The 144,179-nt window shown below is 38.2% G+C and overlaps 1 protein-coding gene across 2 annotated transcripts; it reads left to right on the top strand.

Annotated features, from left to right (window-relative positions):
- Positions 1-7,825: 7,825 nt before the first annotated feature.
- Positions 7,826-101,777, top strand: CDH7 (cadherin 7). Of its 2 annotated transcripts, none has more exons than XM_040984764.1 (11): positions 7,826-7,964; positions 19,320-19,727; positions 58,167-58,461; positions 62,027-62,146; positions 66,444-66,611; positions 69,117-69,304; positions 81,493-81,746; positions 86,433-86,569; positions 88,484-88,605; positions 89,184-89,301; positions 92,566-92,902. In XM_040984764.1, the coding sequence occupies exons 1-11, from the start codon at positions 7,908-7,910 to the stop codon at positions 92,874-92,876; spliced, it is 2,178 nt and encodes a 725-aa protein (XP_040840698.1). In that variant the 5' UTR covers positions 7,826-7,907; the 3' UTR covers positions 92,877-92,902. The 2 variants fall into 2 exon arrangements, with proteins under 2 accessions (XP_040840698.1, XP_040840697.1); XM_040984763.1 differs by lacking the exon at positions 7,826-7,964 and adding an exon at positions 101,284-101,777 and having other exon boundaries at positions 19,326-19,727; positions 92,566-92,817.
- Positions 101,778-144,179: the final 42,402 nt, after the last annotated feature.

Here is a 144,179-nt window from a genome sequence, read left to right on the forward strand (position 1 = left end):
AGGATGTGGAATGATAGCTGTACCTTACTGACTGCCTTATCATCATCATAACTTTTTTTTTGTATCACCATGACCTACTTTTCAATATGGCCATGTCTTGATATCGAGTGTATCGAAGAGAATCCTGTGGCTCATGGTTAACAACCCTGGTTGGTCTGTTCTGCGACTCTCCCTTTCTTGGCTGTGAATGAAGTTACACTTATGCACTGCCGGTGGCTTGAATCACCCCCATTCGTTCTGGCAATCAGAGGCAGCTGCTTCATGTGAAAAGTGTGAGAACCACTGAACATCACATTAGGATGACCTGAAGCTGAACATAGAACTCTCAGCCTGCCAGGCCAGCAGACCATGCGCAAACAGACTGCTCACCTGCACAAAGGTCCAATGATTTAAATCAAGGTTCTCTCCCTCTCTCTCTCTCCCTCTCTCTCTCTCTCTCTCTTTCCCCCATCCTTTATAAATAAAGCAGGATAGTGGACAGATTGGTTTAATCTTAGCAACATCTGTTGCCTTTCACCAGTGTCTTGACTGAGAACAATCACTTTTCAAAGGGCGGCTGACATCCTCCTGATGGAGGTAAATGAATGCTGTCTGCTGAAGTACAGACGCTCTGCCTTGCACAGAGTTTAGTCCTACTGTGCTGTTTGCCAGAATGGTATGAAGAAAGCTTTTGTCCTTTTCTCCAATGAAACTTCCAGGGAAAAAAAATTAAATTAGTGCTTAATAGACTTAGAAAATTATAGGAAAGTTTCATTTCACTCCTCTTTGCTTTTATTCAACATTCATTCCCTCTCATATGACAAAGGGAGGCAGGAGATGTACATATTTAAGAGGCACGATTCTGTTTTTTTGTTTTGTTTTGTTTTTAAGGGAAGAAAACAAAATCAGTTACAGTAACACACACATAGTTATATTGTCCTTCTCTACATTTTGGGAATCAATCCTTTTTGTAATGTTGAAGGTAAATATATAGAGAAACTATACATAATATTTGACACAGGTAATCTGCATTTAACAAACATAAATAGATCCAAAAACATCTGAGTTTATACATGCTTACTTTAATTATATAAAATGGGACCTTTAGTACTCGGATTTCCTTGCAATATGCCAATATTATATGAACATATGATGTGTAAGAATTTTTAAAAATGTATCTTTAAATGAGCATGAAGTATTTTTTTGCAAAATTAAAACACTAATACCTCAAAACTGCAAATGTTCCTTTTAGTTTGACAGCATTATTATGTTCCAAAATTATTTAAAATTTATAATAAAAACATGCAACATTGCTAAATTCAATTTTTTAAAGTCAAAAAATTGAATAAAAAGTAAGAAGAAGGTTACCAAGTTCTTATTCCAACACTTAAAAACAAACCAGGAATACAGTGGAAGTCCTTCTTGGGACCAACGTAAGCACCTTGGGGCAAGCATTTAAAGCTGCCTCTGAGACAATGGCATCACATATGGTTGCTGGTTTCTGACTCAAAGATTCCACTTCTGTTTCAGCTCCCAGCTAATGGCAATATGGCCCAGGTGCTTGGGCTCCTGCTATTGTGTGTGTGACCCAAAAGAAGCTCTGACCATTGAAGAAAGATACATCTTCTGTCTCTTCTTCTCTCTGTAACTCCGACTTTCAAAATAAATATGTAAATCTTTTGAAAAAGTAATGATTACATCTGAATTTATAGAACTTGTAGAGAGCCTGCTTTGAATATTGCAATGTGACTGACCAGTTTGTTTGTTTGCTTGTTTATTTATTTTTTATTGGACTGTTTCATTGTTTTCCCCGTACCTGAAGCTTATCATGGAATTACGAGCCAATCTTCATTTCTTGAATTTGCTTCTTTACTGATAAAACACGGAACGTGCGTGTGAGTCTTCAAAGTGTGTTATGTAGGTCATTTCATAGAAAAGGTGCCGAGCCCAATTATCCACTGTGGCTGTGCCTCCTGGATAATTTAGCTGTCTAACGAGGCTCATTAACCCTTTCAGACTACTTTGGTATCCAGTAATGCATTTACAAGGGAAGTCTACATTATGCTGTTAAATATGACAACGCCTTCGCTGAATAAACATTGCACAGAGATTGTTCATATCCACCCAAACTTTGTCTCATACAAACACATATTAGTTGGAAAATATTGTGCTTTATTTTCTTTGTAAAGTTTGTTTGCTTATTTTTCTTGGTGCTAATATACAGTATCAGTCAATCAATTTTCTTTTAAATTTGGTGTCTTGTAAGAAAGAGTCCTCTATAATTGGGGTTTAAAGTGTCCAATTTGTATGGGAAATAGAGTGATGGAGAGATGCATGTTACATTCCTTTTTAATCATTCCAACCTAGAAGTAGAAAGCAGAGACACCTGTAATTCACAAGGATAATGACTGCTTCTGAATTCATCTTTGTGGCTTAAGTAGCTCAAGTTCATAAAAAAAACTACTGCTCTTCTTCACTGTATCTCCGGGGCAGTAGTATTTCAGTATTTTATTAAGCATGCTTGCCTTCGTAAAAATTTACCTTCGAAGAGGCTGGCTCATTTCCTCCCACCTTCTCTCCTAAGATGTATACTTAGCTCTCACTTTATCCTTTTGGATTTTCGCTTTGAATAAGACTTTAGCCACAGAGTCATGTCTGATAGGGAGCTGGACTCCTGGCTCTACACAGCAACTGAAAGCAGGGTTGTTCCGACACCACATGTAATGTGAGTTAAGAAAGCACTCAGTGTAATTGAGTGGCACCAGCTATAAAACCTGTAGAAGCCAGAGCAAGCCAGCTCTTGGCATCTACATACAGGGAGCCATCAGGTCAGTGCCACTCAGAGACTGGCGGAGGAGGGAACAGTGCCCCAAACAAAACTCCAAGTGGAATCTGTCAGCGAGTGCTCAGGGTACCCTTTTCTGTTCAGTTGAACAGCAGATTTTGTGTAAGAATCTCTTTCATGCAAAATAAAACAGCACAAAAACTGATACTTCTCAGTGATGCCACTTCTCCAAATGTTTCCCAATAAGAGAAGGTCCAAGTCCCGTGTCACATTGGTTTATATCTTCAGGACTTCCCAACAGCACGTTACCTTTCTCTTTCAACATTATACCTCACTGTTTGCTACTCATTTACAGAATATAACTTAATCTTTACTTTTATACAATTACAGATATGCTTACACTTCTTTGGGCTCTTGGCCATTCCTTAGATTTCCTTTCTAACTCTTTTATTTGAGATGGAATTGCTACACAATACACAATGAATAGTCATGAAATGAGTTGAGCAATGGTGAAGAAGCATGAATTGAAAAAGATTCCATGGCTTATCACAAAGTGATAGATAGGAGTGTGAAGACAGGAAATTTGCATTATTGCTTTTCTCTCCAAAGAGTTTAGAAGGCTTTTACGTAGCAACTATAATTCAAGAGAGAGGTGTTCTCTTTCTGACAATTTTAATTTGAGCTGGTTTTAAAATGTAATTTGTTTTCCAACCATTTGAAATCCAGAGACACTACTGAACATCGGTAATATCATCGGCTACTTAAATAAACAAGTGTTTCCTTTCTCAGGATTTAATTCTAAATCCAAATCTCATGTTGAACTGTATGAGTCTGTTCTTCAGAAAAAAAAAAATGTTGAGAAATCTGGCAAGGGGCAGTAGCAATTCAAGTTCTATGTTAAGATCTTAATCTCCCCGCAACATTCTAGATATTTCCAAGTACTGCGAAGAGGCTCTGAGTGCCTTGTGGCGTTTGGATTAATGGGTGAAACACAGCAGAAAGCCTTTACCGTTGCTTTCCATTCCATGTGGTGCTTCCTTGCTCCCTTGCTTTGTGCAGGGTCACTGAGTGGAAGTTACTTGAAGTTCAGGGCTGCTTCGCATCTTCAGCTGGCCAGACTGCACAGCTCCCACAGCGCTGTCCTGGCATCTTCCCTTCACTCAGCCTGAGCACAGAGGGCCCTGTCCTCTTACCCATGAAAACTTCTCAGAGACCCCTTCCTCTCCCCTATAATCAGATCATTAGGACAAGAAGACTTTCTGAGGCATCTTTCAATATCGGTGATTTCTATAAATATTCTACAGTGTCTCGAGGCTTCTTTAATGTGTGCATATTTTCATGATCCTTTACCTGAGTTGTAGTGTTCAGGTAAGTATTCATTTTGTACAGAAAGACGAGATATTGAGTAACATTGTTGCGTTAGATCAGACTTTGGTGTCTTCGAGTTTAGCACCCAGAAAGATCATAATGTCGGTGACAGATTCTCTGACACTTAATTATTAAGAGGAGTATCCAAGAAATCTTTAAGTATATTTCTATTTCCTGATGGTATACAAAAAAAAGTCATACATCAGTGTGTATAACTGGCATGTAGGCCATGACGTTTCTTGCTTCAATTCCTGGGAAATGCTTCATTCAGCAACACTGATGCCTTGGACAAACCTCATGGACCAAGATGCTGTGATGTTGGGAGCGTACCTGGATTTCTGCAATAAAGTCTGGAATGTTTCTCTCAGTCCTAGCCTAGGTCTCAGCTAACAAGGATGCCAGTGTGCCCCTCTTCTAATACAAGCACGACACCATCGTCCTTCACAAAACTCCTCAGTGGGATCTTAACCGTCCCTGTGGCACATTCTAAACGCTTTATCTTCCCACGCAAGACTTCTCGACCCTTTCAGACTTGTTTTTTGGTGCCTTGCTCTTCACGTGGTATATGAAGATGTAGGTAGGTTTAGATTTTCAGAGCAGACTGGAAGTTTCCAAGTTTCTGTGTGTAGCCCTCCCCTGGCTCTGTACAGGAATCACACAGCAGGGTGTGGTCAAAATTTACCAAATGGTTAAATGACTACATTCAGCTGAAACCTACTATCCAAAATTTTTGCTTTCCTGAAAGATAAAAATATACTTAACTGCATGAGAACTTAAGAACATAGACATGCTATGAAAAATTTTAAATCTCAGATGATATAACATATATTAGAAAATCCTGAAACCATCAAAAAAAAAGATGTAAAGTCTTCAACTTTACAGGTTTGAAAGCACATGTAAACAATAGAGGTACTTGCAAAAAAAGTTGATGGATAGAAGAAATAAAAAATATTTATTTTCCATGAACTTTTGCAAGTACCTTTATATTTATGTCAATATGTGATTAGAAATGCTACAATATACATTTAAAGCCTTTAATCAGATTGCGAAAATTCATAAATGAGAATGTGGAGTTTAGACATATGCTATATTTCATAGAATCCTAAAGAATTGGCAGAATCCATGGCTCACCTATCACAGTAATATCATGCTTGTGTTCCCCAGTACTCTAACCTTTCTAATCATCCAGAAGCTGGGGCAAAGGAAAAGGAAGGAGGCCCTAAGAAAACACATCTTTCCCTGGAACTCAATCACAGATTAAACCTGTAGAATGTCTCTTTAACTGTCTGTTCTCTGATTGGCTGGGATTCCTTCTATGACTCAAATGCAAGCATCTTTGAGAGGCTAGAAGGCCTTGGCATGAACTGGCCCTTGCCCGTCTCTATGAAGTGAGCCATGCCTGCTCTCCTCACCCAGCGCAGTACTTTGTTCTCCACGAACACCCAGCCCTCTCTTCTTGAAGACTTTGCCCTGGCTTCCCCTGGGATCTTCTCAAAGCCAGCTCAGTGCCACCGTTCTAGCTCACTCCAACTGCTGTCTCCTTGGACGGAGATGGTCTCTGATCTACTTGTATGAATGCCAATCCCCACTCTTGCCCTTGGGGGTGTGTTTTTTACTCTACAGGCATGTAGACCTAGCAGGATGACCACTTTGTTAATGTGAAAGCTAGTACCTAATGTTCCAGTGAGCTGAGCTCACTTCATCTTTTCTGGAATCTGTGCAGAGGTAACCATTTAAGGAAATGGTTAAAAATAAAGCTAAGAAGAAAGAAAAGATCTGGTTCAAGATGAAAGCCCAAATTTGCAAACAATCCAGATGTGGGGGCAGATAACAGAGGGCAAATACCACTAGAATTATTTTATTTTCCTATGTGCTCATCACATATTTTACTTCCCTTTGATTAAAACAAGCTATGAAATGATGAGCTTGCTGTGCTGGGTTCTCCATCACATGCCTCCTCTCTAGATGAAGGAATCACTGAGCAGGTAATTTGCTACATTCCCAGTTGGGCTAAGTGCTGGCTGGGATACAACACTTACTGCTTTATTCAACACAACAGACACTACGGGCTAAACAAAGGCTGCGTCTTGGTGATACCAAGTATCAGTCTCCATTCTTCTCAAGTTTTACTCCAGAACAATCGGAAGCTCACATCCCAGAAGCCAGCTCAATAGGAAACATAACACAAATGCGTGTAAAGACACCAGAAAACAAGTAAAGATATAGACTGCATGACACCAGTCAGAAACAACACAGGGGGAAAAAAATCCAAGAGCTGTTACAATGCCAAGATTTACTCCCTGGGAACTTGGTATTGAGGCTAAATTCAAGATAACATCCGGGCAAAATGAACTATATCTATGGCCGTTCTAAGAACGGGCCAAGGCAAACAGTTGCTTGGGAATGGACCACGAAACAGCCATCCCCAAAGCCCTCTTTGTGGGGGAGGTGTGGGTGGGAATGAAGGCATGTTAAGCCAGCAGCGTAGGGTCCTATGCAGAGATTTGTAGGAATTCCAACCGTTTGCTGTTGTATCATTGAGCACACAGGAGCTGGAAGCAGGAGGGTGCCCTTCCAATGGCCAGGGGAGCCTGGCTGTGTGACACTGTTAAGGAAAAAAATCACAGAGGCCAACAGGGACAAGCGTCTTTCCGGTGTCTGAGGAGCTCTGTGAAGGATGAGCGCCAGAGATGACAGGAAGGGTTCCACTGGCCGAAGACGAGAAGGAACGCCCCAGCAATGCCCCGCTCACCTTCTCAGGCTGTCAGGGAACCAAGGAACACTGGGTCCTCAGGTGACGTTGGCACCACAGCGGAGGAAGACAGCCTGTGCCCTCCCCCTCCCTGGCGGTGGCACCTTCTGCGTGAGAAAGCGACCCCCTCCCTGCCCACCTCGGCCGGGTCCCCTGCCCCGCCCCTGGAGCAAATCACACATCTTGGAAGTTGTGCATTAGAGAGCCCAGCAGGGGAGGAAATTTTGTACAAGTAAAGAGAAGTAGAACTAGGGCAGTCCGAGGAGATTGGAAGGGCAAAACTATCAAGGAAGAAAACTGTAAGTTCTGATTAGTTTTACGACTTTGCCTTCATGCCTCAGGAGCTCAATTGATCAACGGCTTCCGCGGACGCTGGAGGAGGCGGGGTGGGGAGAAGGGGCTGCAAGAATCCCCCAAACCCCTCCCGCCCCTTGCTTTCTGATGCTAGGGCTTCCCGGAGACACGGGAAGGGCTTAGGTCCCTCCCACGTGCACCCCTCTTCTTTATTTTCCTGCGAAGCCATCCGTCTGCACGGCTCCTTCGGCAGGAAGAAGACGAAGGTGCGCCTGTGTGCGCGCGTGTGCGCGCGAGTCAGGGCCTCTCTTTGCCCGGCGGGGTCGTCTGAAGGCCCGCAAGTTCTCAGAGGCTTCCCAGGCTGGCCTCGAACCCTGCTGCAGGCGAGCGCTCCGCGCGGACCCGGTCACCTCCCTCGGCTTCCCGCCGGCGCGCGCCCTCTAGCCTTATCGCGGGACGCGCGCTCCCGTGGGCTGGCGACCGGGTGCGTGAGCGGTCCGGCCGAGCCCCAGGGAACTCTTCATTGCCGGCGCTGGCCTCGGGCTCCGGTGCGCCCGAGGCCGGGGCAGGGGCCCCGCGGAGTGGGCGCTGATTGGAGGAGGAGCCGGTGCCAGGCGGACCCGAGCCGGTGTCGCGCGGGAGCCTCCAGTCCGCCCCGCGCGCCGAGCTGCGCGCTCCGGGTCCCCAGGCGCCCGCGGGCGCCGGGCTGCTGAGCGCGCGTCCTCTCGGATGCTAACGCCTGAGTCCCTGGCCCCCGACGCCTCCGGGAGGGCAGCGAGGCCCCAGGTGAGTGTCATCTGCCTGCTTGGGGCTTGGGGAAGGCGCTGCCGGGCAGCCGTGCGCTCTGGCTTTGCGCATTTGGAGGCAGGACTAATCAGTGAGCCGAGAGCGGGAGGGGGCCATCCGTCTGGAGTTTCCCTAGGCGTTCCCAAGTTACTGCGTGTTGCCACGAGACGTAGCTCGGCGAGGCAGGACAGGCGTGTGCAGCGAGCTGGGGCGCTCGGCCCGGAAAGCCGGTGCTGATGGACACCAGGTGTGACGCGAGAAGTATTTCAGGGTCGGAGCAAATCCCGGCACCTTCCAGGGGCAGCGGTAAACAAGAGGCAGTCCGGACTGCTCTCCTGGTCCAGCGCCAGCCAGCCCCTCTTGTGACCTCGGACTGATGGAGACACAACCCCGTGCTGCCTGTGCTCACCGGTTCTGCGGAAGTCCGAGGCTGGAAGGGGGTGTGCGCCTGTGTGTGCAGAAGTCCTTTGCAACCTCTGCGCTAGAGCATCTTTGTCTTTTCGGGAAGGTGGAACTCACCTAAGGGTACTCTGCTGATTCCTCTAATTGGTATTCTGCTGCTAACGGTGGATCCACAGGATTTGCCTCTGCCGGGCTTCCTCATTTGCCCCCTCCCCGCCACACAGCCCCTGCCCCACACCCTAGGGGTGCGCGCATGAAAGGGGCGCCCGCTTCTCTGAATGCAGAGTGGACCGCTTGGTGGGTGCACATGGCACACGGCTAGTTGCTGGTACCCAGCTTTGTGGTGTGGATTAATGAGAAGGAGCTATTGTCCTCTCTGGCTTCGCGTTTGTAGCTTGCTAACCCTCCGGATTTCTTAGATGGCATAGTTCAGGTGAGTAAAGATTGACATTGAGTTCATCCAGCGCTGCCCAAATGGCAAACTGTTGGGAAACCATGAGGAGTTGCGTGTCTCAGGACTTGGAGATCTGCAAATTGCACCATGAATCTGTTTGAAATAGCGTTCATTTTGCATGAACCATCTTACTTTATTAGGTTATTCAGTAAGACTCCTTATAATTTCTCTAAGACAGAATCCCAGATAGTTTTTTATGTAGAAGATTAATTTAATAGAACTTTATATGAAAAATAGAGAAAATGTAAGTATCTTGTCAACACATGGTCCTTGCTATGTGACAAGAATGTATATTTAGAATCAGATTAGGAGCAGAAAAATGTGTTTTAAAATATTTTGGCAACAGTAGCAGCGTTTTTAAGAGGAAAGTTTTCATAGACACAGTGCCAGAAACATCCAGATAGTTGTAAGTGGTTCTTTGTGAAGGCAAGTTGCTAGAGGAAAAAGAACTAGGACAAAAAGTACATTTGAAGCTTTCAATAAGTCAACCAAAAATTACTTCTTTCCTAAAAACAAACCAGAAAACAAAACAACAAAATAAAACAACACCTAGTTAAGCTCTGTGCTACTCTATATAAAGAGGAAATGCATGAGGAATCATTTTAACTTTAGAATAATTTTGAACACTATGAATTGAAATGCATAAGAATTGAGCCAGTCAAACTGATAACTTGGTAGAAGTCTTTCCTGTATCTTACAATACAATATGAAGTAGTAGATGGTGGGAGAGGAATTAGCTATAAACCACCATGGACAATCTGAAGTGGAAAAAGCATTGCAAGTCTGTGGAAAGAAAAATACGAGAAGCGATAGTTGTTGTGGCTGATCGCCCTGCTGAAAGCATTGCAGCCCTGAGACATTCATCAAAGGGCATTGTGCACGGATGTTGTGAGCTATGATTGTAATTAAGGGCTGAACGAGGTCATTAGAATTGTGTTAACAGTCGGATGGCACGCTCAGAACTCTTCTTAAGTCCACTGTTATTGATTTAGGACCACAAAGCTATTCCTTTCTTATCAAAGGGTACTTGTAAAGCATCTCTATTACTGCAATTTACCCTTGAATTGACTCTAGTTGTTAGTGTCCAATGAGGAAGAGAGGGAGGAGAGAAGGCACTGCTGGCCGCGGTTCAGGCTCGCCGGGTCTAACATTCAAGCCGCTGGCTCTGCTCAGGCATGGTTCCTCTGCGGGTCTCCCAGGTTTCCAACGTTCTGTGTTTGATGGCAAAGCTGATATCAACTTAACAGAATATATACGTCTGTGAAGAGTGTGCACCTCCGCGTGGAAGCAAATGCCTTCTTTGACAAATCTTTCCAAAATCCTGATAAAGTACCAAAACCATAAATTATTCTGTGTGGTGAATATTTATTGCTGTGTTTCCAGTCTTTCTGCATTTCATAAGAGTTTGCATTTTGCTGCTTTAATAACTTGTGTCACATTATTCTCTCTCCCTCTTTCTCTCTCTCTCTCACACACACACAAACACAAATACGAACACAAATGTTTTGTTTTGATTGAAAGGTTACAGAGCCTGGGTTACAGAGACTGATTGAAAGGTTACAGAGACTGGGCATTTCAGAAACTTCTACATGGCTAACCTGCTTTCGTTGATTGCAAAGGGACTGTGATGGAAGCTTTTCCTCTTCCGAGAAAGGAATCAGATGCTCCTTGGTGGGGCGAGGGAGGGGATGTGAGGACAAGGCAATGGGACATATGATCAGAGTCCTGTGTGTGACCACGTCCCCAGCCCTGACAGGCAGAGCAGGGCAGACTGCAGCCAGCAGTACACGAGTGCCTCCTCTGGGAGTGTGCTGTACCTGCAGAGTCCCGTGCCTTTCTGTGAGCCTCATGACATTCCCGGTGAGAGTGAAGCTGCGTACATCTGTCCTTCCGTTCAGTGCAGACTATAGGATCGGCTTTCATCCAGTTAGAACTTCTTGCTTGCTTTGTGGGAAGTGTTTGTGGAAACATGGCACTTTTTTTATTGAAATCTTACCTGGCTCTGGGTAAATACACGGGTAAATGAAAATAAAAATAAATACAGCTAAGTTTGATCATGTAAGTAAAGTTCAGGAAAAAGACCTTTAAATCTCGTCTTTTCATTTGTTATACCATTCATGCATGAATCAGAAGGACTGTACTGGGCCACGTTGTTCACGCTTCAGTCTGATTTAGAACTAGCATTTCCCTTTATTTTTCATCCCCTTCACCCAGGGCGTGGACTGTTTGTGCTTAGTTGGTACTGACTGTGATGCCTCTACAGAAGTTTTCTTTCCATGTTTGGTAACCAGATGTGCACTACAGGCTATGCGATTCATTTCCAGGGCCCCTGCCTGTATATTTAGGCCAGTTAACGACAGGAGGTTGTGGTCCGCGGTTGTAATGTTATCTAGCCCAGGGAGTTAATGGATCTGATCACAGTTTCTTCACATGAGAAGCCACAGATCACAGAGAGTTCTTAGTCTCACTAATTAAAGTGTGAAAAGTATGCCTTTTAAGTGCAAAGGAGAGGGTCTTCCATCTGTATTGAAATGTTGAATATAGTATTAAACTTTCAATGATCAGTGACAAAAATACAACAGATCAAATGTTAATATATTTCTGTACTGGAATGATTGCAACAGGAGCAGACAGCTCAAAATATAGAATTTATATGAAGTACCAAGAACAGGGGTACTAAAGGTAAAGCTATATTACCAAAGTGTTACCACATACGGATTTTAAGTCCTAAGATATTCCTGAGTTGATATCCTGTCTGTGAAAGAGTCAATGGACCGTGGTTCAAATTTCAACGAAATAGCCAACTACTAATGTCATTGTGCAGTCGGAAGTTGCTTTTTGATTGTGAGGGTTATAGAGAAAGGGGAAGGCGATTTGGATACTGCTTCTTCTCTTCTCTTCTCTTCTCTTCTCTTCTCTTCTCTTCTCTTCTCTTCTCTTCTCTTCTCTTTTTTTTTTTCTCTCTCTCTCTCCTCTCCATAGATAGCTAAAGCCCTCAAAAATGCATTCCTATGACCTTTATTTTTGCTTGGAAATCTCAAACTCCACCCCAATGACATCATGCTGATTTCCAATTGTGAGTATTCAAACTCACAATCATAGACATTTGACTTTAAGTCTCTCTCTTTGTTTCGGGAAGGGCTGGCTTTTGGGAAAGATGGCAAATTTCAAAGCTTACACGTTAAGAAGGCGTTCATTCCCAGAATGAGTAAATTGTGACGAACACTTTAAAAGACTCACTGCATCCGGTCGTGCCCAGCTCCGTCAGTAACTGACGATGTGACCTTGAGAATTTCAGTAGGATTCTGCAATTTTAAGTTTTGTCATTATCAGAGAGAGAGGCAGCTGGCTTTTTTCAGTTCAACCCTGTATGTGATTCTCCCTCTTCAGGATTCTCCAAATATAAAGAGGGGCCACGTTTGGGGAAATATATATATATATATATAATTTGTACCCTCAAGGGAGTTTGCCTGTTCAATTCTCTAGTCTTCGGTGCCATTATCTGAGACATCATCTCAACAGCTGGTGTCTAACACCGTGACTGGACAGAATGTGTAGCTGCTACTCTAGTAGGGTCCTTGACTAATGTCTTCCTGTTATTATATTCTGAATCTGTTCTGTTGTGAAGGTGGGGGAAATTATAGTATTTTCTTTTCCCCTTTGGCATTCCCCAATGTGTGTTAAGTGATTCTGCTTTAAAACCAGCAACAGCAAGAATGAGTAAGACATGTCCCTTGATGTAAAACAGACTCACTTGGTGGATAGAGAGAAATCACAGGACTGACTTCATTGAAAACAGGTGGCTGCTGTCCCGGGAAGCAATGATGAATGAAAGCTTGCACAGGAAACATTGGATGGATTGGTAGATGTCTTCTTAGGTGATTTAAATAATGCCTTTCAATACACCAGGAATGTCCCCAAAGGCATGGGCTTCTTTATGTCTTTATTTATTTATTTTTATTGCAAACTCAGATATACAGAGAGGAGGAGAGACAGACAGGAAGATCTTCCATCCAATGATTCACTCCCCAAGTGATTGCAATGGCCAGAGCTGAGCCAATCCGGAGCCAGGAGCCAGGAGCTTCTTCTAGTTCTCTCACGCAGGTGCAGGGAACCAAGACTTTGGGCCATTCTTTGGCTTTCCCAGGCCACAAGCAGGGAGCTGGATTGGAAGCAGGGCTGTTGGGATTAGAACTGGCGCCCATATGGGATCCCAGCGCGTGCGAGGCGAGGACTTTAGGCGCTAGGCCGCTGCACCAGGCCCTGGGCTTCATTACCCTACTAGAGCTATTGCAGGGAAAGTTGCACTTTAAGTAGTGGTAGTGTTTGTCCCGGTGCCCTCTAACTGCCATCCCCATTGTGCCTGCGTGTTGCTCACCTTTCATAGAGAGTCGTTAGAAGTAAATCATTTGCCAAAATGTGCAACTTTAAAATAGCTTCAGAAATGACAGTTTCTTCCCAGGAGAGTCTAGACCACCCCCACCCCATTTTCCGTCTCCTGTTACAGTGTGGCTTGTTGTACTCTTAGGTTTGTAGAGCTAGTGTTGTATAGATTAGGCAACACAGCATGTCTGAGAACACCAGTTTCTGGAGGCGTTCAGCAGTCATTTATCATGCAGCCTTCTGATTCTTAAGAATCATTGTATTAAGCAGATTGGTAATCATCAGACCTCATTCCTAATTTTTTTCCTTATAAAATGGTATTACTGAATTTATTTCTAGACTACCATGTTCCATTTATGCTGGAACTATATCCATTTGAAAAAGAGGCGTAACTGTTAGTAATTAGTATCACTGATAAACTGTCTTGATACGACCTAGGCAGAGTGTGCTTCAGCAGCAGCCCTCACCTGATGGCAAGTTTGGAGTGCAGGCAACAGGAGCAACTGTCCACACCCAGAACCTAAAGAGATTCTGGAAATAGAAGCCTTTTACCCATGAAACATCATTGGTTACTTAAGACCGCCAGCGACATAACCAGCTGCCCCTCACCCAGAACCTAGAAACACTCTGGAAATAGAAGTCTTTTACCTGTTAAATACTGTTGGTACTTAAAACTGCAGGTGACATGCCCAGCTCCTCCTCCTTACCCAGAACCTAAAGAAACTCCAGAAATAGAAGCCCTTTACCCGTAAAACACAACAGGGTATTTATACTGAACAGAAAGAGAAATATACAAGAGCCACCAAACCCAAAATAGAAACACAGTTCCTTTGATACAGTAGTGGTCATACACTTTATCATCAGTTATTTCTAAAAGCTATATAGCATTCCATCTGCCTGAAACAGGATCAGGCGGTGTAGCATACATAAATTAATTGACAATTAGGACATGTCTTAATGGTAGTATGTTCATGTAAAGTGATTGAGTATGATTGACTTTATTCTTGTCGTGGTTTTGGTAGGCTGACTTTGTTGGAAAAGGCTCTAGATTTATAGCTTTGCAGATTAACAAATGGTATGCTGCTGCATAAAGTATCTTTTTAGTCCTGGCTTTTGAGAATAAGCAAAACATTTGATTAAGAACACAATACTCCGTCTGATTTTAAAAGTGTGTTCATACAGTTTCCAAGTGAAGTGGAAAATTCAAGAAAATTTTATAATGATGAATTTGTTCTGGTTAAATCAATATTAGCTATTATGGTTAAATGAATAATAATCTACTTGGAAAAATTACTTTGCCACTTAGCTTAACAAAAAGAATTGGAGCAGAACAGAAGCGTGATAAAATTATTTCAGGTCAAATAAATGATATTGACTTAACAAATACAGTCTGGCTGATTTTCACCACTTTTATTTTTTTTTTTTAATTTTTGTTCCAATTCATCTAAAATTTCCTTCTCAAGATTCTGTTTTGTCTGATTGATTGATGTGTGTTGTGCTGAACTCCTTCTGCTGATTTTCATCTATTTTTCAGTTTGGAAAAAAACCTGAAAATGTTGTATAATGTTTTAAAAATAGAGACTTCTTCTTAAAATATCACAAGAAACTAAAACTTCTAAAATCGTTCTCAGATTGTTTTATTTCAGATTAATCATTAGTCTAGCGGTTGTCTCCAAAATTGTTACAAATATGAACAGTTGACTGCTCTATTTCACTTCAGGTTGGAGCTTCCTCCTGCATTTCTCATCAGAGTTCTTCTTTTGTCACTATCCAAAAGTTGGCACAGATAAGTCGAAATTACATCAGCTGTATGTCTACAGGTCGTTTTCATTTCTCCACTAATGGTGGTGAAGAGATCAGGCATCAGCCTGCAGTAGATCAGTGCCCTAAGCTGCCAGGGGAGACTGGAAGCTATACAACATGGGTCCTGAGGCCAGGGTTGGTTTGTGATGTGGTTCCTGGTCTTAATTGCTGGAAATGAACTCAAGACAGAAGGCAGGAGGAAGGGAAAATATAAATAATGCAGATGTCTGGAGAGCAAGGTAGGTTTTGTGTTTTGGAATTCGTATTTGCAAGGCAGTGTTTAACCCACAATGATTCATCTTGGTCAGAAGTTCATTTAGATTTAATAAATATAATTAAGATTTTTTTTGCATGCTAGTATTAGTGAGAACATAGTTCGAGCTTTGGTTATTTCTGTTTGATAACCACTGATAAGGAATTAAAGACTTTAAATAGGTATTCTGTTCTGTTAAACTTTTTCCAAGATAATCCAGCTTGAAGACTAGGGTTGAACTGCTCTAATGCCTTATCCTTCAAAGACTGTCAGATCTGATGGACAAGAGCGCAGCATGTAGTGAGGACTAGGGAGGAAACGGCCCCCTTGATTAGTGATTGGATTCTTTCTCCCGTTGCGTGGGACATGTTTTCGTGTCAGGCTGGATAACTATTAGAACAGTAAGAAAACACATTATGAAACACACATCCAAGCACAATTGTTCAGACCCTTGATTTTGTAAATGCACTCTGCTGATGGTATCTGCTTTGTAAAAGGATTTCATTCTTCATTAAAGCACACAAAGAACCCTTGAACACTCAGGTAGACTTTGCAGCAAAATAAAGGCAGCGTGGAAAAGGAATCTGGTAATTGTTTCAAGCACTACAGAAACTTTGCAAAGTGATTGTGATGCATAAATGTTGTAGGTTTACCGAATAATTCATATATTGGCTTATTTTAATTCATCGGACTTGTCCCTAGTCCAGATTCTGCATTACTTGTTCCACATTTGTGAATGTTCAGAGTGAAGTCAAATAATTTTCCCAATAATCAATTTTAAACCATTACAGAGGACATGAGATGAAGAAAAAAAAATGTTCATTTCTCAAAAATATTTTTTGTGCCTTTTTCACATTTAAGTAGACTTTTTGACCATGCAGGTCTCTTAGCCTAATTAGATTTGTCAAACATGTTCTCATTTTTTCATGGTTAAAATAATAATTAAGACTAACATCATTTTGCAAGCTAACGTTAATATAATCAGTGTAAAAAACACGCATATTTCACAGTAATTCAAACATCTACTTTTTGTTGCTTTTACATGTGTCAGTCACTATTCTTAGCATTTCATGGTTTACTGATGACAATATTATTTTGGTTTATAAATGAGGTGCTTGAATCTTCATCTCAGGAACTAAACATTTTGTTCCCCAAAAGGCTGTGATGGTCTAATTGGAACAGGCCAAATCCAGGGTTTGGGAACTCCCACTGGGTCTCCCATGTGGGTAGCTGGAGTCCAAGTGCATGGGCCATCTCCCGCTGTTTCACCAGGCACATGAACAGGGAGCAGATCGGAAGTGGAACAGCTGTGTGGATGTTGGCATTTGAGATAGATGATGGATCTGTTGTGCCACAATGATAAACTCTGACAGACCCAGAATTTGGATCTTTGTCTCATGCAGGCACCGATGCTCTTTGTTACTATGCAATTCTACTGATTTCCCAAGTTTTACTTCCAAAAATATGTATGGTAGTTATTTCTTTAATAGGTTGGATACCTTTTCACACTGAAACATTATGGAGTTCTCTTAACCCATGAGGCAGGCTGCCTGAGTAACATAAGATCACTATGTCATGTTAAAATCTTTATCAAACAGAGCATGCCTGCTCGAGAGAGAGGTGTCGGGAAAGTGGCACTATTTTGAGCTCTGAGTTTCACAAGCTAGTCTCTGGCCCATGACTCCAGCTCTCAGTGTCTCTTTCCACAATAATAACCTTGGTCCAGTTTAAGAAGCCACTTGAACCTCCCCTTCAGAATGGTGACAGGTTTCCTGACGGAAGTACCCTGTTCAGTATTCCTAACTCATCTTTGGGCCAATTTCTAGACAAGTGAACTACTTGATTCTTCAAGATCATAATTGTGTCCTTTAAGTTCGAGAAACCTGCCTGCTAGGGGATTGATCAGACCATGTTGCGGTGAATTTTCAGACTAACCAAGTAGCCTTGTTTAGAGTTTCAAGGCATGACACAACTCACTATCTCTCCAGCATGGTTTCTTACAAAAGGAAGTTCATTTGCGCTCCTCACATAAGGTATCTGGATTTTTGGAATATTATGCTTAATTTACAGTTAGGGGATCTGCTCCAATAACTTTCTGCTTCCAGTGCTGCTTGGCATGAATTGGTTGAACTTCCGATCTGTGAAAAATGTGCACTGTGACATCAGAAGTTATAAAGATACTTGTAAAATTCATGTGTTCACTTTCACTTTTTGTTTCTTTTTTTATTTTTTAGTTGACATTGTATTTCTTTAGTTGAGAAGCAGTGCATGAGGAGGGGGTGTTATCCTCCATCTGCTGTGTTGAACGAGACCAAAGAGAGGGGCTCAGAACTCAGTTCAGGTTTGCCACTTGAAAGGTAGGGGACTAGGAACTTGAGCCATCATCTGCTGTCTCCCAGGATGTGCAGTAGCAGGAAGCTGGAATTGAAAGTGGAGCGGAGGCTCAAACTCACTCACTCAAATATGGCATGGGAACATGACAAGGCTAAAATTAGAGTGATTTGGAAATGATGCTGTAACATGTTGTAAAATGGGCCATATGCTCTCATAAAATGCCCTTGAAGAATTATGGAATTTTAAGGTTGTGTTATGGAAAGAGTAACACTGCATCAGCGGTGTTTGTGGGATTCATGAAGAAGGCGGCACTTGTTGTCATTTCCCAAGCGTGTAACTGACATTTCAGTGATGACACCAGCAGTGGTACATTCAGAGCCAATCATCCTAACTGCTGTGCTAACACCCTGCTCCCTTGTGATCATTTCAATTGGGTTCAAAGTCAACTCATTCCTTCCAGTTGTTGGGACTATTTAAAGTTTTCGATAAATTGTTATAAATGCATTTTACTTTTTTTCTGTGAAATACGAAAACTTTTTCTCAAGCAATTTGACTTTCAGAAATACTTGTCTGTTGAGTAAAAAGGGCTCCTATTATAGGAAACACAGAGAGCTAGAAAAGCTTTCAAGAATTATGTATTTTTTGGCTTTATAAACACTGCTTGTTTTCATGTTTCTAATAATGTATTTTTCTCCTCTCCCTCAAAAGAAAAAACAGTCAATGATAATCTTTTGCCTTAATCATCCTGCTGTTGATTTATTTATACAAAGTCAAATGAATTCCAAAGCCAACGTGATTTACCTGAGCGTTGTGTCATAAATTGTCTCTGCACTGTTTTGAGGGTGTGTTTGGAAGTTTGTTTTGCAAATGATTTTATAACTCTTGTATAATAAGAATTACGTAGCTGAAATAAATAGACATTAGAATAAAAGCTCTTTTTTTTTCCTTACAGCCACTGGAGTGCCTCTTGGGCAAAGGCCAGCCATCGATGGGGCTCACACATAGCGTTGTCTCGCCCTTCTGCCCATCTCAGAACCCAACTCCCTTCTATGCACAAACCATGCTCTATGACATTGAACAGATATTTGTACAGTAGCAGAGACCCATAGTGAAAGAATAAAATCTAACATGCAGCACAACGTATGTGACAATAAGCTTGAGGGTGGAAAATAGAAACTCCTGAGCTTTTCAGCTGATCTCAGACAAATCGGAACACATCCCAACAGCTGCTGTTCAGTGACTCAGAATCAATCAACCGGGTTTGAATCACCTCATAGTTCTTTATTTCGTTTTACAGTTTCACTGACGAGATTTAAACCAGCATATGTCCTTCCCATTTGGTTAAATCCTTGCTATGAGCGGCTTTGCTATCTCAAGCTAATACTGATGAATGTAACTGACTGGATTATACAAGGAAAAAATATAAAAGCTAAAATTAAAGCGATTTTGAAATGATGCTGCCACATATTATAAAATAAACCATATGCTCACATAAAATGCCCTTGAAGAAGTATGGAAATTTAAAGTTGTGTTATGGAAAGAGAAAAACGCTTCCTCAGCTGTGTTAGAATAATCTACAAATATGGCAAAAGATATTGTGATTTTCCAAGTGTATGATTAATATTTCAATCGTGATACTAATAGTAATAATACATTGAGAACTGAGAGCTAAATATGATTCTGTGTTCTTGGTTTTTGATAGTGTCACATCTTTCTGTTCTGACAGGTATCTATTACACCATCATTTGGCGAAGATTATTCAGCGGTGGTGACCTCTTCCAACCCAACACTCTACAAATTGTTATCTCTGGACTTTCAGCTGACACCCTGCCGGAGGCAAGAGCTGCTAAGCCAACTGGAACTGTGCCTTTTCTCTTGTCAAGGTTTTCTTCTTACACAGGAAAAAGAAGAAAAAAAAAAAAAGATGAAGTTGGGCAAAGTGGAGTTCTGCCATTTTCTGCAGTTAATAGCACTTTTCCTGTGTTTTTCTGGAATGAATCAAGCAGAACTCTCAAGGTCCGGATCAAAGCCCTATTTCCAATCTGGGAGGTCCCGTACCAAGCGCAGCTGGGTGTGGAATCAGTTCTTTGTCCTGGAGGAATACATGGGCTCAGACCCGCTCTATGTAGGAAAGGTAGGGCTTTGGTCTCTTGAATTTTCCAATGATTATTGTCTATGTCTGTGTTTGGGCAAAGAGTTGCTCATTTTTTTTTTTGTTTGTTTTGGGAATGGAAAATGCATAACCTGACTCCTATGAAAGACTTCATGAAGTTTTGGAGCTGTGTGGATAGCTGTAACTGAGGGAGTAATGATTTCATTGCTACAAAGACCTCATTTGTCATAGTTGTAATTCACTGGTAAATTTCTTAGTATCTTTATTAGAATAAAAATATCCACTAATAGTTGAAAGGCAACGTGTTTGTGCAGAGCTTGTTTGTTAACTGCCTCTTTGATTGTTTGATGCAAGTGGTTTTCAGGCTGTGCCTTTCCTTGGTAGTTGCGGTTCAAAACTGCATAGTGAAATTATTGAGCCCTGTGACTAAATTATGAATAATTCAAAGTTTTCTTATTGGTATCCTTTTATCATTTGCTTTCTGTTTAAAATTTTCTTTTAACATCTCCTTTTCTTTAAAAATGAATGTGAACAGAATTATTAAAAGTGGCATTAGACACATGATAGGCAGTTCATGCCTTTGGGTTGCCAACTAGTAACCATATTGAGTTTTTTTTTTTTTTTTCCGAAACCCTGTTCTGCTTGATTATTTGGGAAGGAGAGATCTATTCTAGGGCCTCATAAACAGAGAGCTATCTCAGGATGACTCCAGGATGACTCCATCTTTCCCACCGTCCTCGTATCACATGTTCAGTCTCTAGTCTGCTGTGAACACAGTGACCTTCATATTTGGTTCATGTAACATCCCTGAATTTCCCAGTTTGTGTTGAGCAGGTTTATCTAAGTAAGCAATAATAGCAAGGCATCAATCCCACTGTGTCTTTCCTCTTCACTGTCAGTTCTATGCTTCTAGTCTGGGCAAATGAAAACCAGTTACCAGAAGAATTTGTCTGTCAATCAGTTTTTCAACTTCAAAAATCTGAGAAAGTATCTTTGTTTCTTATTCTATGGACAATGCTTTTATGTAAGCACATTCTAATTCAGGGTGACAAAAATATACTTTGTTGATGGTCATGAGTGTAAGTTGAGATAAGGTTTATTATATGTATTATTTATTTTAATATATTTTACACATATTAACTAGCATTATAGAATAGATTAAAGCATTTGAATAAATCACCGGTTTGTAGGAATATGAGTTAGGACTACTTTTGAGTCCATCCTGGCATTTTGCTTCTATAAGGAAACTTGCAAATACACGAGAATTTCTATGCATATGCATTTAATACCCACTATTTATCAATCAGATCATCACAAACAGTAGCTTCTGTTTTATCTTCCTGATTTTTTTTTGTAAAAATTGAAAAGCAATAGTAATAATACAATGTCATTCATTTAAGTCTGGGTTTAAATTGCATTAGCTTTAACGGATATTCAACAGTCTCATTAGGCTTTGTTTAATGGAGAGATCCACAATGATCAACTAATTTATAGCTTTTTCTCACAATATAAGATTTCCAAAACAGCGAAATATTTCTCATCATCTTGATTTTAATTGTAAATCTTAGGGAAAGGCTGACATTTTAAAAACCAATATTATTTTTAAAAATTAAATACCCTTTTCATTTTATAATTTTCACATCATAATTCAAAATGCCAATACCCAAATTAATCTCGATATTGTATGATCATGAGAATCAAATGTCTCTAGTTCACTTATTTTCCAAGCGGATATGAAGATAGTGGGCAATGTTCACATACGTTGCTTTTCTAAGAAACACTGCATGGCCTCTTGATTACATGACAAGAAATCTTGTGTATTTCGCTTTCAGTCCATTACTGAAGATCACTTAGCAGATAATAGATGGCAGAAATGTCAAGTTGGTGTTGACCTGTTACATGCTGTGTGCTGGGAGCTCAATGTTGCTGTTCATAATAAAATATTGATGAGGAGGTAGGTTTTAGAAAACTACTTAATTGACCAAAATGCAGATAAAAGAAAAGAAAAATAATTTGAAATGTTGATATTTTTAACGAAAAGGTGCAACTTTCTAGGACCAGTTTCTATTTATTCGGCAAAATGTAGCAGGGTCCTGGAGTTCTTAGTTTTTCTGTAGGAGATAATGAAATGAGAGCTTTTAGCTTGGTAGTTGAAATAGAGAGAGGTCTAAAAGTGATTTTTGACCTCAGTTTTGTTTGACCTCACTTGGTTATGTAAAAAGTAGGCATATTTTCAAAATTTGTTTTATTTTTTAGTTGAGGGAGGTGATGAGATGAATATGACCGGAAATGTTTACAGGACAGAAAGCTTTAAAAACTGAGGTGAAGATGTGGAGGAGAAATGGCTAGGCAGATAATCTTAGGGAAAAAAAAATCAGAAAGAACTTGATCCTGCTTTTTACAAATGTGTACTTAACTTCTGTTAGTGGGCTGTAACTTTTTTTTCACCATTTTATTATTATTAACATTTTATGATACAGTTCCATAGGCTCCTGGCATTTCCTTTATCCCCTCCCCAACTCCTCCCACCCCCCGCCACGTAGTTCCTCTATATCATTACCAAATTATAGTTGTTCATACACAGTCATATGTCCATCATTGCGGGCATGGACAATGGCAGAGAGTCCAGCATCCTATTGTCAAGACATATCACACAGTTTCATTGCAAGTCCATCTTTGTCTGGAAACAGAAATGCGTACCACACTGCATCCTCACATCTGGATGTTAGTCTCCATTTCACAGCTACTGTACATCCTCTTAGATTAAAACTCATAGTACAAAATCAACAACAAAAGAAAAAGCAATTTACAATGCCATGAAGTTAAATGACATGTTACTAGATATGACGGTCTCCATTACACAGCTACTATATATCCCCTCAAATGAAAAGCCACAAAACAAAATCAACATCAGGGAGAAAAAAGAAATTAACAACAGCATGAAGTTAAATAACATGCTACAAAATGCCTAATGTGTAGCTGAAAAAAATGAAAATCAAGAACCTTCTTGAATAAAATGATGCTACTGTATGATCTACGAGTAATTGAATGATTTAATCAGAAGAAAGTATTTTGAAGAGATGAAACCAACAGAAAACAACAAAACCCTTGATTTTTTTTGGTGAAACCTGATTTTTGTTGGTGAAATGTGTCTCTTCTAGGCAACAAATAGATGTGTCTTGTTTTTCAATCCAGTCTACTAATCCATGACATTTGAATGAGCTTAAGCCATTTACATTCAGAGTTTAACATGTTTGGATGGTACTTTGGTCCTGTAATTTTAGGAATGGGCTGTTCATTGGTTTAGTCTTCTGTTGTCATTTTTGTGGGATATTCTTCCCATTTGCCTTTGGCTTTGTTTGGTTCTCTTCCTCTTCTCTGTCAACAGAACATCTTGAAGTATCATTTGTAGGGCAGGTTTGGAAGAGACAAATTCTTTTAGCTTTTCTTTACTGTGCAAGAATTTTATTTCATTTTCAAAGACAAAAGAAAGCTGTGCTGCATGTGTTATCCTAGGCTGACAATGTTTTTCTTTTAGAATCTGGAATATGTCACTCCATTCTCTTCTTGTCTGTAGAGTTCCTGTGAGAGGTCACCTGTGAGTTTAATTGGCATTCCTTTATATGTCAATTGATCTTTTTCACATGCCTGTTTCAGCATCTTTTCTTTATGTTCAATTAAAGAGTGCTTGATGACCATATGTCTTGGTGAAAGTTACATTTGATCAAGCCTGTTGGGAGTTCTGTGCCCCTCCTGGATGTTGTTTCCTAATTCTTTCTCTAGATTAGGGAAATTTTCCTTTATTATTTCATTAAATAGATTTGCAAACTCAGCTTCTCTTTCTGTACCTTCTGGGATTCCCATAACTCTTATTAGACCTCTTAATAGTGTCTTTTAATTCTTGAATACTTTTTTTGGCCTGATCCAGCTCTGCTTCCAGCTTTTTGTTTTCTTCCCCCTGATGACAGGAAATATCTTCCAATTCTGAGATTCTTTCTTCTGCTTGCTCCATTCTATTTTGGAGACTCTCCACTGTACTTTTAATTTGCTCTACTGTGTTCTTAATTTCTGATATATCAGCCTTGATTTGCCTTATTGCTTCCTTAAATTTGTTGAAATCCTGTATGTATTTCTCGTTTTTGATCAGAAGCTTTAAAATGAGTTTTATGAATTCTGTGTCCCCCATTTTTTTATGTCTTTTTTAGTTAATTCTGAGGTTGGCATAGGGTTTTGCTCCTTTGCAGGGGAGTTTTCAGTAATATTCATTGTGCCTTTGTCTCTTTTTTTGTTCTTGGTCATTACACTTCTGTTAGGAGAGTCTTCTCCTTGGGGCAGGTTTCTAAGCTGTGTCACCCACATGTCTACAATGTGATTTTACTTATTGCAGTTGGTACACAACTTTTTGCTTGCAGCCACTTGTGCCACAACCTCCAGCGAGTTCCAGGTCTGGGTTCTTACGTCAGATTTCCACCGTGGTCTCCACAGCCCAGCTCCTGGCTTACCACTCTCCTCCTCCTGTGATACCATGCACCGTTGTCTCTGCAACCTTTCTCCCACTTCCGGTTGGAGCAGGTCCCAGGATTAGAGAGACACCAGGTGTCCTATATAGTTAGGTTGTTGGTGGCGCTGATCTAGTAGGAACCTGTTGGACATTAGGTCTGGGTGCCCATGGACCTATTTTGATCTGTATGGTGCCACAGTTGGTATTATTTTCCTGTGGGACCAGTGCAATTCGCTGAAATTAGTTCTCCCGAGCTCAGCACATGTGCAAATCACTGTTATCCCCTGCAGTCCTCAATCTATTGCCACAGTGTACAAAATGGCGCAGTGCATACCACTACTAGAGTTCTTGATCTGCTGGCCATCAGGTCTGAGGGCTACCCAGACCTGTCTTGGGCGGAACCTGTATAATGTCAAGTCACTGCCATTCACTGAGTCAGAAATGAGTTCGCTCCCAGCTTTGTGTATGGTCAGTCCTTTCCCTTGCCCTTTCCTCCTTATGCAAAATGGTGCCCAATTCAGCTTTAGGGCGCTGAATGGGCTGTGAAATCCACCCTGTTCTCGCACTGCCCATCTCGGATCTGCTGCTCTGTCCCTGCTCCTAGTCAAATCAAATGGACCAGCAGGACGGACAGTTCTTTGTCTGGGTTTACCTCCCAAGCTCCCAATGAAAGTCCCTTTCCACCTGGTTGCTCGTGGAGTTCTTGCTGCTGGTGGAGTTCAGATTGCTGTTCGATGAATGCCACTGGAGTATCAGCCACTGCAACACCACACCATGTCTGCCTGTCTCCATGTACCCCTCTGCTGTTCTGTCCTTTCCTGTTTCCTTGAATATGTCCTCTCTGCTTCATCCTGATTAAATGTTTTTCCATCCATTTAAACGTGTCCTTACTCTACTCCACCATCTTGATTCTCCTCAATGGGCTGTAACTTTAGTGACCAAATCTGTGTATTTAACTTCTGTTAGTGGGCTGTAACTTTGGTGACCACATCTGGCTTTTGAGGTAATCTGGAAGGCATAGTGAAGGCTTCAGGCAATGTCATGCCTTAATCTGATCACACAGTGGAGAAGTCTAGTATTGTGTCATATTAACATCAGGATTCTTGTTGGATCTACCAGTTCCTGCTTGTTATACTACTTGGGGTAAGGTACTGTTTGTGTTAAACTTCAGTGCTTTTCACCTCTAAAATGATATATCGCAATATAAACTAACACGATGAAAATATCCATATTATCTGAAATTCAAGGCTGTTCAGTACTAAATGACCTAAAATATTTAGAACATATATTTAGTGATGTGTAGATTATAGCATAACAAATTGCAAAATCACAGAGTAGTGTTCTATTTGTTGATTGTGGCATGTATGATTCCACAGATGAAAGGAAATATGATTTTATTTACTTAATAGTATGGAAATAGTATAGAAACAGAGCATGTGTCAGAAATATGGTTAGTAGGGAAACAAAATTAGTTCATATAATAGGCTCTTCAATTATCAGAGAAGTCACATCTGAATTTTGTAAGACCTTCAGATTGGAGTCTATATTAGTATTTTGAGATTAACGTTCAATTAAACAACCATTGATGAAGCAGATATTCATTAAGATATTGACAAAATTAAGGCCACCATATGGCTTTAGATCACATTATTTTACATAAGTCACTGATTTGTATTGATGTGAAATCCAAGACCAAAGTTAACCTAAGATCAGAGCAGAACTGTGTGTTCCACGGGGGTCACTGTTACATCAACAGTCCCTGAATATTCACCAGAGGCAATATTGGGGTTGTGAGAGATTCTGAACACTTCCTGTATGGATCTCTTGCGTTTTGATTTGCTGAGCTGCTGAACTTCAGTGTCAAGACTGCAGGAAGGAGTCCTCAGCTCCTGCTTTGGTGAGCATCTATTTTAACATTGCTGATGAACCTTTCCCTAAGTGCAACTCTTAATGGCTGTCAGGCCTACTTCCTCGTGCTCATGCAAGGGAATGAGGTGGAGTGCCCTTTCTTGGCTGCTGTGACTGTATCACTCCTGACTTGGTAACGTGCAGTTCCAACACAGGAGCTCTTGCTTTCTGTCCATCTTGTAGCATCGCAGACAGTTGGCCAGTACGGACTTTTCCTTACCTTGGCATTTCTCACTTAACATCCCTTAAGTATCTGACAAAAAAAAAAAAAATCTGTCTACAACCCACCCAGACTTTGTTGTAGGTTAAGCATTTTTCATCTTTCCTAACTATAATGGGCTGCCAGCCAGTGGCTGCGCTCAAAACCATTATTTTCACTGAAATGTGTGCTCCGTGGCTCTTCTACAGCCTGCTTGCCAAGCTGCTAACATCACTCTTGCCTTTTTTCTACTCCCGTTTCTTTCTTACTAATTCAGACAGAATTTATACCTATTACCCAGGTAGAAATCAAATACATAGAGACATGATTCTAAATGTGTGCAGGATTCACGTTGTTTCAAATTGAAGACTGCTTGAACACATCAGGGAGCATTCTCCGTGCATTTAATCACACATCAGCAGCATCTGCCATCAAGACATTCGCTGTCCTTGTTATCCGAAGCTAACTTAGTGCCACAGAAAAGAAACAGCATCTTGACAATCTCATGTTTAAAAATTGATGCATGAGTTTTCATTCTTAACTTTGAAATTGAGTATTAGATACATAGAAAGTGAAGAATTCCAAGTGCAAGCATGAAAATACTCATCACACTAAACAGTGGTTTTTATAGATCTGTATGGCAAAACACAGGAAGATTGTCCATTCTATATATAGATTGTCTAATCGAAGAAGATATCTTAGGAGGAAACATATTTTTAGAAATGCCCAGAAACTCCATTTTCATAATGTATTTAGAAGAGTTAGTTTGGGATGCCCCTTATTCTTATCTGCTGTCAGGTGGTTGGTAAAAGTAGGAATTCTTGATGGTTTCAAAAGCACTCTGGAGATGGATCATCTCTGCGGGATGCAAATATGTCTAATTTTAAAAATTGTTTTGCATTGTTGTATCTAGCTTGTATAAAAGTCAACTGAAAATATCTATTAGATGCACTGTGCCATGTAAAATAAAAAGTTCAAAATCTGCTTTGGTTCCTATTTGTCATGCTGAAAATAAAATACAGGCCTGGCACCATAGCATAGTGGTTAAAGTCCTCGCCTTGAAGACGTCGGGATCTCATATGGACGCCTGTTCTAATCCTGGTGGCCCCGCTTCCCATCCAACTCGGAATTGCTCTGATCTAAAACCAGGAGCCCAGAGCCACTTCCATGCCTCTCAAATGGGTACAGGATGCTGAGGCTGTGGGATGTCCTTGACTGCTTTTCAAGGCCACTAGTAGGGATCTGGATGGGAAGCTGGCCTACTGGGACACAAACTGGCTCCCATATGGTATCTCGGCACATTCAAGGCAAGGACTTTAGCCACTAGGCTATTGCACTGGGAAGAGCATTTGCTTTTTCTTTTCTTTTTTTTTTTTTTTTTTGGATGATAAACATAGTAACAGGAGTGGGATGAAGCCTTAGTTTATTTATTTTTATTTATTTGCATTTTCCTGCTGGTTAGTGGCCCTGAGAATTTGTCGGAAAATGCTTGTTCAGAATCCTCAGCCCATTTTTTTAAACTGGATTACTTGTTTTGTTGCTGCTGAGTTTATTGAACTCTTTATATATTCTGAATATTAATTTTTATCAGATGTGTAGTTTGCAGATGCATTCTGCAATTCTGTGGGCTGCCTCTTCATTGAGTGATTTCTTTCTGTGCAGAATTCTTTTTAGCTTGATGCAATCCCATTTGACTATTTTTGTCTTTGTTGCCTGTGCTGCTGGGGTCTTATCCAAGAAGCTTTGGTCTGTTTCAGTGTCCTGCCATGTTTCCCCACATTTTCCTCTAGTGATCTCATGATTTCAGGTCTTAGATTTAGATCCATGATCTATTATGGGTTGATTTTTGTATAGGAAATATTGTGGGAGTCGTGTTTTATTCCTATACTTTCTGATATCCAATTTTCCCATTTGTTGAAGAGATTGTCCTTTCCCAGGGTATAATTTTAGCTCATTGGTTACAGTTTCGTTGCAAATGCACATGTTAACTTCTGAGATCTCTCATTTGTTCCATTGATCAACATATTTATTCTTGTGGAAGTATTACACTGGGTTATAACTGTCTTATAGCATATCTTGAAATCAGAAATTGCGATGCCTTCAGCTTTATTTTTGTTGTTGCTGTTGTTGTTGCTGCTGTTTAGCATTGCTTTAGCCATTTAAGTCTCCTGTGATTCCAAAGGAAAATCTTGCATGGATGGAATCATTGCTATTATTAAAATCTCCATACTGCCCAAACCCTTGCACAGCTTTAATTCCATGTCAGTCAAAATACCAAAGGTGTTCTTCTCAGATCCGTATGTGTTCCTTCAATGCATGTAGTCAGCTTTTTTATGACAAAGTTAGTAATAAAACTAAAGTGATGCTTCTGATGTTTCTGTGTCATGTGTACTCTAATTGGTTGGACAAGGTCTTTGTTCAGTGTTCCCTGGTAAGAAGACACAGGATCAGGCAGCAATTTGTAAGAAGCAAGAGCACTCTCAGAGCCTTTGCTGCTTTAACCGTAGGCAAGAGCTGTACTGAGGACATTTCATCTTAATCGTTCTCCCAGAATTATATTGAGTCTTACGTTCACTACCGGAAAGAAATACTAGTTAGTATACATTTGTGAAACTGAATCCAAGCAAATATTTTTATGTTATTAAACCTCCTCCTCTCTTTCCTTTCTTCTTCCTTCTTTCTCTTCTTTTTCCTTCAATGCACGTCACATATCTACTCTTCATAAGTTCTTGTTTTAAATGGAGACGTTTGAAAAAAGTGAATCCCCAAAATCCGCAGTTGACAAGCTAGGCGGGTAAGCAGTTGGTCATGGAAAGTGGTGTGTTCCAAAGCGAGTCTCCAACATTGGAGGAGGTGGCAGTGGAGAGGTCACGGAATTAACCCGTGGATTCTTGAACATAAACATGGCGTAGCTAAGTGATTGTGTGATATCGTCTTCAAGTCAGAACAAAGATAAATAAGATAGGTATTTCCTTGGTGGAACAGCTCCTAACACTCCTCTGGGAGGTGGGGTAACTTTCTCTGGTAAAAATGGCAGCAAGCAGAAATTGGAAGTTTTAATTGTAATTTTGAGTGAGCTTGATATTAGTAAGCTTCAGTGACCTCATCTGTAAAATGTAGGTCATATAGCTAAACATGAAAAAAAAGTTTGTTTAATATTTACTTCAGATCTAACACACAAGTTTAGTTCCCCAAACCAGCTTCCTTACTAGTATCTTATATGACAAATTATTTAAAGTAATAAATTAAGGTGGTTATATTATGCTTGACTAATCAACCTTACATTCAAATGTTGCCTGTTGTTCCAATAAAGTATTTTGCCTGGTGAGAACGATCCAATATTAAACTTTTCTTTATCCTGTCTCAATAGATTTTCAATTTTAGACATATATTTTCAGAAAGAACATCACGTACATGATGTTTTTCCTTTGGTTTGTGTTACATGAGGAGGTGGGGTAGTGGATCTGACTTCTTATCGCCATTTTACCAGTTGATTCAATTGGTGTTTGCCAGATTCTTTCACTGGGGAAAAAAAAAACATGCTACAGTTTTCAGTCCTGAAAAAGTTGTAAAATAATCTAAACTATCATTTCAGATGGAATTAATACTAACAATTGTTTGAAGGGCATTCAGAGAATGGGCCATTGCAATTTGAGGATGAAGTGTGAATAAATATAAATTGGAGGAAAAATTGAGATATGCAATAGTGTTTTATATCATCTGTCTTTTTCTGTGCTTGGATTGTGTTTCTCAAAAGTATATCAGTTTGGAATGTCTCATTAATTTCCTCTTCTGAAAGAAGCAATAATATTCTTGTTGTCCGTAATTCTACAGAAGGTTTCTGCTAACCTAGAATTTACAACATGTGGTTATACTCCCAGCTGTTGTTTACAAAATTAAAAACAAAAACTGTTTTGCGTAGTAAAATTTGTCCCATGTACCTAGCCACCATACTTATAAATAATATATTGTTTTGGAAAATAATAGACACTTAGAATATTTTAAGTTTATATATCATAATGGATTATAGCCTAAATCCTATATTTTGATGTATATGCAGAGTTGAAACTTAAAGAATGCAGTTATATTAAAATTGAAAAAAATTTAGTCATGCCAATTCTTTCCAAGGTTTGTGGTTTGGAGTCTGATATTTCTGTTTCACGTTGATACTGAGCAGATCTTCGTCAAGCCTTGCCATTGGAAGGACGTGTTCTATTGTTAGAGATGAGATCACGGTACGCTCCACAGTAACGTGACTAAGAGGGAAGCTGTCAGGACAGGAGCTGGGAAGAACCAGAAAGCACCTCTCAACTCTTTACATCTTGAAACTATATGACAATTTGAACTAAAATAAACACTAACTCATCACAAAATCAGGTAATCAGACTGGAGGAAAGATGCCTCAGAATTTGAATAGTCTTTTCAAGCTGTGACAGCAACTATCAGATTGAGTGAGTTAAAAAAAGAAATACAAATATGTCTCTCATGAGTTTGGAGGTTGCAGAGTCCAAGCTCATGATGTTGAGGTCGTTTTCTCGTGAGGATTCTTCATGGCATGAACACATTTATTTTTCCTGATGTCTTCTCATGACACAGAAAGACTTCTTATGAGGTTACTGATGCTTTGGGAGTTCAACCCAATCTTATTAATACTTTTAACCTTAACTATCTCCAAAGCTTTATCTATGAAATCAGTCAGCTTGGGAATTATGTTCTGCCCTGCCGACACACGAAAAACAAACAGAGGCGAAAGTCTGAGAGAAACGTGTCAGGACACTGAGCGTATCCATATTTCTTCTTAGGCTAGAATCCTTGTCTTTTGCAAGATAACTACAGCAGGGTAATATCTCAAGATGGGGCTGAGTTACGGGAATGGAAATTTAAGTAGAAGAACCCAAGTGATTAGCATCATTATGGCAAGTTGTGTGTGCAAACAACACAATTAGCTGATAAGAATGCTTGCCTTGGAATGTTTGCTCTCTCCTTAGTTAAAATGCTGACATATTTTAAGGTATTTAGCTGAAAATACAGAATCAAAATTTGGCCAACACGTATATAATGTTCAACAGATGTGAGTTTGAAAGATTTGTGATGATCACCAGTGAAATTAGTCAAACCATGCTTAAATTAGATTTTTCTGATTTGTGAGTCACTTAAGGGTCCATGGTGGAGCTGTTTGTGTGTGGAGAGAAAGATTACATATTCTGCACTTGGTTCTTGAAATGAAGAAGAAATGATAAAATATGGCATCTTGTTTCACATAATACATCGGGAGCTCAGCTTTGAATCTCATTCACTCCATCACAGGCACAGTTTACAAAATTTTCTCAACTAAATCACAGCAGAACCGAATGTAGGGAATTAACTTATATGTCTACATAATTCAAGAGAAGTACATCCTGGCGAGCTCTAGTCACAGGATTCCAATTTAACTGTACTCAAGAGAAGTTAAGCTATAAACAGCTAAAAATGATTAGTAAAGAAATAGGTGGGAATTTTCACATCGTTTAGTGCCAGCTTATTTATAGAGTAGAGGGGTAAAAATGCTACAAGGAAATGCAGAGTCGTGTCTAAAATAAGAGAAACGCATTAAAGAACACAGACACAACCAGGAGAACTCATGTCTGCATCATAGTACCAGATGATGGAATGTAGGTCAATGTTTGACACTGAAATTGCTAATGTAAGCTGTGTTGCAAAGGATACACTATACCCTTGGTTGTTCAGTGTAACGCCTGCAAATAGACTTTCACCTGTGCACAGCAGCTGTCTCTGGCGAATTTGGAAGAGCAGTTGTGGTGTGTAATGATCTGAAACAGGACTGTTTTTCTCATCGATTAGCTCATTTGTGGGAAAAGTGAGGGCAATGGATGGTAGGAAAGGCTCACAAGCGGATGAGGATTCATGATCATGTTTGGAAGACAAAGTAAATTCTGTTTCAACCAAATTAGCAGCTTATTTTTTATTTCTTAAAAATGATACTCAAAGGATTAATATCTGCTAACATCTTGATTTTCTCGGTGCTTTTTCTCTTAATCATGTGGGTAGCTTGTTATTTTTAAGTTGAATTTTTCTGAAAATTCTGAGCACATTGAGAAAGTTTACTTTTCAGAGCGTGCTACGTACTCAAAGTTGACAAATGATTGGGAGCAATAAAACTACTTCAACAAGAGCGACATTCTAGATACTTTAGAAACATCAACAATCATATAACTCCCCTTGTTTTCTCAAAAATTAGCTCTCAAGGAATTCAGCAAAAAGTTTTGGTTATGAGATGCACATACATGAAATACAATATTGAAAGTGAATATTGTTTGTTTCCAAATATTTTTATAAAATTGGTATATTCATATATATTTTAGCATTAGAGTCACTTTGGGCTTAAAACTCAGATACTGCAGTATCCTTCAGAGTTAGGGATTTTTTGTGGTTGTTGTTGTTTTTATTGTTGTTTGTTTGTGGATAAGCAGGCAGCCTCTAGTCCATCGCTTGGTGGGAGCAGACATTGTTTTAGACGCACACGTTTCATAGTTGCCGCATTTGAATTAGCATAAGGGCTCCAGCTTTCAAGTGATGTGATTTTCAGCAAATAACCTACTTTCTCATTGTGTTTGTTTCTAAAATAAGAACAAAGCACACCTCACAAGGCTATTGCAAACATCCAAGCAACGACCCTGGCAGTATATAGTAAACTATAAAAGACATAGATTTTAATAGCAAAATGTTATGAGCTTCAAGAGTAAAGGGATTGTGTGAAATCCAAACTTATTGTCTGTATTCTCAACATGGATTTGTTGCATACATACGGAGCTTGTAATATTGTGAAATACTGGGAATATTCTGGTCATAAGACAGCTCAGTTTTGGGGCATGTCTTGCTTTAGCAAGTTGGATTTATTTTAATTATTAAAACTTGAGGAAAAAATTTGCCCTTAATTTTAAGTGAATTCGTGAAAAGATTAAATACGTGTAAATTCAGAATAGTCTATTTACTTAGCAGTACTTGTTTCTTGGACTTCGAAAATATGATCATAAATAAACCTCGGTCTGTTTTAACAATCAATTAAACAATATTATTTTACATTCTTTTCCTTTTGTTTAATGATATACTTAATTTATATGAAACTCAGAGTTACAAAGAGATAGGGAAAGACAGAAATGTATTCCCTGGTTCACTCCCCAAATGGTTGTAGCTGCCAGAGCTGGACTGATCTGAAACTGGAGCCAAGAGCTCGTTCTCCCACATGGGCACTGGGTCTCAGGGACTCCTCCATCCTCTGTTACTATCAACGACCTTAAGCAGGGAGCTGGGTAGGAAGTGGGACAGCCAGAACTTGAACTAGAACCTGTGTGGTTGAGGACTAACACACTGTACGTCTGTGCCGGCCCCGTCTTTTGCTTTTTGTCTGCATTCTGTCCCTTTGATAGCTATCCTCTGATACCAAGAAAAAATTATATGAAAATAAAATAATTATTTTAGCTATTGTTATAGTATCATCATTATCATACCTTGAAAAATGTAAGAAAAAAAAATCAGAATTTGAGACTAAGCATATGCTTCTATGCTTGAAACATAAGTGAGATTAAAATGTTAAATATGAAACTCAACTTGATCTGTCTGAAAAGTGTTCTCTATAGGGAAATCGAAATGAATAGCCAGTGTCTCTTTGGTAACAAGGTCTGAAAGTTCACAGTTCAGGCTGCTAGTGCTGGCTTTTATGACTCTTCCCTTAGATCTTACACAGAATTGCATTTTGCGTATTACTGCATCTGAGGTCTCCTGATGAACCTGATTTCCTGAGGGTTGGCATTGGGCATGACTGTGGCTACCCTGTGTCTCAAGCCATGTCAAGAACCCCAGGTTTCGGGATAGTGTGGTCTAATCAAAAGCTGTGGAGACTGTGACATGCAGAGGACCAGGCTTGAACAATGGATACTCCTGGCTGCAGGCTCATGACCTTCTCATCATCATAAATCCTGTTGTTCTCCTGGCTCTCATTAAGAATTATCCATGTACCAGTCAGAAGAAGGTAAATACAGGAGAAGAGTAAAATGTGAAATGCACTTGGTACTTTTGCGGCTATCTGCGTGTTGAATGTGTAATTAAACATCATCTATCAAAGATAGCAAGAAAACTTCAGCAGATTGCATGACATGTGTAGAAAATGAGAGAAAACGGCGCTTGGGCCTGAAAAAAAGTAAGGACTTTAGAAAAGTAGGATGGAAGATTATCGTTCTATTGCATTTTTCTCGCAGGGCATTTGAGATCATGTGACAATCTGCATGTTATATTTTTCTTTTGATTTGCTGTTTAGTAGAAATGATATAGTTTTGATAATAAATTTTCAGATTATGCCAGTCTGTTGATAACAATGTTGGCATAGTTGTTAACTGCCAAAAACTATTTCCATAATCATGATCTGAGGCTGAATCTTGTGTGACCACTTACCTTGAAAACAGCTGCTGTCAATCTATAAAGCAGCTTTAACGAAAGATTTTAGGCATTGCAATACCTTTTAGTGTATAGTACTACATGCTTAGGAAATAGAAAGTGTTAGTTAAGGATTACCTATTAATAATATAAGTTCATTTTGGTTTGACTTCTTTTAGCTTTTATTTGAGATACAGGGAAAGAGAGAGTTGTTCCATCTACCATTCCATGCTTCCAGTGCTTGCAGACTGCTGAGAGTATGTTGGGCCAAAGCCATGGTCCATTTTATACACGTTTCTAAAGTACCTGAACCCTGGCTTTCTGCTTTTCACAGTGCACATCAGTAGGAAGCTGAAATTAGATGTTGACCTTGGGTTCTAACTGTGAATCCTGATGTGAGCATTGCAGCTGCAGTACCAAATGCCCAGCAGATGCACAGATCCGTATTCTGCTACATTCAATACTACTTTCTTTTATTATTAATTACCTTGCACTATGTGACACAGTTCCATAGGTATTGGGATTCCCCATACTGGACCTGATTCAGGTATTTTCCCTTTACGGCATATTTTCAAGCAACCTAAAGTCTAAGGAGATTCACCACGTGGGTGCGTTCCTGACCACAGAGACGTCCTTTAAAGTACCTCTCCTTGTTCTCTCATCTATCACAATGGGATGAATCCACAAGGTTGGATTCAGACTTAAGTCAGATAACACCTGCTAAGTGAGTCAGAATGTAGAAAAATTAAATATTAAATATGAATTTGATGGGAAGGGCAGACACTGGTATTTATGAAATGTTGATGGCCCAGGATATGCAGCACAGACATCTTTTTTCATAATTATCGGTGAGTAATACTAGAACAGTACCTTCTTTAAGTTATTGAGTAGTGATGTTTCCTATATATAAAAGCACTTTTATGACTTGTCTACCATTTTAAATGTATATTTGGAATGAAATCAGGTCTAAAATTACATATGGTAGCTTTTTAAATAACACATTAGAAAGTAGGATTTGGCACACACACAAACACAGAAACACTACATACACTTACACACATATAAGAGATTGTTCCACTTTCAGATCTCTACAGTTAATCTTTGAGGGTTTCCCAGGATTCAGGAAATCCCAGAGCCATTAGTTCCTGAAGAACTGTGATGCTTAATGTAACTTGATAAAAGAGATTGCTTATTAATTTCTCAGTTTATAGTCTTACATTTGGTAAAAAAAAAAAAAAAATCTATTGTTAGGGTTCACTGATCCCATAGTTCATTAAGTTCTGAATTTAGAAACAGAGTTGAATTCATCCTAGTTCTACAAATGGTCACATTAAAAACTGAAAGATATGGATTCCGAAGTAAAACAAATTCTGTAATATCATTGTAACATTGAAATTCTGGTTTGTGACTATGGAAATATAAGCAGATGAAACCACATGTAATGCAATCTAATAGCCAAACAAAATATAGAGAGTTCTTCAAAAGGAGTGTGTCCAAGAACCACAGTTGTAGAGTCAGGTGCTCTAAAATGATGACCCTATATTATTGTTTCGGTTTATTTCATAAGTAAAGTAAAACACTTGTTAATATAATCAAATTGTTCAAAGAATATGAAATGCAAGGGCAGGCTGTGTGGATCAGTGGGTTAAGCCTCTAGTTTGGAATGCCCACATCCCAACTGGAGTGCCTTGTTTCAGTACTGGCAACACTGAATGTGTGACCCACCTTTCTGATAACATAGCTGCAAGGGAACAGATCCTGTCCTAGCACTGGGGTTCCTGCCACCATGTGGAAGACTTACACTTCTTGATTCTTGGCTTCAGCCTAGCCCAGCACTCACTGTACCATTCATTAAGGAAGGAACAAGCAGAAGTAAAATTTCTCTCTCTTGTTATTCCCTCTTTCTCTCCATTTTTTTTTCTCCTTCTCACTGTTTCTCTTTGGGACTCTACCTTTTACATAAATAACGATATAAAAGCACCTACGTACCCCAAGGAGAAAAGGGGCTTCTGGAGACTTAATTCAACTGTTTGTAAAGTTGAACAAAATGCTTTGAACAGTATTGCTTGACATCCTCAAATCATCATACTGATAGACTGTCTCCAGATGAAAGCTACATGAGTTTTAGGATAGACCGTAGGCATCTGAGCTTGAACATCTTCAACTTTGGTAACATATACTCTAAATCCACCCAAAAGCTCACTAGGGACTTCTTAGAGGTTCCTGTAGGAAGGGAAGCCTGCAGGGGGGAAATGAAGCTTTGCAGCCTGGAGCTCATTCCTCCATGCAGAGGATACGTTTTTGTTTTATTCCCCCTGAAAGAGACATCTGGCCGAGTGGAGAGATGTATAACCTAGCATGATACACATTTGCTCCCTGACTTGAGGTAGTATGTTCTGTCTCCATCATTCCCTGTCTCCTTAGGAAATGAAAATTACAGTAAGAATGCATTTGTCTTCCTGTACCCCATAAACATATGGCTATAATTCACTAATCTGAAGATATTATATTACTTGTTTTGAAAAGTGTATCCAAATATATGGTAATTGCAGGTGTCACTTTTGTAACCTTAATGGCTGAGCAAAGCTCAGTTCTGGATTCATTTTTGTCTGCTTTGATCACATGTTGTTGAAAAGTAAGTGACTTTCATCTGTGACAATTGGCTTTCCTTTGTATTCATTTTATTCTGATCCACAACAAACTGCTAACTATGTGCAACTGTCACCACAGTTAGAGGTAATGTCATGCTGCGCCAGTCACACGATCCTGCATTTGAGCAACACTATTCAGAATGATGAGCGAAGTTATAAACTGGACCAGGAGAACTACATAGAGCAAACTGGGTTATGTTTGTTCCCAGGGATGACACTATTTTCCAAGTTTTATTTAAAAGATTAAAAATTGACCAACATGTAAAATTTCATTTTATGGGCATCATGCAATATTTTACTACATGCGTGTACTATAAAATGATCAAATAGGCTTTTAGCCGTTGCATTTTTTCATTTTTCCTTCATGTTTCAGTCTATCAGCTCTTCTTCTCTAATTCTTTCTCTAGTTTATAATACATGCTTGTAAACAATGGAGTTTCTCTGTGCTATAGAATTCTAGGACTCATTTACTTTCATGTAATTACGTTTTTTTGTATTCAATGATCATCTTCTTCATTCTCGAATCTCCCCTTCACCTCTCCCAGCCTCTGATAATCACTCCTCCACGTTCATATTGGCTTTATTTCTACTTCTCTGTACGACAGAAAACATCCACCATTTTCTTCTACATTACAACTTGCATGAAAATTCAAATGAGTGTCTCCTTCAATTTTTATACCCAAGAAGCCTGTGTCTGAGGAAAGCTGTCACTTTCAGGGAATTTCAGGTGCAGGGGCAGCTCTTGTCCTGACTGAGGATGGATGCAATTTACAGTTAGCACAACTTCCTTGTTTGCCCCCTCCACCCTGAACTTTCAAAGACATGAGATCCACCTCCTCAGATCTCCCGCTGACACGATGGTGCTTCCGAAGGGTCTTTCTTGAGTGGCCAGTGGTACTTTATAGAAGCCAACAAAGCTACAAAATAAAGATAAATGACTGCCCGAGATGGTGGTGGGATGAGGGTAAGTGCTCATTTCTCTCCGTGTTTAAGGAGAAACATCTGGTCAAACTTGAACATAATTCTAGCTCCCGGCTCTGTCATTGTCATTTATCAGAGAACGTCAGTGAACCCGTAGATTTGGTTGACCCTATTTCACCTTTCATCTTGCTGTATATTTCAGATGTGTTCAACTTTACAGCCACATTCGGAAGATGATAAAGCAGGATTACACCGAGAAATATTGCTTTAAATAAGAAGCAGTATTTCAAAATAACAGGCTAACGATATTTAAAATGTGTCTTCTAAATAGCATGAATATAGTCTCACCCTGCATAGAATCACATGCTAATGTATGCAAGTATACGCTTAGCTATTTTTAGCCTAAGCATTTTATATAACTTAATGAAGTTTTTGCTACAGATTTGGAGTCATTTCACTTGAAAAATAATTTTGCCTGTGCAGGTCAACATCTTATACATTGTGAAAGACATTATTAGGAAGAATGGGCAGCAATAGAAAATATGAGTGACCCAAATACATTTTTATTTTTATCTTTCTCACTTCTCTTTGTCTTTAGCGTTTGTCCTTTTGAAAAAAGATGTATTGACTTGAAAGGCAGTTTGAGAGGCAGTGAGAGAGCTATCCTCCATCTGCTGGTTCAAACCTCAAATGACTGAGTAGCTAGTACTGGGCCAGGTAGGCGCAGGAGCAGGAACACTGTCTGAATATTCCATATAAGAGGCATGAGCCAAAGCACTTGGGCCAGCTGCTGCCGCTTTTCCAGGTGCTGTAGCCAGCAGCCACATGGGAAGCGGAGTATCCAGGATAAACTGGTGCTCATGTGTTATTTGGATTTCAAAGGTGACAGCTTTACTGTTTGTGCCATAACACCAGCCATCCTCCCATTTTTTTCTTATTAATCTTTGTGACGTGTTAGTAGTTATATTATTATCCTAAGCTGGACAGATGACCCTGCTTTCTAACCATTCCATTGGACAGTTTTTACCTACACATAGAAGTAAATCTGACAGTAACTATCGCTTCAAAGTGGAGCAAAATTTTCCCCTGCCTGAGTTATTTATGTAAAAGTGAGTCTCGTTGCACATGGCAGTCATTTCTGTGAAGCTGCTGTGAGTCCTGCATTGGTGAATACTGACCAATTTCTTCCAGGAAAAACAGGTTCTCACAAAGATGCTGGTCCCTATATTTTCATCCCTTGAGCAATGTTTTCATCACCTTGATTCAGACTTACACACAATGCAGTCTAATACAAAGCCGATTCAAGCTTTTATAATGTGCACACCGTTCCTGTAAGGCATATTGCAGCCTTCTGTGCCCAAAATGCCATACCACACATCAACACTACACCTAGAAATCACTTAAACAGCAAATTAGGCAACAAAATGTATCATGAAAGGACTGCAAAATAAGCAAAGCTTACAGTATGAAAACTGAAGCAAAAGACTTGAGTTGCCCTGCTCCACGTTAGTTGGGATCGTGTGAATTAGCCTGCTCAGATTCGCTGCTGCTTTTCTATACCAACAAATGGGCACAGACAACCCCTAGAGTTACAAGTTGAAAATCCCAAGTTGATATATCCTATTTAGAAACATGTAGGAAAGAATAGAAAGGGTGTTAGTATAGATATTCTTGATAAAAGAACGAGCAGCATCACTGAAAGTGGAGCTTTCACAAAGGCCTGAGATTCTAGACTGAACAGAATGGACACTGGTGACCGTGAATTCCAGGGAGTGGACACAAGGAGACTGCTGTGTTTGGAAAAGCACAGCGCGGTGCCTCTGGCTTGGGTCCCTGCCCAGGAGGGCAGCATTGGAAAGCTCTGACTCAGTGCTGCGTTTGTCCAGATAGTGAAGTGCTCCTTGGTGCAACGAGGCTTGACCACATTTATACTCTGACAACTTTTTTATTTTGTTTTTGCAAATGAAGCAGTTGGTATGCCTTTTGTAGAGAGACTGCACATGATCTTCCTACTCATGTTCTACAGTGTTATTTTTATGTTACTTGGAAAAAATTCGAAGCTCATCATAATATCTGGAAGCATTTACTTTCAATGTTCCATCTTCAAATGTCTAAGCATATTCTTTTCTTCTTTTCTAGAGTTATTAGAACCTAATTTGTTGCCCATCAATGAAAGATTTCAAAACAATATGCTTTGTAAACTTCGTTAAATTTTGAATTGTTGTTTTATTTTTTATGTTATTTACAGTGTTGAGAGGTATGCAGGCCCATGCGGGCCTCTGATTTGGTGAGGAGGTTCAGGTATGGAGGAAGGTGGGTGGGGCAAATGTTTCAGATTTTCTTTCTTTCCTTTTTTTTTTTTCTCATGTGTCTGCAGCATGAAAAAGGGTGGGGGACACTCCTTACTTGGTAGAGATTATAAGTATAATTTAATGCGAATATTTTTGGTTAAACGCTATATAAAATTAGTTGCATATTGAGATAAATGCTATCAGTTATTCAGCATATGTATATATAGTGTATGAGAAAAATGAACGTTCTTGAATGATAAAAATATATTCTGTGTGATGAAAATAGTGGAAAAATATCTAATGGCATTTAGGAAATGAAAAATATATGGTTTTCCTATCAGCATTGTTTTTTCAAAAATGTTTTCTTAAATTTGAAGAATTTCAAATGCCCACAACCACCGGGGGATAGGCAGGGCCAAACCCAGGAGTCTTCCACCCTGGTGGGGCAGCCATCACCTGCTTCCTTTCAACATGGTCATTAGCAAGTTGAGCAAGCGCACATGGCAACGTCCCAACTCAGAAGCTCTGCTCTGAGCTGTGGGCTTGCCAGCACTGCCTCTGCTCCTGTACCACAGACCTGCCCCCAGGAGCATCAGTAGTAGACTCATTGGGTATGTTGTCGAGTGATCATTTAGATTTTGATATTGTGTGATAAAAAGGAAAATTCTGCTTGTAAAATGTTTTTACTGAGAATAATTTCACTGAGAGAAAAAGAGCTCTTAGACAAGAAAATCATCAAAATCACTGAAAATTAAGTTCATCTCTTTCTCTCTGTGTATATATATATACATATATGTGTGTATGTATGTGTGTGTGTGTGTACAATGATAAGTATTTAAATATTAGGATAGGATATTATCTTAGAATAGTAAAAATTTTGCTTGAAAATTTTCAGTGCTGTTTGCAGTGTTTTCTGCTTTGGCATGCAGATGTTTTTTTAATCCTGGCCCCAAGATCAATTGCCTGGTATCAGTTGGATAGAAGTGGTTGTTCTGAAAAGGGATAGCTGTTAATAGGGCTGTAACATGAGCTGGTAGAAGAAAATATTCAGGCTCGTGTTTCTACAGGGGATGAACCTTTTTTCTTTTAACATCTTTTGTTCAAAAGGCAGATTTACAGAGAGAAGCAGATACAGAAAGGCCTGATTGCTGGTTTATTCCTAAGTGGCTACAATGGCCCGAGCCGAGCTGATCCAAAACCAGGTGTCCGGAGTTTCTTCTGGGTCTTCCATGTGCTTGCTGGTTCCCAAGGCTCTCGGCCATCCTCTAATGCCTTCCCAGGCACAAGAAGGGAGTTGACTGGGAAGTGGTGTAGATAGGACATGAACCAGTGTCAAATGGGATCCTGGCGTGTTCAAGGTGTGGATTTAGCCACCAAGCCATCCTGCTGGGCCTGGAGAAAGTACTTTAGTGTGTCATGGAGTTGACTAAGTAAGTATTTTCCCAGCTGAACAATATTATTTGACTTAGGACCGTAGAAGCTTACTTAACAACCAAGGTGATTACCTTGGGCATACACAATTTTCCACAGGGTCTAAGGCTGACATAACATGTGAATTCTAAAGCATCACAAAGCATAGGGATTTCTTTTAGACTTTTTACAAAATTATAGTTATGTTGCAAAGCCTTCTGTCTTCTTGTTCTTGAGTCTTAGAAATGACCTATGCAAATGTGCAGCTCTAAATCTTCAGCTGTATTAGCCATGGAGGGAATCTAACTTTACATAGCAAGTCGTAAATCTGCACTAAAATGTTTAATTGGCTGTTTTACATATAAGACCACGGATGGGATTGAGTTCTTGTGTAAGATGACATTGTAAAAGGATTTACTTAAGAACTGATAACTTGCTGGCTTAATTTTATTGATTTCTTTTTTCAAAAATGTTTAGTTTATTTTTTTATTGGAAAGTCAGATATACAGAGAAAAAGAGAGACAGAGGTTTACTTCGCAGTTGACTGCAATGGCTGGAGCTGAGCCAGATCCGAAGCCAGGAGCCAGGAGCTTCTTCCAGGTCTCCCACATGGATTTAGGGAACCAAGGCTTTGGAAAGGAAGTGGAGCTGTCAGGGCATGTACTAGCACCATATAGTATCCCTGCACATGCAAGATAAGGACTTTAGCCACTATGCTACTGTGTCAGGCCCAGTTTTGAGATATTTAACGGAATGTTGACCTTATTGTGTATGCAGAACTTCCGAAAAGAGAGGTTGCCTGATCTTATTTTGTGTCTACAACACTAAAAGAAGTAGCTTCCTTTTAGCGCTGCTATTCTCTGTCACATGAATCCTATGTTTCTGGACCAGGCAGGGAATAATGGATATAATTTTAGTTTGTCTTGGTTGAATGAGCTTAGCAGAGGGACTCCATGTAGATGTGTGTACATGCGATACTAGCATCCCTCCGAGTTGTATTATGGTCACATTATTTCTCATAGGAGAATCGTTGTTATAAACTATTTATGGAAATTAATTAGTTGAAATAGTATCAACTAAAATATGAAGTGTATACTCATAGTTACTGTGTCTGTAACTACTTAGACACTTAGGAGGAGTAGAAAATCTATATTCTGAAAGAGGTTTTAAAAACCATGGAGATGCAAAATATAAGATCCTTTTCAATGCAGCTTCTGCTACAGCTCATGGTTTTGATATTTATGTCTTTATCATTATTTTTATCATTAATCTCTTCACTAAATTTTTACATTTTATTAGTTTATTCACTGAGTTATAGGTCATACAGTAGTGATGTTTGCTTGAAGAAGGTTTTTTTATCTTTTTCATTTCTTCAGTGAGACTTCAATCATTCTGTAAGCATGTTATTTAACTTTGTGTTGTTTCTCCTCCTGGTTTGATGTCGTTTAATGGCTTTTCATTTAGCGGGATGCATATTACCTATACAATAGGGATGATCATATCTAGATGTAAAGATACAATGCAATATACATCTCTGCTTCCAGATCAATGATGGATTGCCGATGAAACTATTATATATATATGGACAATAGGATGCTGGACTCTAACGTACTCACAATGTCAGACTGCACTTAACGTGCAGAATGATGCACTTGTGACTGATAGGAAGGACTATCCTATTGTAATAACAGGCAGAGAATCATAGGAGAGGGGATCTAGGCAGGTAGGGAGGGAAATCCCAGACACTGCGGAACTGTATCATAAAATAATAAGCGAATTATCTACAAAAAAGAAAATTCCTAGAAGATTTAATTAATACTCGTATTGGTGAAATGAGTTTCCTTTAGATTTGTGAAATGTTTTTTAAGGATTTATTTAGAATGTTATGAATGCATTTCTTTAGTGCCTGTGTCGCTCATCTTTAATTGAAAGACAAATGTCTATGTAGTTAAGCAATTATGCACACGTGTATATGCTTGTGCACATAGTTATGTGTTCATTTTTGTGTCTAATCTGTTGACTTTTGCATATATTTATACATACAGTTTAGTGAATTACTTTGATCGCATTCATTGTCTCAATGGAAAGCTTTTGAATGGATGCCACTAATACTATGATCATTGCTCTTTACATAGGATCGGGTGATTAGTAACACATCTGTTTTTTCCTTGGGATCTCAGACAAACTCTGTGGGCTTGGGGAAGCACTTTTATCACTAGTTCACTGAAAGGAAGTTAAGCAAGCAAATGTTACTGATCAGCAGCAGAGCCAAAGCTCTGCCCAAATGCTCCAGTTGCAGCCTGTGCGGGCTGATGTCTGTGGACTCTGAGAAGACAGGCTGGTCTCCTGTGCTGTGCTAAAACAGAAAACGCCTTAGAGAATTCTTAGGGGCCTCATTTTAAGCTTTTTTATATATTACCTACATAATAATTGAATGCTCATTCTGGTATTCTATTCTATTCAATAAATGCCAGTCTTAGAAATTGTTCAGAATATGACAAAATTATTTGGAAAGCAAAACCAAATTTCATAAAGGACATTGTTTCCATCCTGAAAGCTGTATATATACACGTGTGTGTGTGTGTGTGTGTGTGTGTGTGTGCATTTTCCAATCTTCCTCATCTTCCATTTGTTTAACTTTGGACAGCAATTGACATTGTCATCTATGACTTTTACTTAAATGGTTTTTGATTAAAAAGCTTTCTGTACTCGATATGCTAATTAGATTATACCATATGTAAGTATTAACACTGGAAAGCTACATTATCCATTTAATGGTGGCATGTGTGGTAGCTTTCTGTAAGTTCTCAGGACTTTTCCCTGATGTGGCTGTCAAGCTGCCCTGGAACGTGGCCATCACTGAGCCCTGGAGAGCAGCCAGAGAAGCCATGCTACTCTTTCATGTCTCCTGTTGCCCAGTATCCAGAAGTGTTCTTATCCACACAGGTTGATTCCGCATAGGCTGCTACAAACCGCACTTCCTGGCCAATTTCTATCAACATAATCATTTCCTAGTATTTTAAAACTCATTCTTATTTAAAGGCAAGTGGAGCGTTGGAGCATGTAACACAGCATTCCCTTTCACAAATCCTCATGTGTATTATTTTTTCTTTTGCCCTGTCACTTTGAGAGCCTGTCTTGAAGCCTTTGATGCGATTATCCCCTTTATGTCTTCCTCTACAAAGCATTTAGTTGCTAATTTCTGTATCTCTTTTTGTAGTGAAGGATTTAGTAATTGTCTGTTACAAGCTCGGCATTTGGGAGGAGGTGTGTGTCTCACATTTCATGTCACAAGGCTTTTGAGCTATTTCACGTATATCTACTTGTTTCATTACATTTCAAAAATAGAAATAGTTCCTTGTCTATTAAGAAGCTTGTCATATAATTTTGTTATGAGTCAGTCTGTGGATTGGTACTCAAGAATTTGGTAAGCTGTTTTTAGTTAATGGTGGTAAGTAAGTAATTTTTAACAACCCATCACGCGGTACCTATCACCAACCTATGATATCATTCACTGTTATTGCATCGGAGACTTGATTTTGTAAAGAAAATAAGAACATGATAGTGTTAAAAATGTTCTGAAGAAAACATGCAGTACTAAAAATGCTAGCATTTATTTAAACTGTTGTCATCATGTTTCTTTGAGGAATACATAATATTCACGTCTTCATGTGCTCCTTGCCCATTTATTTGACTTTTCTTGATTTTTATTATAAATAAATGCAAAACACAGGTAATTGGTAATCAGATCTGGTGGATTTGATTGTAGGAAAGCCCAAGACTGTGATTTTGCTTTGCAGAGCCTGCTGCATTCTCAGTGATGAAGGGAAAATGCACAAGCATGTGGCGAATTAGAGGTAGAAAATAAAAGTGAAATAGAGGTAGAAAATAAGACATAAGTATAAAAATTTGAGACTTTTGCCTGACTTGGTTTCACAATAGAGTGAGCCACCACTTGCAAAGGGCAACATCCCAAGTCAGGATGATGGCTCAAGTCCAGGGTACAATGCTTCCGGTCCAGCTTCCTGCTAGAGGCAGGGGAAGACAACAGGTGATGGTTTAAGTGCTTAGGCTCCTGATATTAGTTGGGAAGCCCATGATGGAGTTCCTGGGTGCTAGCTTTGACCTAACCTAGACTTGCTGTTACAGCCATTGGCAAGTGAAACAGCAGCTAAAGGAGCTCACTGTTTCTCTGTCATTCCTTTATCTTTCTACCTTTCAAATAAATACACAGACTTTAAAATTAAAGGGTCACAAAGCAATGCATGCTGCCAATTATACAAGGCATCATACTTTTATTACATTTTACTCTCTAGCATCAGGATACCTGTTATAATCCATGCATTTTAAAGCTATACAAGGTGGCTTTTCCTTTCATGGTATGTATATAGTTATAGTGTATATTTTAGCCAATGAGTTCAAACTCTTTAACTCTTGAATGCTAAAGTTGTGTTTAGAGAAAAAGAGAAAGGGAGAGAGAAAGAGAGAGAGAGAGATCTCTTGGAGCCAGAAACTCCAGTCCTAGTCTCACATGTGGGAAACCAGAAATCGATTCCTTGAGTCATTCATTATCAGTTTGTCCCAAAGGACTTTACAACAAGGTGGATTTGGGAGCTTGATATGAGAATCAAATCAAATCCTCTGGTAAGGAAGTTGGCAGTTATCTAACAACGTAGAACTAGTCGTGGCCCCTAAGTTGACTCTTACTATGGAAATGTGTAGGTAGCAGTTTGCTATTCTGAGCTAGAGTGGTAAAATTACTGTGTTTTAGTAAAAGATGTGTGAAAAGTCACGTGATATTATGCTAGAGATGTTGAACGATAGGAGGCCAGTGAAGTCTCTGCATTTTTATAAAACCTATGCCATTAGCCTGTGTGAGAAATAGCTAATCCTGATGCGGGCAGGAGAGGAGGAAGTGGAAAGAGACAGGCCATAGTGTGTTACAACGTGTTCGTTTCTGGGCCAGGATCTTTTAAATGTAAATAATGTCTAAGAAAGGTGATATGCTATTGTTTTGCTTTTCACGGCAAAGAACATTTTCATTAATGGGAGAAGCATTCATAATAGGGGAGGGGTGCATGCCTGCCCTAAATGCTACCCTCCAGGAGTGTTTCTCTGCATTGACATCCATCCCTTAACAGCATGCTTCTCCCAGAAAATCGTTATCAACTCAGTGCTGCTGCAGGGAGCTTTGGCTGGTTCAAGTTGAAATGGAATAATACATCTAAACCAGGTATCTGTGATGTGACATGAGCAATATATACACATATTGCATTGTAAATCTTAGGGAAAAAGAGTGAACGAGCTTTCTTACTGTGTATGTTGGTGAGTAATTGAATTGATTTGCACATAAAATCTCAAATATATTACAAGTATCACTATAATAATCACTGTAAATAGGTAAAATCAGCTCAACAGTTGAATATTTAGATAACATATAATTTGGCACTCCCCTTAAAGGCATTTTGCACGTGTTCTTAGCATACCTCTCCAACTCAAAAGGCAATTATTTATTTTGAGCTGTCTTAATCCAATCAGAAGCTGGTATAAAGAAACAAACAAGAGCCTCATTACCAAGTGCCTAGGACTGAACTTCTTACCATGTTGATTTCATAAACTTGCCCTAAAATGGCATTTTAAAATCATAGCATATTTCTGGGGGTGACGAAAGCACACAGTTTTTGTATGTCATTTTGTAAATTACTTCACATTAAAACAAAATGCAGAGCTCAGCCTCCCACGCCGGTGCCCTGTGCAGTCCCTGAACTCTGCAGTGGACATGAAGTCCTGGAGCCTGAGCCCCTCTGCTGTCCTTGTATGTCATGTTCTAGAGCAGGCACGCAGCAGCTTCACTGATGCTCTGAATCTCTTCAGCAGCTGTGAGGGTGTTGCTGAAGAGCGCCTTGCATTCATCTTGAATCTCAGTTCTGTGAATTAATGGATAACAGAATAGAGCTTGAATACATGATCCTCATTTGGGGGAAAAGGGTATGAGGTGTCATACAAACAAATGAATTTCTCTATTGCAGAAAATAGCCAGATAATAGTTTAGCACTTTTTTTTAACCTGGCATGTCTTCATCACTATAGAAACTTGACATGATTATGCAAAACTCCATCTTCCTCAGGAAATGGTAACATTCCTCCACCTTCAGTGCCTTCTTACTACTTGATGTGGTCACTTTGCTAGTGGTGCCCATGAAATTCATGTGCTAATTCATAAATGATACATGCAAAGAGAGAGCAGCCATGCCAGTGCCACGCAGGAACATCAGGAAGGCCCTGTGTCTGCAGAGTAGCTGATGCATAGGAACGTTCCACATTTGGGTCAACCTGTTTGACCCCCTGCTTACTGACCTGCTCTGTGATGGCCGTGCCCGCCCCCTTAAACTTACTCTCGTTCTTTTCCTTGTCTGATGAATTTAATTAGTCAACTACATTTATTTTTGGGTTTGTGTCCTTAGGATGCTACATACTATTTGAAAATTGTTAATGTGTTCAAAACAGAGTGGAGTCACATGGTTATCGGGACTGTTAGCTAAACTGTCAGTGAAGAATGTCCTGATTTTTTATTTACATGTGAAACTTAGAGGAGAAGCTGTTTTCTGGCACTTGCTAAAATATGGTCTTATTTTTCAGCATTCCTACTGTTATGTAAGAGAACTACAGAGCATGTGAGGGTTCTATTATGCAAACCAAGTTTATTTTTTTTTTCATTTAGGGAGCTTTATTGTTTGTGAAATCATGCCAGTGATTTTTCCTGACATATGTTTTATTAAAAATTTGCATGTTCTCAACAACTCATTAACCAAGTTCTGAAAGCACACTCATTCATCTTCTCTTATTTCTTAATAGGCCTATTCCTACTCGGTCTTTGAAAACACAGTCTCAGTGAAATGCAAGCACATTTTCCTCAGACTGCTTATGTTCTTTTCTTCCCTTAAGGCTAACAGTTATTAGTTTGAATGCATGACGACTTGACTCAAGGAGAGTTTTCAAAAATAGAAAACGTCTGGCTCATGGACAGTATGCTGCTGGAGTTGCTGTGTGCTGGGCCGTGTGAGGGAATGAGCCACTCAACCTGGCCTGGAGAACCAAGCAGGACTGCAAGCAGGACAGGTCTCTGGGCTCACTGAACTAGGGCACTTTGCTTCTTTTTGTTCCTTACAAAAAGTGGTTGTAGTGAATCCTGTCCACTCTTGGGATTGGTTCACCCACAGTGCAGAATTTCTAGAAACCAAAGCATCTAGGAATGTGGAAAATAGAAAAGAGTATCAGGACGTTATTGAAGGAAACAAATGGTGTTCTGACTGATTAAGAGGCATTTTATGAATTTTCCCTTCTCACTGTATTGGCCTGTACTGCGGTTCGTCTGTGCTCCAAGTGAGTGTCTCTCACTTGACCTTACCGATGCGCCTCCTGTCCCTAGTTCTCTGAAGGGAGAGCAAGGAGTGCCTGGAGACACTTGGGAGAGTCCATCTCCTGCTGTTCCTGAGTGCGTGTGTGCATGCATGTTGCATGCCAGGTTCCAAGGAATTACACTTTGAGCTGAGGGTTACCCTGAAGAAAATTTATTTGGTGGATTCTTGGAATAAACCCTTGGGAGGGATAAAAGCAAGAAGTAGTATTAAACTGTGGAAGAATTTGGTTAGTCAATTTGAGGACTTGATTTATGATTTGAAAAAGATTTATTTTATTTGCTGGAAAGGCAGTGTAACCACAAAAAGAAACAGAGACAAACTCCATTGTCCACTTTACTCTCCCACTGGCTGAAATGGGCATCACTGAGCCAGGCTGAAGTTAGAAGCCAGGAGCTTCCTCCGGGTTTACCAAGTGGGTGCAGGGGCCCTGGTGCTTGGGCTCTCCTCTGTTGCTCTGCCATGAGAATTAGCAGGAACCCGTATCAGAAGTGGAAATGTCAGGACGGTAACGCGTGTTAATATGGAATGCCAGTGTGACCCTGTAGCTGGTCTTTTAGGGGGCTTTTGAGCAGGAATGGCTCTGCAGGCAGACCTGTCTTGCCAGGTCTTGTCAACAAGATAGTCGAAGGAACAGATCTCTCACTTCCACTGGTCTAGCTGTTGGCCCAATCTCCTGGTCTGTGTTGTCATTGACATGCTGCTGTCTCTCTCCCCACCAACTTCTAGGAGATGACATTGCACTCACAATTATTACATTACTTTGCAATTGAACAATAACTTCTAAATTTCAGTTTAGAATATTGAAGTTTTATCTCTGAAAATCAAAATGAAAATTGTATCTTTAACTATTATTGTTTATATTTTTGAGTGTTCTAGTACTTCTTACTCTGTGACAAAGGACCACCCATTTTGTTGTTAGAAGTGCCTTTTGCATATTTATTTGTCTTTTTAAAATACAGAATATAATTGGTGTGATCTAATAATTTTGCAACATTCAATGAAGTGAATGTCTTAGATAATATCAATCTCCATTAATTTTCATTATGATTTTAGGTTTGATAGATGCTAAATTTTTCTGTAACATTACTATGGCTGTAGCTAAGCTGTTCCTACCAATTTCAGTGTTTACTTGGGCTTGGTTTTTGGGGACATGGGCATTTAGCAGCCTCTGGTTCAGTTATTAGAGTTTAGAAATAAGTGAACAACAGCTAAATGAACCCAATCTGTGGGCCCTGAAGTGGACAGGACATTTTGACAATTAGGTTAAATGAGGATAAGACCTCAGGTTCAACTGTGGTCCTTAGGATCCTATTTCACTCTGAGCACATCTCTGAAGTTGTATGGAAGTTTGCAGTATGGCCTGGAGACAGCCATCAGAGACTAGAATCAGATCAGTGCTCTGGAGTTTTATTTCGGGAGCTGAGTGTAGCTATGTGCAATAGAGAACTCTTCTGGTAGTTGTCGTTTCTTGTTCTTCAATGAAAGGCAGAGGACCTGAGTGGGCAGTTCCGAGTGACCACGCCACAGGCACAGATGCATCAGCTTTTCAAGTAAAATCAAGATGATTTGGTTTACGACATGATGATAATTCTGTTACACTACTATATGTCAACTTCTATAAATATGAATAGCAAATTCAATGTTATAAAATTGCGTTTTGTTTTATCCTCACTTCACCCTCAAGGCCAACTGTGCATTTGCAGTTTCTGTCTGTATTAGATGAACAAACTGAGACTTGGGGGTGCAGCACAGGGAGCCCAGCAGGGCCCGTGGCCATGCTTGTGCTGCCGCTGCAAGGGTGTGCAGTTGTACACTGTTACTAAGCCAGGGACCTGAGACCCCAAAGACAGCGTGTATCACAGCCAGTCAGTGTGAGCTTATTCTGAAAGTAAAGACGATACTATTTTAAAATGTTTCTATTTTTTTATTGGATATTGGTTAAAGGTAAAACAAAAATGAGACTGTTCTTGTCAATTTTAATGCTCCCTGGACTTCCTGGGTTATGCCCCACTGGTTTAGTTCTCTCTGTGTGTGATAATTAATGTCTGTGAACCTTAAACCAAACTATCAGAAATTCTCAAGAAATAAATTGTGTGCCATTATCCTGGACTACACTAATAACTGTAAGTTGAGAATAATTCAACCAGAAAGAAATGACTTATATACTTGATTCATCTGTAATATTTCTTCAACGGTTTATCCAGTTGCCTTGTATCAAGTGGCATGTGAAAATACTTACTACAAAACATTAAAAACCCGTATATCATGTGTATTAACTAGAAGTTTTATTTAAATAAATTATTGCTTAGCTCTGCCTTCAAACTTAAAATTTTAATCTGGTGAAATTTAAGTGCAAATAAATGGATTGTGGCAATCTAGAATAAATTTTGGAAGTTAGGGATTATTTACAGATACAGCAATAGAAAAGCATCATTTAGGTACCTTTGCCAGTGCTTATAATTAACCAACAGATTTATAAACTTGCTACTCAAAAGCACATTTTTTTCAATTCTGCAATGATTATTCTATTAGATTCATACAAATGTACATATATTATGCACAAATAAAATATTAGATTTTGTTTATGTTATCAAGGATGGTATGTTTTTTATTCCAGTGTCCATGACAATGAATGTTGTATACAGTTCACTAATTATCATCATCCTCTATACATAGGTGCAGTGATCACCATGGATGCTTAACTGTTGCTTTGCTTTCATACTTCAATGCTTTCATGATAAATATTACTCTTTTACAATTGTTTCACCATTATATTGACATGAAAGTTTAATTACAAAGATTTCCATAGTTAAAATCATGAAAATATGTAATACCGGCATTATGGTAGTTAACTTTAAGGATTGGGTTTAGCGTGGTGGCTTCTGAGTATGGGTTGGGTTCAAGTGTGGATATGTTTGCACTCCCTTCACAGAGCAAGGGCTAAGAGTCAGAAAGTAAGGGGATCGTCAGTAGTGAGATCAGTAATAGGGAGGTTACAAAGATGCACAGAGAACAGTTAATCAGTACATTGAATTGCTTTTTTTTAACCTCAGTATTATAAACTGAGGAATAGTTCTGGCTTTCAGACTTTTCTTAAAGCATAGACTTACAGTAGTCAGGTGAGAGGTTCTGTCAGGCCTTTTCTGGTTTTATATCTGTGAGGAAATTATCAGACATGCAGGGCAACGCTCTGCGTTTTAGCTGTGGTCTCTCTATGGTACAAATCCTGCAATACGTGATACATAAGAAAGGAATGATGCTATTCTGGCATCAAAGCATGGCTGATTCCCCTTGAGTGACTTTGTGTGAATGCGGGCACATATGAACACATGCAAGTGGTAATGAGTATTATGAGTGTGTGCGTGTGTGAACTTGTGCTTGGAGCTGAGGACACAGAGCAAAAGGAGATTGTCTGTTTTGTGAGAAATCAAAACACATAACTGTGAATGTCCAAGAGGTGGCATCAAGAGCTCTGCTGGAAACACAGCATGAGCTGCCTTGACATCTAGAATGTTCAGACGACTTGAGAAAACATTTGAAGCTATGGGATGTTTTAATTTTGGCTTGTGTTGCTTTTGGCCTAATGCTACTATGACTTAAAAGGATCAAAGTAGAATTTTTACAATGCCCTTTTTTTAAATGTTGATTGTAAGTCTGGCAAATATAACCCAATAAACTTGTTGTGTAAAATATGGAATATATTAAAAATAACCTAGTGCGTACATAGTTCATAGTTACGGAAGGATTTGGATATGAACTCAACTAAAGTAAATTTTCCATATAAAGCACAATGACTTAATTTCATCTTAGTGATTTAAATAGAATGGTCTGGAAAAGAAATAAGAGGCCAGCAAATGTTTTTTTTAAAGATTTATTTTTGTTGCAGTGTCAGATATACAAAGAGGAGGAGAGTTAGAAAGAAAGATCTTCCGTCCGATGGTTCAATCCCTAAGTGGCTGCAATGGCTCAAATTGAGCCAATCCGAAGTCAGGAGCCAGGAGTCTTTTCTGGGTCTCCCACGCAGGTGCAGGGTCCCAAGGCTTTGGTCCATCTTCGACTGCTTTCCCAGGCCACAAGCAGGGAGCTGGATGAGAAGCTGGGCTGCCGAGATTAGAACCAGTACCTGTATGCCATTCTGGCACATTTTAGGTGAGGCATTTAGCTGCTAGGCTACCTCTCTGGGGCCAATAGCAAGTCTTTAATAAAAAGGAACTCACATTTAGCTGAATGCAATTTCAGTAAATGTACATGTAAAGGCAGGAAATGTGTTGAAGAAAGAAGTAGAATTGTTTGCTTGTGGTTAGCCAGTGGGAGACTAGTCCAACCTGCATTTAGAATAGCCACTACGCATTGTAATGCAGAAGTGAGACCTGAGGGATGATACACAGTTAGATTGAGCCGCTTTGTTGGGGTAAACCACCTATAGTCCCTACAAAGTAAACAAGCATATTTATTAAACATGGTGGACAGGCCAAGCAGTGAGAAGCAAGAACTAGTTGAGTAAATGTCGTATTCATTTTCTTGTATCTCTCTTTCTTTCTTTCTCCCTTCCTCTTCTTTCTTCCTTCCTTTCTTTCTTTCTTTCTTTCTTTCTTTCTTTCTTTCTTTCTTTCTTTCTTTCTTTCTTTCTTTCTTTCTTTCTTTTCCCTTTTCCTGTCTCTCTTTCATTTTCTCTTTCTATGGATTTATTTTTATTTATTTATTTTTGGAAAGGCAGATTTATGAAGGAACAGAGAAAGTTCTTCTACTGGTTTACTCCACAAGTGGCCACACTGGCCACAGCTGGGCTGATCCCAAGCCAGGAGTCAGGAGATTTTTCTGGGTGTCTCATGCGGTTGTAGGGTCCCAAGGCTTTGGGCCATCACCCAACGCTTTTTCAGGCCACAAGCAGGGATCTGGATGGGAGGTGGCGCTTCCGGGACACAAACCCATGCCAATATGGGAGCAAGGATTTAGCCACTGTGTTGTCATAACAGACAAAATTTTCAGGTACTTCTGAAGATGGCCTCTCTCAGAAGGTACTTTACATAAGTTTTCAATAGACAGAGCTCCAAAACCAGATGCTCCATGTGGCAGGCAGTCCCACACTGTGCTAACTGTCGGTCTGTCACAGGAGTCCTTCCAAGCCATGGCTGCTTTGAGGACAAATAAAAGGTCCTCATATCTCATCAACTATTCACATTCATCAGTAAAGATACACTGACATGCAAAAATGTCTGATGGGGGTGTCACATAATGCAATGTGTATTTGAAGGGAGAAAATTCCTAGCAGGTTTTATCACAGTCTGCCCAAGATGTGTCATTAAGTTTTGGTGGTAAGGCGTGTGGCATTCCACTGAGGGTCAAGTCTCATGATTCCAAGTGTGATAGGCAGAATGAGATGAGGACAGAGTATCTAGAGATCATGACGCGTGGCTCAGGCATGGGATTAAGGAAAACATAATGGATTATTGGCAAATATGTTCGCTGTTTTGTGCGCAATGTTATGTTCCTCCGTGGTGCAGATTACGACAGTCCAAGCCAGTGTAGTATTTCTTGTATTTTGTTGTTCGCAATGCTGATGTGATGATACGGTGGATTCACATCGTAACCATGTCTCCCTGCCCACCTACTGATCATATCCTGGACGTCAGTATGGGTTCTGTGCTCTTCATTTTGTGTCTATTTTTGAAAAACAAAAGCTTAATGCAAACATTTACTTTGGACCCAGGATAAATACTTGGAAAGGACGTAGAAAATCAAGTTTGTCTCTTGACTAATGACTTGTGATTTGTTTGGTGCTAGTTTTCTGTTCAGCCTAATCTTAGGAATACGTTGATACATGTTTGTAAGTGACACAGACCTGATAACAGTAAGCTTTACAATGTCAGAAATGCAGTGTATACTTCTTTTTGCTTCTCATTTGCTTCCTCAATTACTTAATGCTGTAGGGCCATGCACATTTTTTTTCCTAGTCGTAGTAGGCAGCCACTCTCCGTTCTGCTTGTAATTTATTCAGGATGTACGTGTGTGTACATGTGTGCGCATGCGCTACTCAGACACTGGCCAGTTTAAGGAAGTCATCTACCATTTTTATGCTTGCAACAGTGTCCTGTCTGATGAGTATTCTCGGCAGAAGAGAGAGGTAGCAATTATTCACCAGCCCTATGGTTTCCTCCCACCTAGTGAGATCAGAACAATGCACCCTGTCCTACAGATTTAATTTTTGACTGCATCAAATAATTCTATCTCCATCTGAACCTTTCCAACATGATCAGCCTCATTTGATGGCAGATGCTTACACCAACCTTGAGAGGACACTGTGTTTAGACTGCAAGCAATTTCCTATTTGTGGATTTTGGCAGTGATTACAAACCTAGCGCTGGGACCAGCTGGGGGAAAATTATCAGTGATGAAGAGGATGGTTAAGCTCAAGGCTCCTGAAATAGGATATATGTAGAATGGGGGAGGAAGAAAGATCGAGTGGAGAGGGAGCCTAATACTTGAGTGAAGGAAGAAGTTTGCAATCTGACTTTTCACCTTGAAGCTCACAAGATCTCAGCAATGGAGAGCAAACAAGAATAATGGAAATCACGCCCTGGAAACTAGGTTCAAGTTCACAGTAAGATTTTGTATATGTCCTCTACAGAATGTATCTCCTCTCCCATACCTGGAGTGCCATGGTGACACAATATTGTTATGCCATGAAAGCAGCACCCAGTGGACATGAATGAGTCAAATGACTGGTAAGGGCTATCTCTGAATAGGAGTCCTGAATGTGGATTAGGTTAAATCTATGACTCGTGCATTACTCATCTTCTCATGGCTGGTTGTGTATGCATCCAACGTCTCAAGGTCAGTTATCAGAAGTAGATGGACAAGCCCACATAAGGTCACAGGTGAAGGATAATTAGGCCCAAATGGTGGCATTGAAAAGTGAGTTCAGAGGCAGGTAGCTGAAGATGTGTTTCATCTGTCACCTGGATTTGTTTCAAGTCTTCTGTGTTGCAGAGTGTGGCAGGGTTGTTGGCATCGACTGATGTAAAAAGGACTCCAGTGGTAAGTTGTAAACTGCATTGGTAGAAACTGTCCTGCTGCAGTGAGCATCACCATGATGCGGGGAGATCAGCTGGGAGATGGTTGAGTGCCCTTTCTTTCCCCAAGCTCTCCTCTGCAGCGCCTTCTGATGCCCCTGCCTCGCAGGAAGGCGTGTGAGGATTTGAGCCTTGCACCAGCTGCCTCATGTTCATAATTTTGCTCTTACCACGGAGCTGGCTGCATGACCTCGGTCGAAGTCCTTGACCTTTCCTCCCCCATGCTTCCCCATCAGTAATGGAATTAAGGATAGTTGTGAATCTTGGCTATGAGACTATGTAGAGAACAAGAATAGAGACTGTCTGGTAAGCCCTTAATTACTCAAATTTTTACATTTAATTTTCCTTTCGGATATGTAGGTCACGGTAACTCTGACAATGTTTAAGGCAGTTTAAGAGTACACTTTCCTCAGAGGAGTGCTATACACAAGGAAGAGCAATCTGTTCGATAATTCCTCCGTGCTTGGCCAGTGGATTGATCTGACCAGAAATTTATGTTTCTATTATTCTACTTCAACTAAAAACTGCAGAAATCAGAAGTGGCTTGAGGCAGAGGATAAACACTGGTGCTACTGTGCAGGGGAGCCCTCTCCTCTGTCAATCCGTGGTGCAAAGGGCTGCGTCTGCAACACAAGTGAGACACATGAAAATGGACTGAGCCTCAACGTTTTGCTGAGTGCTTTCCCGTAGTTTGTGTTTTTGGCGTCTTATCTTTTAAAAACGCAAGCCTAGTTCTGTGGCGCAGTGAGAAGCCTTGTTGTTTGGTAAATTGTGTTCCTATGTTCTCCTATGTGAAGTTCAGAGTGATAGCAGTCACAGAGGATGAAGGAGGCTGGACCGACAGATTAAATGGTGTGCTTCTCAGGTTACAAAGTTCAGGAAAATGTGTAATCATTTCTGAGTTTCCTAGGGTTCCTCTGTTCAACATAGTGTTCTGACATACAACAGGGACAGTTTCAGATATGAAATGTAAATCAGTAGGTGCTGCCCTCGCTGTGAATGCTGGGGTTAATCATGCAAATTGAATGCAGTTCTTGGTATTTCCAGAAAGGTTTCAGTTACAGTCCCATGCATGCACTGATTTAAAAGTCCAGCTTTAGAGAGCAGTGTAAGTTTCCTCGGCTTCAAAGTTTAACACACAAAACGGGATTTAGAGATATTAGTGACTGGACACCCATGCATATGTGCTAACCCTGGAAAGGAGTGTTAGTGGGGACGAGGCGAGAAGGCAAACGGAAGGACTCCCTTGAGTAATAAGGGAACTTCAGAGCATGTTGAATGACACGTTACGACTATATTTACAAATGCCCCATGGCTTATCTCTTGGCTAGAATCAGATCAAACCTATCAGTTATGTACATTGAATATCTGCTTTGTGTTTAGGTAAGAACAGACCAAATCAAAGAAAAGTACTGCCTATAGTTCCTAAATTTGGAAATGAGACTGTTTACACTAAGAAATGAGATTGTCTTGCTCACCCATTCAAGCTGACACATTCTAATCGCCTTTTTGCTATTTACTGTAATCATTCAGCTTATCTCTCCAAGAACAATAACATTTCATGTACTGCTGCCTGACATGAGAATTATTTTTACATATCCCCATATCGCTGACTCTCTTGTAAGTTAATCTCATCTCACATGAATTTTTCACCAGCTTCACTCTGATGTTGATAAAGGAGATGGTTCCATCAAATACATCTTGTCAGGCGAAGGGGCAAGTTCCATTTTCATTATTGATGAGAACACGGGGGATATTCATGCCACCAAGAGACTGGATCGAGAAGAGCAGGCCTACTACACACTCCGAGCTCAAGCCCTGGACAGACTCACCAACAAGCCCGTGGAGCCTGAGTCTGAATTTGTGATAAAAATTCAGGATATCAATGACAATGAACCCAAATTCCTGGATGGCCCATACACAGCAGGGGTGCCTGAAATGTCTCCCGTGGGTAAGTAAAAATCACGCTATGTTTGAAGTCTGTGTCTGATTTTTAAGTAGTTTGTGTTTAAAACCATAATGCTATTAAGTATTTCAGGATGGGGTTAGTATTGGTAAAACAATTATCAGTGTGAAAGGAAAGTTTGGATAGACAGCCAGTATTTTTAATACCTGTTACTTTGCATACGTTCAAAAACGTGAAATGGTTTTTACATTTTATACATTCTTTTCAGATCTTATTACATCTCCGATGTCTTCACACATTTTCAGATTGTACATTTTGTTTTCTGCTTAATGTTTATTTATTATGAATTGAATATAGTTATGTCTCAGAGGTTAAACAGCACCCTTTCACATGCGGCCTGGTGATGGTTTGTTACTTTTATCTGCATAAGACTAGAATAATGACTCAGTGCTCCAAAGATCACCGTGTTTCTGCGCAGTCTGTGCAGAAGGCTCTCGGTAGCAGGCTAGGGTGATAATCTTGTTTAATTGCAATGAGTTTGGTTGAATCCACAAGTGACCATCCACGGGTCATCCTCTACTTTCTGCAGAAAGATCACCCTGGGTGAATGTATAGTATTTATAATAATTACAAAGTGATACATAGGTATATGTAAAAGAGTTGAACTCAAAGGCATTTTGACACTGCCTATTGCTCAAAAGAAAAAAAAAATAGAATTCGAAGTACTTACACTGTGTACTTTGTATCAGAAAAGCTCAGGTTTATGTTTATTTATAGAGACAGCTGAAATGGTCTGCAGCCAGTATGTAATTTAAATGTAGATAATGTTACAAAATAATCAAGTACAGAGGAGTGCAGGAGGCGGATTTGATATACATTTGTTATTTGTTGTTTTGGAAAGTTTATTTAAAACAGAACTGGACCTATTTTATCACCTGAGGGTTTTAGCTAAGGTGATTTGTGTTATTTTAAATGAAAGTCATTGCACGAACTCAATCAAGACATCTACATGGATAGTGAAGATTTCACGATGTGTAGTTTTGGTACCCATTCTGTAATCACAATGCAGTGACCTTAAATTCTTGCTATCAGATGAGAGAGGGGATGATTATTTGTTCTGTGATTCTAGCTGGTTAGGGAATTAGAAACAGAAAATGAAATAGAAGATTCAGGGCTTCTGATCAGAAAAAAAAGTGTGGCCCCCAGGGGCCGAATGTCTCTGGTGTGAATACGCAGATGTGTGCTGGCAAGGAGTGCATGACCCCGGCGAGGCCTGCCCACACTGCCCTTAGCCACTCCCCCTTGGCCGTGCCCATAGCTCCACAGTGCTTCCTCCTGTGTCTTCACACCAACAGCAGCAGCACAAAGAAGGGTTGAGAATTACGGAAGTCCCGCTTTCCTCCCTAAGCATAGTGATCTTTGGTAAGACAGGCCTGTATGAGGAGTGTTTGTCCACCTCCCTTCAACTTCACAGCTGTGGTGGGGCATTTTGGTATTGGTTTGTTTGCTCAGGCAGTACAGACTATAATGATGCAAAGTGGGACTATGTCAGCTTCTTAGCTGCAGTTTTTATTTGAAGATGCTACTCTGATCTCACAAGCATGCTTATTAGCACACCAATAAGTCACTTCATTTATTTGGTGAATTTAAACAAGGTTAGAAATTTCAGGAAATGCTTCTTAGACCTTGTTAGGATTTACTTGAGCCAAATTTGGACCAAAGGGTTAATATGAAAATTTAAATTTAGACAAAGAGTTTTATATAAAATACATTGCTTTGGAGTTATAATGAGCTATAGTTTGTGATATGGCTTAATTTAATCAAATGATAACCGCTAATATCAACGTAGACAGCAGTAGGGTTAACACAATGCAAATTTTCAATTTCATATTCAAGATTTTATTTTTCGTTTAATTTTAACTAACTATAAAATTCAAAACTCATGAATTATCTAGAAGAGTTCATTCATTGCCAGAGTTGCATACGTAAACCCAACCACTCTAAGTTTATTTCCAAATGTCCACATTATGTGTGTATATGGGCACATGCAAGTCTGTATAAAGTACATAATATAATCTGTATGAAATTAGCTAATGAGAATTTCAGAAAAATATTTTATGCATAAATACATTGACTGGTTTTCACTGTTTTAGTAAACATTACTTTTTTTTAATATGAAATTGAAAATCAGTTGGTCACTATGTCATATATACTGAGATAGCGCATCATACAAAGATAGAAACAAAAGTGTAATTATAGCACTTAAAATACTCAAAATTTAACTTACTTTTACAAAGGTTTATTTGTTTTTAATGACAGAAATAGAGGTATCTACCTCTGTTCACACACACACACACACACACACGGAGAGGTCTTCCATCTACTGTACATTCCCCAGGTGCATGCAGTGGTTAGCATCGGGCCAGGCCCAGGCTATGAGCCATTAACTGCATGCGTGTATTGAACATCAACTGCATGTTTCTCCACACACACACATTTTTCTCTCCCCCTGACCCTCTGGAACTCTGCCTTTCGTTTTAATAAAATAAATCCTAAAGAAAAAGAAAATAAAATGGAATTGGTAAAGTCAATTTTACTAATATGGAAGATAGAATGAATTGTAACAAAGTGGATATTAATGACATATTTAAGGCTTTGAGAAAGATCTGTGCAAGAATGCACCCACATAAGATGTAACTAAATGTCATATGCAGAAACTTACAACTTACAGAATTTATAAATGTCCTGTGTCCATAAAATAGAACATAAATTCTATAATACTACTTGTCTAACTATACAAACTAAGTAATCAAGAGTTATACATGTATTGAACATTATATTTGTGGTAAAAATAGAAAGATTATCAGAACTAATGTTTTGCTTTACTGTGGAATGATTACATAGTAAAATGAAGAATCAGTATGAATGTTAACACATGTAGTATTGAAAAACACTGATAATGCCGTTTTTAAAGTTGCCTTGCTTTTCTTCCTTCGGGAGAGTCATTTTAGATACTTATGCACAGTTTGCTTTCACGTCATTTTCTTGAAACATAGGAAAACTGAAATAACCATCAGGAAGATTGGGTAGCCACTTTCCTAGTATCCATATAGGGGTAACTATTCTATGCACAATGGATACATTTCAGTTTCTTTTGGCCTCTACCTAAACAAACAGTGAGGCGTCTCAATGATCTGCGTGCTGAGGATGCGACTGAGTGTTACGAAACCTTCTGGACAGTGATGAACTCTCATCAAAGCTGCTTTTGGTGAAAGCTGTAACCTGACCCTCGGGGGTGAAATGCCTGGCTGCACCCTATCCTATTAGCAATAGATGCTGAGCCAAACGGTCCATCTTCAACGTTCTTTTTCTGTCTAAGTAGTTTTAAAACCCTTGAGTAGTAGATCAGAAGTTTTTTTCAACTATTTTTCGGGGGGGGGCTGACTTAGGAGAAAGATAAAAAGAAGAATTCTACGAGATTATTGCCTGTGCCTTAAAATAGGCTATTTAAAAATTGTAATGTCATGGAGAATCTATATTATCTTGTGAGATCTTTCATCTTGTGACTTTTGAATGGGTTTAACTCAATGATTTTTGGATCATCACCTAGGGACCTCAGTGGTACAAGTGACAGCGACGGACGCTGACGATCCGACCTATGGTAACAGTGCCCGAGTGGTCTACAGCATTCTGCAAGGACAGCCTTACTTCTCCGTGGAACCAAAGACAGGTAAGACAGCAATGTGGAATCCTTGTAAAAGTCTTTTTGTGTGTTTGTTTAAAGTCAGCATTAATTTCTGATTAACTGAAATTGTCACTGAAAATAGCCACTATGATTTATTATAATCCTCGATATATTTGCTTTGATCATAAATAGAGTGTTATTTAAATACCATTAGCACATGTTTCAGTCACCGTAAGAAATGTTTCAGTTGCCACCTCGTGGTTGTAAAAGCAAATTTTGGCTATTTACTCTGAATGCACTTTTTTGTTTGTTTTCGACGTGAATTCTCATAGGGGTACAGATGGTGTGTTGATGTGTTTTATCCATGAATGAGCATGGCAGTGTCATTCAATTGAACAGGTAACAGTTTCATGTTTTCCCTACAGAGGCTGATTTTTCAGGAAATTAGTTGAAACTTAATGATTAGTATGATAAGCTAGTAGGTTTAATATTACATTACTGTGAGCTAGAATGTGGGTACAATATGTGCTTGTCTCACTTGTGTTAGCTTTTAATCTGCAGCAATTTGATTTCAGTAACTTTTACCTAGAAACATTGTAGTTGTGGTTTTAAAGGAATACTTTAACATATTCAATTTTGCAAGTCTGTGTTTGTAGAGTGGTGGTGGTATAAATATTGAGCTTGATTTTTTCACCAGTGTAAAATATAAAATATTTATATTTAGATAATATTATCTTTATCATGGAATATAACTCTTCTTCAAATATATAAATTCATGATGATTATTTTGAAAGTGCCCATGTTCCCAAGTGAATATTGCTGTGTCATGCATGGATCTTGTGTCTCATGTTTATACTCAGCTACATATTCATTGATTTGTTCTGAAGTCACTATGGGCGTAAATGTTTTCAGTGTCTTTGGAGAACAGCAATTGTGATACATACAGGGAAGAAAGTTCAGTCCTTACTTATTCTTCAGCACTTTCATAAAGACTGCAATGTATATTGGATACCTATGTGGTGGCAACATTTAAAAACTACAAGGGAAATTATTAGAATACACTGTTATGATGGAGCAAGTTCAAAAGACAAGAGAATCAGGGCATTTGACCCATAATACAAATCCTGTGCATGGAATGAACATGCTGATGCTTGACTTAACAGAGGGACCTGAGAAGTCTCAACTCGGGCATCTATCTATCCCCTAGCTTGTGATTCTTCTCTCTGCAACCTAGGAAGACATTAAAATATGTAAACTATATAAAATAGATAGATAGTTTTGGATCCACGCATTTCTGTAAGTTTGCTTAAATTCTGAGAAATCAATGTGATTAGAACCTCTGAGCACATGTTCTACCTAAACTACTATTCACAAGTAGATGGCAACTTTATTTTCTACTTTGATTTCTTTTTCCACAAAGGTAAAATGTGGATAATTGCAAAAACCAGTGTAGATAAGCCACTTTAATATGGAAATTAAATGGCACCAGAAATTTTAAAAATAAGTAGTATTAAAAAACTGGAAAATATTTGTCCCGTGTCTTTGCTTTGTCCACAGATGTACGAGGAAACAGGATTATTTTCAGGCATATTAAAGCATTTCATTACCTGTAAGCCAAAGATTTTAATTTTGGCTCTATATGATAAATGACAGGAGTTGCTAGATAATGTCCACTTTAAAGTGAAACTGGGACCCTTTCATCTAAAATCAGTAAGGATTTCAGTGTGTTGTCATCGAAGATTTAAACCAAGACTGTAAAGGTCACACAGCCATAGGGTCAGTTCTGGAAAATGGATCAGGTGTTAAACGTCATTTACCAGTTATTCCTTCAGTGGGACTCTATTTTGCCATCGCTGTCTACGACATGCCAACATACTTCACTATGCATCTGTGTGGACGGGTTCACCCTAAAACATTGCCCCTTCTCAGATCTGCCCTTCCCACACCTTTGGTTCTCTGTTGTGTCTTCTGCGGTGGTTGTGGTTTGGCCCTGGGCAGCCTGCTGACAGGTTGCAGTAGAAATTGCTCCCTCAAGGACTCTACATCTGCTGGAATCCTTTGTGGTCCAGAAGCTGCCATTGGCTGTTCTTCATCATTCCACAGATGAAGGCTACCAAGTTAGGTATAAATTTGATAAATAGAAGCTACTTATGGACTCATCTTCTAGATCCTCTGTCTAAAATAAAATATGCGTATAAAAATATGTGATTTTAATTTAAAAATTATTTTTATCCAACAGGGGTTTTTTTTTGTAATTGATCATCAGTTTACTTCATAAAAAAGCCACGATAGTGTATTTCTCCATATTAGAGGTACTAGTGATAAATGCTAGTAATAAAATTGCCATTCTTAGTTTTATTGCTACTTTATTAAATCCATATACAAATAGTATTTCAATTGCTAAGAAATTATTATTAACAACAGTTTTAAAAGAAGAAAATATTTAATATATTTGTTCATTTTAGTTCATAAATTTCTTTTTTTTAAGATTTATTTATTTTTTATTACGAAGTCAGATATAGAGAGAGGAGGAGAGACAGAGAGGAAGGAAGATCTTCCGTCCAATGATTCACTCCCCAAGTGAGCCACAACGGCCCATGCTATGCCGATCCGAAGCCGGGAACCAGGAACCTCTTCCAGGTCTCCCACACGGGTGCAGGGTCCCAAAGCTTTGGGCTGTCCTCCACTGCTTTCCCAGGCCATAAATTTCTTTTTAAATGTAACTTTTAAGCATCATAAACATTGTTTCTTAAGTTGAAAATGCAACTGTCATCCCAGTGGTAGCTACTGAGAGTGCTGACATAATATCCAGTTACATCTGCTAACATAAAAGAGAAACAAGCAGTTGAGCTACACGCATTGTGCCACTCTGTCACACAGTGCCTCCTGTTTGTTTCTCAGTGGGTCTGTCTCAGCACTGACTCCTCCCTTTTGGCAAAGGCTGTGACAGATGGCTTTGCGTTCCCATGGTCCTCACCTCTGGATGTGCACAAGTATTACTAAATTGATACAGAATGAGGAAATCAGTAACTCCAAGGCTATGACCATAGAACTATAGATGTAACTGCATAAAATAAAGATGATAAAGGAGAGAAGGGGCTAGATAAATTATTGTGGGAGTTGGTCAAGGCAAATAACCCAGGTCCTAGTTTATCATAGAAAATTCTGGCAATTGGGTCCCTGAGGAAGGTTTTTCAAGGCAGTGATTCAAAAGTTGCATTAAGAGATTCATTTAGTTCTAATAATAATGATTCCATTAATTGCAACATTTACAGCATGAATACACTGTATACAGTGTTACTTCAGTTCATGTGTTTTCCTGGACTCTTGTCATTGATCCAGAGCCTCATCATAGAAAATTGAGGTTCCATGATTGGTGCTGCAACTAAAGAATGAATGGTATCTGTTCCATACAGGGCATATAGCAAATCTGTTTTGAGACTTATTTACTGGATAAGTACAGTTAGAGAGAGAGAGAGAGAGAGAGAGAGAGAGAGAAAAGAAAATGTATCATAGAAATATGAAACTTTCAGAACTTTGAAAAAGAAACATTTGGTGGCAGTATTAGTGAGTTCGGTGCTATTGAGATTAGAGTTAGCAGAAGTACTGAGAAACCAACTTGAAATAGTCATAGAATCATTATCGTCTAAAATGATGATGTTTCAGACACATGCCAACTCAGTTTGAGAGAAAAGCACTTTTCCCCCCAGTATTTTATTTGTTCCTTTTCAAAGATTAAAAGCCACAGGTAGAGAACCAAGAGCAAGACATTGCTGTGAACGTTGCCTCAGCGCACACTGGCAATGGATACCTTGCACTAAATAAGATTTCTTAAAGGAATATCAAAAAAGGTAACACTGTAACAGCTCACTAAGAAGTGTAAATTAAATGATTAAAATATATTGCAGGCATGTATTTGTTCTTATATGTCTTCGTGTTCAAGAGCAAGTGCTCAGATACAACCAAAAATGCTTTCTTAAGATAGTATGTTATCTAACTTGGGATCTTAGAAACGGATCACAAGTTTTCAGAAATCATTGTAAGTCTTCAAAACAGGAAAGAGAAGGAAACCATAATTTTAGTACTGGGTTATGCTGGAGGTAACTGCATGTTAACCTAGACAATGTGTTCATTTTGTTTACGTTTCACCTGGTATTTCACGTTGAACTGCTTTCTCTATTCTACTGAATAAGGTCATGATATTACATGATATGCAATACACAATGAGGGCATTAAAAGTGAACCATTTAACATAGCAAAAACTTCAACACAAAAGCACCCTGCTACCAATATCAAAATTCTCTGGTTCCTGATACATGGCATGGGATTTGAAATTTTACAGGAGTGATCAAGACTGCTCTTCCAAACATGGATAGAGAAGCAAAAGACCAGTACCTGCTTGTCATTCAAGCGAAGGATATGGTTGGACAAAACGGAGGACTGTCAGGAACGACGTCGGTCACTGTGACGCTCACAGATATCAACGACAACCCTCCCCGCTTTCCCCGAAGTGAGCTATTTTTCCTCTTAATTGTCCTTGGCAATGTACAAAAAAAAAAAAAAATCTTGGAAAGAAAAATTTTCCAATGTTTCTCCATCAAAACTTCTGTCTTTATTTTTTCAAGGATAGCTTTTAAATGAGTAGTTAAGAATGATAAGGATTTTTGAAAACAAACAGAAGTCATTATATACTAATATGTGATTTTATTACTCTGAGAGTTAAAGTTGTTCAATCCACAGGTGAATATTAGATATGTATGAATGGCATTCAGTGTATTAATTTCATATTCACAAACTTCTAATGTCTGTTCTTCTTATATGTATGGTAATTATGTAAATGTTGTCAAGTGATAATATTCAAATATGTGTTATCAGTTCTAAGCCAAAAAGAGTGCTTTATTTTTCAAGATGAATCAAATCATAAACATGTTCATTTTTCATTCCACACATTTTTTAACCAGTGCAAGCAAACTTCACATTCCTTTAGCAGTTCTAACACATCTTTCTTGTACAGACATTCGGGATTTCAAAAGAAATCTGTCCAAAGAACTAGAACACAAAATGCCCTCAATTTAGCTTCTTTCACCAAAGTATTTTTTGACTTAACCAAGCAAAAGGGGAAGATAACATATTCTCTGGGTAAAGGTGTGTGTTTGTAGAAAGCATTTCATCTCACACTCTTTTTAGTTGTCTTATGTGGTATTTCTTTAGAATGCTCAGGAAAATAAAGGAATTAGTACAGACTATAGTGTCTTTGCAAAGTTTTAAAAAAATTGTCCAACAGAAAGGAGAGACTGAACTTTCTAGCACAAAAGGAAAGTGGTAATGTCCAACCGGGAAGATTTCTTAGCAAATCTTAAAAACATTGTTTTACTTTCATTATGGTGGTTCTTTAGATATTCATGTTGTATATACAGTTTCTTTACAAGAAGTATTTTATACATCCTGGCTGTATAGAAAAGTGACTCCAAATTTATCGGTTTTCATAAAAAGTGTGAAAATGAGTCTGTTCTTATTTGTGATCTTTCTGGATTATCATGGGAGAGGAGGAGGTTCCACAGAGAAAAAGGAAGAATGTAGTTATATTAGAATCATAGCAAGATCAGCTGCTTCTCTTTTCTTCCAGTCTGGGAGGGGAAGAGTTGAAGCTGGACTTGAACTCTCAGTTTTCATGCTTTGTTAGGTAAGCGCCCAGAGTTCCCTGCTTACTAAATGCACTCCTTGTTGAAGTGAGGAAAGCCAAGAATAGATCTCTGATGCTTACATTTTGCTGATTTTTAACATTTATTAATTACTATTCTAACCTTGACATTTTCAAATCTTAGGATCATGCAGAACCATAAGTGTGTGCAGTAATCATGGCTGATGAAATGACACAATCTAGAAACTCACTCCCTGAACACGATTCGTTCATGAGTGCATTTCCCCAGATGTTTCACTCTTCTCCCCTCCTAAGGGAAAACAAATGTTTTCTGTTTTTTTTCTGTCAAAACAGGATGCAGTAAGATGAAGGAGGTAAGCCAAGTAAATTCTTAAAGAAGCATAGTAAAGAACCCAGAGTGCCATGGCTTCTTAGCCAGGACTCAGCCATCACCTCCGCCTTCCTGGGCTGGCATTGCTGTTGTTTTGTTTTGAAGATGAGGAATAACGAAAAGGAGTAATTTCAAAAGTGACATAATTGAGAAAGTTGCTCTTGTTCTCTTATTTTTCTTTCTGGTCAAATAGTGCTGTCCCTTCTCTTCTTGAACAGCCATAGCCCCAGATCAGTTCTACGTACAACTCACTCAAAAGTCATCTTGCTCTGTCCTCATGTCTTCTCGTGTGTGATAGATATATGAACTAAAACAAGCTCAATGCAAGGAGGCATCAGAAAATTCTTAGCAAAACTGAATTAAAGAAAAGCTTATTTTGGTGCAAAACTGTTTTCAAATGTTATGTCTGGGGATTCTTTAAAATGTTCAACCAACATGTGTATTCTGAAACGCTATGCAGATTTCAGTGTGTTCTACATCCAGGTTCACTTATCTTGTAAGCTATTTTTCTGAAAACATTATGAGCTTCTGTTGTACTTACTTCCAAATCCAATGTTAAATTATCAGAACTATTTAGATGTTTATTTTCCCATTTAGCCTTAGCTGTTCTATTTCTATTTATTATTTGTTTATTTTAATCATTGTCATAACTAACTGCTGATAGTTAATGATTATACCAGCTATATTATAATTATTTTCAATGTATTTTCTTTAATGAGGGCAGAATTTTTCTTGAGACGTGAAATGCATCCTTGCCTTCCTCTGAGACATCTGCTTCTGCTAACACACAGTGTTCATTATCAAATCATCCCAATCAAACTGCTTCAGGCTGTGTGACACCATTTGTCTGAAATTGCCTTAGTATCTTCTTTACTGAAAAATAAAAACAGATCAAGCAAAGAGGAAGCGAAGCAGCAACAGAGGCCTTTATTTTTGTTAGTTTGGTTTGAGTGTTTGTTCAGTTCTTATTTTGTACTTCACAGAGTCTTACCAGTACAACGTTCCAGAGTCACTGCCAGTAGCCTCTGTGGTAGCCAGAATTAAAGCTGCTGATGCAGACATTGGGGCCAATGCGGAGATGGAGTACAAAATTGTGGATGGTGATGGCTTGGGGGTCTTCAAGATTTCTGTTGACAAAGACACCCAGGAAGGAATCATTACCATACAGAAGGTGAGACTTTGTTTAATATGCTCTGAGGTTCCTGAGAAATCATGTCTGTTTCGACAGAAGGAGGTACTAGAAAACTGAGCCATTATGTGAAACCATCACTGTTTTAATTTGAGTAAGAAGCGAAGCATTTATTTTCAGTGCTGGAAATTGGGGGGAACTTAAGTGACTTTTAAAAAAAAAAAGGGGTTTTGCCGTCTGAGTAAAACCCTGTCCTATATTCATCATCCTACAAAAGAGGAATACAGTAGCAGATAGGGCATTGGTGGAGAGATGAATGATTTTTCCCTGACTGTTCTACTAAGGAAACGTAATAGACACAGCACTGCCTGCACTGGAGCACTGCTCTAACACACAGCACTACCTGCACTGGAACACTGCTCTAGCACGCAACACTGCCTGCACTGGAACACTGCTCTAACACACAGCACTGCCTGCACTGGAGCACTGCTCTAGCACGCAGCACTGCCTGCACTGGAGCACTGCTCTAGCACGCAGCACTGCCTGCACTGGAGCACTGCTCTAGCACGCAGCACTGCCTGCACAAGAACACTGCTCTAGCACACAGCACTGCCTGCACTGGAGCACTGCTCTAGCACGCAGCACTGCCAGCACTGGAGCACTGCTCTAACATGCAGCACTGCCTGCACTGGAGCACTGCTCTAGCACGCAGCACTGCCTGCACTGGAGCACTGCTCTAACATGCAGCACTGCCTGCACTGGAGTACTGTTCTAGCACACAGCACTGCCTGCACTGGAGCACTGCTCTAACACGCAGCACTGCCTGCACTGGAGCACTGCTCTAGCATGCAGCACTGCCTGCACTGGAGTACTGTTCTAGCACACAGCACTGCCTGCTCTGGAGCACTGCTCTAGCACACAGCACTGCCTGCACTGGAGTACTGTTCTAGCACACAGCACTGCCTGCACTGGAGCACTGCTCTAGCACACAGCGCTGCTCCCAGATGAAGGACTTGCACACAGGAAATAGCATAAGGCATCTTAGTGGAAATGTCAGCTGACTAGTTGATGAGTGGAAATTAAAACACCTGCTCATTTCTCTTGAGCCCCTATTATTGAAAGTGTCTCTGATAATTCTGTCATATGAAATATGTACAACTTATTTTTCAAAAAAACTGTGCTGTAATGAAGAACAATGCTTTATTTTAAATGGTGTCACATTTGCCGCACCTTTATTTCTCTCATTCAATTTTAAAGTCCTAAAGTAATATTTTGATTTTCCTTTTGCACATCCTCACTCATAGTAGCTTCCACTGTGTTTCTTCCCTTAAATATTAGGCTAAACATACTTTTCATTGATTTACTTCTGCATAAATTTAATAGATCCTTAGCTCCCATTATGCTTCTAGCTTCTCCAATCTTTATGCTAAAAATGGCTATTCAAAATGCAATGATTTATTTTTATTATTACAACTAATGAGTCTCTCCTATTAAAACAGTAAGATGATGACCCATCCAGTGGAAAGCACTTGTTAATTATTTTCAAATTTATATTTATTTTTAGTGGAAAGTCAGATATATAGATAGGAAAAGAGTCAGAGAGAGATCTTCCATGCGTTGATTCACTTCACAAGCGGCTGCAACGGCCAGAGCTGAGCTGATTTGAAGCCAGGAGCCAAGTACTTCTTCCAGGTCTCCCATGTGGGTACAGGGTCCCAAGGCCTTCTTGGTCTCAAACTATTCACACGGATCCAGTGCGGTAGCAGAGCAGCTGAAGTCCCTCTCTTGAACGTGAAACAAACCCACATGGGTGCTGGTGCTAATCCAAGCGTCCCTGTTTCCCATCAAGCTCCCTGCTTATGGCTTCAGAAACAGTCCAAGATGGCCCAAGGTCTTGGAATCCTGCAACTACATGGCAGACCTGGAAACAGCTCCTGGCTCCTGGCTCCTGGCTCCTGGCTCCTGGCTCCTGGCTCCTGGCTCCTGGCTCCTGGCTCCTGGCTCCTGGCTTCAGATCGGCTCAGCTCTGGCCATTGTGGCCACTTGGGGAGTGAACCAATGAATGAAATATCTTCCTCTCTGTCTCATCTCCTCTTTGTATTTCTGACTTTGCAATAAAAATAAAATAAATATTAAAAAGAATTAATCACATCAGCTCCAGTCCCACTTGTCATGCTATAGAGAATATTTAATGCTCCCCTGGCACCCCTGAAACTCCCATCATAAAGCACTGCAAGACTCAAATTTTCCATTTTAGGAAAGAATTTCTTCATGTCTTTGTGAGTTAAGCTCCTTTGGTGTTGTTTTGTCAGAATCAAAGCTATTCTTAGCATATCTGTCGGTTTGAACAAGTCGGTGATTGTGGCCTTAAAGGCATGAGATTTTGTTTTTCTGTTCTACCTCCTAATATTTTGTATATGGGGAATATGAGGACTTGGAAGTGTTGAGGTATTAGCTATTCGTATTTGATCATTACATACTATGTGTGTGCATGTGTATTTGTAAGGCAGAATGAGAAAAAGGGACAAAGGGAGGCAGAAGGAGAGAGGGAGGAGAGTGAGAGAAAAATCTATGCATGTCAAATTATAATACTGTACCCAGTCAATAAGCACTGATACTATACATCAATTAAACATACATTTCAGTTCAACTCCTAGTTTATCTAATGCTCTAGGTAAATATTTGAAGAGCTACCTCTCAGTAAATGGAATCTGGAAAAGAGTGTCAGTGTCTCCTAACTCTCATTGTGTGACAGAAAGCAGCAAAGTTGTGAAAAAGTTTGGAATACATTTTTAATCCGAACTGTAGGGCTTAACATACATACTGTGAAAGAAGACAAATGATACCATCTTGCATCATCCCCAGATCTGTGTTTTTTTCAGCTTTTGTTGAGATGCACAATAGGATGCCATGAATACATCTTCTAGTCCTTTCTAAACCAGGAAGTATTTTCAACCTGTATTCCTAGGATAAGAACAATATTTTGTTAATGATATGTATTTATTGTTTTAAAAGTTCTTAATAGCACATATTATTTTATATTTACATAATGAAGTTACGATGTCTGTATATAATCATTTTTATGGGAAGGAGTTATTTGTACCATTGACCTGTACTTGTTAATCAAGTCAGCTTATTTCCCCTCTCCTTTATAACCCCATGCAACTTCAACCCATCTTTCCACAATCACAGTCAGAATGAGATCGACTGTGGACTGAGCAAATATTATTATACTTTGAATATTTCTTTGTGATTTCATTTGCATAGAGTTAAATTGGGATCAGGGAAAGAATAGAAGAACAGTCTTCCACATGGTACGGGCAAAAAGGAAAAATAAGTGAAAACTGTGAAATGTTATGTTCGTGCTTGTTACAGTTCTAATGCCAAAGGTAATGATTAAATTGCCAAATGTGCAGAATTTACAACAATGAAGCGTGGAATAGATTTTGCATAACTCCTGGCGCCTTGCACGAGTTCACGATAACTGTCAGGATGGAGATTCTGGTGCGGAGGGTGAAGCTGCCACCTGTTGAACCCACAGCTCATATTTGCATACCCGTTTGAGTCCTGGTCCCTTTGCTGCTAGTGCAGCTCCCTGCCAAAATGCCTTGACAACAGGAGACAATGACTCAAGCCTTTGAATTCTGTCACCCAGTGTGGAGACCAGAGGGAATCTTGATGCCTGGCTTCAGGCGGGGCCTGCTCTGTCTTTTGTGTCTATCTGGGGAGTGAACCAGAAAATGGAAGATATCTTTCTGTCTGATATTTTACCTTTTTTAAATAAATAAATCTTTTAAAAAGAATAATAAAAAAGGGAATGTAGTTATAATATAGCTTAAATTATTATATTAAAATAGTCTATTTTATTACAACAATATGCCCCTAATAATATTTATTACCTAATTAGAATATTGCTATTATAATTTACCTGTTGTTTATATGAGACGTCAAAATGCACACACTTCACACATAGAGATTATCCCATATGAGCAAAGTCGTGTTTGTTTCACCTACAATCCTCTTTTATATTTCCTCCTTATAGGTCACAATTTAGGAACATTAGTCATTTCTGTTCCTCTGAGATATTGCAACCTTTTTCTAATGTACTTTAAGTTTTCCATATAATGATTCAGATGGGATTAATTATAGAATATTTCTTCTATAAAATATATTACTATAGATATATAAAAATAATAAGTGCATTCCTTTTTAAAGATTTATTTGTTTTGATTGGAAAGGCAGATATACAGAGAGGAGGAGAGACAGGGAGGAAGATCTTCCATCCGTTGATTCATTTCACAAGTGGCTGCCATGGCTGGAGCTGAGCTGATCCACAGTCAAGAGCCTGGATCCTCTTCCAGGTTTCTAACACAGCTGCAAGTTCGCAAGGCTTTGGGCCATCCTTGACTGCCTTCCCAGGGCACAAGCAAGGAGCTGGATGGGAACCTGGCCCACTGGGATTAGAACTAGCACCCATATGGGATCCCGGCATGTCCAATGTGAGCACTTCAGCCACTAAACTACCATGCCGGGAATGCATTTCTCATGTAGGATGTTACTGTTGTCTGCAGCATATGGATTGTGTTGTAGCTCATTTGTCCCTCTGTACAATACCATATTTAACCTCCTTTGGGGCATTTTTCCCATGCTATTTCTGTAATTTTCTGTGCCCAATAAAAGTGTTAACAAAGAAAAACAGCAGCCTTTTTTGTAGATAATGATCAAGTTTCCTGCTTTCCTTCTCTGTGGGTAAGGACATGGGGATGCTCCGTGGACTTTCAGCCATCAGCTCAACTGCATATATCTGCAATATTCCAGATTCTCTATCTTGTATGGAAATGTGACCTTCATCTATGGCTTGTAGTAATGAGGAGCCAGCTCTCAAAACCAAGCATACGTTTCAGGATTTCCCACGATAGAGCTGGGCGGAGGAGGAAAAGCAAACTAAGTTCTTTTCCAACTTTTCTTATCTTTTATCAAAATTTCATTTCAACTTTTTTTAAATCAGTTATTCCTACTGCAAAGATATTGATCTCATTTGACATGGATTTTACTCCAGGCATATTATGGAGAAGACATCTGTTGGAATAGTTCCAGTGGCAGAGTTGAGATGTCATCAGCCTAATTGGCAAACCGATGACTTTCAGATTGTTTTACACTTTAAGCGATTACTGCTGTGTCTGTATATAAGTATATGTTCACATGAGTTTAGTAGGCTTGTGATCAGCGTATCTATATTTCAAGTGTCTTACCTGAATTTAAGTAGTCATGGTCGACATGGCTTTAGGGTATCATATATCAAATATAAGAAATAAACATTCTGGAAGAAAGGTCGTGTTAGGTGTAAACGCTGTCAACACATATTAGCCAGCTGCAAACAGACTAAGGTTTTGTTCACCCAGGAAGATTTTCTGGGTTATTTGACTCTGCCAGTTATCAAAAAGCAATATTCATAGGAACAGTTCCCAGAAAATTCATATGAAATTTATGTTCCTAAGGAAAAGTCACAGATAATGTGATTTTTTTTTCTAACTTCTTCCTTTTCCTTGCTGTGTTCATTCCTAGGTCAGTTTCAATATGTGGAATTCCAAGAAAGATATTTTTAAACACTGTTAGGAGATAATATATAGTTATGTAAAGAAGGTCAGAAAAACAAAGCAACGTCTAATGCTTAAACAAATGGATGACTAGTTGTTTTGTTCCTTGTGGATGGGCATATGGAGATGATTAGTCATTTGAACGTGTAATGTTTGTAGCGTGCATTATCTAGATGAGTCTGTTTTGAGGCACTGATAATGTTTTGGTTTTCCAAGAAGTACAACCTTATGCGTAGAGCTCATAATTGCATGCATGAATGCATTACAGTCAAAACTAAAGGTACAGTTGCGAACATCTAAGGACATGTATGTAATGGACGGAAGGGGTGCTTTGAATACTCCTTGGTGGACCGAAAACACTAAGTGTGCAGAGCAGGGAAGATTTCAGACAGGTGACTCTTCTAGGGTTACGCTATTTAAAAACAATTAAAAACAAACTTAATAAAAAGCTAATAGTATTCATATTCAGATAAATAAGGAAAAACAATTATCTATATTAGTAACAGAGGAACGAATTGATGGGGCCTGGAGTCTGTGTTGCATTCCAAAGAAAAGACATCCTAATAAGGAAAATTAGAGCAATCAAGAGACTGGAGCTCCTAGTGAATTCAAAGAAATCCTCACCCTTAGATCAGACACCTTCTCTGTCATTTCATGTGGTCATTTTCATCTATTTTATCACACTGAAAAGCTGAAGTCACTGACTCTCATTGTCTTCTTCATGACTGGATCAGGGATCCCCAGCTGCTTAAGGAATAAGCCCCAATCCTGTGCTTTAGAACGAGGCCATCTCTGCAGCTCATTACTGAATGGTCAGCATTCCACAAGGCTTTAGAAAAATGGTTGTTCAGCTTGCCTTGAGTGAGTTCGCAGCTCTAACCGTGATCAACTGTTAGCTTAGTGACTTTGCCTCCGAGCAGGGGCTGCACGTTGCCCTTGAACGAGCTGAAGATGCACGACTCACCTGCCACCAGCCACACTGGGTCTGTTCCAAGAATCACATGCAGAAGCAGTCTGAAAGCCTCAGGCTGATTTACAGAATTGATATGACACTATTCCTACCATAATGCATCAAACTGAAGCAAGGCAGAGATCAGCCTAGATTCAAGAAATGATGAGAAAAAGATGTGAGAAGAGGGAAGATGGATATAAAATGTGTTGGACACAGTTAAGAGTAGAAAAAACAGTTTGAGTCGCAGCTGTCAGACACTGAATAAACTTCAGCTTACACTTGGGAAATAGGGACAGCAAGAGTGAGTATGAGGCTGGCTGGCTTCCACCATTGTCTTCTCTCATCTGTCATCCTGACTCATAGTATAACTACTCAGCTCAATATCAGTTAGTATTGACTGCTATTTGATGAATGTTCCCAGGAAAACCTAAGCTGGACTATCTTTGGGACATAGCCTGGACTCAGCTTCCCTGGCAAATGTGTGAGATCTTTCTGTGGAGGTCACTGGGTACAGTCAATAGTGCCTGCTGGGACAATTAGATCTCAGAACAGCGGCAAGCCACCTTCAGGTGCTAGCCAGATACGTAGTTTCAAGGCTTCTTAATGCTTCATGCTAATAATAATCCAAACAGATAGCCTGTATTCACTGCAGGAGCTTGTGCTGGATGTAACAGTGGCCCAAAGTAAACACAGAACCTAAATATTTTACTGAGCATGGCAAAAGGCATTTTGTGGTCATAATTAAGGAACCTGAAGTGTGAATATTATCTGGGATCATTGGCTTCAGCTCAGGACCAACACTAAGGTTTATAAAACTCATGCATGAAGAATCAGTCAGGAAAAGCAAGGGCAAGGATGAGAGAATCACAGATCTGGTGAGGAGCTTTGAAGCAGAGGAAGAAGCCTGGAGCAAGGAATACTCTCCACCACTGGACACGGGAATCATTCTCCCCTGAAGGCCCCGCCAGCGATGTTGTGCCTCCAATGACTCCGTTTTGAACTTCTGACAGCAAACACCATAAAGCTACATTTTTTTTAAATGCTGCTGGGTTTGAAGTAGTTGGTTACCATAGCAGTGCTAATGGGGAAGTTAGAGCAGAGTATTTTTATGGAGGGAAAGCTAGTCTAGAAAACAGCACAAAGATAGCTGTATTTAATACAAAAATGCATGGCAAAAGAAATATTTCATTTGATGATATTTGTTTGTCTCTCTCTTTCAACTTACCACTCCGTCGGAGACTGATGCTCTTGCACACATCAAGGAAGGTTGGGTCTCTGCTGAGCGCCGTCATGCTGGTTCATGGACTGTGGTCCTTGCTGAGTCACCAGTGGGTGTACGGAAGCAGGCTCTCTGTTGGATGACTGCACTATTCACACAGGCTTAGGACTTTTGCTTCAGGACGCATTGGCGTGTCAGATGACCCATTTGCTACTACTGTGATTTGGGGGGTTGAGCTCTCACTCTGTAAATTTTTGGTGGACATAAATATTTAATCCAACATAAATAACTAACCTTGAATTTAAGAAAATATCATACATAATTCTTGCTCATAGTTATTGCATACAGGTGGTGTTTTGATTCATCCATATATCGTGTGATGTTCAGTCAGGGCAAATCAATCATCTCAAGCATTTAACATTTTTTAAGGCAAAAATCTCCAAAATACAATCTTCTAGATTTTTAAAAATTTCATACAGATTATCATGTATAACCCCCGTCTATATTCCTATAGAACAGCGATCTTTGTGTATTTACTTGTTAAACATTATGGATAATTTTATATTAAGTCTACCTACTACTCATTAATCAACATTTTGCAATCCCTCCTCATCCCTTGATAAGCAAAATTAGACTTTTATATTTCTATGATATCCTTGAAATGTATTTTGATGATGCATGTGAAAGTGCCAGTTCAATGTAAAAACTATGACTTAGATTGAAGGGCTTTGGAAAGACCCCTGAGAGTGTTTGTCTCTGAGACATTTCCATAAGAATGAAAAGGAGCAGCGGGTGCCAGGTGTTAGATTATATTGGACACCTTAGAGCAAGGAATGCCTGCTTTTCCCACAAGCTACGCATGTTTATAAGTTGTTAAAAAAAAAAATCCCAAGCAAGGTGGGTGTGCTGTGATCCCTGAAAATGCCACATTTACAATTTGAAAGTAAGTCAGTGCACAGGCTGCTTCCCTTTTGTAGCTTCACTTGTTGGAGGTTGTGCCAGAGCTGTGATCCCGTGCTTTCCAGGCTCCCTGTTGGGGCTAACGGTGTGGACAATATATGGTCTCCGACTCTATGGGCTTGCAAACGCTAGAGAGAAGTGGCTTTGTTCTTTGCAAGGATGACCTTGATAGTTATATCTAGTGATTACAGAAAGTATTGCTAATAGAGAAGCCAGTAATGAGAAAATAAATAAAATTTGATCACAAGCCATTTTTAAGAATTCTATCCATCGTAATATCTTTCTGAAAAACCTTTATATATATTACTTTATGTATAATATAGCATGCATTATATATGGTATGTGCATATGTATTATGTATCGTTTATTTATGTTTGTTTTTAATTCCATGTATTTCTGCCCAGAGTTTTCTTCTGCTATTTACCATTTTTTAAGCTTTATTTATTTTTATTGCAAGTCAGATATACAAGAGGAGGTGAGACACAGAGATCTTCCATCTACTGACTCAACCCCCAAGTGGCCACAGTGGCTGGAGCTGAGCCTATCTGAAGTCAGGAGCCAGGAACTTCTTCCTGTTCTCCTACAGTGTTGCAGAGTCCCAAAGCTTTGGGCTTTCCTCAGCTGCTTTCCAAGGCTACAAGCAGGGAGCTGGATGGGAAGCAAGGCTGCTGGGATTAGAACTGGTGCCCATATGGTATCCCTGAATGTGCAAGGCGAGGACTTAGCTGCTAAGCTACAATGCTGTATTTCTCAACTGCATTGTTTTGTTTCTGTCTGTCAGTTTCAGGTTGTTTATCTTTGGCTTCTTTTGATATGATCTAAAAATGACTTGCATAGCAATTCCTTTTGTCTGTTCTCTTGATTCATTGGCTTTCATTATAAGCTTTCATTGCTCCATTTGGATAACAGCTTCTTGACGTTCAATTCTCATGCATAGTGTCATGTTTCTTAATGACTATAGCATCCATATATCTAAAACTCATGCTGTTGCTTTTTGGACATATTTAGAAAAAAAAGAAGTTACTGCGGAGCGATTGCATTCGGCAAGTTTTAAACTATTATTTTTTCAGTGAGACAAATTTTAATTTAAATCAGAAGTATCTGATATCCCTCCTAGTAATGTTGAAAAGCTGAACAAATATTTTAAAGGCTATTGTGGTTTTGCGTTAATTTAAAAACTGATATCAAATAGAAGTTTTAACGTGCCATGCACAGTCATGTAATATTACAATAAGAAATTTCTCTGTTATTTATTCCCTATAAAAAACAACATAAGAACATACTGAAAAGGCCCTTATCCAAATCATTTGTGAGTAGATAAGTAAGACTTTGCTTTATTCTTAGCAATTTCCAAATCAAACGTTCAATTTCATCTACAGTCTCAAGGGAATTTTAACAACTCAGTCTGGGTTCTTCAAAGAGAATTTGAATCATTACCTGAAGATATTTTGAAAACTACATTTGCCCTGCATTATGCTTGATCCACCAAGTCAAAATTCCATAGAAAGGCGCCACATCTCCTTAGCTGTGAATTTCAACGCTGGTGGAGAATCACTGTGCTGGACTTGGTGTTAGGTAGCAAACAATAATACAACCTCACAAAATCCACTTCGTTGTTATAGTCTGTATGGCAGCACTTTTACATGAAACATCAGACAGGATCAAGCTTTTTTCTCTTCTGTAACTGTTTTATAAATTTTTGTGCTCAAGAGAAAACAATGTACCTAAGTGTCTGACCTTCCGTATCTGCTTGCCTAGCAATCAGGTTTCCCTAGATTGAAGGTAGAATTCACTGTGAAATTTTGTGGGCTGAATGTCTATGATGTAATTTTTTTTCTAATTGATCAATAACTTATTGAGCATCTTGCATAGACAAAAAATAAAGTGTAAGTACTGGGAGTAATAGAAAAAAAAATGGAACAGCCTGGGTTTGTAAATAAGGACAAAAGAATATGTGAAATAAATATTGCATTGAGTACACAGAAGATAACCCAAGCATATTTAGTTTGGATATTACAAAGTCGTAACTTAAACCATTTAAACATATCTTCATCTCATGTTAACCATTATGAGCATGCACCGTTTTTTCCTAATGTTTATATGTAAGCACACACATACATATAGTACAACCCCCACATGCACATTTACATCTTAAATATATTTGCTTATAAATATATATGGTATTCAAACATTTGTTAAATACACAATATGGAAAAAGTCACATGTCATTCACAACTAATTTGCACCCAAATAAACTTTAAATTTCGTTTTTATGAGCTTTTTCAACTTCTGCCATATTTGTGTCTTAATACATTTGATATTTATATATTGTAAATATATAATACTTATAGCATAAGTTATGTATGGCATGTGCATGTCTGCACTGTTTTGTGTATACTACACCACATTAATTTATTTCTTCCAATCAGTCTCAGATTGATTATGGAATGATTTGAAACTCTGCATATCCCTCTATGTGCTCACAGACATATAGAGATAATAAATGCATTTGAGTTACAGTTGTCAAGCTGATGTTTTAACTCACTTTCCTTAATTTGTTGGAATAAGTACTGATAACTAAGTGACATATGCATTATGGTTATCAATGTGTCAGTCATTTTTTCTAATATTTCAATAGGTTTTGCTTTATATCATTGCTTTTTTATCCATTGCAGAAGGTTAAGTGTGGTACCATCACAAGCAGCTTTTGTATGTTTGTAGGAAGGGATGTTTTTCGTTGGTGGTGCTGCATTGGTTCCACATTTAACGGCCTTTCTGACTTTTGTACTGGTTTCCATATGGTTTGACTTGGTCTTGATTTTTGTAGAATGTTTTGGCATGTTAATTCTCTTGGAAAACCAGGTACAAAATAAAGATTCTGGAACACAATAATCAACCATCTGATACGAAAGAGAGAGGGAGAGTCCTGGAGGAAAAGAGGAGTGATGATGAGGGCTTCATTGCCGTGAACCGGCTGTTTTCAGCTGGTTTTCTCAGCAGGCCACTCCCCCTCCGCCACCAGCTCAGGATTCTCAAGTAATTCCCAAACCACTGACCTGTTCAATGTCACATGCACTGGAAACACTGGAAAGCAGTGGGAAGCTGTGGCTTGCTTCCATTATTATTTTTAATCTCTCCTGGTAGTGCAGTTAAATTATCAAAGAATCAAAGAATTACTGATAGCTCTCTTAGAAGAGTTTTTTTTTTTTAATATGATAAATTGGCTTTTGGCTTTAAGTAACAATCTAAAGACCTGCATTTGCCTATGTACTGTACGGCAGCTGAGTGGATTAAGTTAGGTCAAAAGCACTTACATTGTTTATGAGAAATATCAAGGCTTCTCTCTGGCATGTTTCTCTCTGGCATGTTTCGTTATGTTTATTTCAGTGGTGTCTTTCCATGACAGAGCCATTTCTACCCTGTGATCTATGATGAGTGAGAAGACTCGGCTTTGCTCATTGTCTAATTGGTAATTCAATTTTCTTAATAACCTTCTTTACAGGAACTGGATTTTGAAGCCAAAACAAGTTACACTCTACGCATAGAAGCTGCAAATAAAGATGCTGATCCTCGCTTTACCGGTTTGGGGCCATTCAGTGACACAACGACCGTCAAGATAATTGTGGAGGATGTGGATGAGCCCCCTGTGTTTTCCGCAGCTTTGTACCCCATGGAGGTGTCCGAAGCTACCCAAGTGGGAAATATCATTGGCACCGTTGCAGCTCATGATCCAGATTCTTCCAACAGCCCCGTGAGGTAAGACTCATAACCTTACTCATTTCTCTTTCAGTTTGCTAGTATTTACCTCCCGCGTGTCTGCCCTGTGACGTATCTCTTTTTGTAGGAAAGAAAACAAATATATATATATATGTATGTATGGAAAAGGAGACAAAAGGGAGGGAGAGAAAGAGATAGAGAGCAAAAAAAGTTAAAGAAGAAAGAAAAGGGGAAAAAGAAGAGAAGGGAAAGGAAGGGGAGGGAGGAAAAGAAAGGACTGATCCATCTACTGGAGTGCCCACAAGAGCATGGACTGAGCCAAATGCTGATGCCAGGAATTTACTAATTCAAAACCATAATGTTCGCCTAAGTCCCTAATTTTATAACTATATTTTTATATGTTCATTGTAATCTTAAAGTCATAGCTAATCATACTATTCAACCAATTGTCCTAAATATTTTCCAAAGTACACTGTGTCCAAAAATGAAATGATCAAGTTGTAGTATTAGGACAAGGGCATATGTGAAAAAATGTACCGATAAGTGCAAATGTGGATTTGCATTAGTATTTCATCGTGATGATTTTAATATTGTTTTGTTTGATACTACTTATGCAGAATTTATTATTTTAGCTTAAAATTGTAAATATCTGCCTTTTTCTCCCTGTTTTTAAACCAAAGCATAACATTGTACGTGTTGTTGGAATGCTATTTGATGTTCCCCTATGTGTGTTCATCCTATGAGGTCTAAATAAGGGAAAAGGAACGTATTTTTCAAATAACTGTAAGCTGTTTGTGGGAAAGGCCTCTTCTCCAGCTTTCCACCATCACAGCATGGTGCTCATGATGTAGTAAGCAACCTCTTTTTGAATATTACATTTTGTAACAGCTTTCAGGACTTAAGTATGCAAAAACCTAACAAAAAATGTGTATGTTTTTTTCTGTTTCTCACATAACTGTCTACTGAAAGCAGTATTTTCTTCCCAGGAAATATGACATAGGTGTTAGGTATACAAATCTAAGTATTCTCCACACATAACCTTAGATGTTTGAAAATCAGGGGGAAGTGTAAAGATCCATTGAATCATGTATGGAATACACTTCCTAAAACAGGGCATCATGCTAACATTTTCAAGAATAATTTCTGAATTTCTGAATGAATGATAGAAGGTAAAGGTAATGAGATTGGATAAGCATTCGGGTGGAGACCCATGGCTTAATCCTTATGGATTTACAATGAAAAAAGGAGACAGAGGGGAAATTTGACACTCCTTGTCTAATGGCATGGGATGCTCTGCACAAACTTGAAACTCTAGCAGAGGTCATCACTAGGTGAATTCACTAGACCTTGCCCCTACCGGACTGTAGGCTGTCTCATGGCTTACAGGATTGTGGCATTATTTAGTGAGCTCTGGGTACCATAACTGGTAAGTGGATACTATACATTAAGATGTGATTGATGGTTATATAGCAGATTAGTTTACGTATTTACTAACACAATCTGGATATTTTTGTTTATGACTAAATCCCTCAGTGATTTGTGAATTTTTTTTTACATAAGGTGATTAGTGATTAAGAATATTTAACAGGTTTGATCAATTGCAGTCTTTGTATACTTTATTACAGCACATCAAAACTACCGATAATAGAGGCAAGTATGTTTGCATTTCGAGAATTAATATTTCATGAGATTCATAAGAGGTTCAAAGCCTTTTCCTTTCAATAATCTGGAAACCTGTTTTACTTTAAACAGACAAGTGTTAAATTATTAAGAGATATTATATTTGAAAACCAAATAATTTTAGTTAGCTTGGTACATGATGAGTAGATCATAATACTTTTCTGCAAACTATCAGTTTTCCCAATATCATTGGTTACAACACACACAAAGGTAAATAGATATGCATATCAGGCCGTCTTTGACTGCCTTCGTAGGACACAAGCAAATAGCTGACTGGGAAGTGGGATTGCCAGGGATGAAAACAGCACCCATTTGGGATCCTGGTGTGTGCAAGGCGAGGATTTAAGCTACCCACTACCAAACCAGGGCCAAAATTCGTTTTTATTATTTTTATTGGAAAGGCAGATATACAGAGAGGAGAGACAAAGATCTTACGTCTGCTGGTTGACTCTGCAAGTGGCCATAAAGACCAAAGCTGAGCCTATCGGAAGCCAAGAGCCAGGAGCTTCTTCCAGGTCTCCAACATGGATACAGGGTCCCAAGGCTTTGGACTATTTCCCTCCCAGGCCACAAGCAGGGAATTGGATGGGAAGTGGAGCAGTATGAACATGAATCAGCACCCATATGGGATTCTGGCACCTACAGGGCAAGGATATTAGCCACTAGGTTATCAAGCCAGGCCCTCAATAAAACAAAAATATGTATAGATTTTACCAAGATTAGAGATTGCAATCTCTGAGAGGTACTTTTAATCAATTAAAAAGACAAACTGCAAAACAAGTTATATGTGTAGTAAAAGTCTGTTTAAATTGTGCAACAACCTCTCAAAACTTCACCCAAGATGAACAAATGGCACAATTAAAATAAGGAGTGTGTTAGCTAAATACAGAAAGTATGGTCAATATCGTTAGACAAATGCCCAATGAAAGTGCTGTGTGGTAAAGTCATAGAGCAGCGAAGTGTGTGATTTTGAAAGGAATGCAAAATGGGAGACTCACGATGGAAATTTTAACAATCTTAAAACATACATTGATGATGTGATGCAACATTCCCACATCTTAGGGGAAATGAAGTATTTCTAAACTAGTAGGTGAATGCCTATTGTATCTCTCTCTGTCAAAACCGGCATAAATCCAAAATTCTTTCACTATGCAAATGTGTAAACTTGCTATCCTATATCCACTTGCTGGTATACTATCTAGCATTACAAAAGAATGGACACAAACATTGGGCAAGTCTTATTCACTACACTGAGTAAAAGAAGTCAGTCCCCAGATGCCTCATTCTGCTGCCTTCCTTTTTGATGACATTCTCCCAAAGTTAAAATACTGGTGAGGGTATTGCTGTTTACATGGGTTTGCCAGGGCCTGGTTATCAGGAAGACTGCACCTGCAGGAGACAGCACATGGGGATCTGACAGAGAAGGAACAGCTCTGCAACCTGATCCACACTGGGACCCTGTTAAAAGACAAAACAAAAATTGCTGAACGTGACCTATTACTCCATTACTCCAGATTTCCTAGCTCAAACCCTGAACCAGGAGGGGACATTGCAAAGATTCTCCAGAAGGTTTTAATTATGCATCCCATTCTGTTCAATCGTGTATTTCACAAAGTACCATGAGCAGCTTCATAAAATTTACCAAGGGTTGCAGTCGCTATTTGTTCTCTATTGATAAAATATATTAAAGCTATTGTCTAATGTCTCATTTTTCTATGTAGAATAATGTAATAAAAATCTAATAACCTTTTTTTCAACCAGTTTCCTATTGGCTCCCAGTGAACTATGTGAGAAATAGAGTATGAGGGGAACAAAGGCATTTTACTCCCCAAATCAGCTCTGAAAATTGCTACAGCTTTCACCTTCTTCTATTTTTGTATTTCTTGCCCTGGAGAAACCAATTTTCAGGCCTGGATGCTACAGAGGCAGCACTGGGGCAAGAGAAGTCCACTTAGCAGGCCACTGAGGCAACAACGCTAGCCAAGCGAATAATTGCTCTGCTGTTGGACCATCTAGACCCCAGCCACTATTCAGATGTAATTTCCTTGCAAATTAAGAGCTAGAAGCGCCTAGCAATACATGCTTTAAAGCAATAAAGAAAAGATATGTTAAGTCTTATTATTGCTGCAGGCCACCAAATGGCAGGTGTTACACTAAGTATCTATAGAGGAGTGATGAAGAGGTGCCATATTACCTGAGCTGGTAAGAGAGAACTGAAGAATCAAGGAATATCAATTGACAGAGGAAAACAATTTGATAAGATCAGCAGAATAGTTCATCAGAATACAGAATTGTGAAAGAAGGAGATATAGACAGTCTAAGAGTCTTAGAGTTTCAAATTAATGCATGTGAGAGCTGAGTGAACAAGGGAATTCTTGTTGAATCTATCACTGAACAGAGGCAGGGGAGCAGAGCACATTATTGAAGGCAAGAAGTTCAGCAACATGGGAGGCCAGTGGGCTTGAAGCACCATCTACATATTTTAATAGTGAGGTTTGCTTGTTTTTCTGTTTGTTTCTATGTCACTCAGCTGGAGTCAAAAAAAAACCTTCAGGGGAGGGGAGTTTTGCACATGGAACAAGTCATACTGAATAAGAATAGAAGTACTACAGAAATGCTGGGATTGCAGACGTGTGTTGACAAAAGCCTTGTGCATGTCAAGGATGCAAACATACATTTCATTCAGAATGGATGTGTAACTGTGACCAGGGTTATTTATTATACATGGATTTTAGTAGCCAATTTGAAGTAATAATTATAATGAATTTAATGTTTCAATGACATTTCACAGAGCATTATAAAAATAACTATATTTTGGTGGTCATTTTGTACTGTATGGAAGAAAAGCATTGAGATTACAAAAACATAGGATATAAATCACACGCTATATAAGAGAAATTTTATATAAGATATATGTTTATCTTATTAATGTGACAGATGATGACATCAGCAGGAAGCTGATGATTAGCAACACAATTAATGAAATAATGTTAATGAGATATGACCAAACAGAAATATTACATATATTTAATTTTTTTCATTTAGGTATTCAATTGACAGAAATACAGACTTAGAGAGATACTTCAATATTGATGCCAACAGTGGAGTTATAACCACAGCCAAGTCTTTGGATCGAGAGACGAATGCTGTTCATAATATTACAGTTCTTGCAATGGAGAGCCGTAAGTAGAAAGGTTTAAAACCAGACTGTTGCGGATAACAGGGTGAGTGCAGGCTATAATGAAGTTTGAAAACAGAATCAGAACTGTAATAATTACATGTTTTAACTGAACAGAAAATTGAAAAATCCCAGATTTTTTAAATGGTTTATTTATTCCCTTAAAAGACAGAGTTTCAGTGAGATAGAAGGAGAGAGATTCCAACTGCTTGCTCACTCCCCAAATGGCGTAATGGCCAGGACTGAGCCATGCCAAAAGCAAGAACCAGAAGTTGTTTCTGGATCTCCCACATGATGGAGGCCTAAGCATTTTAACCATCTTTCTGCTGTTTGTACCAACAAGCTGGATTGAAGTAGAGCATCTAAGGACATGAACCGGTGCTAATATATGATCCTGGCATCATGGCGTTTGGCTCAACCTATACACCGCAATGCTGGCCCACATCTCAAATTTTCGTTTAGCAGTTGTTTTATTTTTATGAGAAACACAGAAAGGCAGAGAGGAAAAGAAAGAGAGAGAAATTGTACCCACTGATTCACAACCCAAAGAGCTGCAGTGGCTGAAGTTTGGACCGTCCTGAAACCAGGAGCCTGCTCCAGGATGTCCATGTAGGTGCAAGGTTCCCCAACTTGGGCAAATCTCAGATGCTTTCCCAGGCCATAAGTAGGGAGCTGGATTGGAAGTATGACATCCAAAACTTTCCCTAGAGTCTATGTGAGATAATGGTACTACAATCAGACTGAAATCAGTGTTAGCCACCACAGAAACCTAGAGTTTTTGAGTCATGAAAAATGTATATTTTCTAGTTTGTTAATTTTCAAGCTTTTTTTTGTATTTTTTTTCATTACTGGTGCTTTCATCAAAATTTCTATTTAAAATTTTATCAAAATTTCTAGCTAAAGTGTTAATTTAGACTTTGAAAGTAACTTAAATTCATGAATATGAAATATCTTTGGAGAACTAATTTTTTGGGTTTTGGCCACATTTATATTGCATTTATGCTGAAATGGACTTGATTAAGCTAATCCCTAATCAAAGCATTCAGATATAAATATTCTGCTATTAAATTTTAGTTTCTAAGAAGAAAATTTTTGGAAAACTAGAAGACACTTATATGCATGTTATATGTATACATACCTATTACTCAATATATGCATATTGCCTGTGTATATATTGCAAGTGTATATTTATGCAAATATGAGCTGTAGTATCAAAAATATTGAAATTCATCATATGTCTTCTAGTTGATATCTCTTATTATGAAAATAATTGAATGCATATTTGTCAAAAAGTTCATGGAAAATGAAACCCCAAAATAGCTTTTAGTGAAAAAAAAAAACTTGAATGACATAGTATGTTTTGCCACTGTGTGCAATATGGTGTCAGGTCATGGGCTTGGTGTTTCACTTCCGATACAACTCCCTGCTTTGTACCGTGGCAGCCTCAAATAATGGCCCAAGTGTTTTTTGCACAATTACCACCCATGCAAATGCCCTGGATGAAGCTCCTGACTTCAACCTAGCCCAGCCCTGTTCATTGCAGTCATTTGGAGAGTGAAGCAACCTCTTTGGTAACTCCAGCTTTTAAAATATATAAGTAAATCTTCAAAACTAGCAGTTTAAATCCATAACACATTTTTCATGAGTACAGTTTTTATCCTTACATGCTATATTCATATATTTAAACATGCATGTTTGCACACAAATTTACACATATACACACACTGTATATGTATATCTGTAGCTTCCTTTGTGGAGTTTACTTGCTATGATTCCGGATTTCATTTGATACTTTGTGGCTTTAGTTTTGTAACTGTGCTTTGGAGGGCCAAACATGTCTCTTGATTCTGTCTCTTGAGTAAAATAGCAGCATGATAATAGTTTTGCTATCGGAGTAATATGTCCTCCTATTCATTAGAGAACCCATCTCAAGTGGGACGAGGCTATGTGGCCATCACCATCCTGGACATCAATGACAACGCCCCCGAGTTTGCCATGGACTATGAGACCACTGTGTGTGAAAATGCTCAGCCGGGACAGGTCAGTGATTGGTGGATCACTCTGCTCTTCCTCCGGGAATTGAAAAAGATCCAGCAGCAGTTGTCTTTGAAATTCTTCCAGCTTTCAGATAAACTATAATCAGATTGTTTCAGCAAAACTAACACTTTGATGTGTAGCGTAAGCTAATATTAAAGGAACTTTCAAAGTCTGGTTTAATTGTGTGATGAAAACTCCACAGAACAAAAGGTAAACACTTTATGTCCTGCTGGAGAGTTGAGGGCCCCATCTCCTGGGAGCATCGAATTCCGGAGGGCTGCTCACTCTTAACACGACAAGGGGTCCACTGTGCCATTCGGAGTCCTGTGATGTTTGCTGGGGTGTCTAATCAATTCGTATGGCTTATTTCTGAGGTTCACAAAAGTAAATGCAAATCTAAAACTTGAAAGGATGCGTTGTTTCAAAGAACCCTCTGTCAGGGTGGGTTCACCTTAGTACCCTGTTTCTTTCTCCCCCACCACAAAGTCTGTGTTTATTACGAAGGGGTCATTCCGTCTTGGCTTTGGAAAAGTTAGGAGCAGCCGCAGCTGTGCCTCCCTCCTGCGTGTGTTCCTTTCCAGGTTATCCAGAAAGTGAGCGCCGTGGACAAGGATGAGCCAGCCAGTGGACACCAGTTTTACTTCAGCTTGATGACAGAGGCAAACAACAACCACAACTTCTCCCTGAAAGATAACAAAGGTAAGGTCTTGTTACTGTCATTGTTGAAGACAGCAGCTACAAACTCGCAATGCAAGGCCCTTTCAGATTATGCATCCTAGTCAAGAACAAGGGCATGAATGAAAGGGCGACGGGCCAACTCAAACAATTTCTACCTGCAGATTCTTGTCATGAAGGAGAATCTGTTATTTAAATCATTTTAGGGCTAAGTCGAACAGGAAAAACTTAGATTTTTTTTTTAGACACTTGTGTCCTTTTTATTTTATCTTAAATAATCTACATTGAGGATCCTTTAATGCCTTAAAAAGCCCATGATACGTAAATACAACTTGGGACACTCAAAACAACATTTAAAATTTCTGCACTTCAACTCAAATCAATTCTTAGCTAATACTTTAAATAATAACACTAGTTATTATTTATTTTTATTAAAAAGAAGAGAATCCATTTAAATCATAATAATATATACATGATACTAAGAATTATAAAATTAAAGGTAATTAATCTATCAAATCAAAATTCTATGCTTTAGAAGTAACCACTCATTTCAGTTTTCCATGTGACACAAACAAAATCTCTTTACATAAAGTCACTTAAAAATACAGACAATTGCAAGACTTTTTTAGGGAACACCAGAGCCTGGCTTGTCTAGTTTTAATTGTATTTATTTGAATAGAGTTTTATTCAAAATACTTCAGCAGACAAGAGTATTTAAAGCTGAAATAATAGGAGAGCACTACTTCCCCAATATGTGACAAGTGTAATTCTTTCATCTAGCCTGATCGTATAAGTTTGATTTCAGGGGATAAATACAGTAATTGATATTCCAGTCAAATACTAGTGTGTCTGCAAAGTCTTGGTTTCAGAAGATGGATATTATGAGGACTTTTGCCTGAGGCCAAAGCCTTCTTCAGTGTAAAAAATTCAGCTTTGGCCTCAAAAATTCAATCTGGAAAAAAACATTATGTTTCTGATTCTGTTCTCCATTTACAACACTATCTTGTCCTTTCCGTAATATAAAAAGGAGAGCGTTTGCTAAGCAGGTAATTCCAGAATCTCTCACTTAATTGCACTGAGGAAAGCATGATTTCCAGCCCTGATTTCATCTAGTACTAGATAGGAAACCTTGCTACTTGCACGAAAATAATGAACATAATGAACCTAATTCCTGCAGTCATCACCCAGCATCACCAGGGTGATTTTGGCAGCACCTGCACCAGGACATCTGAATTTACAGTAAGCTCCTACAACCACACAACCTGAAATTTTCCTACATCAAGTTCAAGAATACAGAGGTAGACAATACACAGAGTGATGATTCTGATACCGCCTTCTGCCTGAAGGGAACAATCCCACATATTATGGATACCGCACATTTTTCTGAATATTGAGTTGTCTTCTCATACGATGGGCATTAACAGCTCCTGAGCCTCAATCCTGCGAGTGTGTGTGTGTGTAAGAGAGAGAGAAAGAGAGAAAGAGAAAGAGAGAGATTGATTTTTATGTCAATCATAGTTGATCATAGGCAATAACTTTGTAAAACATTTTTTTTATCAGATTATAAAAATGCAATTTAAGCTGCTGGTGGCATTAACCTGTGTTGAGTAAGTGTGTGGTCAACCCAACATTGTTCACTAACTCAGCGTAGTTTTTCAATAAACACCTTCTGTATGTACACATTTAAAAATGCATATCTGTGTGTCTGAAACCCCACCACCTGGTCTCTGAGAATCAATCCATTTTAGTTCTGTAACCTTTATAATGATTGTTGATGCATTTTTTGAAGTAGAGTGTGAACTTCCTGTTTTGTGCTGGTTGTGAATGGATGAAATTCAACTAGCTCCTTCATTATAGCATTGTTAATTATTTCACATTAACTCTGACTAAATGTATATTTTTATATCAGAAAGGAAATGTGTAAATTCCCATGGCACCATGTCCAAGATTTTCTTCCTTTCCTTTCCATTTTCATTAATTGCTATGTGTTTTCAAATGTTATGGATAACCGAGTTAGTGAAGACACAAAAATAAATTCTGGTGGGCTAATTATATTATCCATGTTATGTTTTAGAATTAATGAATTCTTTTTAAAAATTCATAATAACTATAATTCCTTAAATGAAAAAGGATATTAATGTAGATTAAACATGAATGGTTTTGTCACTGATAAAATGTTTATATACATGTGCTTTTGATCTCTAGAAATAAGAATATAACATTTAAAACACATATTTATTTAATTATCTGGATTTCAGAGCCATAGACAGAGGACTCCCATCTTCTGTTTGATGCTCTGGAAGTCCATAAGGACAGGGCAGGATCAGGCTGAGGTCAGGAGCTTGGAGCTTCATCAGTGTCTCACTTGTGGGTGTCAATAATGGACAGGGCAGGATGAGGCTCAGTTCAGGAGCTAGGACTTCATCTAGGGCTCACGTGAGAGTGTCACAGACCCAGACACTCGGTCCACCTGCTGCTGGCTTTCCAGGCCATTGTCTAGGGCCTGAACTAGACGTGGAGCAGCCACAACACCAAACCAGCACCCGTAGGAGAATCCAGCATTGCAAGTGGCAGCTTTACTCGCCGACTATAATACTGGCCATTGAATTGTTTTAGATCTGTCTATCTATCTATCTATCTATCTATCTATCTATCTATCTATCTATCATCTATCTATCTACTTATGTAATTGAAAATCTGCATTCCAAAGATTTGAAAATCTGTGTCACAGAGAAAGGAAGAGTAAGAGGAGACATTTTGTCAGTTTACTCTTCAAATGACTATAACAGGGTTAATATGTCTGTCTCAATTTAAATAAAGCAAGAGTATCTTATCTTATATTTTGCTATATGGGGCTTGGAACTTTCTACAGAAAGGTTAGATTGTGAGTTCCATCTGTTCTCTGTGGTGATTTTGTAAAAATAGCCTGTTAATATTTACCCTCATTTCCAGAAACAAATGGCTCAAATTTGAGTCAAATTAGTACACTATATTTAATTTTTACAAATTTGCAATTGTCATAATGACACACAAATATTTTCATATTTAGTTTTACTCTATAGCTTCCTTGGTTATAATTGTAAAGAGTAACATAATTATTTTTAAAATGTGTTAGGAAATATGTCTCTCCTTTGAAATGCATTCAAAGGGAATTTTAAAACAAAAAAGGTCTGTAATTTTATAGCTCTCCCTAATTAAGGAATCCAAGTAAATGGAGTAAGTTAAATAGAGTTTAGAAAATGATTGCTTTGGATATCGTATGTTAAAAATGTGTTTTCTTTGTCCTAGACAACACTGCCTCAATACTAACGAGGCGGAGTGGCTTCCGGAGACAGGAGCAGTCTGTCTATTATCTGCCCATTTTCATTGTGGACAGTGGGTCTCCTTCACTCAGCAGCACCAATACCCTCACCATCCGGGTCTGTGACTGCGATGCGGATGGCATCGCTCAGACCTGTAATGCAGAGGCCTACATCTTACCTGCCGGTCTCAGTACAGGCGCCCTGATCGCAATACTTGCCTGTGTCTTAACATTATTGGGTAAGTCGTATTTCCAGTGTTGGGTCTCAAAGGGCAATTGCAACAAGTGCCTTCCATGATTTGCTTGTTCTCATCTCCATTCTGTCAGACTGTCCTTTCTGGGGGCAGGAGTTGTTACACAGGATGCCAAGTGAGGCTCTGAGGGGAAATCCTGCTGCCCACGTCTGATCAAGCTGCTGGCTCACGCACTGGGGAGGTGCCGGAAGATGGCCCCTGCCACATGTGGGGAACATGATGGAGTCTGGGATTCCTGCCTTCATCTGGCCCGGCACTAGCTGTTTGAGACGATTTGGGATGTGAACCAGGGGATGGAAAAAACCTTTCTGTGTGTGTGTCACTCTATTGTCAGATAAATAAAGAGATAAATGTTTTAAAATATCTTCTGGAGAACATTGGCAAGTATTCTGCTGGTTAGTGATTTCATAAGAAACATTAAGATTTTTGCCATAATTTTCAGGGGACCAGTAAGGTGTAACCCAGAAAAAAAAAACGGAAATTCATTCATTTAAATGAGTGACTAACAAATAGCTTATACTCAATAATAATTAATGTTCTTTTAAAATATTTTCTAACCTTTCCACATCCCAGCTCTTCACTTTCTAGTCCTCTGCAGAGGAGATCCCTGAACTTGAGAGGATGGCATCTATATTGTTTGAAAAATGTGCTTCCATCAGAATTTTTGGTTTTATATTCTGCATTTGTGAAGAAATATTTAAGGTAGCATTCTTAGAATATTACAAATTTTAATCTTTGCTGTTTCAACAAGGTGAATACTATCATTCCAAAGGACGTAATAACACATGTATTGCCTTTCATGAGAGTTATTTTACAATATTAAGTTTATAAGTCATACTAAAGGTATAGTTTGGCAAGACACCATCTTATCAAGCTTTTAGAGATTGGGGGATGTCCAACGTGGCCACTCGGTAATGCATTTATTCCAAAACAACATTATCCTTAAATGCATCTTCCTGTAACAAAGAAATAGGCAATTAATATCGCACCTAGATTGTCCTGTGTGTTTTCTGGGAGGTTAATTGAATTAAGAAATACATTTGGAAAAATGTATAAAAGCAGCATTTACATCTGTGTAATGTTTAAAGAGTAGACTTGTGGATTTAGATAAGCCCAGCTTTTATTTTTGCTTCCAAAATACACTCTCTCTTTCTCAGAGGATTATACATTCCTCTGTAGGCTATTTTTAAATCTAATGTGGGAAAATTACAGAATTAGCTTCTTACATTTGTTGGAAGAATTAAATGAGATAATTTATATGATGTACACAGTGTTTCTCATATAGTGGAGCATTCAGAAATTCATGTTATTGATGATGCAAAAATCCTCTGTATCAAACATTCCCTTTGTTACTAACATATTGTGAATTGTCTCAAAATAATGAATATTATTATTCCAAAGCATAAGCTAATCAGGTAAATCAGGTAGGAGATAGTGAACTCTTTTCCAAAGACGATCCCGTTGGTTTTAGAGACGTTTAGGAATCATTCCTGTTGACGTGAGAGTACTGATGCTAGAGAAATTTTGAGACAGGTGAAATCATTGCAAATAGTGTTTTCTTGGTGTCCTGGATTCCAACACATAATCATAAAGATGCAATGTGTGTATTTATTGCATAGTAGCCGAATCTCCTACGCAGGAAGCTTTTCTAAAAATTACTTTCATTTTTAAATGTTGATGTTCTTTGTTTGTGGTCAGTGAACGGAGGGTGGATAGATGGCGCTGTCAACAACTTGAAGCTCAGTCTTTTTTTTTTTTTCATAAACATCTAAGGTGTTCATGTACCAAAAAAGAATATGTCCAAATTTCATTTCCCAACTTAATTAATTTTTAATTTTTAAAAATGGAGCTTGATTAACTTTTAGTAAATTGTCACACGTTACTTAATATTTGGGTTGATTGAAGGATCACGAGTTAGTTGAACGTAACTATTACAGAATTTCACCGGATGTGATTGTTACAACATACATGAATGTTTGCTTATGTGTGCATACAGACAAAAGAGGTTTGTCAAATTCGAGATAACTGCTGTTTCTATAAAATTGAAACACAGTGATTTAAGAACATCTCTTTCACTTCTAAAGGTCAAGTTTCAACCTACATATTTTATTCATTGTTTAAAAATTTCCAGAAGTCTACAAAAAGTCATAAATCCGAAAGAGCATTAGAGCACAGAGGCAGTCTGGAAGCAGGGTCCCTCTGCGGCTTTTATTTCTGTAGTGGCTCTGCCTTGCCGCTCGGAGTTGTGGACTCTTCGTATGCCATTTCCTAAACTGCTTCAAGCAGATCATCAGGACTATGGTCTCTTTTCCTTGTGCTACACTGCTATAGACTCTGGGTTTTCATATAATAGGTGCTGAAGTCCCTGGAATTGAATATTCACAGGGGGTTCAGATCAGGCACACAGCCTGGCTGGTACTTGATTTTTAGTGCACAATGACTCATCCTTTATAGTGTCTCAAAACCAGTGAGAATCCTGTGCCTACACACTAGCTATCAGGATTTGTAACACACCTTCTGTGCAAATATTGCCAGGGAAGAACAAGTTGAGGAGGAAGGAACGAGGGAGAACCTGAGAATCACAGTCATTTAATATGAAATGACACAGTGCCCTTGATTCTTGGCAGACTCAGAAACTCTATATTGTATTTAAGTGTTTATTTTGAAAGGAAGATGGAAGGGCAGAGTGGAAGAGAGACAGACAAATTTCAATCTGCTGACTCACTCCCTCAAATGGCTACACCAGCCACGACTGAGCTAGGCAAAAGCCGGGATCTAGGAATTAAATCTTGATCCCCCAAATAGGTTGTAGGATCCCAGATACTTGGGCCTGCATCTATTGTCTTCCAGTCCCATTAGCAAGGAGCTGAACAGGCAGCAGATCAGTGGAAACTTGAACTTGTGCCAGTGTATGACATGGCAGTGTCACAAGCAGGTGTACCACACTGCTGGCCACATACACCAAATTACAGCTACCCGTGATATGACACAAGGGGCTGTGAGTTCATAGAATATAGACAACATCCCCCAAATCTGCTCTAAATCAATGTATGTGCTGAGAGGAGGAGACAGGGCCAGTTAGGTTCAGGATTTACAAGAGTTCATGTAACAAGTGAGAACATAAACAAATCTGATTTTCCTTTTTTCCAAGATTTTAAATTCATGATATCTGAAACTAGATTGATCAGTTTACATTTATATTTTTATCTTTTGATTTTATGGGTGAGCACTTATTCTCATTTCTTTCATTTTTGTTCTAATTTTGTTCCAGCTCCAATTAACCCCCTGCCCCAAATTCTCTAAAAGGCAGAGGTGGTTCCCCAAGTGAGAACAGGGAATTGCCCTAATTTAGCCATAGTACTTCAATGAGAAGCATCACTCTCCTATTCAAATGTCATGATACATTAGCTAACCAGGGTTTTCAATGAGTTTTCATGGAGAAAAAGTTTGTTGACATATAGAAAAATGTTCTAGTATTCTATTGCTCAAAATACATATACCTCGTCATGAACACTAATTTAATTATGCATCTTGTGTGATTCAGATTTATTGATAGTTATTCTTACAGCACAGTAAAAGAAAAATTGTAGGAATGACTAGGACATTAGAGTTTTAAAAACTAAAGACAAAGAAATTCAACTTTGTGAATTTAAAATGGGCCTCAACCTTAACTATTGCATCCTTGTTTCTGAGAATAATATGATTAGACTATATTAATATGCATGCAAAATTTTACTGCACATGGAAGTTTACATTGCATTTACCATTTTTTTTCCCTCCTTAGGCCTTGAGGTCCACATAATTAAAGTCCTGTAAAATTCCTTCTAACTCTATGCTTAAAACAAAACTTGTGCTTAGTTGGGCTGGTTAGCTTCATAGAGAAAAGGTGCACTGTTTCATACATAGAACTCAACGTTTACCAGCATGTCTAGAATGTTCAGCTTGACACTTAGCTGTCATGCATTTCCACTATTCTTCCCTGGTTTGTAAACGCTCTACTGTATTTCACCTGCTGTTATTCTAGCTGCTCATGATTTTATTCAACAGGAAAATGTTTTCCTGGTACTGTAAGTAATGGTGGGTCTTACTATAGTAAACTTATTATTAAATTGCTGAGAAAATCGCAGCACTGTCTTAAAAAATGATCCTTATCATAAATTATAATGATAGAACATAAATCGCATAGCAGTCCCAGAGCTCTTCATAGGAATATTCCAGTTAGTTAAGGTGGGGGAGCCACATGGTCCTCTCTCAGACAAATGTGAGCATGCTAAATACCGATTTGCATTTCCTAAGTTCACACTGAGTACTAGATAATAATAAACATCATCTTCTTAATTATCATAACAAAATTCCTACACAGTATTTTTATTATATTCCATTTCAGTACAGGAAACCTTACAGCTTAGCAATATCTATGGAAAGGTAATGAATGTCAGAGTTGAGACCCAAACACAGGCAGGGTTGTCTTCTGAATATTTCTTTAAATATATCCTTACATATGAGTTTTCCAACATGAGACACCCTTGTGTCTCTGGGAAATACTTATAAATCTGTGTCTGTTGCAACCCAGACACTTTGAAATTAGAGGCAACAGTGTGTTTGATCTGTTTTAGATAAAAACTTGTATCATTTGCTTTGGTAAATCCTAATTAGTAGTATCCTCTAATTACTTCCAACCTCTAGAGAACACATTTAAAACTTTGTTAGATTTGGAGTTGTATCTTGTCACTGTCAAAATACAGTTTACAAATTATCTTTGTGTATAAAATATTTATTTCACTTACAGCTTATTTATCTCTTAAACTAGACTCAGATGAAACCATTCCGACTTTCACATTTAAAAAAGAAATTTGTAATATGTTCTTTGTGAGATGCCAAGTCCATTCAGCTGGAAATTAAACTTTCTCTGTTTTGAGATATGGAAAGAATTATTTTTTTCATGCATATGACTTGAAATTTATGACTCATATCTTTCACTGGTTATCTAGCTTTAAGTATTCTTTGCAGTATCTGACAACGGAAGTTAGAAACCCAAGAAGAAATACCAACTCTTGAGCAATGTTCCTACATTCCTTACTTTTTTTTCGGACTTAAGTCCTTAATGTCTTATCCAAGAGAGGCAATTAGTGGGAATTCCTTCTTCCCAGTGTCCCATCCTTCCCTAGAAATCAGTTCTCCACAACTGCTGATTTTGCTTTGCTGGTTTAATTATTTCATTCCCTTGGATGATTCATCCAGTATTTTTGAAGGTCCACCTTTCCTCTGGTGAATTACGCTGACCCATTCCTTCCCTTTCCTATGGAATCCAATAGTAATGCAAACAAAATAAGCTTTCAAAAGAAAATAGGACTGTGACACACTCCGGCTTCAAGTGAGATTTCTGTCCACTCAGTGTCTGTTGACCAGCAGCTAAGAAATCTGTTCAGTTTCCACCACCCTCATCCTTGTTTCTTTCTGCTTACAAAGTATGCTTTAGTCAAACCACCTGAGTTGCTCTTTTTCAGACTCATCTGCCTTGTTTTATCTGCTGTAACCTATCTTTCTCCTTAAGTCTGAAATTTCTTTTTTGCGAAAAATGCAACTACTAACTCTTTTTTGGGAGGGTGCAAGACTCATTCCCTTGACTTCTGAATTCAGGTTGGATGTTTTTCCTAAAAAGATACCATAATCCGTGCAGCAGAAGAGTATCCATCAAGCCTTGACCCAACTGGTGGATTAGTCTGTCTCGATTTCCATTTTCTCTAGTAGGTTTTGTTCTTGGAAGCAGAAATAAGCATAAACTTATCATTATATAGATAGCATCTCATAAAAGGCCAATGTGCTGTATAGAAGATATTCTATAGATGCATGCAGGATTAGCCATAAATAAGTTAAATGTACTCCTTAAGAGACAAGAACACTTGGGTTCATTTTTATCATTATCTATAAAAATTTACCCATTAGTTCATGATGTTTTCCCATTTGGTATGCTTCTATATTTCTGAAATCCAGCTTGTATCTTTAAGCCTCTGGAAAATGTATATGACACTGGTTAAAGCATAAACATTGCATTCTCAGATAAATTACCTCAGATTGTTACAATTTATTAAAAACTCAGAACATATGACTAAAGGTAAATGTTGAAATAGAAATGTCACACTGTATTTATCAATTTAAGATGTTCTATCAGCATCTACTCTATCTTGGTCACTCATTTTGATTAGGTTTTCCACAGAACTTTTATCTGTTGTGAGGATAATAGAAGATACAGAATCCATACATGCAGCTTTAAATGCTGGCCCTCTGTTGCTGGGTCCATGCTGTTTCCTGGCTGACATGCAGTATCAGCTAGGACAGACACACCATGCAAACAAGGACTGAAGATGGAGCAAAAGCAGCATCACTGGCATCCCGAACACAGGAGAAAACAAGGAAAAGTGAGAATGCTGTGCCTCAAATGCACTTAGTACAAGAAAGTGGAAGCATAGAATAGGAGAAATTAAAAAGCGGGAAAAAACTAAGGAAAAAAAATTATGTGGATGAAGGTAAATCATTGATTCAAAAATGCCCGCAGGATGTTTGTAATTTATTGGTGTGTTTTGTGATGAAAGTGCTAAATTCTTATAGAACTTTGTATATAGGAACAGAGAAGATCTGAAACTGAGATGGAGTGTAGGCGGGGAGAGTCTTCAATGTCGTTCATGATCTGAAGCCAACCAACTTCACGTTCATCTTAGGAGTAAGAGAAAATCCAGAAAGCTTACTATGTGCCTAATAGGAAAAAGGTGGCATATTTTAGAAAAATTTAGACAAATTAACATGATAAAAGAACAAAGAATTTAAAAGAGAAAATTACTGAATAACTAGGTTATAACTGCATATTGATATAGATCATTATTATTTATCTATATTGAACCTGTGCACTGACCTGCTAGAGTTATCTTGTTCATTTTTTTCCAGTTCACTGTAGTAAGTGTTGCTCAGTATGTCATCTGACAATAAAATTGGGAAAATGTCTTAGAACACATGCAGTTGAGGTTTCTTCAGAAATGAAACTCCATAAATCCCAAGCTTTCTGTGATATTCAAAGCTGGCAGGATGAATGTGGATCAAAAGCAACAGGGAGCAAAGTGTAGAGACACACACGCATACACAAACCACGCACACACAGATGGCTGCTCGCTCCCCTCTTCCCAGTGACTTCCAGCAAAAACGTCCACATCTGTCACGTTCCTATTGATGGCAGGAAAGCAGATACAGAAAAGTTGCATACTTTTTAAGATTATAACAAGCTCATTTAATTTTAACTTAAATCAATATTTAGCTTTCTGTTTGTTTGTTTTTTAAGTGAACAGAAGTCTAGAATTCCATGCCCTTGTCTGCTTCATAGAAGCACATTGTGCCCATCTGGGTTTTTCATATTTTTATTTTCAAATATATTCTAAATGTCAAATAAGAACATTTTAGTAGACTTCAAATATGTGTATTTAACACATATATAAATATATATATTTACATTCCACAGATAATCTCCCCTTTTAAAATGTGATATCCAAAGCAACAAGCGGTTTTGCAGGTGCCTCAATCCTCCTAGGCCTTCCAGGAAAATGAAGCTTAACTGAGGAATACAGATCGGAAGCTCAAGGGGTGACTTACCTCTGAGGACTGGCATTGGCTGGCACTGAAGGTCTCGCGACTTGTGCTCTGCCTCTGGGTGTGTTACCCAACAACCGAACTGAGGGTATACCCCAACAAAGCGACCCTCAGTGCATGATAGAACTTCATTGGACTTTGCGTATGGCCTGGGTTTTATTGAATGGTTGAATTTCATAGACAAGGGCCAGACATTTCTTCAAAGCACCTGCTCTGATGCTGTGATCCGTTTCCTTGTGAAACTGCCCTTGTAAGACTAGACTCAAACCACCTTGAGAAGTCACGCTGCCTTTCCAGCAATTAAGAGGTTTAAAACAAGTTCCTTTGTGTTTCACGCCTTTGAAATGATGCCGTTTGTTCTCAACTGGCTCTTAGTTTGCTCTGTCAAATTCTTGACAGGTTAGAGACAGACATTAATTTTAGGCAGGTGTGTTGGCAGCTTTCTTGATGTGCCCAAGCTGAGTTCTTTAAAGCCAGTGGAGCACGGTGGGAGGCGGCCAGCTCCCAGCCCACGCCACAAGGGTGATGGGGCAGCCACCTCGGGCGGCCATCTCGGGCGGCCACCTCAGGTGGTCACCTCGGGCGTTCACATCTGGCGGTCACCTCGGGTGGTCACCTCAGGCCCAGGCCGTCACCTCGGGCGGTCACCTCAGGCGTTCACATCTGGGGGTCACCTCGGGTGGTCACCTCAGGCCGTCACCTCAGGCCCAGGCCGTCACCTCAGGTGGTCACCTCAGGCGTTCACATCTGGCGGTCACCTCGGGCGGTCACCTCGGGCGGGCCCTGACGCTGTTCTCTGCTGTCTCCTTGCTGCAGTGTTGATCCTCCTCATCGTCACCATGAGGAGACGGAAGAAAGAGCCCCTCATCTTCGACGAGGAGAGAGACATCCGCGAAAACATCGTGAGGTACGACGACGAGGGCGGCGGCGAGGAGGACACGGAGGCCTTCGATATGGCGGCCCTGAGGAACCTCAACGCCATGAGGGACACCAAGACGCGCAGGGACGTGACGCCCGAGATCCAGTTCCTGAGCCGGCCCGCGTTCAAGGGCATCCCCGACAACGTCATTTTCAGGGAGTTTATCTGGGAGCGGCTGAAGGAGGCCGACGTGGACCCCGGCGCGCCCCCGTACGACTCCCTGCAGACCTATGCCTTCGAGGGCAACGGCTCGGTGGCCGAGTCGCTCAGCAGCCTGGAGTCCGTGAGCTCCAACTCGGACCAGAACTACGACTACCTCAGTGACTGGGGCCCGCGCTTCAAGCGCCTGGCCGACATGTACGGCACCGGGCACGAAGGCCTGTACTCATAGCCTCGGAGCCTCGGCGGGAGACGCCGGAGGTCGCGGCCGCGACAGGTGCCACTGCAGGCGGACAGAGCCCCACTTGCAGGAGGGAAAAGACGCGTGTACATATGATTCCATTTTTAACTGCTTAGGGCTCTACCTGGGTGACGACGATCTTCATTCGACTTTATCCAAGGGACTGACCACAGACTGAGCGTTCGGAGGTTATTTGTTTGCTTTTTAATGCTGAAAGGTTTTTGATTAGATAGCTAGATAGCATCTCGTCTATACCTGTCTGAAGAGTAGGGCCCGTGCTGTGAGCCAGCCCAGGAGTCCTGTCTGTGCGTTCCTTCCATCTGCTGTCAGGAAGAGGAATAAAACCACATGTGCCACTCCAAAAAAAAGCCCTGGGATTTCTTGCGCATCAAAAATTGGGACAACGTTCCTTTACAGGGGCGCTTAGGGCTTGCTGGGTTATAGAATCCAGCAGAATTTTATTTTGCTTTTGATTAGCAAAAATGTTTTATTTTGCAATGTAAAAATGCTCTGGAGTTTCCCACCATTGAGAACCCTACAACAAAAATCAAGAAAATTCGGTGTAAGGTAATTCAAATCATTGCTTACCTAATATAAAATCATCCAAATTAAGAAAAGTATATAATCTTTAAAGTTTACAATAGCTTTGGGACGGCTTGTGTAGGTATAATTTTTAAAAAGCGGTTGCTATCTATTCGTTGGCTTTTGTTATCTCTTCTGATTTGTACAGGAGATTATATTTTTCTTGTTTGATTTGACACGTGGTGTTATATTTATTTTGTTGCTCCGATCTGCACCAAAGCGAGGTCTGTCTTGATGCCTCGTAGTGTTACACTCATCAGAACATGATGATTTTTCTCCGGCCAGAGATACACGAAGGAAATGAGGCATGGAAGTGCAGATATAATAGTAAAGCAACTGAGCGCTGCTGCAGGTCACATCTCAACGAGGAGCACAGCCACTCAGACATAGAAATTGTTCTTCTGAGCCATTAAAATGTACAAACTGTTAGAATAAAATATTTGTATTTTAGAAAGACTTCCGAGAATTGAGATTTTCTTTGTTGCAAGATTTATTTTTCAAGGTTAAGAGTTCTATATGCTCCAAAGACTTGCCAAGATCTGTTTTCCAATCTCTTTTGCTGTAAACAAACTGAATAAAGGACTGTCTTTCTTTTATATCCTCACTAACATCACGTTACAAATTTCAAAATCGGTCTTTAAACTCCAATGCAAATGGAATTAACCAAGTGGTGTCAAAGTTCCATAGTAGTTAGAGGTGCCATCGTGAAGATTGCAGTTCCGAGGAACATGTGTGTTTAAGTCTGAAATGAGCTTCTTACCAGAAGACTTTACTGACCAAGGTCATGTTTCCATCTGTCTTTCCCTAGTCTCATACTAGTCTGGTTTGCATTTACTCAAGTGTGATTGGAGTTTTTCCTTCCTCTGTCCTTTCTTGTATTTCATGCCGGGCTCCTCACAGATCTACGAGTAGTGAATCCTGGGTGGGAAAGTGTGCTGAAGTGCTTCCTCTGAGCGGCACACTCTGAAACCAGCATTCCTGTATGGGGTTCACTTGAAGACAAACGCTGTCGGGAGCTGTAGCCTTGCATCCCACCATTAGAAAAGAACAATGTGAAAGTGGCCTTCAGCTTTATGAAACAAATAATTCACTCAACCTAAAGATCTGAAAACTGTCTTTTAATTGTATTTACAGGCATTGTCCCCATGACTAGACAGCTGCACTTCTTGCTGACTTCATTTGAATATGTATGAAATGACAATTTTATATCTAAGTAAAAGATACCGATCGTGACTTTTAGTCACAGATGCAAGTTTTTTTGAATGAAAACGTAATTTACTCACGCAGTTGAGTAAGAGTGGTGCTGGAATTATACTGCTGCTGAATCAGCAAGGTGCGGAGAAAAACATCTGTAATAATTCCCTTGGTGTGTACAAGAAGATGAAATAGTTTAGCAAATGTGGATTATGCTTTTGAAAGTGCTGATTGTTGCACATACCATTAAAGGAAGGCTTGTGTCTATTTTAGAAAAGGGATGCCGTTTTGCTAACCTTGCTTTCTCTTCCTTTAAATACGTGTATTTTCCTTAAACCACTTTCAGTTGCTTTCACATTTACCAGTAATAGATCGGAAAAAGAAAGGCACAAATGTAAAAATGATGTGAAAGTCTTACACATACCAAATTGATATTGTGCTGAAGATTCTCCCTGTGCAATGTTAACATTGTTTGTTTTAATTGCTAGAGATGGATAGAAGAATTTCCATAATCTAGAAAGTCTGTTGCCAAGTCTTCAGATATCATTATGTAAATATGCATTATCTAATAGCTTCTATCCAGTATTTGGTTGGAGCCAGTTTGAACCAGCTCCTAGAAATTGAATGTGCAGTCATTTCCCAGCCCCATGTATGTGACATTGTTTTGGTTGGCTGACATCAGTTATGGTGGAAATATGGAAGACAATATGGTAATTGGTAAACATTGTGTTTTATATTACATCATTTTTAAACATTGCCAGTGGCCTACTGCTTAAACTACTTTGTGGGGGAAAAAAAAAAAACTCTTGATTGTGTGTGTATATTAGGAATGATTGAGTGTCAAATCATGGCAAGAAAGGAATTTTTATATGATCCTACCACTAAATTTGAGTATATATGTTAGCTATTTCATGTTGCTAAATTTTTAGAATTATAAGGTGAAAATCCAGATTTTATGGAATGTGGTGGCTTAGCGGTTCCAAATGCAGAGTAGTTCAGAAAATCAATACATTACATATTTTTCATTTATCTACATGGAGGCAACAAAACAAATTCAATGTTTAGAATAACATTGCAAAACCCACCCATTTTGAACAATTTTGCTGTTTTTCAGATTTTTTTTCATGTTAAGACAACATTAATTTTGAAAATTTCATATCATTCATAAGTAGAATCCTGACATAACAATTTGATCTTTCAAAAACATATTTGCATTTCAAGCGGTACCACACACGTCAAAGTCATATCTTCAGGCACATACTCTGAGGTTTATTCTAGCAGTCTGTTAAATCGGCATATAAATAAAGAGAACAAATCTGGTCCAGAAAGGATATTTTCAGGGATGAAGGCTCATTGATCACTCTTATCATGCAAATCAGTCTCCCTGTTATTACAAGGTCAACTGGAGACCCTAGTCCAGGAAGACACTATTCTCATTATTCTCAGGTAAATGGTGTCATTGTACAATGGTTATATTTAAATAAATATAAAGAAATGTGTATATCCATATAACAAAATTCAAAAGCAAATAGGTTGTAATAATTATATTCAGACATACAATCTAAAGGAGCCTAAAATAAGGCATTATGTTTAATATAATTTAAGTATTAGTTATAAATGCCAATATTCCAGTTTTTAAATTTTTTTATTTTGACATCTACTGGCTTCAAAGCTTTTTTAATTGTCCAAAATTATAACTCTTAAATATTTATTATTGTATATGTAAATAAATTTAGTTAACACTTCAGCTAACTCTTTTCACTATTTCTAGTCATGGAAGGCCAAACAGGTGGAAATTTCAATATGGGAAGTCATCTATAAGAATGTTTACTTTCTGATGATCTATGTTTGTGTCAAATTAAATATGCAGTTATTTACTATTCAATAATGATGTGTGTATATATATATATATATATGATGTGTATGAAAGTCTGATAAGGAAAGCTAATGCAAACTTGCTAGCTGATTTATAAAATAAATAGGAAAAACGTAATAACATTTGTATTTTCAATGTAATTGAAACTGTTCAGAGGAATGATATAAACCCTTGATAGATATGAAAGTTATTTAAATATGTGGTTTAAATATGTGGTTTGCCAGGTATTGCAAAGCACACTTTCTGGATAATTTTTCAACCAAAAAAAAAAAGAGATGCAATCAGTGTTTGACTTTACTTAATCAATTTTTGATAGAGAAGACTTGACTCCATGGGAAGACAGAGTGGGGAGGTCCGAGTCTCCTGCAGGGGGTTCTGCCAGCTAGGCTTCCTGCCACTTGAGCAGCGGGCAGAGTCCCTTCTGAGCGCCTGGCTGGGGCAGAGGACGCTGTGGGTGGGGGCTGTGCTGAAAGGCTCCTCATTGAAGTTTACAGTGTGTTGTCTCAACAGCTTGGAGTGCCTCCAGCTAAATGGAGAGCCAAGGAAGTAAGTATTGCACTGGCCTTTAGAAGAACTGTCTGCACCCAGTTTCATCAGGACTGGCAGTTCAGGCCAAATGTTCCAACTAAATCCAGCATTTATACATATATATGAAAACAAAAGAGTATGACATTGACAAGAGCTCTGTGAGAAGGAGAAACTGTGAATGGGAATGCTAGAAGTCATTAAGGTCTCATCTTGCTGAGAGGAGGAATCACCCTCTCCCAGCATAGGCATCACTGGAGAACCAGCTGCAATTTCAGTGTCTTTCAAGCTCTGGACCATTGGATGAGTAGATCATTTCAATACTTTAAGGGTGCATGGCCCTAGAAGAACAATCAGGAAAGAAAAATTGTTAAGAGAGCTAAAAAGAGACACAAGGCAACATAGCCAGTTGTTTCAAGAATCAGATTTCCATTTTACTTCTGTTTTTCATTGTTACCTTTGCTTCTATTGGCTCAAACAGTGTGTGCACGTGTGTGTGTGTGCGCGTGTGTGTGCACATGTGTGTGTGATTAGGTGACATTTAGAGAAGTATTTAAGAAACAACCTTAAAAGTGAATGTAATTTTATTTGATATATGCCAGTATGTTTTTGTTGTTTGTCTAGTGACTCTGAAGAATAGAGAATCTAATAATAAAAGGAGATATATTTTTATTTGACTCATTATTCCAATTCATATTAAGAGCATTTTCCTGAACTTTGTCATTACAATGTGCTATTTTTATTGGGACGATGCAATATTATTGTTAACACAGGAAATATAGTATAATTTTGGCTCCCTGGATACTGGTGTGTAATATGAGGAATTGCCGTGACAGTTTGTTTTAAAAATCTATATCAGAACGCACCTCCAGCACATTTTTCGCTTCATTCTGGATGCAATTGAAATTCCCTAAACTTTTATGTATTTATAATTAAAGCTGAACTAATGACCATCTCGTTTCAGAGGTTTGTGACATGATTAAGTGAAAGCGTTACACAAACTGTAAAACCGTGAGAAAATTGTAAGCTTTTTTATGAGAAATTATGGGAATTATGAGATGTTTATTATTTTTGTTGCTGTATGGTAAACACAGGTAATTTGTGTTTGGGTAAATGTGCTACTAAGGAAAAACACATGCAATTAATATCCCAAATTGGAAAAAAAATAAAACATTCAAAGAGTTGTCATAATTAATTGAAATGATAAAACAAAAAGCAAGCACTAATGACTTTAAAAGTTAGCATCAACCATTTGCAAGAGTTAAGGATATAAACCTAGATAAAAGATGAAAAGAAAGGACACTCTTTCGGACCGTGGCGATGATTGGGTACAATGTAAAGACCTTCAGGTTAACCTATCCCCCAGAACACCTACACTGCTTCAACAGAGAACCTGACTATAAAACACAAGTATGTAAGTTATAAAATCTTACACACATCTACCGTAGAAACAGTGTAGTTCGAGAAAACTCCCTGTTTTTCATCACAGGGGTTTATGTGTAATTATTAATTCCTATACTTCAAAGACATTTGATGCAATAATACTGATAGCAGGATAAACTTTCTCAGTACAAGGTATTATTGGTTTGGTGACTCAAAACATTTCCAATATTTATAATATCTCAGTTTTGTATTAATTAAGAAACCAGAGGAAGCTGAAAGGTTAGATAGAGTGGATAGTACTGTGTGTTATATGATGTTCTACTTACACAACGGATGTGTCGATGTCCTCAACCTCACTTTTTATTTCTCTGATTGATGCTTTGTGAACAGACAGTATCAACAAGTATAATTAATTAGACTGTTAGAAGTACAGCATATTGTCACTCAATATTGTTTACTCTTGCCTTTTAATTCCATGATCAATCTAATTATATTAAGGCTTATATTTTTGTAAGTAGGAACAATTATACGATTCACTACTTCATACTGTATTTTTGTGAATATAAAAACTATGTTTTTAAATATCAAGATCTGCAATATGTTATGTTGTATATGATTAGTATTTCAAAAGTAATGAGTATTTTATAATAGATGACATATATAGCAACTACGTGTACATCTGCTTCCTAATTGTGTACACACATACACATCTCTCCATATAGGTATATTTGTACTTACAAATATGTAAAGTGTTCAGAAACACAGTCAGACAATTTCAGGTCAGAAGTTAACGTGAGGTAAGTATTTTTAATAGTTTGCTTTCCCTTCAAGACAATTTGTGATTGTCAGATCCAATTTCTAAAATTACATTTTGTGAGCATGTTGAACAACAAGCTACTATAATTTTCACAACTTGTTTCCCAAAATTCAGAGAAGCGAACAATTCATATGGACTGAAATGTACTGCCTAACAGTCAGTGAAACAAGTTCTGCATTCATATGAGATTCTATGGGAATTACAATACAAAACGAGTCATTTCTGTAGCACTTTAGCTTAAACAAGTGTCACTTGAATATATAAACATACAAGGCAAAACAGTTTCAATATTGACAACAGAAGTGATGACACAGGGAGTGGGAATTTATGTAGAACTGGAAAAGACCATTTTAGTTGAGGTTAAGCATTAATTTTCAGCTAAATCATCTCTTTGAGTGTTAAGCAGTTGTAATTCAAAAAGAAAATTTAGACAATACTATTTTAAAACTCTATAAATGTATACAAAGTCTGCACTGAGTTGATCAAGTAATGGAGTCTGAGCCATCATCATTAAGGCACTAAGATGGTTGCCATGTTTTCTATGTCAGTGTTTTACTGTGCTTAACCAAACAAGTTAGAGCAAGATATTGTAAAATATAATGACTTTCTAAAATACTGATGACTTCAAAACCTGACATAGTGAAATCAGTATTTCTGCTATCATTCTCATCTGTCATGATGTTTTTCAAATTATACTGCCTGAAACCTGATATGGAAAATGAATATAATTGTAATGAAAGCCTAATGTTTCTTCTGAAGAATTGCTCTTCTATATAAATTTAGTGAAATAAAACTTTTCCATAGATATTCTACATCTAAGAATATTCTAATGTAATACACAATTTCAATTTTCTTACACACGTTGGCATGGTTCAAGTTACGCAATAATGGAAGAAAATCTGAAGCCCTGAACAATGTAACAAACCCAAGAATCACCTGAAGTGTATGATGCTGATGAAAGAAGCAAAAGGAAAGTGTCTCACCTACTTAATTATACACTGAATTATCATGGATCTTAAAAATTGGTTTATCTTATTAAGAGGTAAGAAGGGAGTTGCAACTCAATTTGAAGTTAAACTTATCTCTTGATTAGGCTTTAGTTTTCATTGCTAAAGCTTTAATAATTCTTTTAGTTTTAAATGTTGAAGCAACAACATTAAAGAGAAACAGAAATATTTGTAGTTGCTAAACTGGCACTTAATGGCTATGCCAAAATCAGTTTCATAGTAAGTCCTTGCATTAGGCATGATCCTGAGAATGGACAATACCAAAGAAGGGTCAGATTAGACTTTCCAAGGATCATTTCACAATTAGGTGGCAAATGGAATGTCCTCTATTATCATTCAAGGTAAAAGCTGCTCTTTTGGGGGGATTGGTGTTTACAAACAATGGCCAGAGGTAAGCAATGTGTGGCTAGTTCTTCTTCACCTAAGATGTTACCAAGGCCAATGCTTCATGACAAGCACTGATCCTCATGGGTTGACGTCATCAGAGACCATCACCAACCCGGTCTCCTGGCTCCTCTCCCGGTATACAGGGTGCATGTGTCTCTCAGCTTTTTCAAGGGATCAAGGAAATGATTTATTCAGGCATTTAATAAGCATATGTTGTAATTCTTTGGTCCCAAATTTGGACGAAATTGAACCCTCGTTTTTAGTGAAATGACAGATCTCTTAAAAATTTAGGGTGTTTCTAATTTCTAATATGCATTGTGCATTCTTTTCTCTGTATAATTGCATCAGGATAAGCTTAAGTCATATAAATATTTAAATGAAATATAAAAACAATAATTATATAAAATGTATTCCACATCACTGAACATGTGTTTTTCCTGAGGATGTGTAGGTATGGGATGTCACAGAAGAAGATAACTTTAGCTTATTAAAGTTTGTTGTATTTCCTTCACTTTACTGTGTAATAGGAGAGCAAAGGGAGAAATTGCAAAAACCATAATCCTTTAATCTGCAGTGTGTCTGTGCTAGAACTAATGTTACATGGGTTTATGATCATTTTCAGTTGTAGCACAATATTTCTTCAAATTTACAGATCATTGTGTGTTTCAAAGCATGTTAAGGAGAGAACCTTCAATGTTTTACCTCAAATGAATGTTAAATAGCTGAGTGGCTACATATACTAACTGCCTTAATTTAATAATTACATAATGCATACATGTATTGTAATATCACGTTGTACACAGGTATACTATCAGGCTTATTATGTATAGCAAATCTTTGTTAAGTCCTAAATGTTTAGTTCACTCTCATAAACACCATACTGCTGTTTAGACAAATAAAGCCAGGATAAGAAAGAAATATAGCAAACGCTTTAAGTGTTTGGAAAGCTTAAATGATGTTGATGCGTTGAAAGTAGAATTAGAAAGCTCCGAATGGAACCCGAGGACTCAAACTTAGCTGCACCTTCCATAAACAAGCAAAATATCTGTTGCTGTGGTACTTGCACAAACACGTATGTTTGCAGTTGAAATGCTTTTAAAGATAACTAATATACAACCCAAAAGTTCTTCACTCATTTCAAATTATTCATGACAACTCCAGAAAAGGTTGATGGAAGACAGTATATTTTCAGCTGTTACTCAGTAGCTATGATTTATGACAAAATCACCTTTCATTTTCAATTGTATTTCCCAATCTCCAGTCACTCATTTCGTCTTTTTATGCTTTTATTAACCATCTATGAATTAGATGTTGGATATATACAGCAGTGAATTAGACTTATCTACGTGCCTTCTAGAGAATTTGCTTGGAATACAATTCCCAGATTACATAACTCTGTAATTCTTACTAAATAATGGCATTCTCCTGAACAGAGCGTATTCCTACAGATATCATACCATAAGCTACAGCAGAATTTTTGGTAGTGGAGATCGTTACTTGAGGCACTGTTCCTTCTCAGTAAGCACAGCTACCTGTGAAACAGGTGCCTCCATCAGACTTTTGACCAGGGCGATATGTAAAAAAAAAATTCAATATATGGTGTATGATAACATTTTTCAGAAAACTACCGTCCTCAGGTAAGAAAAACTTTATATATTAATTACATTGAAGTATTTCAGCGTGTCTCTTTTAATTTGCTATCAAAATAAGTACTAACAGTGTGAATTATCTGTTTCTAAGTAAAATCTATGGGATTAAAATGAATTAAGAATTAAATGAATGATTACTAAAGTACCTCTTAGTCATAGAATGGCAGCCTTATTGAAGGGTGGATGATGTATATAGAAAACAGAGCTAAAATTATTCATGGTGTTTGTGTATATTCAAGTTTTCCACCCACAATTGATTACAGAGAAAATAATAATTCACAGTGGAAAAACCTGGAAGACAGTATATTACTCAGTGAGTTAGCTAGTCACTAGAATTCAGTGTTGAATATCCCAAGCTAATCAACTATGGTTTACTTTATTTGATGTAGATACACATAATCTGATTGGGATCAGGAAGACAGAAAACACGGTCAGATCAACAAGTGTAATCCAAAACAGCCTGTAGTTTTCAAAAACGCCAAAACCTGTAAGTAAACAGAAAAGAGGGATTGTTTTAGATGGAAACAAAAAACATGCAAACGCTGTGCAACTATTACCAGTTAAGGCATCTTGTAAAGGCTATTGTACTAAAACAGCCCAAAGGCCATCTCAGACTCTGTCAGATCTCAGACAAATCCCTCTTCTTGCATTTATTAAATAACAGATATTTTCATTACACTAAAATAGAATATTAGTGTCAGCATTATCTTAGTCCCCAAATAAATCCAAATAGGTAATTAAATTAAGCAACTAAGAGAATCACATAGGGCAATGCTAATAAACACAATGTAGATTCTAAAACAGTTTCCATGGTGATTACTATGAGTTGTTAATAGCTATTATCTACAGGACAGCCTTTTTCTTATACAATTTAATGAACTGATTCATTCTACAAGTTAAAGAAGATAATATATACACACATATATGTATGCCTTAGAGTTAGATTCTACAGAGAAATGTGACTTATCACTGTCTAGTTTTTAATCTTCAATTTCAATTAATGAATGCTGAACATATTTCTGAGCTTCAATGTATCATTTCTTCACATGTATAAAACACTTTCTGATCAAATCAACATAATTGACATTTTGTTGACATTGCTTTATAATTGGATCTTTATCATAATGTAATAATTGTATTTTATAAAAGCCCGTTTTGCATTTTATAAGGAAATAGAAGAAGCTCCAATAGCTAGTCTTTTGTGAATGCATTGCTTTCACTTTTTTATGAGGCTTATGATGATATATCTGATATATTTGTTTTGCTTCTATATAAAATAGTGACCCAAGTATTAATTTGAAATAGTTATTTTTGTTTGAGAAATATTAACTATGACACTAAAAGTGCTTTTAGAAACATCAAAGTATTTTAAAAAAGGTATTTATCATGCATTTTACTTATTAAAATGTACAAGTTCCCAGATGTTTCGAGACATTGCTAAATAAGTGATTTATTTTCTGTCAAATGCTCTACTAGAGTTGGTGTACATATGAGGACAATTTTTATATAAATGCATTGAAAAGAAATTTGAATTTTTACTTATGAGCAAAGGATAAAAATCAAAGAACAGTGTAACAAAATAATACAAAACTGAGGGATTTGATTTGTCTAAAGGTTCGTAAAAGATAAGGCATGATTCCATTTTATGTGCGGTTAATACAATTGGTACTCTTGTCTGTCTTTCATTGAATGAGCACAAGTTACTTCTTAATCTTAACTTAAATTCCCAATGGATATTGCCCTCGATGTCCTTCCTTTTATACTTCCTCCTGCATAAGATTTATTTATATATTCAGCCAAAAGATTGTCGCTTCACAACATTATCTAATTCAAAGAAAATTCCTCGTTTCTTGATCTTCTTTCCTCATTATTTAACACAAGCTCCATCAAGGTCAGGTTTTTTTGGGGGGAAAAACTTGCAAGAAACCCAGAAAGTTGTCCTGCATATTCTCATTTATTAGTGCAAATAAAGAAATCTGGCATTTTGAGCCTCTTGTCCTAATAATAGTCACGTATAAACATTAACAATGGTTGTATTGCAGGGAGTGATGGATAGATAACAAGGATTTGAAAGAAAACGCAAAGTCAAGAGACAATTTTTTCAGTGATGAGAAAATTGAAACAATGGACATATATTTAAGTTTTTGTATTTGTTTTTATTAGAGATACAGAAAGAGAGGGAGAGAAAATGAGAGAGAGAGGGAGACAGAGAGGTAGCAGAGAGAGATGAGGAAGTGAAGGGAAGAAAAAGAGCAAAAATCAAAGAACGTTATTTGACCTCTAGACCCCTCGCTAACCCCTCAAATATACCTTAACAAAGGAGTCACGCTGTAGGGCTGTAGGGCAGTGAGTTAAGCTTCACTTGGGAGTTCACTTGCCCTTGCTTTCCATCCCGCTTCTTGCTAATGCACAGCCTTGGGAGCTAGTGTGCCCAAGTCCTGTCACCCACCAGCAATCTCCAAGGTGGATCCTTGGTTTACGACTTGGGCCTCGCCCAGTCTTGCCCAGCCTTGCCTGATGGAAGCATTTGATAAGTGAGCGAGTAGTTGAAGAGTCTCTCTGCCTGCCATTTCTCTCTCTCTCATGATTAAAAATGAATAAATTACAAAAAACTACAGACAAATAAAAACCCAAATCTTATATTTTGCTTCCCTTTGTTATCCTACACTGTCTGATATTTCTCTTTTTACCTTGTTTTTCATTTTTATAAACAGTTTAGTAAAATATGGTACACATATTAAGAAATGCGCATAAGTGTAGCGGTCAATCAATTATTATCACTTGATCAAACCTACAACTTGCAACTCAGGTAACAACAAAGGCTCAAGACTACTCAGTCCTCACTATCCCCACGTTTCTTCTTAAATCTGTGAAATGAGAGTATACTGTCTTTACATGGTATTATCTAGGGAAATATTAGAACTATAACCAAATGATATGACATCCACATGCTTCATACTGCATTAGCTTCTACACAAAAGAGGACATGAGAGAGATGCCTTTTTGAGTTTGGTTGATTTCACATAGGATAATGATTTCCATTTACCTTCTTTTTTAAGCAAATGCTAGAATTGCATTCTTTGTTAGGATGAATATTCCACCGGGTATAGATGCCACATTTTACATCCAGTTATGAACTAAGGGGCACTTTAGGGAACTTCGGATCGTAGTTACTGTGAACTGTGCTGCTTGATCTTTTGCTTTCCCAAAAGGTAAATTCTTAATTTAACTGATGTTTTGTATATATATTTTTGTTTCCATATTCTCTATTTCTTCCCTACATGACCTCTTTCTATTAATTTGTGGTATGGTTCTTCTTTTATGGTGGTTATAAACTTATTATTATATACTTTAATCTTAACATGATTTTGCTGTATTCCATATCTTTTTATATGCTGTATTTTCATTTACTTTATGGATTTTTAAAATTTTTCCTATTATCAATTGTTTATTCTGTATCATATTTATTTGGTTGAAAACGTTTGTATTTCCTACAGTTTACTTTGTTAATTTCCAGCTTCATTCCACTATCATGAGAAAAGATATGTAGAGACTTGTTTCATAGACTAACATATGGATTGTATGGGAGAATGTTCTAGACAATGATGAAAAGAATCTGTGTTCTGTAGCTGTGGGGTAAAATGATCCCTATTAGGTCCGTTTAGCTTAAGTGCAGATATCTCTGCTAATTTTTCCTTTAGTATTCATGTTTTTTGAAGAGTGGTATCTTGAAGTCTCCCATTATTATTTTTTGGAATGTTTGTCTTTAGGTCCATTAATGTTAAGGCAAAGGGCACATGTGCATTTACCATAGTCACATTTTCTTGTTGAATTAATCCCTTAATTGTTACATAATGGCCCTTTTGCATATTTATTCATTTTTGTCTTAAAATCTATCTTGTATAATGATTATAGCTACTACTTCTCATTCTTTATTTCTAGTTGTACTTTCACTTTTATTCTGCCTATATTTTATTACTGAAGTGTTTTTCTTGTAGGCAGCCATGTAAGTGGCTCTTATTTTTTATTCATTCAGCCAGTCTATCATTTATTTGTAGAATTTATTTTGTTCATATTATTCAATTTTATTAATAGGTAAGAGTTTGATCCTGACATTCACCATAAATAATCCTATTTTCTTTCAAATTTTTGTTCTTTTACTTGAAGATTTTTCAACTTCACATGCTTTCATGATGCTGATTGTTTCTGTGTGTAGTACATTCTTACTTTTGAAAGTTAGACTAGCAATATTCCACAACGAACCTCTTTTCTGATCATTCCTGACTAGACCCCTACCGCTTTGTCTTTTGGGAAACCCATATCTTCAAATCAGGTAAAGTTTCTAGTATTACTACAATGACATTTTTTTCCTATGCCATTCATTTGATTTTTAATATCCTTCTGAAACTCCTAAGACTTAATGTATTTGGTAATTTAATGGCACCTCAAAGATTATGAATATTGTTTTTGGTCTTTCTGATTTTTCTTCCCTTTTTTGGTCGATACATTAACAAAATTGCCTATGTCAGTTTTTTTTTCTTCTGCCTCATCATGTCTATTCAGGGTTTCCATTGCAGTTTTTGTTGGATTTATTAAGTACTTCATATCTAATATTTTATGTTATTTTTTCAAATATATTAGTTTGTAGAATTACTCATGCATATCATGCCCTCATGTCCTCTTTTAACTGGTTTTCTGTGTTTTTGAGTCACCTTAAAATCATTATTTTGAGTTCTTTCTCATATATTTTACCAATTTCTTCTTCTCCACAGTTCAATATTAATGTATTCTTGAGTTTCTTTTCTGAATAAATATTGCCATCCTTGTTCATGCTTTTTCTCGGTAGGGGGTTTCAGTGTTGATTTTTGTCTGTTTGGCAGTCATCACACGTAAACACTGCATCTGGAGGGTGCTGGGAATAGTTATTTTAAATCGAATTCATATTCATAGAGATGTGCTTCTCGAGTCTGGTGGGTGGTCAAACCTTACACTTGTTTTCCAGGAATGAATGCTGTGTGGGGCCCCAAAGTGTTCATCATTTATGGGCAAGCCAAGTGTCCAGAATGATAGGTGGGTGCTGAAGCATCCTGGGCTACACTGAATGAGAGATGGGAATATTACTGGAGGCTCATGTTGCACATTTCCAGCCTGGCAGGCTTAATCAGCTGACTCACAGCTAGTGTGTGCTCATAATGCCAGCTTACCTCACCCACCACCCAGAGACACTCACCATACAGACCCCAAACCTACTCTGTAGTTTTTGCCTGGCGTCTGTGGGATCTTTGAGTATGCAGGGAGCTCTGACTCTCTCAGTGTATAGGAACCCAGCTGAATTCTCTGGCCCTCTCTGCTCCATGGATCGTTCCCAGAACTGCCACAGCTGTAATGTGCAGGCGTCTGCTCTCTATGTTGCAAGCCGCCACGTTCAGAGTGAGATGGTGCACTATTCCAAGCCAAGACATGGTGCAGTTGTTATTTCACATCAACAGACTGATTCTGGCACTCTGGTGGGGGGAGGAGAGAGGCAATACAAACCACGGCGTTCTCTCTCGTTTAAAGGTCACGGTGTGTGGAGAGGTGCAAGACAGGTCAACTCCTGCTGACTTTGTCTTGAGAAGGCTGGACGCCAGCCATGTCTGTGCAGGAGCTGCTTGCAGCGATAAGGCTATTCTTTCTCCGTGCTGTCATCTGTCCTGTCCACGGTCCGCTGAAAACTCCCAATGGGCCAACCCGAAAAGGAGGCTGTTTTTGTTTTGTTTTGTTTTGTTTTGTTTTCAATCTGGTATATTTCCGTGGCTAACATCATTGCAGATTCTCAATTGTTATCCATCTTGGATTTTTCCAGAATAACGTATTTTAAATGTTTTCTCTTCATTGATATGCCTGATACAAAATCTTTGTTGTCCTTCTTCATCTGACAGACAGGATGCACAGATGCATGCAACATCACTCTTTTTCACTCCTCTAATGCCTGAAAGAGGCCAGGATGTGACAGGCCAAAGCCAAGAGAACGTAAGTTGATTTGAATCTTCTATGTGAATGGCAGGGAATCAATCAAGTTGTTGTCTGATACTTCTCTTGCGTGCATTAGCAGAAAGCTGAACTCCATCAAGCACTCAGCTTTTAAAAATAAGATTTATTTATTTTTACTGCAAAGTCAGTCTCTCTATCTATCTATCTATCTATCTATCTATCAAGAGAAGTAGAGACAAAAAGGAAGATCTTCCATCGGATGATTTACTCCCCAAGTGACTGCAACGGCCAGTGATGAGCCGATTCCTGGTCTTGCCCATGGGTGCAGGGTCCCAAGACTTTGGGCTGTCCTCTACTGCTTTCCCAGGCCACAAACAGGGAGCCGGATGGGAAGCAGGGCTCCTGGGACACGAACCGGCACCCATATGGGATCCCAGTGTGGGTAAGGTGAGGGCTTTAGGTGCTAGGCTACCACTCCGGGCCCTGTTGTTTGGAGATTTGTAAACCACTTGTATTTAACTTCTGGAAAAATATGTAAAGATCATGTATGCTCAATGAAAATTATTTCTCCAATCTATAAAACCCAGATAATGAAAATTTTAACAGAAATACACACCCTTTGGAATTTTCTTGACTCTAATAAAGTTAATTTGTGCCACTTCAAAAACAAAAAGACGTAAAATGATATGTGACAGTGATGTTAATGAAGTGAATTTTTAGTGAGAATAGTAGTATAAAATGGTTATAGTTGCCTATTTCATGAACAAAACACTAGTTCAAGGAATCATGCCTACAACTTTATGTGCCTAGAAGCTTCACTGGAGGAGATGAGATCCAACGAGGAATGGTAAGCTTCCATTACACAAAGAGACCTGACTGAACTCAATGTGAAATATTAGCAAAATGGGATTCAAAGCTTTGCTTTAACTTCTGAAGAATTTTACCTTCTTTTGCAGGCCATGCCCACAGAGAAATGAAAGTTACTTTGTATGATATTACATTGCATTTTACATTCAAGGACATTGTGCAGGTTTCTGAATTGTATAAAAATTAAAACCCTTCCTTCTGAGAACAAATGAAAACATGAGAATATTGTGCTCGTTCTTCCATGCTAATTATCCTATCAAAACTTGAAATAGGAGCAAGGTATAAAGAAATTATTTTCAACTGCTCTGTTTGTATTTTTTTTTAAAATTTTATATGTATAGAATAAACATCACAATGAAACATGGAAACGAAATTATTTTAAAACTTCAAGGAAGTTTAAAATATATGTTCTGTGGTTATTTGCTGTATAAAAAAAACAATTTTTCTAAACTTAGGAAATTACTTTTCTGAAAAGCAGGTATATTAAAAACATGAAATGGATAAAAGATAACTTGAAATCAGTTCAGGCATTTAATGCTGATAATTAGTTTTATTTTCCCAAATTTTAGCTCTTGAAACAGTAAATGTTTTATTTTACTTATTCAGATTCTGCAAACAGTGGGGATGTTGCCAACCCTAAACCACTGGAAGTGTTGCAGGAATTTTGACTCCGAGTATGGCAGCAACCTCAAATTCTTGTCTCGCAGGAAAGAAGAATTTTCATGCGGACACAGTTTAGTTTTAAAGCAAGATTTATTAGAAAAGTTGAGAAGAGAAGACTCCCGTCCTAACGACGGGAGGGGGTTTTGAGATAGAAAAGACCCTTACCCCTGCCATAGTGGCAGGAGGAAAAGGACCTCAGTGCTCTGCCATAGTGGCAGGAAAATAAGAACCCGTATTAATGGTGGGGAATGCACCTTTTAAAGGTTTCCCTCAAAGATGTTTCTCCATGAACAAAGAAAATTCCTGGTTTCCATGGTACCTGGCCTTGGGACAAAAGGCCACAGAGGTGCCAGACATAGGACATTCCAGGCCTTGGGCAGATGTGTATTACTTCTTCCTGCTCTCCTTTCAATGATAAAGAGATCGGCCTGAGACCCTCCCACAGTGGCCAGAGGTAATGGCCAATACTTCTGGTGGGGAATTGATATGCTAATAGCACCCCTGTCCCTGGGAGAGTGAGTTCAAGACATGGTGGGGAAATTCTCTTTTACTCAGGGACCCAGAATACCCTAACTGCCTACTACCCACTCTAACTCCTCTCTCAGAAGTACTACTGCCAACGACGATATTCCCAAGTATTCATCTCACATGCGTGGTTGTGCCTGTGTATGTTACACATGTGTATGTATAAGGGTATTTCAAAATGGGAAAGTAAATGCAGTTTATTTTGTGAAAAGATATTTGAAATGTGTGCTTAGTTTGTTCAAAATATTCATTTTCTATGAATTTTTTTTAAATCCCAATGTAAATGAATTTCAAAATTTTTGTTGCAGGAGAATAAACTGATCTTTTCATGACATTTCCCTTGATATTTCTGAAGATGCCTCACGTGTATCCACATCTGTACAAGAGTGTTTCTCTTACGTTGAACCTGAAGTCTGACAGTCCTCAAATAGGTAGCATGCATTGTGTTCACAAGTTGTTGAAGAGACAAAAACACCCTTAGAAAATACAGTCCTTACTAGGTACCAGTAACGTAACAGTGCAATTTTCCCTAGAATGTCATGAAGCTAGAAAATCAATCAAGGAATATGTTTTAATATAAGGGAATCCCATTGCTTTGCAGGTTTGTGGATTCCATTTAGGAGCAAATAAAGAAACACTCCTTTTCAATTAAACTGCTCCTAAGAGTGCAGAATCTTTATATGCATCACATTGTATTTTGTATTCTGTATATTAGTTACCACAGATCACAAAAAACACATATATTTGGTTTTGGAGGGCTGGCATGTTTTCACTAAACATAACGGTCACAGAGAGGTTATAATTGTTCAGGTAATGCTGCTGTGTATATTCTTCCATTAGTCTCTCTTTAGAATGTACTTTTATATTTCGCATAAAACATAATCTTGGGGTTTATATCTTTAGCTCTAGACAAGTCTGTTGTTCAGATATTTTGTGGCTGCAAATTTCTTCCTATCCTCTTTTTTCTTAAGAGTTTAAAATGTAAGAGAATGCCTAAGCTACATGGAAAAAACTCGCCGATTAAGAATTTTTGAAAAAGGAGTTGCATAATTCCTTTCTGTATTTTTAATTTGCTAATTCTCTATATGCTTTGTCTAGAATTTGTCTTCAATGTGAGTTTTACTTTTTGACCATACTTTTTCTTGCTAATATTTATAGTTAAGTGTTTTTAAACCTGCTTAAAAACATAAATGAAAGGGAAAATCTTTCTGAAAGTTAGTCTCACAAGAGGTTAATTGAGAAGCTACAGACAGCAAAGACTCAAAAGCATTCTTCATGAGGGAACAGAAGTCTGGACTTAACCATGCCCTGCTCCTAGGGAAGTGGGCTCTTAATGTTGCCACAGACCAGTAATTGAGGTGTCAGCTTCATCTTGTCAAGTGATAATTGTTATACTGGTTACTGACCCTCTTCCAGTGTTGCATATTGATTAAAGAGGGACAGATATATTTTAAGATCATAAACTCTTGAGAAATACTGGTTTCTCTACTCACAACTTACTGATTTTTTGTTGTTGTGGTTTAGTGGAGGGTTAACCTTTTTATATCTTAAAAATATAAAGTATATCATTGTACAAATTTAAAAATATATGGTAAAAGAGAGATGATGGAGGATGAAACCAAGTGATGGAGGAGAGGGAGAGGAGGAGGCGTCATTATACTATTAAAATACAATATATGCAATAAAAAACAGAGTGCAGAATCCTAATCTACACAGTATCTGTTGTGAAACTCCTATATGTATCTTAAGTATTTCACACCTAGGAAAGAGACTGAATCTTCTAGTATCTATATAATGTACTGTTCTTTATTTTAACTCATTTGCTTTATGAAGCATTTTTATCTCTTAAGAGGAAAACTTTATGCCATGTTGAAACGACTTTACATGAATACATCTTCCATGTCTGTTTCTTTATTGTAATGTGAAAGACATCGCTCTTTTATTTTTCAAAGCTGACTTGAAGATATGACTACAGCTCACTTTACAGGAACTACTCTTACAGCAGCACACACTGTGTCAGCACACACTGTGTGCATGACTTTCCTGTGTGTAACCCAATCTGAAGACGTATTAATGTTGTCTGTTGGAATGTTCCTCTAGGTCTCCTTGGTCTTGGAACTTCAATTTCAAAGTCTTCTGCATGCTTCAAATTTTAAAGCTAAAATAAAACGGCATGATGTCATTTTAGTTACTACACATTTCCTGCAAGCAACAGAAAGACATTTTAAATAATATCCTTTACAGTCATAATGTTGTGATCCCAGAGCCCGTGCATCAACTCCTGAACAGTTCAGAAAGGTGGTTGGTTGTGCTGATGACTGACTACGTCTCTTTGTGCTTTGTTAAGTTACATTTGTTAATTTTATTGCAATTGGGAACATGTAAAATTAAACAGGAAACTTGCACTCTGTATGTAAATAAAATTCTTTTGAGCCTCTAAAATCAGAATAAATATAGAGAAGAATGAAAAGAGACAGTTTGAAGGAAATTTTCCAGCCATTTCTCAGCATTTTAGAAAGCCCCTACTGCAGCAAATCAAAAGAAACGGCCATTCACATTGCCATGATTCTTTGGCTGTTGTTCTCTTTCATACTTTATATGGGATTTTTTTCAATACAGCCTCATTAAAAGGGTAATTCACTAGAGTCTTTTAGTATTCCTGCTATAAAATGTATCAAAGAGAAACTGAGTTTGAAGTATGAGGGAGATGATATTCAGGAGCTATATTTGTATTCATACTCTGCAATTATTAAAATGGATCAGAAAATCATATTAATCAAATCTACATGAACTCAAAGAATCATAAACACGATCAAAATACCTAAAAATATCATTCTGGACTTTCAAGATTAGGGCTGTATCTACCGGATATATTTCAATTCTGAACAATAGGTTTTAAATCAATTTGTCTATGCAAATGATTTTGTACCCCTGATAATCACATAGTTAAGTAACTATATGGCTCAAATGGTGAACACATAGTGTGTATACTGAATTTTTAGTAAATGTACACACACAGGGCGAAGACCCTGCAGAGCATCTGTACGAGTGAACATCTGTGTCAGTGCTTTGGCGGAAGCTCCTGCATTGCTTCTGAAAGATTCATCACGTGTTTTTCAGTTAAGAAAGACCCTTTGAATTGTACCTTTCCAAGGATTCTACATTGCTCAAGCAACTTCCGAACCTCCACAGACAAAATAGAGTAAGAAAATACAGAACAATATGTCTGACATGCAATTTGTGCCTGCTCACCAACACATCTATAACTTATCATAGATTTTATTGACAGGTTAAAAAAATCTGAAGTTAATTTTCACATGTTCTTTCTACTTAATTTCATGACAGATTATCTTGATCAAGGGGAAGTACTTTCTCTTTTATCCTCTTCTACTCAGTAAATATGAAAGTTTTCTGAGATAAATGTGGCAGGCACTTAAAATATATTTTTTGAATAATAAATCTGAAAGAAAAAGAGATGAGGCTATTTACATTGGAATGAACACTCATTGATTGATTATGAACCCACTTAATTCAGAGTATCAAAAGAGTGCCTCCCAGCCTCAGCATAAACACTATGACAGGATGAAACCAAACAAAAATCATCAGGTGGAGTTTTAGTAACATGTCACAGATATTTGATGATGCTGAATTTTTCATTAGGCAATATCTAATCCATCTCATTTGTTATGTAAAATTAATTAAGCATTTCCGCTTCTAGAAATACTATATAGGTAATATCAGAAAAATCTTCCTAAAATGATAACTCCTGGCTCATTTAGAGCAGCACAGGAAAAACAGAGATGAAAAAAAAGGTTATAGACAGAAACCAAAACAGAGGCAGTGGACACTGAATGTAATTAGAAAAGCACTCCGATAAACAATGAGATTTTCATATTGAATTTTTAATTGGTAAGAAACAATGTGTATGCAGTATATAAAAGAAGCACATTAAGAAAAAAAACAAAAATATACTTTAGAAATACTGTGATAAAAATTACATTTATGCATTTCCTTCAGTTTGCACCTTAGCAAAATCTCTATCTATCACTATAGATTTATTTACATTTTTTTTAGTTTTGTATAAATGCAATTTCAGAGCATTATATTTGCTATTAATCATTTAGTGACTTGTTTCGGAATTAACTGATGCTGCTGAATCAGCAATTACTCTCCTTAGAACTGAATAATACATGTGAAAGTATAGTAATATTTACTATCCATTCATCTCTTGCAGTCTTTCCAATCTGGTCACTGTGGTCGTTTGAACAGAGAAACGCAGGCAAGCTCTGTGAAAAGAGCTCACCTCTTCTGAATATATGATGATGTTGGCTGGGCTGGGAATATCCATTCCACCAACCTGACTAGGCTTCAGAAGAACCTCAGAAGAGCTCAAACCCTCTGTTACTCATGTTTGCGTATCCTGGCTTATTGTCTCCTTGCTTGAACACAGACTCTCTAATGATGTGCCCTCTATCTCTTTTCTTCTCCCTGAACTTCCACAGTATGACTTTGACAATCCTCATTTCAAGGTTTACTTAAAAATGTGTATGCTAAAATAATGGCTTGTAAATTTAATCAAAAGGCAATGCAATGTGCCTAAACTTCAATGTAGTGATCTAAAATAACTATTCCAAATTCATATAATGGTTTTCCTGAGTTATAATTTTATAGTATGTTTTCCTTTATGAAGTTCATTTTATAAAAATGTTTCTGGTTTCATGATTATCCCTTCTGGGAAGAATACTAGTGGTAAAAAGCTAATTTATCTTCTTTGAGATTGCTGGCTTAAAGGGCAAATTTTGGGAAATAATATTCAAAGTATTTCACAGAATTTTCTCAATGTCTTTCATAGTTTAAGTCTGGCCTCTTTAAGAAGACCAGTTCTCTCACTGAAGTAGCTCGATCTCTCACATTTTCCTAACGTTATAGTAATTAATACATGCAATATGTTGCCACCTTCAAAATCAGTGGGAAAATCCACAAATAGAAGACAGTTGCATTTGAGCTCTTGAGCAAGAAAAATAACACTTAAAAGTCAGTTGCTAAAAGGGAAAATAAAACTTTCCCTACCCTACTAAGAGATGGGCAGAAAGTGCTATTAGAAAATTTACACTGAGGAGCTTTCAGAATTAAAAGTATTAAGGACACACAACCTGATTATGAGATACTCTTGTAAGGGAAAAAATAAAGCAGAGAACTTTACGAGAGACAGAGGAGAGAGAGAGAGAGAGAGAGAGAGAGAGAGAGAGAGAGAGAGAGAGATCTTTATTCCAGGCTATTTGTACTAGAGGAGAGGTTAGAGCTTGGTCTGAACTGAACTGCTTTAAAACAAAGTGCTAGAAAACTTGAGGTTTTTGAGATGTAACAGCAGACTTTCTCCAGTCTTTAAATCCCATTTCTAACAGCTCGGGGCACAGGGCTTGGTGAAGTTAGGCTCACAGTGCCTGCTGCCCTATGAGCATCCTGCTGTTACAGTCATTTGAGGAGTGCGACAGTGGATAGAAGACCTTCTCACTCTATAAAAATATTTGTTTCAAATTTAAAAACTGAATCCCCCCCCAAACAGTTATTTATGATGTGGCTTAGTTTTCTGAGTTTAACTTGTCTGATTTAAAAATGGAAAGAGTATACAGGATATACCATTTTTTTAAATTATTGAATACATTGCATTATGTGACACAGTTTTATAGGCACTGGGATTTCCCCCCTCCCCAAACACCCCCCATGGTGGATTCCTTCACCTTGTTGCATTACCACAGTTCAAATTCAGCTGAGATTCTTTCCTTGCAAGCATCTACCAAGTATAAAATCCAGTGTCTTATTGTCCACATAAGTTCAACAGTTTTGGGGGGGGGGACTGCCTCTGGTCTAAAGGTAGAGCCGGCAGTGCATCATCCTGATCAATTAAAAGCCCCAACATTACATCAGGGACAATTTATAATGTTATGGAATTAGTTGACATGGTATTGAGTAACCAATATGTTTAAAAAGAAAAAAAAAACAATACAAGTTCTGAACCACATCCTGTGACTTCTACATTGACATTTCAATTATTGGTTTATATACAACTGGATTCTATACACCTTAAAATGGCTATAGATTACTATTCAGCTGTCTCATGTCTATTTTAATTTTAATATTTAGCAGTTTATAGCATTGAAGCATGATTTTGCAGAACCTGGCTGTTTTTCGGGTAGTCTAACTCTATTACTCTAACAAGACATATGTCAACAATTTTGGTGAACAGTTTTAGGAGGGGTCTGCAGAGAAATCTTCAATACCCTAGTGAGGAGTAACTAATCTTTGTGTCCCACCCAGTGAGTTATAAGTGCATCCCTGCTGACCGTTTCCTGTCTGTTTTTAAGCTTTCCTTGTTGTCCTCTGCCTATTTAACGGAACAACAACCAAAAACACTGAGCAGTCTGCAAAAACAGAACAGTAAACTTCCTTTGGAATTAGGGAGAGGAGCTTTCTCTGGTCCTTGCCTGGTTCCGACTTTGGGTCCCCACCCTCACTGACAATGACCATCAGGATCGCTCCGGAAAACCCTCAAAACAAACAAACAAATAAACAAAAATACTAGAATAGATAGAGGATATACTATTTCAATATGTTATGTTATTATCACTTTTATATTGCATTTTCATCATTATTACTGTGTCATTTCTATCAAAATGGGTTGTTAATGAAAAATGACTATGTGAAATACGAATGCAGTTATTTTAGTAGTGTATTAATTAGTAATTAAGATAAAATTGTTAATAAATATTATTAAGGTCCAGTGCCAGCACAAAATATTAGCATGTTTTTAGGCTGTTCCTGGAGATTTAACTTCACGTAGGTACCACAAAAAGTAAGTCGGAAGTTCTATGTATAACAAATATTGCATGTTACTGGCTTTCAATTATACAGTTATAGCTTTACTTTATGAAAAAGAATATATTGGCAACATTGTAACATAATTTACTCCATGTGTTTACCCCTAGAATATTACATGACTTCTTTTTTTAGAAACATTGTAATGAAGTTTTCCTACAGGGAAAGTTGGAGTGGTCAGTTGGCCAGCATTTGGGATGCTGGTTGGGATGCAGTTCTCGTATGTCACAGTGCTCTGGCTCAGCCCTTCATCATATATTCATCTAAATATGCTCTGAGAGATAACAGAGTATGGCTCAAGTAATTGTGCTTCTCCTACTTATAAGGAAGAGCTGGGCTGAGTTCCTCGTTGCCATATTCACTTTTTCCTTTCCTTAGAGGTATTTTGGGGGTGAATCAGTAGATAGGAGCTCTTTCGGCTTGTTTCTCTCTGCCTCTGCTTCTCAACATTTTTTTGAGAGGTAGAAAAGTAGATAAAAATTGCAAGTATAAATTCAGTAATGTGCCCTATAATCAGAATGGACACAAGAGATCCTGTGGCTAAGATATTTCTAAACGAGAAGTGAGGTATTAGCAGAGTGAGTTCTTAAAATGCACGCTTGATGGATTCTTCATGGCATATGATATGCAAGAACAAATGCAACCGTATGTGTAAACTAGGGTGTCTACTTTAGCACTGTGATGAACAGAACAGGAATTCCTACTTGCCTTACATATAGTGCTTGTGCAGAGGAGAAAAGACAGAACATATTTGTTACCTATAAATCACACCGTTGGCAAACGCTATCTGCAGTCTGATAGAGCGTTGAGAGTCAATACCATAATGGCATTAGGAATAGCGACATCATCTTGAAAAGAAGGTGCATTCAATTGCTGACCTGGCCATACTAACAAAACGACCCAGCGCTGTTGCCTAGCACCAAAAGTCCTCACTTTGCACACACAGGGATCCCATATGGTGGCTGGTTCTAATTTCAGTGGCCCCACTTCCCATTTAGCTCCCTGTTGTGGCCTGGAAAAGAAGTAGAGGACAGCCCAAAGCCTTGTGTCCCTGCACCCACATGGGAGACCCAGAAGAGGCTCCAGCCTCCTGGCTTCAGATTGTCTCAGCTCCAGCTGTTGTAGCTGCTTGGGAAGTGAGTCAACGGATGGAAGATATTCCTCAGTCTCTTCTCCTCTCTGTGTACCCTGCTTTCTAAAAAAAATTAAATCTAAAAAAAAAGTTAATAGAGAGTAGACTCAAATAAATTCAGTTAAAGGAAATACTAAGCATTTAAGTACAATCTAATACTGTCATTGAGTGTTCTACATCTTAAATGCAAGATAAGAGATATAGTCTTAGAAAACATATTTCCCTTATCCCCGCCCCAATTCCCTCCCCCCTCCCCCAGTTTCTCTATATCATTACTAACACATAGTTTTTCATACTCAGTCATATGTCCATCATTGCGGGCATGGACAATGGCAGAGAGTCCAGCATCCTGTTGTCAAGATATAGCACACAGTTTCATTGTAAGTCCATCTTTTTCTGGAAACAGAAATGCGTACCACACTGCATCCTCACATCTGGATGTTAGTCTCCATTTCACAACTACTGTACATCCCCCTAAATCAAAAGTCATGACACAAAAGCAACAATAGAAAGAAAAATAGAAATTTACAATGCCATGAAGTTAAATGACATATTACTAGATATGACAGTCTCCATTACACAGCTACTTTACATCCCCTTAATGAAGAGCCACAAAACAAAATCAACATCCTAGAGAAAAAAAAAATTAACAACACCAAGAAGTTAAACGACATGCTATTAAATGACTAACATATAGCTGAAGAAATGAAAATCAAGAACCTTCTTGAAGAAAATTATGCCACTGCATGATCTACGAGTCATTGAATGGTTTAATCAGAAGAAAGTGTTTTGAAGGGGAAGGGATAAGGGAATATGGAACTGTATCATAAAATGATAGCAATAATAATAAAATGTAAAAAAAACCCTTAGTGCTTCAGTCTACAGCCTTTTGCGAAAAGCAGCCAAGTATGCTCAAAGCATGCCAGGCAATCACGGGCTACAGAATAATGTAGTAGCCAAAGGAATGCGATATTGTGACATTATCAAAAGCATGTATTTAGTCTGTGCCCCTAATTCCTGTTACAACTATTCAAACTCTCAAACTTTTCTAAGAAATACAAATTCTGAGAGAAGTTTTTGATCTGACATTTGACCTTTAGCCTTGGTCCATGACACAAAGCTCCTAACTTGTTGGAATTAGCAAAGTAATTGGAGTATTTGTGTTCAGTTGATGTGATTCATGGCAGATTCTGGAGTGGAAGAAGGAACCAAACAACAACTAGAAGATTGGAACGTCTAACTCCTGTACTGCAAGAAAAAGAGAAGTTGAAGCAACATAGTCAGTCACGCTTACATGTAGAGACCTCAATGAAAATCCCTGATCCCAGGGTGTGAAGAGCTGCTGAACACAAGGAAATGCTGAAAGGGCAGACTGCTGCGAGACTGACCCGAGAGGACATGTCGCCTCTCCTCCATCCAGCTGTTTGTCTGTGCCTTGTATAATAAACTAGCTAACATAAATTAAAAAAAAAAAGAAAAGAAAACATATTTTCCTACTTGACCGGAGTTGTGAACAGTGATTATTTGGCTAAGGTCAGGGTGGGCCCCTTTCAATTACAATATCAGGTTACTTCGCTTCATAAGATAAAGTCATGGTATCATGATGATTTTTAATTGCATAAAGAAAGTAGGAAGTAACTTGGTATTTTTGCCTTCATTTAAGAAAAACAAATACCCAGAATATTATAAAGTAATGATCAGTGAGCTAAATTGGAGAGGTTTGTCTCAGATGGAAGTCTGTGTCAGTGGGGCTGCAAATGAGAGGGGGAGCAGCAAGCGTCTGAAGAAGCTAACCTCACCGCTGTGTCAATGAGAATGACTTTCTGATGCTTGATAACCTGACATTATCTCTTCTGGAACATGGTATCTTAAAGTTACAAATGCAATAATTTTACAAGAATTATATTAATACTCTCCGAAAAGTGTGCATTTTAATTTCTTCACCTCCAGTAATTGTTGTAATATTCCCCACATAGTTATAACGGTTATTTCTAAAGATTATATAATACGGCTTTTGAAAATCATACATTTTATATTTATATTTATATGTCATACTCTTTAGTGGACTACTTATTTATTTCAGGTGTGAAGTTTGTTAAGGCAGAATTGGAGAACATGATGAGTCAGTAGTGAGAAGCTATTAATATCCTGACATTTTACCTGACCTTCGTCTGAAAGAGCCAGGCATAATGGATTATTTTCATCTCTCAACAGCTCCTTAATAACGGCTATTAATTTCATTTATAATGCCTATGAGTTGTTTACTTTTCAGCTGTGCTAATTGCATTTTATTTTTAAATCTACAAGTCATATTTATGCATTCCACTTTCATTCCATTTTTGGTTTCAACATGATTTTTCCAGCAAGTATTTAAACAGATATTACAGATATTATTAAAACTCCCCAAAGGGCATCAACATGGTTCAATCAACAAATTCATAATATTAATTAGGTTTGTATATTATGAGTCTCAAAAAAATTTAGATCATATTAAAATATCTATTTTGCAATTACTTCTATTTTTCTCCTTTTGTTCAACGTACTATAAGTTGTTTCTAAATAACAGCTATCTTTAAGCAAGTCTTCAGAGAATAAGAGTCTACAGTGTCAGAGAAGTAAGTGAAGCTTGGCTATGGCGGTGCCACAGTCATGCATTTTTATATAATAACATTAAGTGAATGAAATCAATACTTGTGGATTTTACAGTTGAAGACTGCAAATTCACAGCCACATCTCCCTCTTCTCAAACGGCTGTGCTGTAGGAATTTTTATACTAAACATTTGAAGGAATAACAGTGATCAAATTCTCTCATTAACTTTCCCATTATTTCTAAATTCTTTTTCATGCCAAAGCTTGCAAATGGAATCATATGGCTTGCTTTTGGAAACTTAATTTTTTACACCTTCAGTAATAAAGACCAAATATGTCTCTACAAATTAACACTTTACTTTTCTGAAGTGATGAAACTTTAGAGTGCCACAGAACTGATAGTTACTGTGATGTTACGTTCTAAGTTGCTATCAGAGCACTTTGATTTCCAACAAACTTTTCCTCTTCCAGGCACTATTAATTCATTTGTGTGTATATATAATTTTATGTAAAACTAATTGTAAACTCCATTGTTCATAATTAAGCTTTTTAAAACTTAGCCTAAATGTTTTCACATTCGTTCCTGTCATATGTGTATACAGACCATCTCGATCTTAGCGCAGACCAATGCTACATATTACTTCATTGTATGGCTATCCCATGACACAGTGGAAAGACTTTTGCATAATTTGCTGCTTGCAACTATTTAAAATAAATCTCCAATAATCAGGCCCTGGCCTAGTGGCTAAAGTTCTTGCCTTGAACATGCCGAAACCCAATATGTCCCCAGAAGCCTTGGGACCCTGCTCCATTGCTGGAGACTGGGAAGAAGCTTTTGGTTCCTGGCTTCGGATCAGCTTGTCTCCAGTGGCGTGGATACTTATGGAGCGAACCAGCGGGCAGATCTTTCTCTCCGTCACTCCTCTTCTCTGTATATCTCACTTTCCGAGAAAGACAAATAAATCTTAAAAAACTACTATGATCGTTTTTTAATTATGAAAAACCACCTCAACTCAGGGAGAAAAATTATGTCCAGGGAGTCCCAGACAGCTGCATTGGATTTCCTGGAGTGAAATGCATTTATTTACTCAAGAGGTCATGGAAATAATTACTTTCATAGATTGTGTGTAAAAGGAGGTGGAAATACAACCTCAAACTATAGTAATCACCATTACAATGTTAAGAAGAAAAATCAAACAGTAAAAGAAATGCTGCTAAAAAATTCCTAAACACAAATGACTTAAGGTACTAATCATATTTCATGTGAATCAGATGGATGTATATATTAAGTGGATCCCGCAGCTTAACTATTATTTCCCTGTTTTTGTGTGGCTTCTGAGTAATTAATTCACCATTTGTTTTTATTTGGCTAAGGGCAAATTTCATTTTCCATGATTCTCATCAATCATCGTTTCACCAGTTTCTGTTTTTCGTTAGCTTACTCAAGAACTTGCAAACAAAAATAAATCATGTGCCTCTATGTGAAAACATTAAGTTCTCCAACTGAAAATTTTCTTTAATGAATCTCATATATTTTATAAAAATCAAACACCATGTGATTTATCCAAGAGAAATTGAGAAGGACTTAGTTCACAAGAACACATCCTGGTGCCTATGGGCAAATAAAAGGAAGCAAATGGCCTGTTTATTGCCTACATCTAATCTAATCTAATTTGTATTCTGCCATCTTTATTTTTGAAAAGGAGCTGCATGATGTGTGTTACAAAGAACAAAATCTGTCTGTTTGTAATGACAGAAATACACAAATAAGAGGTATTTTTCATGTTTGTATCCTGTTTCATCATTTTTTTTTTCCATTCAGTTGCGTGTTGCCTTGGCTTCTGATAAATTTTGTACATTTTGATATTTTAGACCAAGAGCTTAATTTAAGTAAATTAGACTTATCTTAACCTGAAGAAGCAACTTAACACCCGAAAATATGGGTTTTATTTTGAGTTCAAACCTGAGGGGTCAGTCCAGAAGAATATTTAGATGATATAGTCAAATTACAAACTGTCAAGACTTTGAAAGAATCACCATGAGAACCATGCATAATAAGACTGTATTTCCAGCATGCGTTCAAAATTATCTTAAGCCTGGATGAATTTTGTCACCAATGCTTTACAAAATATTTCCAAAGTGGTAAAAGGTTTTTGGTGGTGATACTTGATGGATGGTCACAAACCACAGCCATCAGTATTACATGGGAGTTTGTTGAAAAGAAAATCAGGCTCATGTCTACATTTTGTGAATCTTCTTAGTAAGGTTCCCCCCCTCTTATTTTTCATTTGTCTGAGAGGAGAGAGAGAGAGAGAGAAAGAGGTCCTATTTACTCCCTAAATGCCTGCAACTGCCAAAGTTGACCCAGACCAAAGCAAGAAGCTTAAAACTCAATCTGGGTCTCTTAATTAGGTGGCACAACACAACCAACTAAAGTCATTACTTGCTTTATTCCAAGATGCACATCATCAGGTAGCTGGAGTGAACTGGATCTGGGGTCAAATCTAGATATTCTGAGAAAGGATGGGAACATTCCAAGTGAGCTGATACACACTGCACCAAATGTCTACACCTACACTGAACTTACCTCCCTGAACTCCTGTTTCAGTTTTCAGGGAGAAAGAGTCCAGCCCTCCAGCTCATTTACACCTGCTGCAGTTTGAAACCTACTGCTATAAATAACTATTTTTGCAGGCAAAAAATCCAGGTGCTATTATAAAATGAAGAACTGAGGAAAACGTGTATCATGTATTATTCACTTCTATTCTAATAGTATTTTCTTCATACTGTGTTCCACTGGTATATGCAAAGTTAACTGAATAGGAGCTAGCACCATGCTGTTGTAGGTTAAGTTTCTGTCTATGCCGCTGGCATCCCATAAGGGCACCTGTTTAATTCCCAGCTACTTCATTTCTGATGCAATCCCTCCAATATGCTTGGGAAAGCACTGGAGAATAATATAAGTCTTTGGACCCCTGAACCCGTGTGGAAGACCCAGAAAAATCTCCTGGTTTCTGACTTCAGATCAGTTCAACTCTAGCCATTGTGGTCATCTTGGGAATGAACCAGTGGATGGAAAATTTCCATCTTTCCTTCTGTAACTCTGTCATTCAAAGAAAAATCAAATCTTTAAACAATGGAATTTTATTAAAGCAATTTATGGATCAATTTGAAAATAGGTCATAAAAATATGAAACTGCATGACATCAAAATCTAGGCCGGACATCCCAGCAAGTGGTTAGGCTTTGTAAAATAACTTTGAACTTTTTCCAAAGTTAAATGACTTCAGGTTACTGGCTCAGGAGAGGAGGCTAGTATCTGAGTTATCTGATTTATTTTCTTAAGATTAATATTTTCATAATGTGATGATCACCCTGTTCTGAATATATATAAATATTCACATACCAACAACTCTAACAGTAGGAAAGAATTTGTATTTAATCTAAGTTCTATATATGACCTGAATGATAAAAGTACATTAAAAATTATGCAATTATGTAATGGTTACATATAGAAACCATTCTATGAAATTTTTATTTTACCTTGACATCCCTAAGTAATTTCTAAAACTATTGATTTCCTCTACGTTTACTAATGAGAAGTGTTTTAAATGGATTTCTTTCATTGTTGAAAAACAATGAGCTCAAATATTATAATTCTCTATATTATAATGAAAAGGTAGAATCAGTATAGTTGATTGTAACATTTAACAATTTTTAGCACACTAAGAAATAGTGGAAATCCAAAGACAACATGTTTTGTTTGAGGGGAATTTCAAAAATTAATCGGTGTGAATGACTGCAGTCACTTTTCTAATTGGTTGCAAGTCTTCATAAATTACTCCATAATCTCTCTCTATGGATATCACAAGACATAACTCAAAAAACTACCGTACTTTGCCAAGAGAAGCACTTTCAAGAGCAAAATGACTCAATATTCCCTCCGTTTCCCATTACTCCTCCACCTCGGAAAATATTAGCGTTGAAGTCCACATCGCAGGAACTTGGGCACACTCCATGATCTCTGCAGTATACAGCCCTTAGAACCGAGCCCAGCTTGAGACACTGTTCATGCTGGTAATGCAGCAACAGAGATAGGGCCGTAAAAATCAATGGGCAGGGAACTGATGTTGATTTGAACTGAATAAGCAAAAAGTTCTGGGGCTAACAATTCACTTACAGTTTCCTTTTGTCTATTAAATTGACATGTAGTCCTTTTAGCTTCTTCATCTGTAAATAAACATGATTTTGTCTGTTTTAAATGGCCACAGTACAATTTAATGTTTGTGCTGATTGTTTCCTGTAACGTGCAGTACTGCTGGCAATGATTTTATGGGGTTATCAATAAAAAAAGTTTCCTTGAAAGGCAATGAGTGACCCTTTTTGCCTAAGACAAAGATTTTAATTTCTGATTCTGTTATTTTGCTACTTATTGAGTACTTTGTGAAGTGCTTTTAAGAAGTTTTGTTCTGATTTTAACACTGTTCACAGAACAGAAGTTAACTTTTAACATCCCTTAAGTATTAAATATTTAATGATGCTTGAATACTCAGTTTGTGTGGATGTTTAACTCATTCTGTATATGTGCTGGTATCAATCATAAAGGTATAGACTGTTACTAGGAACTAAGAAAAACAAAGAATTAAGTGCACTACAAGCTATGTCAAGTTACAAGATTTCATATGGTAAGGGGTGTGAAGAGTGTATTCTCATTTATTTCTCTGGAGTAAGAAAGTTTTCCTACTAATTAGTAGTTAATGATCATAAAGTGCATTGAAAATATGTAATTGCTGCATGTATTCCTTATAATGATGGAAATTTTATGACTCTTTCAAATTATATGATCATTTAACAACATTTGAAAACCCTTTATACTAATTGCTTCTCTTAGCCATTTACTTTGAAGGGTGACTGCTCCCTTTCCAAAAGAAAAAAATATGCACATTCTAAAAGCTCTCATCCTTTTACTAGTGCATGCCCTCAGTTTCCTATATTTCCCATTTGCTCAAATATTACCTGAAATAATTATTTTCACGTTTTGAAAGGCAGCGAGTGTAAGAAAGGAGAAGTGAGTAGAGGAAAGCAGAGGAGAGTGGATGTGAGAAAAAGAGTAAAAAAAAATAGAGTTCTCTTGTGCAGGTTCACTCTACACGTGCGCACAATGGCCTGGACTGAGCCTGGCTGGGCGAGATTTCAGTAGCTCAATTCCAGTGTGTCATGTAGATGGCAGAGACCAACTATCTGAACCCCCACTAGCCTCCTCCCAAAGTCCACACTAACAGGAATCCAGAGTCAGGTCTTGAACCCAGAGACTCCAGCATGGGATATGTGCTTCCTAAACCATATCTGAATTACTGACAAATTCATCTCTGATCAAATATCCTCAGGAGACTAAACTCTATCTATATCTGGGTGATGTTTATGTTTTAGTTATTTTTATTTGAAAGAGATCTATAATGAGAAGAAGAAACAGAGAGAAAGATATCATGCCAGCTGGCTCTCCCTGCAAGTGGGCAAAAAGGTCTTAGCTGAGTCAATATGCAACCAAGAGAGTCTCCCAAGCAGGTGCAGGGTCCTAAGGCTTTGAGTCATCCTCTACTGCTTTCCCAAGACACAAGCAGGGAGCTGGAATGGAAGTGGAGCAGATGGGATGCAAATTGGTGCCCATACCGATTCCCGGTGCATGCAAAGCAAGAATTTAGCCACTGAATCATCATGCCAGGCCCTACTGTGATTTGTATATAATATCAGTACAAAGGCTATTTGATTCATTTTCTTCAAACTTAATGTTTCTTCAAATTTTAATGTTTAATTCCCTAATATCTCACATATGAAGTTTTATATTTGATATAAAATACTCTTGATTCTGCTGCCAAATTCCCTGCCTCCTCTTTCTTTAAAGACACAGCTCAATTCTCCTGTGTATGGTTTGGCAGCACACTTTGTATGCAGCCCTCTAAACACTACCATAGCAACATAAAATGATAACTTACGCTTCTATGAACTTTCATGGATTGAGAAAATGGGGGCTTGGCATAACATCAAATACTTGTCTGTATTTGTTAGTTCTCTACTCTTCTATAGTAAGGAAATTATGGATAGGTTATTTCTTTTATCTTTTTCATTGTATAGAAGTCCAAATTAGCTGCTTTGATTCATGCTGACCTTCTAACATTACTTTGTAGTTGTAATCCCTTAGTGTTCCATCCTCCATCTGAATTGAGCAGCAATCAATTTATCACTGCGCAGAGAAAAACAAAATGGAGTGAAGAGTGTGTTAAAGGTAAATATCTGCCTTCTTGATATCTAAACATGTCTAAGCAACGATATGTAACCAATAATAATAAACGTGTATATACTGTTTATGGTGTGGCATAGAAATATCTATTACCTATATGTTATGACATTAGAATGATTATTATTTAAATAATATAAGCCATTTTATTTTTTAAATAATAGATTCTGAAAGATATGAAAGGCTTATAAACTAAAAATAAAGGGTGAATCAAATGAAAGTAGACATGGTGGTTTTTATTGGGAGGAAGAAGGAAAATATAAACAGAATGATTTCAAAGAGACCAGATCTGAAAATGTGTTACAGATTTTAAGACTTGTAAGGATGTCAAGGGAATCAAGATATTCCACTTGCTGGGGTAAATGTTGCATATTATCGTCTGCCACCTCACCATGAAAGGCTTTGTGTCTTTTATTTATTTGTTTGTTTATTTATTTATTGTTTTTAGTTGTACTAGGTAAGTGGCCTGGCATCTAGAGAAAGGGACAGATTCCATCAACTCTAGGCTTTCCAAAAGCCAACTTGATGAATCTCGCCTCCGTCCCATGGATGTGGCTGTGCGCTGCCCCGTTCTGCTTCACAGATGAGTTGTCATGTCTTCCTAAAGTGTAGCCAGCATTTCCTGCTTCAAAGGCACCCTAGCTCATGCTGAGAGCACCTTAGGGTTGGCTTTTTACAACACCATGCTTATCACTGTCCATCCAGTAACACTTAAAAGGAAAGCTCATGAAGGTGGGGACAGAATTTGATTCTGACACAAAGTTTTGAAAAATTGGAGAAACACAATAGGTTTTTCAGGAATTGAACAACTGGATTCCATGTTAGAGAACTGTCATCTAGTGACTTGTTGCATAGTGGGTTAAGACACTGCCTGCAATGCCAGCTTTCCATATGGGCACTGATTTTTGACCTACCTGCTCCAATTCTGACCCAGGTCCCTTCCAATGTCCATGGAGAAGCAGCAGAATAGGCCCCAGTTGCTTGGGTTCTGCCCATCCACATGGAAAACCAAGATGGCCTTTCTAGTCCTTAACTTCAGCCCAGCCTGGCCATGGCCCTTGGAGTAATGTGAAGAACAAACCAGTAGATAGATTTTCCCTCTTGTATGTGTGTATCCCTCTCATTGCAATGCTGACCTTCAAAGAATTATTTTTAAAAACCTTGTCATTTAAATTGCATACATGCTTTGAGGTTCTAATCAAATTAATGGCATATTTAATTTGGGAACACAACTCGGCAAGAGCTTAGTTTGCAATAAAGTGGCCCCCAAATAAAAAAAAATAATATTGAGTTCAATATGATCTATTGAGTGCTTATAGAAAAGTGATTTGTCAAGGGAGACAAATGAAACTTATGCCTTACATGGACATCAGATGGATTAAAAATATGATTGTAGAAAGTATTGCCATTCCTGTAATATCACTTCTAGAAGATTATTACTGTGCCTACATGGTAAAGAACTTGTTATTGATTATCCTCAAAACAAATATAACAATCCAAAAATTGTGAAGTATAAGTCAATATACAAATTTGCTTCATTGTTCACGAAAATGTTTCCTATGTTCTCATGTGGATAACAACTCATTGAAATGCTCAGATCCTTTATCTAAATGCCATGGAGTTCCTATATAAGCCATGTGACTATCTTGTAGGTTTTAAGTCATCTTTCTACACATAATACATAATTCAATGTACGTATCATTTTGTTAAACTGCACTGTTTAAAGTCAATGATAAGTAAAACGCTAATATATGTTCCATATATGCATTGTTATTTTTCTGAATTTCTTCACTATGAAATCATTTAAATTCATATTTGTAAAACTGAGGATAAGGTGGCCAGACTCTGATTATTTGGCTTTCTACAAATCGAAATCTTCTTTTTAAAGGGATACTATGGACAAGGCTGATAATTCACTGGTTGTTTGAAACTTAATAAACACATGCCAAGATAATGAGTAACATATAGAAATAAAACATGAAATTATAAATTACCAAGGTGGAAAGAGCTAAGTTTAAAATTCAGAAAATTCCACGTGATTGAAACGGCTGCGGTTACTATTCTAAGTGATTTCCAAACAATAAATGCTTGTCAAAATATAGAGATTCTATGTTGGTCTGTTTCACATACAAAACAAAGATTTGGCAGGGTGAGTGCTGCTCTGTATGTGGTCAAGTGAGTGTCCTGGCACTGCTGGGCATGTGTCTAACGCAGTAGTCTTTCCATAGAGGAAACTTCGTGCCCTCACATTGCTTTTGACAACCTCTCATTTTCTCCTGGTACTAAGATCATACGTCTGTATGCCTTGTCCTATGGCACTTCAGTGCCTTTTGCTAGATATATTTTAGATAGATTTTATGTGACGTACCCATTGATTACGGTCTTGATAATGTTTCATACTCCAGCCAACAATGGTAGACTTGATAGAGGAGAGCTTTTAAATAACCTTGTAGAGATTCCTTTGTACTAATTAATTGTGAGAGCATGCCTCAATCACTGTACTTCCATGAGACAGAAAAGTGGACCGTCCCAGTATCCCACCCACAGTCTGATGTCAGGAATTCTTACAGGAGCAAATTCACTAATCCCAAGAATGTGTCTTGCTTTTTCCCTGCTCTATTCAAAGAGACGTCAGTGTCTTTCCTACTAAATTGCTTTTGCAGAGTCCTTCCTTAGACCCTGCCCTCCCATCTGTTCCCCCTTCCCCATCCTCGGCCCAATCACTTCAGCCTAAAATCAGCTCTGGGAGTGATTCTCCACAATGTGCATGCGATTGTACCATCTCCCTGTGCACCCTCCTTCAAGGGCTTTAAAAACCCTCATGATTCAGTAAAGCCTTTCGCTTCCTAGGAATGCTTTTTCAGTCGGTGGCCCTGGTCACTTCTCTGTTTCTTCTTTCACATCAAGCCCGATTGCACGCTTTGGTCCCTGTACTGTAAGCTGCTGCTCTTACTTGGTGCTCCCCGCACATTTAGCCCTTCATTATAGCCCAGGGTCTATGAATTTCTCAGATTCTGTGTTCGGCAGTGCTCTGATTAATACACTGTCCATGTAAGACACTGGTGCAAGATTGGGATGACAGAATACAAAGGAAGTATCTCAGTGCTGTTCTGACATGTGTTGATAGGTGTGTAAAATTTTGCAGACAACTGATAATATACTTAACAGAAGCTATGATGCCTTCTAGAGGTTTTTACTTTGGTGAAACATTGGCCTGAAATCACATGGGCCGTTTTCATTCAAACATTTGAACATCCTGATATCCTGAATTATCAGAAGCTCAAGTTCTTCTGTTGGAAGTGCAGGTCATCCCTGCACAAGTCTTACAAGGACCTTGTTTTCTTCAAAAACATCTCACCTTCCATCTCTACTGTGCTTTCCTTTTTAAACACTCTCAATGGGAACAGCATACAAATGAATTTTGTGCTCTCATATCTTTTTGCTTCTCATATTTTGTTTGCCCTAAAAATTTCTTTCTATCCTGACTTTGCTTAATTTCTTTACTTGCAAAACTTACTTTTTGCAAGTAAAACCTTTTGAAAGGCTTCTGTACCATCAAACCTGATAAACATGTTCTCATTTCAAACTTACTCAGTCTCATCATATTGGATTTTGTTTACTAACTTATCTGCACTCTGTAATATCACTCATTGATATTTTTCAAAATCCTGCTCAAGAAAAGATTATCAAGCAAACTTTGTTGTGTTACTAGGTGTTCTTTGGAAGCAAAAACAATAGAAAATGACTAACTGTGTGTATCATTTCACCAAGAACAAGCTCCTGGAGAATGATTTGCGTGGTTTGAGTCAGGTAATCCACACCTCCTTAATGAACATGTGCATGTGGCCAAGTTAGGCAAGCAACAAGCTAACCTTCGTTTCTCTCTGATTAAGACTATGGAATAACAAATGGGAAATAACCAAGAGAGGTAGACTCTTCAGCACGCATTCACTTCTCTCCTCCTCAGGGTGCTTTTTATTTTACTTGTTCATTGATTTTTGTTGAATGACAAGGAGTTAGATACAAGATGGAGATAGAGCCAGGGAGCCATCTTCCACTGAAATGACTGCAAGAGACAGGTTTGTGCCGGATCAAAGAAAGAGACAGTTTGAGTCCCTATGCATGCTTGGCATGGCCCAAACATCTGAGCCACTATTTGCTGCAAACATGAACATAGGCAGGAAACTAGAAGCAAAAGTAAAGCTAGGAAAAACTCAGGCCCTCTAACAGGGAATGCAGGTGTCCCAAGCCAAGTACCAGTTGTCGCATTTTCTTTCTTTGTTTCTTTCTTTGTTTCTTTTAAACTTAAAATCACTTAAAAACCAGAATTACAGAGAGGGCCTTAGAGCGATCTTATACCCATTGGCCAGACTTGATCTCTGTTTCTCACCTGTGTGACAGGGGTTCAAGCACTTGAGCATCATCTGCTACCTTCAGAGACATGTTAGAACAGAGCTGGACATGAAGCACAGGAACTGGGGTTTGAACCGGTGCTCCAACATGTGTTCTGACGCTGTAGATGGTGGCTTAGCAGACCTTGCCAAATCACTAGCCAATTCGGGTTTTCTTTTTTAAGTTAAGAGTTAACAAAATCAGTCTCCTGATGGAGTCTTCTGGAAATAGCACCAAAGAAGCTGAGGTCTAGAAGGAGAGGAGGATTCAGGAAAGGGAGTTCCATCAAGTTTATTCAAAAACATCAAGTGCCAAAAGCACAGGAAAGCAAGGCCTGTGCCCAACACAACAAGCATAACTCTGAAGGGAATTATTGGTGCTTAGTAAGTGCTTGAAAAGAGTTAAACTCCAATAATATTAGCACAAAAGGTTACTGTTTCAGATTAGATCATAGAGCAATGAAACAACAGGCCTAGTGATGTAGTGTTGCATGTCAGAGACCCTGAAGTTTGCACATATCTAGAGTTTGAAACAGCTCTGTCTCTCACTGCTGTATCATGGAGAAATAGTTACTTCATGGTACTTCAGCTCAGCTTTTACGCCTGTAACAAAGCACTAGTAATAATCACTTAAATTCTGTTTTTTTTTTATTAATGACTGAATCATACTTACGCAGCATTTGAATATAGCAGGTGTTCAACAAAGGCTACTATTTCTGACATTATTATTATTACAACTTGTAATTTCAGGAGTCACTAACTATTCACATTCAGGAATAGCAACAAAACAATTTTAAATATTGCTTAATATCCTAAACTCTTTCTGCTTGCTTTTTAAAATTTAGAACCAAATAGACACAACGACACATATTCTTCAAGTAACTTTTGTGACTCACATCTGAAAATTGAAATAGAGTTGATGTGAACAGTGATGGTAAAGCGTATACAAACACTGTGGTTGCTGCACACACAGCAACGATCATGAACGGTTCATTCTAAGACTTTTCCAAATAATGAGTAAAACACCTAATCCTTCTTGAATGAAAACACTTTTCAAATCGTATATAGGACTCTTGGGAAAATAGATTAATTTATACCAAAACAATGAGATTTCATTTTATTACTCTTGGCCAAGACTCAAATAAATTCTTGCTCATAAAACTGCATTATATATGTGATATTTCATTTTACTACTTTGCAACCATACCATACCATCCACATTATGTAACCAATAAGATCACTTGAGATCTAAGGGCTTCTGTAAATGCCACATCTTGAATCTTCTACTTGATAGTGTACTTTGTTCATGAGCAACTATTATACTCCATTAAATACAGACAGCATTTTGAACACTCCTTAAAACATGATGATGTGTGCATGTGTTTAGGAATATTTATATAAAAGATGATTTTTGGCATAGCTCACATTTTTCTTTACTTGTATGAGAAAATCATTTGTAAATGTTTTAATACAAATATTTCCATTGATAAATTAAACTTCCATGTATTTCATAACAATCAAAAGCATGTAACTTAATAGGGTACCTATAAATAGCCATATTCATATTTTTTCATGTCTTTATCTGAGTATTAAAATCAGTTGGTGATTAGAAGCAATTGCTTAACACCTTTTCTAAGGTTACTGGTCTCTAGGGTGGGATGTAAAGGGGTAAGGAGAAAGGAGATCTGTTTTGTTGCTTTATTTATTAAAATGGTAGAGTTTTAGAAAGGAAAGGAAATCTTTCATCCATTGGTTTACTCCCTGAATGGCTACAATAGCTTGTATTGGAACAAAATGAAGTCAGAAGCCAGGATTTTATTCCAGGTTTGCCACATGGTTGCAGGGGCCTGAGGATTTGATCATTTGTTGCCCTCTCAGATGCATTAGCATAGAGTTGGGTCCTAGGTGAAGCAGCAAGGGACTGCATCAGGTGCTCACATTAAGTGCCAGCGCTGCACGTAATGGCTTAATCCACTATGCCACATGCCAGCCTCATCTTTACCTAGCAATTCAATGTGTCAAAATATACCCAGGTTGTTTGCCTATAATTTGGAGTACTATTTTGTGTTCTATATAATTGTTACATTTTTAGGATTTGTAATTTATTAAAGTATAATTCATACTCAAGATTTTATATATTTAAAGTGCTAACTCTATATTTCAGTACACATATGAAGTGGGAAAATGATTAATTGGCGGTGATACTGGCCAAAGAGTACACATTTGCAATTATGCAAGATGAGCAACTATAAGAGCTTAATATGTAAATAAATTGAAATGTAGATGTTAATTTTATGTATTCCTGTTACTGTGATCACTGAAAGTGGGATCATTCTACCCCCAAATATTGAGTGCATCACATCATTATCAGTAATTTTTCAGCCTGACAGACAGGAAGAGTGGTTTGTGTTCTGAAAGTTCTTTTCAGCGTCACCTGAGAATATGAAAGTTGGAATCGCTTCAGGCATGCATTTGACAGGATCACTGCAACTGATGACGGTTCAATGTTCAAAGATGAGAACAACATGAAAAAGACTATCTGGTATTAAAAGGAAAAAATGGAAATCTTAAGAGAATTGCTCAATTTTAGTTGTTTTATCTCATGTAAATGTCTCTCAATTTTCATTTTTGACAAAAATGTCATATTTACAAAGTATGCTAATGATATTTGATAAACACATCTTCCCTCAAGTGAATAGGATGAAGCCAGAATCGTGTTCAAAGACAATATTAGTTAATCCTGAAAAAACAGACAAGTTAGATATAATATCAAATGATGACTTAGACAAAATATCTAACTAAAATGGATTTTAATATTGCTTAATGTGTATGTGTTTGAGTATATTTTACATTGTTCATAGTTATGTTCATAATGGTAACATTTTAAGATAATAACATATCATAGTCATTCATGTGATAGACAGAATAATATCCTGCAAAAATGCTTGCTTCCAGGTTGAGTTATAGGACACTGAGGTTTTAGTGGTAGGTGGAATTAAGATTGCTAACTAGATGGTCTTAAGGAAAAGAATCACAATGAAGCCAATATAATAACAGAATCCTTCAGTACGGAAAGCAATGTCAGAAGAACCAGTATCAGGATGGTGTGTTGGAAGATTACTCGTCTCACTGGCTTTGAAGATACTGTAGTTTAAATAGGGTATGGAAGATCTCCCTCTCTGTCTCTCCTCCTCTCTGTATATCTGCCTTTCCAATAAAAATAAATAAATCTTTAAACAGGGTAAAGCGCTCTGATTCTCGTAGGTGTGTGAACACTCAGTGAACCATGGCTCCTTGAATGGATTGAGTCATTAGTGTAGAAGCCCAGGATTAAATCCTGTTGTGTTTGTAAACTGAGCCCCAACACACACACACACACACACACACACACACACGTCTTCTTTGCTTCTTATGCTATTTGCCATCTCAAGATGCTCAGAGATAAAAGAACCACCATGACATGCTGCCCCAATGAGGCCACTCAGACGTGGATTACGAACTTCTATAGTTAAGAGCATTGATAAGCCCTTTCTCTTTATGGTATTTTTTGTAATTACAAAAGCTGCATAAGACAGGACTGTGGATTAAAGAAGACTGACAATGACTGGAAGCTAGAAAAGGCAAGACAATGAACACATTTTCATTTCAAATCTGCCTTGCCC

Source organism: Ochotona curzoniae, unplaced genomic scaffold, assembly GCF_017591425.1.
Source record: "Ochotona curzoniae isolate NIBS_2020 unplaced genomic scaffold, NIBS_Ocur_1.0 contig_43, whole genome shotgun sequence".
NCBI lineage: Eukaryota > Metazoa > Chordata > Mammalia > Lagomorpha > Ochotonidae > Ochotona > Ochotona curzoniae.

Bases quoted from the DNA above. Each gene is read 5' to 3' on its own strand.
- CDH7 (XM_040984763.1), top strand. From the start codon at position 19,518: ATGAAGTTGGGCAAAGTGGAGTTCTGCCATTTTCTGCAGTTAATAGCA. The intron at 66,612-69,116 runs GTGAGCTATTTT...TGTACTTCACAG, and splicing joins CCCTCCCCGCTTTCCCCGAA to AGTCTTACCAGTACAACGTT. The intron at 92,818-101,283 runs GTAAGTCGTATT...TCCTTGCTGCAG, and splicing joins CTGTGTCTTAACATTATTGG to TGTTGATCCTCCTCATCGTC.